Source organism: Geotrypetes seraphini, chromosome 5 (genome assembly GCF_902459505.1).
Source record: "Geotrypetes seraphini chromosome 5, aGeoSer1.1, whole genome shotgun sequence".
Classification (NCBI taxonomy): domain Eukaryota; kingdom Metazoa; phylum Chordata; class Amphibia; order Gymnophiona; family Dermophiidae; genus Geotrypetes; species Geotrypetes seraphini.
This window is the reverse complement of record NC_047088.1, coordinates 109,924,632-110,056,580: the sequence shown is the minus strand read 5'-3', so window position 1 is coordinate 110,056,580 and position 131,949 is coordinate 109,924,632. Positions and strand designations below refer to the sequence as shown.

Below are 131,949 nucleotides of genomic sequence, written 5' to 3'. Positions count from 1 at the left end.
AAAGAAGGACCACAAGGAGGGAGGGACAGATGATGGAAACTGGGAGAGGAAGAAAAAGGGAGAGACACTGGAACTGGGAAAGGGAGGGGGGGGGGAGGAAGGAAGAGCCATGCTGGATCTAGGGGTGGAGAGATGCAAGAGGCAGTGGCGTAGTAAGGGAGGGGCGGACTGCCTCAGGCACCACCTTGGTGGGGAAGCCAGCACCTCTCTGCCCTCCATGCCATACTCATGCCCTTCCTTCTCTGCCCCTCATACCTCTTTAAAATCTTTGTCAGCGTGAGCCACTACTTTAACCTGTTGCTCATGTAGGCCTGACTCCCTCTGAAATCACTTCTGGGTCGCGGGGGCAGGAAGTGATGTCAGAGGGACAGCCAGCACGAGCCCCATTCTGTTTCCAATACTGAAGAATAGTCTTAGTCCCTACCACACAAGCTTTAAGTACCCAGAGTCTAGATCCCGGCCTCTAATCCCCAAAAGCTGTGTTTGACCCAACAAAATCCCCATCAGATGAAATTTCAAGGGCTGCTCCAAAATGCACTCCACTCATTTTATTTAATTGCTTAGTCCATTATTCTCCTCAGAGAGCTCTCCAATCTTCACATCAACAGTTTCATAATTCATACAATTATTCCTTGATGTTCATAAGGATTCTGTCTTCTGTTATGGCTCCTACACTGTGGAGTTCTTTACCTCACTTCCTTCGTATTGAAAGTTCATTTTAGAAATTTAAGGCTCAATTAAAGGCATGGAGGGGCATAATCAAAAGAAACATCTGAGTCTGATTCAGACATATGACACTAGATGCCCAAAGTCGGCAGTGGTAAAATGTCCATTCTTGAAAAATACGTCTAGAATATTTTTTTAAAATCATCTATCTGGATGTCCAGGCCATTGATCATCCAGACCGCCAGTATGTCTATTTATACCACATTTTTGGCCAAAAATTTGTCTCTAAGTCCCAAACGCCCAGAACAAGACCATTTGAATGTGGGAGGGGCCATCATTGTGATGGACTGGCAACAGAACAGTAGGGCACCTTACAGGGCACTGCTGTGAGCTTCACAAAAAGGGTACTACATAAACATCTCACCAGAACTCCCTTATAGGATATGCTGAGCCCTCTAAAACACACTAAATCCACCTGTCTACAACCCCGAAAACCCTTAGTGCCATATAGGTGCAGGTGGCATCTATATGACAGTACAGTAGGCTTTGGGTTTTTTTTTTCTCTCTCCAAAACTTGTACCGGAGTTTTACCTCACTATCATAATTTTCCAAATGATAAAAATCACAGAAACAATGCACTTTTTTGCTAAACTCTTCAATTGACATCTTCCCTTCACCCTGTGGGTCCCCTCCTCTCCCCCCTCCAATTATGGTTCACCATCTGTCTCCGTCCCCTCCCCTCCTCTTTCTATGAGTCTGCCCTCTCTCTCCAACCCCCCCCTGCCATCCTGTTCCTGACCTGACAACCTGCTCCCTCCCCCGTGCAGGTCCTCCCCATGTAGAGCTGGTATTTCTTACCCAAAGCAGCAGTAGTGGCTGGCCAGCAGAGGAAATCCTGTAAGCAGGCTGCTTGTGGCCAGCCCTATCAAGGCCCTTCCTCTGCCGTGTTGGTTAGGGCCCCTTTTACAAAGCCGTGGTAGCGATGCTGCCATGGTAAATGCACCAAAGTCCTTTCAGTTCCTATGGGCTTCGGTGCATTTACCACAGCAGCACTGCTGACACAGCTTTGTAAAAGGGGTTCTTAATGAAGGAGCATTTAGAGCTAAGTTCTCCCGCATTAACTGTGCCTTAGCTAGTTAGCATGCAGTAAGTATAACATTTCCACATCCATTCCTCACCCATGCCATGCCACCTGAGATAGAAAAACTGAGAAATTCCTTAGCATGCAGTTTACCCAATGATAAGCAAACATAAGAACATAAGCAGTGCCTCTGCTGGGTCAGACCAGAGGTCCATCAGGTCCAGCAGTCCGCTCATGCGGCGTCCTATCACACTCTCTGGAAGCGCATTCCAGGTGTCCACCACCCTTTGGGTGAAGAACTTCCTAGCATTGGTTCTGAATCTGTCCCCTCTTAATTTTTCCGAATGCCCTCTCGTTCTTGTAGTTTTTGAACGTTTGAAGAATCTGTCCCTCTCCACTTTCTCCATGCCCTTCATGATCTTGTCTCTATCATGTCCCCTCTAAGTCTCTGCTTCTCCAGGGAAAAGAGCCCCAGTTTCTCTAATCATGCATCATGTGCCTAACACACTTTAATAAAGGGTTCCTTTATCTGGATGTTAGGGCTTTACTAGTGTTTTGTATGTTTTTACTCATATATGAATTATTTTGAATTTTGTTTTGATTTGGGTGATATTTTATATATATATATATATTTTTTTTTTTAAATATGTAAGTTTGTTATAATACAGTGTAAGTTGGTGCAAAATATAGACAGCAGATGTAAATTCTCAAAATTGACACAATTCAATCACTAAATTGAAAATAAAATTATTCCCTCTACCTTTGTTGTCTCTCTCCCTCCATGCTGTGCCTCAATTAGATGTCTCCCTCTGCTCACATCTGCTCTCTGACCTCCTTGTCAACGTGCCATCCCTTCATCATGGCAGTTGGATGAGGCTGGGTGTCCTTCCCTCTCTTGTTTACAAACAATGCCTTGAGAAAGCTAGCTGTCTTTCTTGTCTTCCTCCCCCTCTGCAATAAACATACCAGCGCTCCCACCTGGCCTTTTTATGCTGCCCGCAGCCGGCTCCCTCTTCCTCACTGCCCTCGCTGCCTGCAACCGGCTCCTTCTTCCTCACTGCCGCAGTTTGCACAAAGCCACGTGTGGCAGCTCCTCACGTGTCCCGCACATCATCTGGAAGCCTTCCCTCTGATGTTGCGACGTCAGAGAGAAGGCTGCCGGTTTAGGCGCAGGACGCGCGTAGGAGCTGCCACCCACGGCTTTGTGCACTGATCTCCTCAGGCCCGAGGCAGCTGTAGACCGGCAGGAAATTTCTGCGGACCAGTGTTTGAAGAACACTGGTCTAAAATTTCAATAAGGTAGAATAGAAATGTAAAGAATAGAATAGATAAGTCATTTTCCAACAAGAATGTAAAATAATGAACAGACACACCAGACCTACTGTTGCATCAGAGATTGGGATTCAAATAATAATGGAGGTAAATGTGTAGATATAATTCTCATTACAGCTTTGCAAATTTCAGTTGAAGCCAGTCTTAGGTAGGTAATTAACACAGTCATGATTCTGACACAATGATCGTTGACCTAATAACATAGTAAATGACGGCAGATAAGGACCTGAATGGTCCATCCAGTCTGCCCATTAGTTATACCCATTAAAAATACATGATTAAATTAACTTGTCTCTTCTTTGATTTTTCTGGGTCATAGACTGTAAACTCCACCTGGTATTGTCCTAGGTTCCAAATGCTGAAGTTGTTGTCCAAGCTCACTCCAGCCTATCCAACCATCCTGTTTGCAGGATATCTACCATAAAGTCTGGCTAGTAACATCCTCATGTTGCAAGTTAGCGGAGTTCCCATTGATGCCCTCCCCAGCCCCATTCTACACCAAATCACCACATATGGGACACAGACTGTGCAAGTCAGTCTAGTACCAGTTTTAGCTCTTTAATTTACATTCTTCATTTTCTAATTAGAGATCCTCTATGTTTATTCAACGCTCTTTAAAATTCCATCACCGTTTTCCTCTCCACCACTTCCCTTGGGAGGGCATTCCAGACATCTACCACCCGCTACGTGATAAAGAATTTCCTAATATTGCTTCTGAGTCTTCCTCCTTGCAACCTCAAATTATGCCCTGTAGTTTTACCATTTTCTCTTCTCTGGAAAAGATTTGGTTCTATATTAATACCTTTCAAGTATTTAAACGTCTGTATCATATCTCCCCTGTCCTTCCTCTCCTCCAGAGTATACATATTTAGGTCTTCCAGTCTCTTCTCATACTTCTATCTAGTATTAGACTACTTGAAGAAAAACAGGTATATTAGAAAGTGTCTATTTGGCTGCAGCAAGTCCATCCTGTTTGGATCAAATGAGACAAAACATTAGGTGGACATTTTAAGAGCTTTAGTCTACTTCAAGTAGAAGGTAAGAGCTGCATTCAATTCAAGCTGTAAAACGCTTGCTCATCTTTGTGTGTACGGAGTTTTGGAAGAAATATTGGAAGGATGATTGACTAGTTCAGCATCACCTTAGGCAGAAGCTTGGGATGTTTGTGCAGTACCACTCTATTATGATGAAATGTAGTATAGGGTGGATACATCACTAGGTCCTGGTGCTCACAGACTCTGCAGGCTGAAGTGACTACCATAAATAAAGATGACATTCCAGATAAGGTAACCGAGCTCACAAGAATTAAGAAGCGCAGAAGACATGTTCATCAATTCAGTAAGTAACCACATTAAGGTCTCAAGATGCAGTGGGTGGCTTAATGGGAGTCTTTAACAAAAACAAGCCTTGTGTGAATCTGATTAGAGCTATGAAGAAAAAGAGTTTCCTTCTATACACAGTTTGTAAGTGCTAGTTGCACAGAGGTGTATCCTAATGGGAGACTTTTTAGGGCAGACTCTCAAAAAGATGTGGAAGGCATTTAAAGTTTTTTGTGTATATCATGAAAAATGGGTATAAAGTCCTGCTCTTGCAGCAGATTGTAAATCTCCTCCATTTAAGCTCATGTAATTTTCTGGTAGAAACCAAGAAAACAGTTTTATAATTTAATATCCAAACTGTGAGAATTAGACTGGATGTTGTGCTGAAGTAACATTCCTTGTTTCTTGTGATTCTAGGTGGAAAATTCCCCAATTAAATACTTTCATGATTAATAAATTTTAATGGTGTGTATGTGTATAATAAATCTGTCTTAATAAAGATGGAGCCATCATAGTTTTTGGTCTTCTCTGACTTCACTAAGGGCTCTGTTAACTAAGCCGCGTTAGGGCTTTAACGCGCGGAATAGTGTGCGCTACACTGCCATGTGCGCTAGACCTTAACGCCAGCATTGAGCTGCCGTTAGTTCTAGAAGCGTAGCATGCAGTGTAGCGCACGGTAATTTCCTGCGTGCGCTAAAAACGCTAGCGCACCTTAGTAAAAGGAGCCCTACGAGTTTTACAAACACAGGCAGTGGAGAATATATGAGAACTATCTATTCCCCAGAGAAGAGGACAAAAGCCTCTGACACTAAGTTGATGCCGTTATGTACCAGAAGCACCAATCCTTCCTGTTTGAAGAGGTCACAGAATGTTTTCTTGGATATTTTCAACTTGAGAAAAATCATGTTTGTTACATTCTGGATTTAGGGCCTACTTGTGGGTTAGATTAAACTTGGAACAATTTACAATAAATCCTAGAAACATGCACCTGGATCATGATGTGAATGAATTTTTGTCTCTATGGAGGCAAAGTCTCCAAATGGATTAATTTTATGCATTCTGTAAAAGTAATGAACATCTCTCTGAAGCCAGAATATGTGAAATACAATTTCAGTATCTCAAATTTACTGTATAGGCAACATTCAGATGTGCTTGAATATATATATTTTAATCAAGTTTGTGGCACTCCAAACAATGGTAACCATTGCTGTGTTATTCTGCCACATTTTTTGGTCTCAGACTACATTTCTTGGTACTTGATCGCAGAGGAATTGTTTGGAAGTGACACCTCTATGGTCAATACTATTCTTTTTTACTACTATGTCTGACTTTTTTTGTATTCAGCTTTTTATTTATCATAATGGGAATGTCTTAGAATGATGATCATAATTTCTTCATTCTGCATAATTCTCAGGGTCATGATCTGAATGCTTTTCTGTTACAATAAAGTTGTAATGCTTACAAAGTTTCCAGTGAATGAGATGTATCACCTGCAGCACCTTTCTGTACAGAACTTAAGAACACAAGAGTTGCCATATTGGGACATTAAGTCCAGTATTCTGTTTCCAATAGTGGCCAATCCAGGTATTCCTTCACCAGTAATACTGTTGTCCAGGTTCTACCCTGCCCAGTTTTCTCTCACTAACAATTTCAGGTTCCACCCTCCTCCCAGATTGATTTAGCTTTAACCCCTTCCCTTCCCCCCTGCTTTATCTGCCTCCTACTTCTTTTTCTCCCCTTAGCCCTCAAACCACACCTCTCTTAATTCTTTCTTTCTATACCTCGACCACTTCCTCCTCTGCTGGCCAGGACCCACTGCATAGTTGAACTATATGGTTCAATTGTAAAGCAGTTGAGCCTAGGTCAATAGAGGAGGAGGAAATGATCTGATATGCAGTCACTTGATTTATGCCTTGTGGGAGAGGAGGGATTTTTATGAGCAATCTATGGGTGTGTGCCACAAGGGGAGGGGGATCAGAAACCTGACATATTTTGTTCTCAGTGCAGAATTATGCAGGCAATTAAAGAATTCTGCATTGTGCAATGGCACAGAATTTACCGAGGCGTAACTTATGAATAGGCAGCACTACAAATATTACACTGGACCCTAAAACAACTAAGTAAAACAGAGCAAGTGGGACTGATACAGATCTCAACACAGAAACTATATGCAAATATCCTACCTCAGTCACATGCAAAATATAGACCCTCATCAAATGTAGAACAACTTAGAGAGAGAAATATGAAGGCAAAAATTGAACTGGGAACCCCAAGAAGTTAAGCTCAGCATATATTGCCTATGGCAGAGTGAGGGATTTTTCCTCTCTGGGAATGCTGTTATGCAGAGGGCACCATGTATTTGAGAAGGACTACAGGTCCCAGAGTGCCCTACATGACTTGGTTCCGTGCTAAGTCAGAGGGGCCGGTCTCAGTGAGGAGTATTTCTGCCCAGGCTTGATTCAGTTAGAGAGAGGTCCAAGGAGAAAGGAGAGGTCTGAGGTAAGTCAAGCTTTATTATAATATGCGAGGCAAACGAATCAGAATAAAAGTCTGTTATATGGAATTGTGTGTGTGTGTTTGTGTCTTGACCCTCCTAAAAATACAGGCCAGCCTGCCTCACCAGGTGGTCTGTTATACTGACACACTGGAGAAACAAAATTAATGCAATTCCTCTTGTACTGTACACAATACAGAAACATCTGCAATACACAAGTTAACATACAGTACTCCAGTTAATAAATTCAGAATGAAACACTTTTTCTACCTTTATGTGTCTGGGCATTTTATTTTTCCATCACATTGATCCCAATTACTATCTTCTACTAATTCTGTTTCCAGCGACTGCTGTTCATTAGTTCTTTTTCCATTCTCTTCCTGTCTTGTTACATTCTCTCACTACACCTGTCTAACATATTGATCTTTCTCTTAAAGCTCACTCCTCCATTTTTCTCTTTTCTGCCTCTGCCCTCTCAAATTTCACCTTCTTGCTCTATTCCATTCACTTTTTATCTACTTATCAACTTTCTATCTTCTCTCATCCCCTAGCTCTCACATTTCCCATCCCCTTTTCTCTACTCCCCATTACCACAGTTCTACCCTCTCTACTCACCATCTTCCTCTCATCCATCTCCTTGACAACTCTCCCATGGACTCTCCCACATGGATCCACCATTTCTAGCATCTCTCCTCCTTGTGCCTTCACCATTGTAACCCATAATTTCCTCCCCTCTCTGTTTGTCTCTCCCACCAAGTCCAACATCTCTCCTTCCTGCCCTTCAACCCCCTCCTCCCAAGTCCTAATCTCTCCCTTTCTCCCCCCTGCATCCATCGCCCCACTGCCTTTCCCAGCCCATCTCTCTTCCCCTCCTCTGCACTCCCTGCTTCCTCCTCTATAATATTACCAAAATATGTCCTCTTCTCTTTGAACACACGACCAAAACCCTTGTCCATGCTCTCGTCACCTTGCGCTTAGATTACTGCAATGTACTTCTCTTGGGCCTCCTACGTGCCCACCTCTTGCCTCTTCAGTCCGTTCAAAATGCTGCTGCGTGACTCATTCCATGAGAGCCCTCTCCTCAAGAACATAAGAATTGCTGCTGCTGGGTCAGACCAGTAGTCCATCATGCCCAGCAGTCCGCTCACGCAGCGGCCCTCAAATCGCTTCATTGGCTCCCCGTCCATCTCCGAATACAGTTTAAACTTCTCTTGCTGACTTACAAGTGCGTTCACTCTGAAGCCCACCCATATCTCTCTTCACTTATCTTCCCCTATGCTCCTCCCCGTAATCTCCGTTTGTCAGGCAAGCCCCTCTTGTCTGTACCCTTGCTTCCACTGCCAACTCCAGACTCTGTCCCTTCTTTCTTGTGGCGTCGTTTGCCTGGAACAGGCTGCCTGAATCAATACATCGTGCTTCCTCCCTAGCAGCGTTCAAATCCAAGCTAAAAGCCCACTTTTTTGAATCTGTTTTCAACTCCTAACTCCCACTCACGGCTGTTAGCTACCTATACTTACTGTATCATTTCCTCTACCCTAATCTCCCCAACCCCAAAATGTCCTGTCTAAATTAGATTGTAAGTTCTTCCTAGCAGGGACCGTCTTTGGAATGTTAAAATGTACAGCGCTGCGTATGCCTTTCAGCGCTTTAGAAATAATAAATAGTATCTGGAGGGCCTCTGCGCATGCGTGGATGTCAATGTGATGATGTCATGCATGTGTGTGATGTCATCATGGCGACGTCTGTGTTCTTCTGGGTGCCTCGAGCCGTTGCCACTACATTTACTGTGCCCCGGCTTGAGAAAGTTTGAGAGACACTGCTCTAGGAGGTCCCAGCCATGTCTAACACCAGCTCTGGAAGATATACATTACAAAAACTGACATATTGTAATCACTGCATAGAAAAAAACTAATTTCTACCTTTGTTGTCCGGACATTTTATTTTTCTAATTGTGTTGGTTCTAGAGTGACTCCTCGGGATGGGTGCCTCTCGGGATGGGTGTCGGCGGGATTTCAAGGTCACCTCTGGGTGGGAGCTATGTCAATTGCAGTCCCGTCGTGGGAACCAGTGGTCCATGGGTAGGAGCTATGGGATAGTAAGGAGGTGGGGCAGTCTGCCTTGGGCACTGGCACCTGTCTTCCTCTCTGCCCCCCCTGCTCCTTCCCGACCCCCCCCCCCCCATGGTGGAACCACAACTGATGCGGCTCCCACCTGTAGGTGATCCCTGCTGCATGCCTGAAGGTAAAATAAAAATGTAGGTTGGACTCAGAGAGAGTCCAAAACCTAGACAAACTGCCAGGTTTTAGAAAACTGTCCAGACACCTGGACAGTCCTCTAAAAAGAGGACATGTCTGGGTAAATTCAGATGTATGGTAACTCTATGAAGGGTAAAAAAGAGAGAATATCTCCTATAAAATAAAATAACACAAAATATATAACTAACTAGAGAATTCATATAAACATATAAATAAAAATGTGTATTACATTCAATTCTGGTCTCCTTATCTCAAGAAAGCTATAGCAGCACTAGAAAAGGTTCAAAGAAGAGTGACCAAGATGATAAAGGGGATGGAACTCATGAGGAAAGACTAAAAAGGTTAGAGCTCTTCAGCTTGGAAAAGAGAAGGCTGAGGGGAGATATGCTTGCCCTGGATCGGTAGTTTGGAATGTTGCTACTCTTTGGGTTTTGGCCAGGTACTAGTGACCTGGATTGGCTACTGTGAGAACGGGCTACTGGGCTTGATGGACCATTGGTCTGACCCAATAAGGCTATTCTTATGTTCTTTTTCTTACCTTTTCCCTCTCTCCCCCCCATGGCTTAGCTACCTTTCTCTCTTATTTAGATATGTCACTCAAGCTCCCCAATCTCATTGTGAGAAGTGCAAGAAGGGAACTCTTTATAATACTTTTTGTACTACTCTAGTGTAAATTGTTGCAGGTACATGAAGGGACAATAAGAGAGAAAAGGAAGGAGGGGGAGGAAGGGGGGAAAGAACTGACAGGCTGCCTGAGAAGGAAGGGAAAGTGAGATAAGACATTCTTTGCAGCTGCTTGAAATCACAAGCTGTCTCAACAACTACAGAACACAGACTCTGCCAGAATAAACAGTAGCAAACTGAAGGACATGAACATGGAGATAAACCATATGTGGATAAAATTAAATAAGGTTAGGGTCGCCCATAGGAGGGGAACAGCAGTAGTGAAAGAAGTAAACAGAGGTGGGGAAAAAGGAAGTACAGTAAGTAACAGTTTATAGGTTGTGAGCTACCTCTTCCCTGACCAATGGGCACCTAGACAGGAGGGACCAGGATGAGAGAACTATATAAAGTAAAGCCACAGACAGCTTTATGCAGTGTTGCCAGATGGGCAGTTTTCCCGCCCAATTGGGCTAGTTTTTAAGCTTGACGGTGGGAAATAAAGGGCTTGGGTGGGAGGCGGGTTTTTGGGTTTAAAAAAAAAATGTAACTGGCTATTTTGGGCGGGTAATGGTTTTTTTTTTTTTTTTCATTGGTTCTGCTGCAGCACAATGGGCCAATCACAAATGACCTTAGGAACTCTGAGGTCATTTGTGATTGGTCCAGTGAGCCCCAGCTGAACCAATGAAAATTTACAAATCTCGAGACCAGTCTGGCGGGAACAGCCAAGCCTCACTCTGGTATTGCCACCTACTTCTTTCAGCAGGTTTCAGTTTCAGTCCTGAGCACACAGCATACCAGTATCTGTTTTAAAGCTACTAAATCCAGCGGATTTGTCATTTTACAGACTCCTTTTCAGGCAGACATTTGTGTGGGGTGGGGAGTACAGGGATGAGATGCTGACTGGGAGCTAGAGGGATGAGTGAGAGATGCAGATGATGGGGTAAAGGAGAGATGCTGGCTTAGGAGTGGAAGATGCAATACACCAAGAAGAACATAACATAGAGAAGAGATTCTAGATGGGGACTGAGTGTTAATAGAGGGACACTGAAGTAATTCTGGACACAGAGAGGGACAGAAATGGAGAAGAATGCTTGATGGGGAGAGAAAATTGAGACAGGTACATATAAGGACAGCTAGACACAGGGACATTGCTTGAAAAGGGGTGATTCTGACAGAGGGATGATGGAAGCAGGAGAATGGAGAGGAACACAGAGGAGAGAAGCTCAGGATAGAGAAGGGAGGGGACAGATGCTGGACAGATGGGGCCAAAATGTAAAATAGGTGATCCTGGGAAGACAGTAAAAAAAACGACATAACAACCCCAAATAAAAGCAGAAAAAAGAATCTGGGACCTAAGTGAATGGATTGGGCATCCTTCCTGCCAGGGGATGTCTAGGGGGGGAGGGGCGGTTTCCAGAAAGAGGGACTGGGCATCGCTCCTGCCAGGGGATGTCTTGGGGAGGGGGGGAGTGGTGGCAGGAAGAATAGGACACTCCTGCAGCAGACATTTAGGGGTGGGGCTTTTGGGGGTTCTGGCAGGGGGGACTGGGCTTCCCTCCTGCTGGTCGTCTTCGCGGGAGGGGAGTGCTTGTTTTTATTGTGTTTTTCCTGGATGTTTTGCATTTGAGTTTTGGTCTTTTGTACACCATTATGGACTGTTTGGGATATGTGCAGTGTATAAATAAACAAACATTTAAATAAACAGTTTGTATTTGTATGACGTATTTGATAAATTAGAGGCATTTCCTGCGGCAATTGTTTGGGCTACTGACACAAGTTGGGCTACTTTTTGCCATGAGTTGGGCTGGAAATTTTTTTTGCCGTCTGGCAAGATTGGTTTTGTGTGCCTACAGTATGTATGACACTCTTTCTTGCAAGATAGTAAAATAAAACTATCTGCTGGTTCACATCGGAGTCCGTCCTGAGTTTATCCAAGGAGAGACTGTTATTTATCACATCGTGCTCCACGTTTCTTCTTTTTCTCCACTTTCTTTTTTTCAACCATCATCTTCTACCAACTACAGTACTTGCTCCGTCCTCCAGTTCCTCATGCTTTTCCATTTTACTGCCTGTTGCTCATCCCTTCTTTGCCGCTTCTGCTCAGCTAGTCGCGTCTTTTCTTCCACTTCGTACCATACCACCACCAGGTTTCACTCACTCCTCTCCCGATGGAACTGTTTCTTAAACCCTTCCCCTCCACGCTCTTAATGCAGGAGTCGTTTGTATTCCTCCTCGCCAAATGGCCGTTTGCTTTTCTTCCAGTTCTTTTTCTGTATTTCACACCCTCTCTCCAAATTTGGTAGAATCGTTTGCTTTTATTCTCTCTGAGACTACTTCATTTTTTCCTTCTTCCCCACCCCCAAGTGCTGTCAAATTGGACTACTTTGGTATTCGTAAGTCAAGCAATGAGCATTCCAAGCCTCAGTCTGGTTCTCAAATGGCCCCTCTTTCAGTGTGTTTCAAGACTCACTCTGGGGCTCCAATAGTCTCTCTCCGTGTGTTTCAAGACTCACTCTGGCGTCGCCACCTACTTCTTTCTGTACGTTTTAGAGCTTTGTGGTAATCGGTGATCGGTCTGTAATGTCAATGTGATAATTGCTTTTAGTCACCTCAGAAGTGGAGCTTGGAGGCTAGAGAACAAGGAGTCAGGATAAACAATTTCTTCTGCACACACACCCAATTTCGTGAGAGTTGCTGGCTTCAGGCATCTCAAGCAAAGTAAAGAAGGCTGGATATTTTTCTCGGTATATAGATTTGTTTTATGTACAAGTTTAATTGATTGTAAGAGCAGATATTGGAAAGTGCAAGGTTTTTATGAAATGCACACTGCAAAAGTAGAAATACTATGTTAATTTTTATTTAATTTGTTATATACTTCTTAGTTCCTACTACTACTATTTTATATCACTGAAAGGTGTGCATAGCTCTGTACATTTAATATGTCTGTTCAGAAGAGCTTAGAATCTAATTTGGACAGACAGGATTTTCTTGCTGAGAGACTGGTAGGATGGACATAGGTATCTTAAGGTGAGTTAGGAGTTGAAAGCAGCCTCGAAAAAGTGGACTTTTAGCTTGGATTTGAGTACTGCTAGAGATAGAACCTCAGGAAGTCTGTTCAGGCATACGATGCAGCAAGGGACAAAATTTGAAGTTGGTAGTGGAGGAGAAGGGTACAGATAGGAGGGACTTACCTGATGAACAGAATTCACGGGGGGGGGGGGAGAGCATAGGGGGGGATATAAAGTGAGGAGAAAGATTGAGGGACTGCAGAGTGAATGCACTTGTAGGTTAGTAGGATGAGTTTGAATGTATTCGGAAATGGTGGCTCTTACAGAATATAAGTCATGCAGCAGAATTTTGAATGGATTGAAGGGAGAGAAATTGTTGAGTGGAAGACCTGAGAGAGACAAATTGCAGTAGTCTAAGCAAGAGGTGATCAGTGTGTGGATAAGGGTTTTGGTATTGTGCTTGGAAAGGAGAGGTCAGATTTTGCTAACATTATAGAGGAAGACGTGACAGGCTTTAGCTGTTTGTTGGATCTGAGTGGAGAGGGGGAGAAAGGAGTCGAAGATGACCCCAAAGTTGCGAGCCAACAAGATAGGGAGGAGGAGAGTGTTGTCCACAGAAATAGAGAATGGAAGGAGGAGGTTTAGGAAAAATGAGGAGCTCGGTTTTAGCCATATTCAGTTTTGGATAGCAATGAGATTTCCAGGTGGCAATGTCGAACAGCCAGGCTGAGACTTAGGCCTAGATTTCTGTAGAGATATCTGGTGTGGAGAGGTAGATCTGGGAGTCATCAGCATAGAAGTAATACTGAAAGTCATGGGAAGAGATCAGTGTACTGAGGGAGTGGGTATAGATCAGTGGTCTCAAACTCGCGGCCTGCCAGGTACTATTTTGAGGCCTTTGGTATATTTATCATAATCACAAAAGTAAAATAAAACAGTTTCTTGATAAAATGTCTCTTTAGCTATAAATGACAATATTATTATTAAGACTTAGCCAAAAGAAAAGATTTATAAACTATAAAGAGTTTTACCTCATGCAAAATTGTCATTTCTGTAATAAGACATTAACTATTTTTTCTGAGGCCCTCCAAAAACCTACAAATCCAAAATGTGGCCCTGCAGAAGGTTTGAGTTCAAGACCACTGGTATAGATGGATAAAAGGAAAGGTTCCAAACAAGACATGGTCATATTTGTGTGAGTTGGTAATTAGTTTAACTGCTAAGTTTTGGATTATTTATAGACGTTGAGTATCTGGTACATGAATACTATTTAGGAGAGCATTGGAGTAATCAAGTTTAATGATGATAAAAGCAAAGTTTAAGTTTAAGTTAGCACCCAGAGTGCTCCCTGAATAAATAGATGTTTTACAGAGTAGAGCAGGGGTGTCCAACCTTTTGGCTTCCCTGGGCCGCATTGGCCAAAAAAAATGTTTCTGGGGCCGCAGAAACACACAAACGCTGCAGCATGACAGAGGAGGGAGCCGGCAAGATGATAAACACCCGGGGGCAGCAGAGGAAAACACTGCATCACCCTCGACCAGGGCCGCACAAAATACTTCACAGGGCCGCAGGTTGGACACCCCTGGAGTAGAGCGCCCTTAGCTTGAGGAAGCAAAAGCGAATAGTATTAAATATTTGTGGCTTGAAATTTAGGTGTTGATCTAGAATAACGGCCAGAACTTTAGAGGTAGGTTAAAAAATGACTGATGTTCCAGCTATACTGATAAAGTTTATAGGTTCTGGATTGCCTTTCCAGGAGAATATGAACCCCTAAGTCTTGTCTGGATTCAATATTAGTTTGTTTGATGATTGTTTTACCTGCAGGCAGAGTGGTCAGTTTTCCAATATGATGCATGGCTTTTAGAAATTGCTGTCATTATTTGTATGATGTGTATATGTATGCAGTGGTTGGGAGTCAATGTTATGTAACTGCATAGAAATGGAGTGCTTGTAACCGGAACAACAAACAGGCAGACTAAAGAAGGAAACATGCATTTGAGAGTGGGAGAATTTTTACAGCTGGTGAGTTCAGGCTCCAGATGAAGCATTCAGCGAAATGGAGCATCATAAGTAGCTGCTGGTTTTACAAAAGAAAGCTTATTTTCCTGCTGAAATTCCTTTTTTTTTTTTTATAGAAATGCTAACATTTGAACTGTTCCAGCTCTGCTAGCAAACTAAAAATAAAATGGGAGTTTGACTTTTAAAAATATAAAAAAATATTTATATTTACACTCGTACAAGTTGAATGGAAGGACACAATAATCTGCAAGGAAAGGTTTTCTGATCAATGACTTTGGGCTCCTTTTACAAAAGTGCGCGCTTAGCGTGCACTAAAATGCCATGCGCGCTAGCCACTACCGCCTCCTTTTAAGCAGGTGGTAATTTTACGGTTAGCGCACGCTATAGCGCTGATCCAGTGCATGCGCTAAAAATGCTAGTGCACCTTTGTAAAAGGAGCCCTTTGTGTTTAATTGACATGGAGGTTTAATAAGTAACCCGTGCTGAAAAGCATTACTGAGATCTGTTCCTTCCTTCTTTCATAGTGTTCCTCTGTAGTAATATTTGAGTGGTGTACACTTACTATTTTTTGGATTACTATATCTCATTAGGATTTTTGTAAGTTATTTGGCTTGAGTAGTAGAAAGTTAAAATTTTGAAAGCATGTCTTAAGGTAGGACAGATTTAGAGCCTAGATCAAACACGAAAACAAAAGTACTCAACTTCCGAGGCACTGACTTCGAACGCATGGGAGATTTCGTCCATCGGACACTGCAGAACCAAGCTACGACCAATGATGTGGAAGCTATGTGGTCATCCCTGAAATCTACCATACATGAAGCGACAAGCCTCTACATTAAATCAGTACACAAACAGCGGAGAAACAACAAACTCCAATGGTACTCCTCAGAAATCTCGCACCTCGTCAAGGAGAAGAAAAAAGCATTTATTTCCTACAAATGAACAGAGACTAGGGAAGCTAAACTAGAACATAGGGCGAGGTCTGCAGTGTCAAAATGGCAGTCAGGGAGGCCAAACTTCGAGTGGAAGAGACTCTGGCAAAGAACATGAAGAAAGGGGACAAATCCTTCTTCAGGTATATTAGTGATAGGAAAAAGAACACAGATGGGATAGTACGCCTTAGAAAACCAGATGGGAACTGCGCAGAATCAGATTCCAATAAAGCAGAACTACTGAATGAATACTTCTGCTCGGTCTTCACCTGCGAGGCACCGGGGCACGGTCCGCAGTTGCAGGCAAGGCCCAGCGTGGAAGACCCGTTTCAGAATTTCGAGTTCACACCTGGCGACGTCTACTATGAACTGGCAAGACTCAAAGTGAACAAAGCCATGGGACCAGACAATCTACACCCCAGGGTGCTCAGTGAGCTGCGTGATGTCCTGGCAGAACCGCTATCAGGACTCTTCAATCTCTCCCTAAGTTCGGGGAGAGTCCCCATAGAATGGAAAACAGCTAACGTCGTTCCACTGCACAAAAAGGGTTGCAGGGTAGAGGCTGCAAACTAGAGACCGGTGAGTCTCGCATCAATAGTATGCAAACTCATGGAAACACTAATCAAACGTAAATTAGACGCAATCTTGGATGAGGAGAATCTACGGGATCCCAGTCAACACAGATTCACCAAGGGTAGGTCCTGCCAATCCAATCTAATCAGCTTCTTTGACTGGGTAACAAAACAGTTAGACTTGGGAGAATCCGTGGATGTTGTAAACCTAGACTTCAAAGCTTTCGATAGTGTCCCGCATCGCAGGCTGTTGAGCAAGATGAAATCAATGGGGCTGGGAGAAACACTAACTACATGGGTCAATGACTGGCTGAGTGGCAGACTTCAGAGGGTGGTAGTTAACGGTACCCTCTCTAAAACATCGGAGGTGACCAGTGGAGTACCGCAGGGCTCAGTCTTGGGCCCGCTCCTTTTCAACATATTCATAGGTGACCTAACTCGGGGGCTTCAAGGTAAGGTAACGTTATTCACTGACAACGTCAAACTATGCAATATAGTGAGAGACGGCAATTCACCTGATAGTATGACACAGGACCTACATTTGTTGGAGCTTTGGTCCTCGACCTGGAAGCTGGGCTTCAACGCTAAGAAATGCAAGATCATGCACCTCGGCAGCAGAAATCCGTGCAGAACTTACACCTTGAATGGTGAGACCTTAGCTAGAACTTCAACAGAACGAGACTTGGGAGTGATCATCAGCGCAGACATGAAAACTGCTGATCATGTGGAGAAGGCTTCATCTAAGGCAAGACAGTTGTTAGGTTGCATCTGCAGGAGTTTCGTCAGCCGGAAGCCTGAAGTCATAATGCCATTATACAGAACTATGGTGAGGCCTCATTTGGAATACTGTGTACAATTCTGGAGGCCACACTACCGAAAAGATGTGCTGAGAGTAGAGTTGGTGCAACGGATGGCCACCAGGATGGTCTCGGGGCTCAAGGATCTATCGTACGAGGAAAGGCTGAAAAATTTGCAGCTGTAATCACTTGAGGAACATAGGGAGAGAGGAGACATGATCGAGACGTTTAAGTATATTACCGGCCGTATCGAGATGGAAGAAGAGATTCTCTTTCTCAAAGGACCCTCAGCCACAAGACGGCATCCGCTCAAACTCAGGGGCGGGAAATTTCATGGCGACACCAGGAAATATTTCTTCACCGAGAGAGTGGTTGATCCTTGGAACGAGCTCCCGGTGCAGGTGATCGAGGCAAACAGCGTGCAAGAATTTAAGAGCAAATGGGATGCCCATGTGGGATCCCTTAGAGAGTTAAGCCAAGGGAACTTGTCACCAGGAGTGGGATCCCTAGGATAGTAGACTTGGGGGTGGGTCAGTAGAGTGGGCAGACCTGATGGGCTATGGCCCTTATCTGCCGTCATCTTCTATGTTTCTATGTTACCAAGATTATTTTTCTTTGTAGTTACTTTTTCGCTATCAGCAGGGAAGTTTGTCCTTATCTATATGATTTGCATCAGTGGTGGATGGATGTCCCACAAAGTCTCTGCCTTCTTCAGACAACAAGGGACCTCCAAGACCACAGAAACCATTGTATCTAACATTTAAAATAGATTGGAGTTGCTAAATTCAGTAGAAATGACTCACTACTCCACACACAATAAAAGTGCTGAATCACTACTGCATGCAAAAAGCTGGCAACAGACTGTGCCATAAGTGCTTCAACAGCAAACTTGGAAGCCCACTGCTGCGAGACTGATTAAAACAAAAGCTATTGTGATTGGAATGGGTCTCTAGCCCATAGTACAGTGGTTCCCAACAAGTTGTTTTGTTGTTGGTTTTTTTTTTTTTTTGGGTATTGGAGCATACTCACAGTACTGGGTTCATCACCTTCCCAAAATACAGGGTGCCCAGAAAAACACTCCTTGATTTTAAATGGTTACAAAACCAAAATTTATTGGAATATTCTTTCACCTTTGAGGCTACAGTTTCATCAACTCATAAAGTTTCATATAGTATTTGTTGATTACATACACTCGATGTGCGCCCCACCTGTTACATCAATGTGATAATCGAGCTCGGCCAGACTCTCCAAAACATATCCGGCGTGATCACGTTTATAGCTTCAGTGATGCGTTCCTGCAGAACATCCATAGTTGCAGGTAAGAACATAAGAATTGCCGCTGCTGGGTCAGACCAGTGGTCCATCGTGCCCAGCAGTCTGCTCACGCGGTGGCTCTCTGGTCAAAGACCAGCACCCTAACTGAGAATAGTAGTGGAGGTACATACACTCTGGACCTGTTTTACGAAGCCGTGCTAGTGGCTGCGCTGCAGTAACAGCCCTGAAGCCCATAGAGATTTAAAGTCTTTGGGGCTGTTGCTGTGCGGCTTCGTAAAACAGGGGGTCTGTCTTTCACGTACCCACAAAGGAAAAATCTCAAATAGTAATGTCCGGTGATCTCGGGGGCCACTTGAGGAACGCCTGGTCATTTTGTCGCTTTGCATTGTGTGAAGGTTGTAACTTCTGCACCAATTGCAGCTTATAAGGGTGAAAGTGCAAGCGATTGTGTAAGATCTTGCTAACCGTGCTTTTTGGGACTTGTATTTGCTGTCATCCAATAAGTTTTGATTTTGTAACCATTTAAAATCAAGGAGTGTTTTTGTGAGCACCCTGTAAATCCAGACCATTTGTCTTACTAATGGTAATTTGGTTAACCATGTGATTTCAAATCATAAGCGTGAGTTATAAATAATAATAAACATTAAACTATAAGTAAAAGTTGAGGCTGTCATAGTTTTTCAATTCTTGTTAGTTACCGTATATAGATTCAAGGTTTATTAAATATTTGATGAATCGCTATATCTTTATACAAAGCGATGTACATAATAATAAAATAAGTTAAGTTAAAATACATACAGTATATATAAACAATAGAAGTCCGACATGACCAACAACAATTGGGAGGAAAGGGGAGTTAAAGTTACATCTATTATATTGAGAAATACATTTAAGGAAAAAACATTGGGGAGTAAGGGGATTTTTAAAAGCAAAAATTCATAAAATAAAGTAAATTTTAAAAAGAAATGTTTAAAATGTTAAAATGTTTAAAAAGAAATGTTTTCAGGGATTTCTTGAAGGAAGAAATGTCTTTTTCAATTTTTATGTATTGGGGCAATGAATTCCACCATTGGGGGCCAACTACAGAGAACATATCTAATCTTCGAGTGCCTATTATTTTTAAGGAGGGAACAACTAATAGATTTTGGGAAGATGATCTAAGTGCGCGTGCGGAACTATGGGGAATTAACATTTTTGAAATGCACTGAGGTTCATTGAATATCAAATTTTTAAATATAAGTAGCAAGACTTTAAACTGTATGCGCTGGCAAATAGGGAGCCAATGTGATTCAATGAAAAGTGGAGTTACATGATCGAATTTTTTGGCATCATGGATTAATTTAATAGCAGTGTTTTGAACAATTTGCAGTTGTCGTTTTTCTTTTTGAGTGATATTAAGTAACAAAGAATTGCAATAGTCTATTTTTGCTATTACTAGAGAATGAATTAAGATATTGCGAGATTTGGATTCAAGGAATTTGGATATAGATCTAATTAAATGTAATTTATAGAAACAGACTTTAACTATATTGTTGATATGATCTTTAAATTCTAATCTTTCATCAATTATAACTCCTAAGATTTTCAATTTGGGAACAATTTCAATTGGCGTATTATTAAGAAGGAAAGGCGAATTTAATCTGATGTCTCTTTTCCAATTAAAAATCATAGCTTTTGTTTTATTTATATTTAATGCTAATTTATTATTATTAAGCCAATTTTGAACAAGTTCGAGTTTTGTATTTAAAGATTTAATGTCTTCTTGATTTTCAGGATTGAATGGGTGAATTAATTGAATGTCGTCTGCGTATGAAAAAGCAGTAAAGCCAACAGACTGGCATAGATTCAGTAATGGTGCAAGATAGATATTAAATAAAAGGGGTGATAAAATAGAGCCTTGAGGAATTCCAAAGGTCGTTGTATATGCATCAGAATATTCTTTATTAAATTTAACACAGGAAGTTCGATTAGTGAGATATGATGTAAACCAGTTAAGAACTTGATCGCAGAACCCAATTGATTCTAATCGACTGAGAAGTAGATCGTGGTCTATTGTGTCAAATGCTGCAGAGATATCTAGGGAAAAAAAGGCGACAGATTTATGATGGTCTAGGAAATAGTGAATGTTATTTGTTAGACCAATTAGAGAATGTTCCGTATTATGGTGTTTGCGGAAACCTGTCTGATTAGGATGCATAACATTAGTTGATTCAATAAAATCGGAAACTTGATTAAATATCAATTTTTCAGTCAATTTGGCTAAAAAAGAGATATTTGCAATTGGGCGATAATTTAAAGGGTCGTTTCTACTACTTTTGAGATCTTTTAGCAAAGGAATGATAGTTGCAGTTTTCCAGAGCGCAGGAACAAGTGATGAGATTATCACTTGTTTGAATCTTCAACAAATGCAGAGGTGAGGCAGGAAACAGTTTTTCAAAGCTGATAGGGAAAGAAATTCTTCCACTATATTTTTTGGGGGAAATAGCTTGCTGCTGTTTTTTCTGTTGCATCCTGCCTGCTGAGGTAGGATCTATTACACTTCATACTATTTCATACCTATTTCCCTTGCACATGCTATTTCTACTGTACCTACCAATCCTCTCTTCAATGTTGGATAGTGTTGCACAATTCAGGGAAAAATTTTCGATTCAATTTAGCCTATTGAATCGATTCATTTCACTTTTCCTGCCCAATCGGGCATTTTTTTCCCCCCAAACATCCTGATGTGTTTATTTTGTAGCACTTTCCACCAACCCCACCCCCACGCCAGCACCATGGTGTAGACAAAATAAATAAAAAAAGATTTTTCCTCTCTCTTAAGTCCTAGCTCACGTTCCCTGTCTAACACCAGCTCTGGCATGATATACTGTACATTTCAAATCTGACATATTGTAGTCCCAAAATAGAAAATAAAATGATTTTTTTCTACCTTCCACTGCCATATCCAACATTTGTTTCTTTCCCACTCTCTCTCTCTGCCTTGTGCCCTGGGTCGAATCTCTCTATTCCCCTCTATGAAACTTCTTTCCCTTCCTCCCCTTCATTATGCTGTGCAACATTTTTTTCTCTCTCCCTGCCCTCTACCCTATGTCCAACATTTCTCTCTCTCTCTTCTCAATACATGTCTCTCTCCCCTCTACCATATGCAGAATTTCTCCCTCTCAACCCTTTCTATTTCTTCTCTCCTTTCCTCTCCTCCACCCCAACAATTCTTCCTCTCTCCTCTTCCACCATATGCATCATCTTTCCTCCCCTCCTATCCCCATGAGCAGCAGCTTTCCTCCCCTCCACCCATTCTCCTGTGTAACAGCTTCCCATCCCCTTGTACGGTAGTTTTCCATCCCTCTCTCCCATCCCCCTATGCAGCAGCACTCCACCGACTCTCCAACCGTGAGACCTGACATTCCTCCAAGGCCTCCTAAAGCAGCGGCGACAGTGGACAGTCAGCATCGCCATTCCATGTGTGAAGGGAAGGAATATAAAGGTAGGATTATACTGCCATTCCTCGGGACAAAATGAGCAGACAGATGAAGAAATGTTTTCAGAGATTAGGAAAGCTGGAGAAACAGGCAACAGTATTATAATGGGTGATTTCAATTACTATAGCAAAATGAGAAGCATATAACAGCAAGAAAAATTATATGCTAAACACTCAATTCAGGCAAGCTCGATTATGCAGAATCCTAATTGAACAAAAATAGAGGAGCACCAATACAAAAATTGGAGAAAAAAGGAACCTCAGCCCATGAAGCCTTTTAACTGAGATTCCTTTTTTCTCCAATTTTTGTATTGGTGCTCCTCTATTTTTGTTCAATTAGAGTTCTGCATAATTGAGCTTGCCTGAACTGAGTGTCTTCTAGCATATAATTTTTCTTGCTTGTTATATGATTTCAATTACCCCAATATTGACTGGTTAAATGTTACACCGGGGAGTGCTAGGGAAGTAAAATTAAATGACTGCTAGAGAGCTGCACGGGGGCGATAGGAATCCGCGGGACCCGCGGGTTCCCCCTTTGGGTCATGGGGATCCCATGGGGACACCCCATCGGGTCACGGGGATCCCGTGGGAACCCCCCTTGTGGTCTCAGGGATCCCGCAAGGTTGGAGGCAGCTCGATCTGAGAGGCTCGTCTTCTTTTCCTGCCTCCTGCATGTAGCCGACCCGGAAGTAGGCTTCACGTCAGTCACGTGCAGCGTGTTCCCAGTGTCTTTCAAATAAAGTTTGTTGCTTCCTTCCCCCCTCTTGACGTCGTCACCTTACCTTTTTAAATATCTAATTTTCACCGCGCTTTCTCAGCAGTGTTCTCCAGTTTTTCTGTAGACACTAATTCTTGCCTTATCTTCACCATATGTAAGTCCTATATATCCTATTTTTATTTTTGAACATTTTTACTTCCTTTTTCTAGTCTCTCTTTTGTTACCTTTGACTAGTTTCATTTTCTCCCTGCAAGCATGTGCCACGTTAATCTTTTTTTTTCTTTTGTTTTTCACTTTCAAGTTTTCATCGCTTCAACTCAAGTGTGAGTGTTTATGGTGCCAATATTCAAGACAGGTAGATTCAGTGGTTTTATTTTATTCAATATGATTCTTCCCACTGTCAATGTTTTTTCTTTCCTGCTGTTTCATGCATACTCCAAGCCACACTTGGCTTTCCGTTTTGAGTTTCTTATTTTCCCATAGCTGCCCCAGCCTTCAGTTTTCATTTTATTTTTGAATTATCCTTTGGCCACATATTTGTTTCGTTTTAAGTTTCTATTTATGACTCTTAGCCAGCTTTATAACCCTGCATGCTTATTTTCAAATTGCCTTTCCATTAGCTTTATCTTGGCTGCAATCGTATGTCATGACTGTTTTCTCTCATTGACTATATTTCCCTCACTCTCTTTTCTGGTGTATTTCTGGTGTATTTGAGTATTTCATACATCCCATTTGTCCCTCCACATTTTTATTTTCAAACTTTTTTGCTTAGATATGCTTTTTTATTTTCAAGAGCCTCATATAAACTGTTTGTTCTTGCCATGCATTTATTTCACTGTAGGTCGCCATGCATTTAATTGTGTACATAATAGTTTACCATCTTATTTTATTTTATTCTGTTACTGCTCTGATGACTTATTTTAGCATTGTATTACATCACTTTTGCATGATGTTTTATTTTGTATGTCATCTCATTTTTCTTCTGGTTTAATGACTTATCTAGCACTTTACTTTTTGCTCTACTAATGTCATCCCATTACCCCCCAATCAGTGTTCCCGCTAAGCTGCGCTGGCGTGCGCTGGCGCACAAAATATTACATCGCAGCGCACAAGTTTCTTTCACAGCGCACACACGCGTCGCAAAGGTAAGGGGAGGCTGGGGGAGGAATCGGACGTCGGGGTGGGGGTGCGAGGGTTCACGGAAGTTTCGCCCCCCACATTTCGCCCCCAGCAATTCGCCCCTCACATTTCGCAGTGGGCGCGACTGGAATCAAGCGCGGGCGGAGTTGAGAGGAAGCGGCGGCCGTGGCTCAGGCCAAGCGCCGGCGCGGCACCACGAAAGGGGACGGAAGTGGCGAGAGTCCGGCGCTTGTCGTTCTCCTCAGGCGACGCTGTGCCTGCACGTCCTCCTCAGAGCCTTGTTTTGTTCATCCGCCGCTCCGCTCCGCTGCCTGAAATGTGGCGTACCAAGGGGGGGCGGTCCGACGATGGGAAGCAGAGAGAGCTTGGGGCAGCCGCAGTGGTGGCTTTGGGGCCTGTTTCCATGGATGGTGGCAGCAATGGCTTTGTGGAGGGTAGGGAGAAAGAAAGAAAGGGGGCAGGCAGGGAGACAGAAGGGAAACAGAAAAAAAGAAAGGGGGGCATCAAGAGAGAAAAAAGAAAGAAAGGGCAGGGAGAGAGGAAGAAAATGTTAGGGGAGGGAATGAGGTCTGGAGGAGAGGAAGCATACAGGCTGAAAGAAGGGAAGAAAGATTGGATGCACAGTCAGAAGATGAAAGTGCAACCAGAGACTCATGAAATCACCAGACAAGGTAGGAAAAATGATTTTATTTTAAATTTAGTGATCAAAATGTGTCTGAATTTATATATGCTGTCTATATTTTGCGCTATGGCCCCCTTTTACTAAATCGCAATAGTGTTTTTTAGCGCAGGGAGCCTATGAGCGTCGAGAGCAGCGCTGGGCATTTAGCGCAGTTCCATGCGCTAAAAACTGCTATTGTGGTTTAATAAAAAGGAAGAGGGGTATATTTGTCTATTTTTGTATGGTTGTTATTGAGGTGACAATGCATAGAGTCATCTGCCTTGACCTCTTTGAAAAAAACCCAGAATAGGAATGATAATTAACATTTTCTCAGCGTATAGTGTGCTTTGTGTTTTTTAATTTTATTATTGGTAGATCATTTTGACTTGGTCATTTTAAAGTAGCTCGCAAGCCCAAAAAGTTTCTATTTATTTATTGCTTTAGGAGACATATGTCACTGTTTCTGTGGTGTTGCATTTTATGCAGAGTCCAGCTTCTTGCTGGTTCAATTTAACCTTTGTCTGTGTATTTCTATTTTATCCCCCCTTTTACAAAACTGTGGAGCGTTTTTTAGCGCCAGCCGTGGTGGTAGCAGCTCTGATGCTCAGAATTCTATGAGCATCAGAGCTGTTACCAATGTGGCTAAAATCCACACTACAGTTTTGTAAAAGGGGGAGGGGTTAGTTTGTGATGACATATTCCATACTAGGCGAAGGTATTTTCTGTGTTCTGTGTGTTCGAAAGACATGGTTTTCTGTTAGGATTGACGGTGTAGGATTGATCTGTGCTGGTCTGGCTTGTTTAGTTTTACAATGGGTGTATTGATGTACTGCTCACTGCAATATGTAAGATGCTGCCTTTTCCTAGTTACTCATGTGTGACGTGTGGCTTGTTACTAAAAATCATGTTTTGCGTACAGATGGGGGGTGCCAAAAAATGATGGGCCCCGGGTGTTACATATGCTAGGTACGCCACTGTATATAAAGATACCAGAAAGCTGGCGAAGCAAAAACTTTAAGTAAATTGTTATTATTTTAAGTTTTGAGTATTTAACCCTCCCACAATCTCATGGGCACTTGTCCTCCGCGCCTGCTCATAAATTTGTGGAGTATGTAACTTGTCGCTCATGCATATTTTTTTTTGCACACACCTCATCAATCCTTAGAGGGAACATTGCCCCCAATGTGTTTTTCTCAATTGTTTGATAATTGCTTTATATGACTTTAAATTGCTTCTTAATTGCTTTATATGACTCTCCTCTACCGTTCTATGTAAAATTGTGGCTTAAGTGCTCTGTCATGGTTTATTTGCTTTGAGAGACGTTCCTGGGGCTTAGGTCCCAGAGGCAAGATGTTCCTGGGGCTTAGTTGAGCTACAGGATATTGGGCTGTAAGAGCAGCGGGCGGTAGAAGGCCCTGAGGGCAGTCAGCCAAGGCCCTTCCCTCCCGCTGTGGCTCAGGGGGGGAGGGGGGGCATCGCTGCAGCTGCAGTCTCCACCGCTGTCAGTCTTTCTCCTCTTGGAGTTGGGCCCACATCTCCGGCAGTGCAGCCTTTGCTGCCACTGACCGGCCGGCCCCAGTCACCACCACACGGGCTGAGGGTTGACCTTAGCCCGAGCGCCAGTTCGCTTATGGCCTGTTGTATCTTGTTTAGCCCGGCCAGCTGACTATTAGCTGTGGTAGGCTAGTTGCGGGTTAGTTTACAGCACTTTCTCTCTTGATTAGAGTTTATTCTATCCGCTCCTTCTTGGTTCATACATGTGGAAGAGTGGACTGGAAGTTGGATCAGCTACCTCAGTGCCTGAGGTTGCCACGGTATCTCCTTGGGACTCTGGGGAAGACATTTCTCACTTTGTGGCATTCTTCTTGACTTTGGTCAGCAGTTTGCCTCCTGTGGGAGCCTTATGGACTTTGTGCTTTGAGAAGGCAACAGTTAGAGGGGGAGTCTTCACTTGTCATGTTTCCAGGCTTGATTTTCTAGAACCTTGCAAGGAGAGAGGGTCTGGTTTGTGGCAGGGCTCATGGGTTTTGCCATCAGCTAAAGACCATTGCCAGACCTGATGGTTTCATTCCACAGGAGGTTATTTGGGGCTTGGTGGTCACGATGGGAGGCTGCTTTGCACTTATTATATTCGTGGAGGGGCACTGTAGCTGTGAATTCCACAGTGTGGTGCTCTCATGGGATATATACTCTCTGGAATTTCGTATCTCCTTGGACATATGCTGCAAGGCAGGATTTGGGGACAGGGTATTTCAAGTTCGCTTGTTTATTTCACTCCCTACGTTTGGGACTGCTATGGTACATCCTACTAGTCTCTGGATTCATCTGCTGTTGATGACAAGGAAGGTAAAATTATGTCCTTACCTGATAATTTTCTTTCCTTTAGTCACAGCAGATGAATCCAGAACCCCACCCTATTGTGGGGTTTGTCGCTCTCAAGCGTGGTTTGGGCATGCTTTTCAGCTGAAATTGCATTCTCGATTTTAAAGCATCAGTGGTTTGGGTAACGCATATGAGGGAAAATTTAATATGTCTCATATATTTCATGCCTTTTATATGCTTTATTTCAACTGCTTTGAGAAGAAACAAAATGCTGTGAAATTTGAAGGAATTAGATCAGAGAGGCCTCTTGCAAGTTAGCAGGAGTTTTTTTTTAAATTGTATCACATAAAATGGTATAGATTTGTTAGGGAAAGAAAAACTTTAAACTTCTAAAGAAACGGGAAAGAAATAAGGTGCCTGTTTTATTATACCATTCTTTAAAAGCTGTTAACTTTGTTTTCTTTCAGGGTTCATTGACTCTGCATCTCAGAGCACAAACATTACACCTCCCAATTGGTTTTCTAGCTGGACATCTAAGCTATCTTTGTGCACACTAGTTTTATTTTGTGACAGAGTGTATTGCAACAGAAAAAGAAATTATATATCAGAAATGTATGTCGGAAAAATTAAAGAAGTCAACCACTTTATTAACATCTCCCACTCACCCTCCTTCCCCCTCTCTTCTGCTTCTGTTGATGAATTTTCCATGTTGCTTAGTGATCTTTCTGACCTATTCTTCCCACTCCTGATTGATAGTAAGATCTCATGTGATAAGTCCTCTAGAAAGCAAGAATAACTTACTGAAAGACAAATCACTGCCTGGCTGGTCCGGAACTTCCTCTCTGACATCAGAATTTATGTCGGGGGGGGGGGGGGAGGGGGGCGAGGCTTGTACACACCTGGCCTCATGTTGGGGAAGCAGGGAGAAATTGGCAGCGGTGGCTTGGGGGGGGGAGAGAGAGAAAGAAAAACAGAATGAAAGGGGGCAGGGAGAGAGAGAAAGACATAAAGAAAGGGGGCAGCGGGAGAGAAAAACATAAAAGAAAGAAAGGGGGGCAGGGCGAGAGAAAGAAAAGGGGGGCAGGGAGAGAGAAAGAAAAAGTTGGACTCATGGAGGGACCGAGAGAGATGTTGGTTGGGGAATGGAATGAGGTCTAGAGGAGAGGAAGCATGCAGGAGGCAGAAAGAAATATTGGATTTACAGTCAGAAGAAGGAAGTGCAACCAGAGACTCATGAAATCACCAGACAGCAAAGGTAGGAAAAATGATTTTATTTTAAATTTAGTCATCAAAATGTGTCCGAATTTATATCTGCTGTCTATATTTTACATTATGGCCCCCTTTTACTAAATTGCGATAGCGGTTTTTAGTGCAGGGAGCCTATGAGCGTTAGGAGCAGCACGTGGCATTCAGCGCAGCTCCCTGTGGTAAAAACAGCTATCGCAGTTTAGTAAAAGGGGAGGGGGTATATTTGTCTATTTTTGTATAATTGTTACTGAGGTGACATTGCATATTTTAAAGTCATCTGCCTTGACCTCTTTGAAAAAAACCCCCGAATATAAATAATAATTAACATTTTCTGTGCGTACAGTGTGCTTTGTGTTTTTTTAAATTTTATTGTTGGTAGATCATTTTGACTTGGTCATTTTAAAAGTAGCTCGCAAGCCAAAAAAGTGTGGGCACCCCTGATATAGACGTTAAAATATTTGAAAGATGTTAATATACACTCCCCCCTCAATATTTGCGGGGGTTAGAAACAAGGTTAACCTGCAAATAAGAAAAATTAGCAAATAACTTTAGGGCTGACTGACCCATCCCCGCCTCCCGGACCTCTTCGCAATCTTCCCATGTTCCTGCCCCATGCAAACCCTTGAACAAAAATGGCTGTTATGAGTTCCCACTGCACTGCGAAGGGGAAGGCCCGCTATTTTGAAGAGACAGGCTTGCTGGCCAGAGGGAGTGGGCATCCCTCCTGCTGTCCTGTAATTTAAAGGTTGGGGGCCAGCGGGGGTTGGGGGGACCCTGGTGGCAGGAGGGAGTGGGCATCCCTCTTGTCAAGGCGCAGGGGTGTATAGGTAGGTCCAGGCAGTGGTGACTGAGGCAGGAGAGTAGTGGGCATCCCTCCTGACAAACTTTAACAGGGTTTTGGGGAGGGGGGATGTCGTGGGGATCTGGACTGTGGCAGGCTACGGGGAGGGGGTTGGCATGAGAGGAGACATTTCTTTCTGCTGCAGTCCCTGCTAGTCAATCAGCTGAGCCGGTAGGACTCGGGGAGAGTTGTGGCTCAGTTGATCGTGGCAGGTAGAGCAGCTTTGACAGAAGGGAGAAGTTGTGCTTAGTAGTGCTTCCCGATTTCTGATTCAAATCGATTCACTGATTTGAATTAGGTGACTCGATTCAAATCGATTTGTTTAAAAAATAAAAATAAAAAAATCAGCCTTGCTGATTCAGTTACCAACCCTCCCCTCTCGCCCCCTAAAGCAGGAGTGGCAGCACTGAATCTTGCTGGCTTGCTGCTGTAGGGGGCGAGGGGGGAGGGTCAGTTGGGAAGTGCTGCCTTGGCCCTTTGCAGCATCCTCCGACTTCCCCCCTGGCCTCTCCACTCTTACCTAAAGATAATCGGCAGCCTACAGAGAGGATCATGATGCTGTAGCGATCTTTGCAAGCTACCGTCGTCCTTGGCACCATGTTGGCTCTGCCGTGATCCTGCCCCTGATGTCAGAGGAGGGGCGGGACCTTGGTAGAGCGAACATGATACTGAGGATGACGGCAGCTTGCAAAGATCGCTACAGCACTGCAATCCTCTCTGCAGGCTGCCAATTATCTTAAGGTAAGAGCGGGAGGCCTTCGGGGGGGAGGTTCAGGCCTTCGGGGGGGGAGGTGCAGGCCTTCAGGGGAGGGAAGTACATGGAGGGAAGAGGGGGTTCAGAGATATGCATATACCTGATTGGGGGGAAGAAATAATGGGTCTAAATACAGGAGAGGGAGAGAAGTGGTGGATATTGAGATTTAGGGAGAGAAGGAAAAGAAAGGGAGAGAAGGACACAAGGGATGGTGTAGAGGGGGTGGATGGAGGATAGAGATACTAGATAGGAGGGTAGTTGGGAAGAGAAAGGGAGAGCTGGTGGACCCTGGGGTGGTGGGAAGGAGGGAGAGATGCTGGAAGAAGGGTAGTTGAGAAAAGGAGAGATGGTGGATCTGGGGATGGTGGGATCTATCGATGCAGCTGCAGGGATGGAGATGAAAAAAAGGAAAGATGCCAGATCTCTGGGGGAGGGAAGGGAAATAGAAGGGGAGGACAGAGATGGAAGATAGATGGTTAGCACGGAGAAAGAAGGAGACCTTGATCAGAAGACGCATTGGATTTGGATTAATCGCATTGGATTTGGATTTTGCGATCAAATCCAAATATTTTACATAAACTTAAATAAACTTGAAACTTGAAGACAGCCAGAGCCTGGGACCAACATGATTTGAATAATGACCAGACAACAAAAGGTAGAAAAAATTATTTTATTTTTTGTTTTGAGATTACAATATGTCAGATTAGAAATGTGTATCCTGCCAGAGCTGGTGTAAGACTGTGAACGTGAGCTAGGATTTAACAGAGAGAGGAAAAATCTTTTTTGTTTGTTTATTTTGTTTACACCACAGCACCAGTGTGGGTAGGAGAAGGCAAAGGGGGTGAAGAGGCTATAAAATAATCCCACCAGTATGTTTGAAAAAAACACCCAATTGGGCATGAAAATTGAATCGAATCGAAAAATTGATTCAATAGGCTGAATTGAATCAAATCAAATTTTTTTTTCCTGAATTGGGCAGCACTAGTGCTTAGCGATTGCTCTTCTGAATAAGTACCAGGCACAGTTCCTCCCTCCCTTTACTGGCAATTCTCCACACAAATAGTGTGCATATAATTTGCATGCTGTTAGGCTAAGAATCATCCGTAAAAGTCAAATCACTTCCACTATGGCCATTATATTGACTCATAATAAATATCTTAAAAATACGTATTGTGAAATCCAGTTATGAGCAGGGATTCATCCAGACCATATATACCAAAGATATAGCTGACAAACTAGAAATCAAAAAAGTGAAAAGGAGAAAAATAAACCTCAATTGAGGGATGTTGGGACTACACAAGTACCCAACCCTCCACTCATCATCACGGGTTTATAAAAAACTCCAAAACATGTATAAATAATCAATTCTCACGTTTTTCATTCATACAAAATCTTCTTTTTGTTATTTTCTCAAAGTCTTTTTTATAAATTCAATGTAAATGTCAAGCAATAGAAGGCCCGAATCCCAAACTTAACCACATTAATTGGCGAGGACTCCAGCTGGATACAATAAGTGTAAGCAGTTTTTAGAGATATGAAGCATACAAATGGAACTGTGAAAAAATACACTCATCTGAAATCGAGGGTTTTCACCAAAGGCTTCCAACTCAAAATCCAGTACTACCAGTAGACAGTAAGAAGCAGAGAGATATTCGAGTTGGCACTTTTCCCCTGAAGTAGCCCTTGCCGGGCGAAACAGAAAGTCTTTTCTGTAAGGGGATTTTGAGTTGGAAGCCTTTGGTGAAAACCCTCGATTTCAGATGAGTGTATTTTTTCACAGTTCCATTTGTATGCTTCATATCTCTAAAAACTGCTTACACTTATTGTATCCAGCTGGAGTCCTCGCCAATTAATGTGGTTAAGTTTGGGATTCGGGCCTTCTATTGCTTGACATTTACATTGAATTTATAAAAAAGACTTTGAGAAAATAACAAAAAGAAGATTTTGTATGAATGAAAAACGTGAGAATTGATTATTTATACATGTTTTGGAGTTTTTTATAAACCCGTGATGATGAGTGGAGGGTTGGGTACTTGTGTAGTCCCAACATCCCTCAATTGAGGTTTATTTTTCTCCTTTTCACTTTTTTGATTTCTAGTTTGTCAGCTATATCTTTGGTATATATGGTCTGGATGAATCCCTGCTCATAACTGGATTTCACAATACGTATTTTTAAGATATTTATTATTAGTTTCACGTTTGTGCCTCAACAAATTGTTAGCATTATATTGACTCACCAGATTTTACTGTCGAGTTTTGAGAATCTGGCCCTCAGTCTCTGCTTAATAGAAAGACATGTGAGTAGCTACGAGCTCTATATAATATTAGTGTTGATTGCACATAGTTTTGGTATTTGTTTTAAGCAGTTACTTGAATGTTATAATGTTAATTGATATTTCCTTAGCAAAGCAGCAGATGAATCCAGAGACCAATGGGATAGCTCACATCTACCAGCAGGTGGAGATAGAGAAACTGATTAACAGGTGTACTTATTTGCTGGCACTCCTCCTGTCTCATCAGTATTCTCTATCTCCCAGCAGGTTGAAGTCGCTATTCAACTAGCTCCTGGATTCTGGCTGTGACTGGAACTTTATTACCTCCTGTTGAGGTTTTCTCTTCAGTGAGACTGCCATTCTGTTTCTCCTGTTGAGATTTTTTCTCTTCAGTGAGACAGGGGTGTCCGGCTAAACGGGGCCGGCTTTAGAGGTTACACTTGGGCCCCCCCTTGTCCCTGCCTCACCCTCCCTCCGATGATAGAGGGTCTGCCTTTGTCCCTAATTTTTCTTCTTTCCCTTAAAAAAAAAACAAAAAAAACCAAAAAGGGACTTCCAGCTAGTTTTGCCCTGCTAGTACTAAGCATTTGCCAGCACTACTAACAAGGTGGTGAGTATATGTTTATCCCAGGACAAGCAGGCATGATATTCTCACATGTGGGTGACGTCATCTACGGAGCCCCGGCGCGGACAGCTTTTCAAGCAAACTTGCTAGAAGTTTCAAGTTTGCACACTGCACCACGCATGTGCGTGCCTTCTGCCCACTAGAGGGCGCATCCCACCTCGTGGTCCTCAGTTCAAATTTTTCCGCGGAGCAAGAAAGCCCTGTGGATCTGAGCTCCAGTGTTTTTGCCTTCTAGCTGCCGCGTTTAGTTTGTTTATTGATCGGATTAATCGCGGTGCTGCTTTATTTTTCGTCCGTTTTACAAAAAAAAAAAAAAAAAAAAAAAAATAATAATAATTGTTTTTCGTTGGGCTCCGGGGGCTCCCGGAAGCCTGAGCCGGGGAACGTCGGTCGTTCCCGGCCTTCTTCTTTTTCTCGTCGATGTCCCGTCCTGTTACGGGATTCAAGAAATGCAGCCGGTGTGAGAGACTACTCTCCATCACCGACCCTCACCGGTGGTGCATTGTCTGTCTTGGGCCCGAACATCCAACAGCCCGTCGTCATCGAAGCCAACTTCGGGTAAGTCCTCTGTTCCATCCCCTTCAGCAAAGAAGCCATCCTCGAGTCAGGCCAAAGCGGGTGGGTCGACCCCGACCCCGCATCGGACCTCGACTCCGCACACCCCGAGGGAATACTCGAGACCGAGGTCGCCCTCCAGGGAGTGTGCCCCGGACTCGGAACTCCCCACCTTCGTGGGGATTCCGGCCTTCCAGGATCTCCTTCGAGCCTTGATCTCATCGGAGCTGTCGGGAGCCCTGGAAGTGCTGCAGCGTGCTGCGGGCCCGGCGGCGTCGACCTCGGCCGGGGCGCCCCCGGCCTCGGAGGCCCCGGTCTCGGCTCCCTCGACCTCGGGAGCCCCGGCCTCGGCGACCTCGGTCTCGGGTATTGCGGCCCCGTCCACCTCGGCCTCGGCCCCGCCCCGGACCTCGACCTCGGGGGAGCCTCCTGAGCGCAGTGTCCGCCCAAAAGAAAAGTTCCGCAGAGTGCGCCGACTTTCCTCCTCGGCTTCGGGATCTTCCCCGGACGCCTCGCCCTCGAGGCGACCTCGGACGAGGCGCCGATCGAGGAAGCCTAAGCGACCCCGAGGCTCGCCTCGGCGCGATCGTTCCTCGTCGTTCGCGGCCGAGGCGCTGCAGGTGTCGGAGTTGCGCCTCGATAATCCGAGGCTCCTCCGCTCACCCCGGGGAAAGTCTTCCCGTGCCGCCTCGCCGAGGAAACGGGAGAGGACCCCACGGACCCCGGGATCCTCCCCCAGGGACTCCCCTAGGAGGATGATCTCACCCTCCCCCTCGAGGGCCGTGGAGAGAGGATCCTGGGATTCAGGATCGGTTAGGAATCCTCAGTATTCCCATGAGGCCTCCCCCCGCTCCTCGGCGGGACGGTCGAGAACCCCGTCCCCCCAGGCTAGGCCGTCCTCCTTCTCATCTTTTGTCCAGGACATGGCCCAAGCCCTGGGGATTGACCTGATGGTAGGTTCCAAATATTCCAAGGAATTTCTAGAGGAACAGGACCTTCCCACTCCCCCTAGAGAGGTACCTAGACTCCCTCTCAACAGTGTCCTCCTGCAGACCTGGCTGAAGAACTTGTCGAGCCCTCTTACAGGCACGTCTGTCCCGTCAAAAATGGAATCAAAGTATAGGACGATTCCCCCGAAAGGGTTTGATAAGGCGCAGCTCTCCCACCAGTCCCTCCTGGTGGAATCTGCCCTTAAAAAATCACAGCCCTCACGGGTTTCTGCGGCGGTTCCACCCGGCAGGGAGGGGCGGACCCTGGACAAGTTTGGCCGTCGCCTCTATTCAAACACTCTGATGGCCACCAGAGTTCTAAATTACTCCTTCACCTTTTCCTCCTACTTGCGTGGGATGGTGAAGGACCTTCCTCAATATCGGAACTCGTTACCGGACTCCCAAAGAGCAGGATTCGATAAGTTTATGTCCAACCTGTCTCAATTGCGGTTGTACCTATTCCATTCAGTGTACGACACCTTTGAGCTGGTTTCGAGGGTGTCGGCCCTCGCAGTGGCCATGCGCCGCTTGGCCTGGCTTCGCACCCTCGACATGGACCCAAACCTGCAGGAACGTCTTGCAGACCTGCCCTGTGTGGGGTCCGAGTTATTTGACGAGTCTTTGGAGGCGGCGACCAAGCGGTTGTCGGAACAGGAACGCTCTTTAGCATCCCTGGTCCGCCCCAAACCTAGGCCCCCGCCGCAGAAACCTTTCCGGCCTCCGCCGCGCCGGTACCCCCAGAAGTCGACCCCGTCTTTCTCAAGACCGCCTCCGAGACGTCCGTCTCAACGAGGCAGAGGGGGACAAACCCAAGCCCCGGCGCAGGGCCCTTCTAAGCCCGCGCCTTCCTTTTGACGGGCTGAGCGGACGGGGCGGGTTCCCCTCCGCACCTTCACCAGAACCCCTTCCCATCGGGGGGCGTCTTCGGTCCTTCCGGAAGGCATGGACCGCGATTACCTCAGACGCTTGGGTGCTCCGGATCGTCTCCGAAGGCTACTCGCTCAATTTTGTGTCCTCGCCACCGGACAGTCCCCCAAATTTAGCCTTGTGCAACCGGTCGCAACTACCGACCCTTCTGACCGAAGCCAAAGCTCTCCTGAAGCTTCGGGCGGTCGAGCCGGTCCCCAAGGACCAGTGGGGGACGGGATTTTACTCCCGTTACTTTTTGGTCCCAAAAAGGACCGGGGACATGCGCCCCATACTCGACCTCAGGAAGCTCAACAAATGCCTGGCCAGGGAGAAATTTCGAATGCTATCTCTCCCGGTCTTGTATCCTCTTTTGGAGGAAGGGGACTGGATGTGCTCCCTCGACTTGAAGGAAGCATATACCCATGTCCCGGTGCACCCCACCTGCCGAAAATTCTTACGATTCCAGGTGGGAGACCTACACCTCCAGTACAGAGTCCTGCCCTTCGGCCTGGCCGCGTCCCCACGAGTATTCACGAAGTGCATGGTAGTAGTGGCGGCAGCCCTGAGGTCTCGCGGGCTCCATGTGTTCCCTTACCTGGACGACTGGCTCATCAAAGCCCCGACCAGGGAGGAGGTTATCTCAGCGACCCGACAGTCTATTGCCTTCCTGCAAACCCTCGGATTCGAGATAAACTTTCCAAAGTCTCAGTTGAGGCCGGCTCAGTCTCTTCAATTCATAGGTGCGGTGCTGGACACGGTGCGCCTGCGCTCCTACCTTCCGACCCAACGGTTGGAAGTCTTGGTACGGATGAGCCGCCAGGTCTCTCAACTACCAAGGGTGTCGGCCAAGCGCATGATGATGCTGCTCGGCCATATGGCCTCGACGGTACACGTCACGCCATTTGCGAGGCTGCATCTGAGGATCCCTCAGTATACACTCGCATCACAATGGCGCCAGGAGTGCGATCCGGAGTCGCGCCTCATTTCGGTGACTCCGCTTTTGCGGAAATCGCTAAGTTGGTGGACAGACTCTTCAAATCTGTCCACGGGACTAATGTTTCGCACTCCCCCATTTCGCAAGGTCCTGACCACGGACTCCTCGGACTACGCGTGGGGAGCCCACCTCGACGGTCTTCGCACACAGGGCCTGTGGTCGGCAGAGGACCGTCGCTGTCACATCAACGTGCTAGAGCTTCGGGCCATCTTCCTAGCACTTCGAGCCTTCGTTCACGTAGTACAGGACCAGGTGGTCCTCGTCCGCACGGACAACCAAGTAGCAATGTACTATGTGAACAAACAGGGGGGAACGGGGTCGTGGCCCCTCTGCTCCGAGGCCCTTCGCCTCTGGGAGTGGGCGGCCTCCCGGAACATCTTCCTCCGGGCGGTCTACATCCAGGGGGAACTGAATTGTCTGGCGGACAAACTCAGTCGACTCCTGCAACCCCACGAGTGGACTCTACACTCAGCAGTTCTGCACGAGGTCTTCGCTCGCTGGGGAACGCCACAGGTAGATCTGTTCGCCTCTCCGGAGACACACAAACTACCACTGTATTGCTCTCGGATGTACTCGCGGGATCGTCTGGAGGCGGATGCCTTCCTTCTCGATTGGGACGGGAAGTTCCTCTATGCATTCCCTCCTTTCCCTCTGATCATGCGAACGTTGGTACATCTCAGATCGTCCACGGCCACGATGATTCTCATAGCTCCTCGGTGGCCGCGTCAGAACTGGTTCTCCCTACTGCTCCAACTCAGCGCCAGGGAACCCCTTCTTCTGCCTGTCTGTCCTTCTCTGCTATCTCAGAATCAAGGATCCATGTTACATCCCAATCTGCAGTCATTGCACCTGACAGCTTGGTTTCTTGTTCCCTGACCCCTCCGGACCTGTCTCAATCAGTGAGGGAAGTGCTGGAAGCCTCCCGCAAGATCTCGACGAGGCTTTGCTATTCGCAGAAATGGACCAGGTTTTCCACCTGGTGCTCATCTTTCCTCCTGGACCCGGTATCGGCCCCGGTACCCTCGGTTCTGGACTACTTATTCCATTTGTCGCGCTCTGGCCTGAAAACCACTTCGGTGCGTGTCCATCTTAGTGCGATTTCCGCCTTCCACCAACACCTGGATGGACGCCCTCTGTCTCTCCATCCCTTGGTGACACGCTTCATGAAAGGATTACTCAGGGTTTGTCCCCCGCTCAAACCTCCCCCAGTCGTATGGAATTTGAATGTGGTTTTAGCTCAACTGATGAAACCACCCTTTGAGCCACTCAACAAGTCCCTCTTGAAATTTCTGACTTGGAAGGTGGTGTTTCTGATTGCCCTCACCTCCGCTAGGCGGATTGGGGAACTACAAGCCTTGGTTGCGGACCCACCCTTCACCGTATTCCATCATGACAAGGTGGTCCTCCGCACCCATCCTAAGTTCGTCCCGAAGGTTGTTTCTGATTTCCACCTCAATCAGTCCATTGTCCTTCCTGTGTTCTTCCCTAAGCCCCACTCCCATCCTGGCGAGACGGCGCTTCACACGCTTGACTGTAAGAGGGCGTTGGCATTTTACCTTCAACGCACCAAGTCCCATCGGAAGGTCCCGCAATTATTCTTGTCCTTCGATCCCAATCGATTAGGGCACCCAGTTTCCAAGCGCACTCTGTCTAACTGGTTGGCGGCGTGCATTTCCCTTTGCTATACTCAGGCTGGCCTTCCTCCCCCGGGTCGAGTCACGGGGCACAAGGTCCGAGCAATGGCAGCTTCGATAGCCTTCCTCCGTTCCACCCCGATGGAAGACATATGTAAGGCTGCCACTTGGTCTTCGGTTCATACATTCACCTCTCACTACTGTCTGGACACTCTGTCCAGGAATGACGGCCGGTTTGGCCAGTCAGTTTTACAAAATCTGTTTTCTTAAATTTGCCATCCTCCCACCTGCCCTTTTTGGTTTGGCTTGGAGGTCACCCACATGTGAGAATATCATGCCTGCTTGTCCTGGGATAAAGCACAGTTACTTACCGTAACAGGTGTTATCCAGGGACAGCAGGCATATATTCTCACAACCCGCCCACCTCCCCGGGGATGGCTTCTAAGCTAGTTATGGAACTGAGGACCACGAGGTGGGATGCGCCCTCTAGTGGGCAGAAGGCACGCACATGCGTGGTGCAGTGTGCAAACTTGAAACTTCTAGCAAGTTTGCTTGAAAAGCTGTCCGCGCCGGGGCTCCGTAGATGACGTCACCCACATGTGAGAATATATGCCTGCTGTCCCTGGATAACACCTGTTACGGTAAGTAACTGTGCTTTATTTCACTTTGTATTGGAACTGCGGGGCTGTTTTGTGCCGGTATGAACGCTGGTGGTTCCCCGTAGAGTATTTCTTCCCTACTAGTGCTGAGCAACTGGCTCCTTACAAGGTTGTGAGTATATGTTTAACTCTTCTTGTATTTGACCTGCGGGTGCTGTTGTGTGCTGGGGTGAGCTCGGTTGTTTCACTGTTAAGTGGTTCTTCTGGCTAGTACTTTTCTTTTGTTAGCCGCTGTTTTCTTGTGGGGAAACGTTTGGTTTTCTCCGGAGTGGCTTCGGTGCAGGGCTATGCTTGGTTAAGGGAGCCGGGGCCTTCCCACGTGGTAGAAGCACACACTTCTTTCTTTCCCTGGCAATAAGAGCTGCAGTGGTTGTGAGTCTCTAGGGCTGTTCCTCCTCAGCGTTACAAGCAGCCAGTGGGGGGGGGGGGGCCATATTTGAGCGGCTCCCGGTGTTGTCTTGGAGAGACGCATATTTGCACGGCTCCCAGTGTGGCCGCGGGGAGGTGAGATCGGCTCCGGGTGTGTTCTTCGGTCACTGTCCGGGAGCCGGGTCTTTCCGGAGTGCGAACGGCGAACGCTTGTTCTCCAATGCTGTTGAGTTCATGCGCCGGCCTTTGTTTCTTTTCCTCCCCGCGGTGTATTTTCAGATTTTTCGGCCATGGCGGGGCTCCGGGTCTGTGTTGCAGAGCGGTTCTGGGAGCCGACAGATTTTGGTGCGTAGCTTCCCGCGCTTGGGTCTCCTCTGAAAGCGGCGATGCCACTGTGTGTTCGGGGAGCGTTTTTATACTGCTGACTTTTCAGCATGTTCCTGGGCTTATCCGGTTCGGGGTCCGGTCCATTGAGGCTGTTAGGGCAGCTTTGACCCTTGGGGCAGTGCTCAAGTTTGCTGTGTGTTTGTGTGTATTCCACTAGCTTCATTTGCTGATAGGCTGCTAGTTTTCTTGGGCCGGTCCTGGTATGTCTCAAGGGACTTACAGTAGAAGTTTCTGCTGTGTGTGGCCTCCGACACTCAGTTTTTTTTTCTATGTCGTGGGTGATCGGTAGGCACAGTCCCCATGTTTCTTACAGGGCGTTTCTTGTCTCTCTCAGGGTCCCTGAAGGGTGGAGGAGCTATGTATGTTAGAGGTTTCATTGATCTTTCTTCCTCTGTACAGCGCTGCTTCGGTCTGGTAGCGCTATAAAACTCCTTCTTCACCATGTGAGGGGTCTCTCTTGGGGCTGGTTGGCTCTTCCCTTCTTCCTGGGGGTTTGGGTGTCTCTGAGGTCTGTTGGTTGTTAAGGCGTATCACATGGAGGTCGCTTTATACTCCTGGTGCGTACTAGGCAGCCCTCCGATCTCACCGCAAGGTCTATGGGGCTGATGATGGCTAGGGGCCAGCTTCCTCTTCTTCCACATGCTTAGGGTGTCCTACGCTCTATGCCTGTTGCCTCGCCCCTGATTCTGCTCATGACACATGCTAGACGGTACCCCGACCAGACAGGGCTATTCAGCTCATTCTCACCAGGAGGCAGTTACCTATTCTATTAACCTGCGGAAGAGCACGCGCCATATGGCTGTTGGCATTATCCCGGCAGCTCTCATTAACGATGGGAGCTTTGTCTCTACCTGTTACTGTTAGTCTGCTGTTTTCCACGGGACGGTGGATGCAGCATCTTGATTGAGTCTCGTGGGTATTCACTTTGGAGGCCTTACATATTTCGCTCAAGTTACTGTGAGTTTGTACTGTGTTCATGATGCCAATATACTCCTCTTTGCATTGCGTCAAACTTGAGTTTTCCTTGAAGAGTTTCTTTCTTCTTCTTAAAGTTCTCATCCGGATGTTCCCTGACCTTCTGCACTGCATTCTGAGGGGCTCTTGGCTTCTTCCTGAGTCTCTTCAGGCTTTTTCTGGAGGGGGAGGACACTATGATGTTTGCTCAGGGGGCTGTGGATGTTTGTTTTTCGGGATGCTTGCAATTTTGCATCTTCCTCAGGTTTCCGGTTCGTTCTTGGAGGCTCAATGCTTTGTGTTTCACTATGTGTTACATTTTCCCTGTGTGTTGAATTTTCCCTCAGAACTAGGTTGGCTTGCCTCTCTTGGAGCTGTGTTTTTGGTTTTGGCATAGGACATTTCTCCTCCCCCAGGCTTTTCTATCCTTTTTGCAAAGATGGGCAGTGGTACCGTTGTGGCACTGCCAGCACTGCCGAGCGATTCGCTTACTTCCTTTTGGACGGCATGCTTGATTCGGCCGTCTTCCAGTCGGGCCCTTTGACTGGCACGAAACTGGTGGTTTCTGTGCCTCAGTGCTTTGGGCCGTGAATCGTCGAATTTACGCAGCACTCTTTTCTCCGGTGATAATTTTGGGTTTATCAGGGAGTTGTTGGTATTCATATAGGAAAGACATGTGTTTCTTCCCACGGACTAGGGTGATGGGGCCCAGTCTCAGGTTTGTTTTCATCTTCGATATCCGTGACCAAAGGTATGGGTTTCGGTACAGGTTCTGGGAGCCAGGTTACTGACGCCTCTGGGAACTTCGGATTGCTTTCCCGTTATACTGCTCCAGCAGTCGCTTTTATTCCGGTGGTTCCCGGTATCTCGGAGCTCCCGTTCTTTGGTATGGTTCTCAAGCATTGCTCAGTGTGATTTTTTCTTTTCATGTGCATGCCTCGGTCTTTGCTGGACTGGCTTCTGGTCCCCAGACATTCCGACCTGGCGGGTTTGGGGGGGCTCAGTGCCCGCCATCCTCAGATCCACCAGTCTGGTCTTGAGAGGCGACTCGATACTTGTTTAGTATTCTGCTCTGGAGCATGGTCAGGCTACCTTTCTGGGGCTTCGGCCATTCTTCCGGTATTCCGCTGAAGCTCCTTTTAGTCAGTATTGTGATGGTGATTTTTCTCGACAGCCTGGGCTGTAGGTGAGATACTCCATAGCGGGTTACGTCAGGGTCCTACTTCCTGGGTGGACCCTCATCTGACTCTTCAGTTGGCAGCTCATTTTCCGGGTCAGGAAATGGGTTTCTTTAGACTTCTCTCCGTGTAATCTGAGCATGGCTCATGTTTTGTATGTGATGGTGTACTGCACTGTGTACGCTCTAGCAAGTGTACAGGTTAGTCATAGTGAGATCTTCTCCATTCTGGATATTGTGAGTTTTAACTCAGGCGTTCCGGCTATTTGTATAGAAGTGAGTTCTCCTTGACCTAGACCTCATAGCCTCGTCTCTCAATTCTAAGCTTCCTAGCTTCTTCACCAGGCCCAGGGAGTGAGAGTTAGAGGGGGTGGCTGCATGGCTCCTTTCTCACCTCTGCCTCCTCTTTTTCAGTGTTTTCCGCTGGCTGATGATGGCTTGGTTTCGCCATTTCGAGCTCGCTTTCTGGGCACAGTATTTGTAGACTCTCTGGATTGGCGGCGCCATCGTTACGATGCGGATTTGATGAGTTTTTCGACAGCTGGACTAGGAAGTTTCCTGGCGACTCCGGCTTTGCCCGCCTAGGGTCCGATCCACTTGGATATTTGTACTACTTTAGTATTACAACCTAGTTTTTTGGTTAAGCTTGGCTGACGTGTACGGGTTATGCGAAGATGGTTGTTTCTTCTCTTATCCAGGTGCTATGGACATCTCCTGTGGCTTCTGCTTCCTGTTGGAGGATTTTTTCCTTTCTTGGGCGCTTCTTCACGTTTGAACCACTCCAGAGTTCCTTTTTTGCCACAAGTGTATTGCCAAGGGCTTAGCGTTCAATTCCCTTCCGCTTCTGGAGCCTTTCTGGGCTTGTTACAAGGATTGGGTAGATTGCTCTTCGTTTCCTTCTCAGCTTTATATAGTTCAGTCCCTAAACAGAGTGCGGTATGTTCAGGCACCTCATGGAGAGCACGATTTGGAGTACATTCCTCACGTATTTCTTCGCAGTTTACCGAAGGCTTTATTTCCTCCTTGTCTTTTGGGGATTCCAAAGGGCTGTGCCGTTGAACAGGGTGTTCTTGTGGCCATGGCTTCAGCTCTGCAATCTTCTATGTGGCAGGCCTTGTTCAACGGGTATTCCTATTTCTGATTTCCAAAATATGGGGTATCAGTTCGGCTGGTACCACTATTTCTTTCTAGGAGGGTGTCATCCTTTCTTTTCCGTCAGGCTCGCTTTTTCCTTCCTTCTTCCTGGGAGGGGATATTGGGAGCAGTGCTTTTATTCACTGCAATTTTTGATACGTATGTCGAGTTCTCCGCGAGCTCGGTTCTATCAACTGTTAGTTGTTTATATCTCCTTTTGATATTCTTCAAGGGACGCCTCAGGCGTATGGCGGTGTACGATGCCTACTTCGCTCATTAGGTCCAGGAGGACATTCTTTATGCTTGCCTACTGGCGGGGGAGCGGGTGGCGATTGAACTTCATGACCATTCCGCTGGAGCGATGGCTGCTTCTTGGGCTCGGCCCAGAGGGTTTTTGCCTTGGAGGAGATTTGTCTCACGGCTAACTGGTCTTCCGAGAGTACCTTCTCTCCGCATCTCTGCATGGATGTGCGGGCACATGCGATAGGGGTTTTTTGATGCTTCGGTCGTTGCGAAGGCGGCGTTTACTTCCCACCCAGATTAAGGATTGCTTTGCTACATCCCATTGGTCTCTGGATTCATCTGCTGCTTTGCTAAGGAAGGTAAAATTATGTTCTTACCTGTTAATTTTCTTTCCTTTAGAAGCAGCAGATGAATCCAGAGCCCCACCCTTTCTGGTATTTGGTTGTCGGTTTTTTCGTGTGCGACTTTTAGTGATTGGGTGTTGTTAATGATGGTATTCTGTATCGTTGCTGTTCGCGATGTGTTCTGGGAAAGAAGTTTTTTACATGCTATACCTATTGATGGTTAAATGTGCTTGGGCAAGGAGCTATACTGATGAGACAGGAGGAGTGCCAGCAAATAAGTACATCTGTTAATCAGTTTCTCTATCTCCACCTGCTGGTAGATGTGAGCTATCCCATTGGTCTCTGGATTCATCTGCTGCTTCTAAAGGAAAGAAAATTAACAGGTAAGAACATAATTTTATCGTTTGTTACAGAGCAGAACAGAAATGTAGTGTCTGGGATTTTTTCTCTTTTCCCTCCTTCCAGTTATGTCATTACAGTGCTGCTTGATTGCTTTTGTACAAACTGAGGGGGCAGAAGCAGCTTCCTGGGAAGGAGGTGGAGTTCAAAGATGATTGACAATATTCCGCAAGCAATTTGCGGGTTCAGATACATAACCCTAACATTCAGGACCACTAGACACATCTACAAGAAAGATTATTGAGGTAAGAACCTAATCTTTCTTTCTCCTTTAAGAATATCTAAATGTTAAAAAAAAAAAAAAATGTAGGATGAATATAAAAAAAAAAAAAGAAACTTCAAAGAAAAGGGTTTCACAAGGCAAAATTATGTATATATGTAATACAGTAAGACCTTGGTTTGCGAGCATAATTCATTCCAGAAGCATGCTTGTAATCCAAAGCACTCGTATATCAAAGCGAATTTCCCCATAGGAAATAATGGAAACTCAGATGATTCATTCCACAACCCAAAAACCTTAATACAAAATGCTATACATACTTGTATTGCAAGACCTTGCCTATTTAGAACAGTCACTACACTCCTGCAGCGTCAGAGAGAGAAGAGCCATCGGCTCAGTTGTGATGATGTGACGCATGTATACTGTATGTACCAGTATTGCAAGACTTTGCTCGTAAAAAACAGTCATTACACTCTTGCAGTGTTAGAGAGAGAACCATCGGCTCAGTTGTAATGTGTGTATACTGTATGTACTTGTATTGCAAGACACTGCTTGTATATCAAGTTAAAATCTAATCAAATGTTTTTCTTGTCTTGCAAAACACTTGCAAACCAAGTTACTTGCAATTCAAGGTTTTACTGTACTTTCAACTATGATTCACTGATAACAATGATTAACATCTACTTGAACAGGCTTGTTAAATTCTCTCAGTATAAGTTGACTTCCCTATGAGGAAAGACTAAAGTGGCTAGGGCTCTTCAGCTTTGAGAAGAGACAGCTCGGGGTGATATGATAAAGGTCTATAAAAAATTGAATGGAGTGGAAAAAGTAGATGTGAATCACTTGTCCAAAAATAGTAGGACTAGGGGGCATGCGATGAAGCTACTAAGTCATGGATTTAAAACAAACCATCTAAAATATTTCTTCACACAACGTTTAATTAAACTCTGGAATGAGTTGCTGGAGAATGTAGTGTAATCAGTTAGCTTAGCAGGGTTTAAAAATGTTTGGATAATTTCCTGAAAAGAGAAGTCCATAGGCCATTATTGAGATGGCTTGGGGAAATCCACAGCTTATTCCTAGGATAAGCAAAGCACTGTGTTGAGTTTTTATTATTTTCATTTAGAACATATTTTGAGAACATCACTTGCAGTTTTGTGCATTATATATTCATATGTAATTTTGTCTTATGGAACCCTTTTCTTTTGAGGTTTCTTCTTTTTTGATATTCACCCTACATGTTTTGCCTGTACATAGTGAATTGGGTCCAAATGAGCTGATAACTCCAAGGCAGTTAGCTATATTTACTGTTACTTATTAGGTAGTGCTGTGAGCATCCATTTCAGTGCCCTAAGCTACCTTCACAGTATCCCGAGCTGCTTATTATTTATGCTTGCTCTATATTTCCTGTTGATTTGTTGTCTGCTTCTGTTCTAAATCTCTGAGCCTCCTTTTTCTTTTTTTAGTGGGTTAAATTCAGTGTTTTTTCCAGGGCTCTGAATTATTTTCACACTTATGTTGATAAGGTTACTAAACCAGAATTCTAAGCTAACTTTTCATTCATTCAGTATTACCACAGCTATAATTTTATTGCTTTTATATATTTTTTTTAGGGTAACCGCATGGCCTTAATGCATGGCTTTATGTAGCCTGGGGGAGCCAGATGGAAATACCTGATAGTCAGAAACAAGCAACTACTTTTCAAGCATGTCCCATGAGGATCCCACCAACTAGAAGAAGAATGAATGGCCACCAACCTGTACCAGAGTACTGGCAGCCAAACCTAGAATTTCATGGGCAGCAATTTCAGACCTTTGTTCAAAATGGTTCTAGCATCTACCCTGGCCCCTACCCTAAGTTGTGCCCAGGCTTCCAGTCCTGGGGTTCCTCTCCTCCAAAATGGAGACAGGAAGTGCCATCTGAGATGCCGTGGACAGGGAGAAGCCAAGGAATGCAAAGCTTTACAGGATTATCACTTTGGTGAGTTGTGACTTAATATAAGCAAGGAAAATGTCTGACAAAGGCTTGTGTGTGGGGGGACAGGGAGGTAAGGATGGGACAGAGAAGCAGCTGTGTACTGGGCCCCCCCATTTTGGCCTTGGGCCCACTCAACAGTGGCACAGTTATAATGTAACTGACAGGGAGCCCCAAGCCCCACCAGCTGAAGACTCCTTGTATCTCTCTCTCTCTCTTTTTCTCCTTCCCTTCTCTCCCCCATACAGTCAGGGGTGTGTGTCTTACCTCAATTCCCCCAACCCCCCAGTATCTTTTAAGTCCTTTAGTTCTTTGCTGGCAGCAAGCAGTGACACATATCCACTCCTTGATCCACCCCTGAGCCTTCCCTGTGATGCAACTTCCTATTTGCAGGACTAGAAAATTGCATCAGAAAGAAGGGTCAGGGCTGGTGTGAGAAAGTGGCTATAAGTCACCGCTCACTGCTGACAAAGAACTGAAGGACTTAAAAGGTACTGGAGAAGGGTTGGGGAAATGGAGGTAAGAGACCCCCGACCCCCTCCCCCCCCGATTGTCTGGTAGGTGGAAAGGGGAAGAAGAGGTGCCGGGTAGAGGGCTGAACTTTCAAGCCCACCCACTGGGCTCAGGCCCACCCATAATTGTGTGTCTTGCTACACCTCTGCAGAAGAGTACCTTCTGGGGAACATAGGGGAATGCATTTTAAGAGAGAACAATGTCATCTAGGGCAGGGGTGTCCAATGTCGGTCCTCGAGGGCCGCAATCCAGTCGGGTTTTCAGGATTTCCCCAATGAATATGCATGAGATCTATTAGCATACAATGAAAGCAGTGCATGCAAATAGACCTCATGTATATTCATTGGGGAAATCCTGAAAATCCGACTGGACTGCGGCCCTCGAGGACCGACATTGGACACCCCTGATCTAGGGGGAATGATTGTTTCAACTCAGTCCTCAGGATACACCAAGCCAGTCAAGTTTCAGGATATCCACAGTGAATATGCATGAGATAAAGCTGCATGCATAACCTCCATTTTATTCAAATCTATATCGTACATACTCATTGTGGATATCCTGAAAAGTTGACTGGCTGGGTGTATTTTGAGGACTGGGTTGAAAATCCCTGCTCTAGAGCAGACACTAATGGATGCTGTATTTTGCAGCTCTTCCAGCAGCCTAGAGTCACCTCCAGCGATGGCATTTAAGAGAAGGCTAGAGAAGGAGGAGGAGTAAGTATAACATGAATGCTAAGCACTATGCCAGTAGGATTTGATAGCTCTTCCGAGAGTCCTCTGTTTCTTGAGCTACAGAGTTGAGATCTTTCAGACCTAAGAATTCCTTTTCTTTTCATATGTAGGCCTGAGATATGATAGTGAAAACACTAAATTACTCCACAATGGAAATAAGTCAAATGTATCATCCGTTAATCCAAAAGAACAGACTTGTCTAATAAATTATCCTTAATCTGAAATCACTTCTTAGATTGACTTTTTTTAATTTAACTGTGCTCTCAGATGCCTGCACTGTACAATCATAAATGGTTTATTCTACAGTCTTTGCAGGACAGAGGTATCTTTCATCGAGCTCAGTCTTTGTGAATTAAAAAGTGCTGATGTGCTGTGCTACTAATATAAAGTGCTACTTGTGCAAAAATTGAATAAATAAATAAATAACTAGAATTGGCATTTATCTTTTGCAACTTGAGTGCCGATATTTCAGTTGTAGCAGAATGAATTAATGCCCAATGGGGACCCGTTTCACCAAATGAAGGCTTCCTCAGGGGTCAAATGAATAATGTGCAGATATGCTCTGGCTAACAAGCAAAAACCAAACAGTTACAGTCATGTGAAAAAATTAGGACACCCCATGAATTATTCAGTTCTTTCTTAAGAAATGTTCACATTTTGATGTCAAATCTGTTTTTTTAAATTTATCTCTGGAAAAGAAAGTGATGTAATTGCAGGTAAACAAAAAAATTTTCCTTGATTTATTCATGAAACAAAAGAGATCCATAAAAAATGTGTATTCTAACTGAGGAATAAATTAAGATTCCCCCCCCCCCCCCCACATATCCTCCCACTTAAAGTGGCTCAAATCACACACAGTTGTATCTCATTAGGTAGACATGATTAGAACATCGTTACTCAGCATTTTGAAGGAGGTTGCTCTACTTAAACCTCAAACATTTAGTTTGGTGTGCTCATGACTGCTGCAGTGAGAGTGAACATCATGGTGAGATCAAAAGAGCTGTCTGTAGTATCTTGAACTGCATTTCCTGCAGATTCGAGGAGCCTCCCATGATATGACCAAACAAATCAAGGAATTCTCTCTGGTCCCCCCAGGAAATCCAGCTCCCCCTACCACACAGAAGCCACTCCGTCAATAGGACCCAGAGACAAAATCGCCCGTAGCATATCACATCAAGTAGAGAGTTTATTCATGGCCGGAGTTTTGGATGGTGTGTTGGTGGTCTGCGAATGTGAATTGCGACTGGGGTTTTTTTCCTCTGATCTTCAAATAAACAAAAATTTGCAGATTGTGACTGGAATGTATGACGATATCCCGTTCCTTCATTTCTTTTCTGTATACTGCCAGTTTGAATTTCCCACCCGGTTTTATACCTGTTGTGAGCCTTGTGCCCTTGTAATGTTGGATTTCTGTATACTCTGTGTTGCAATTGCTAATAAAAATATTATACAAAAAAAAAAGCTGTCTGAGGCCTTCAGAAAGAAGAATGTAGCCGCTTATAAGTCTGGTAAGGGATTTAAAAAGATCTCGAAAGAATTTGACATTAGCCATTCCACGGTCCGGAAAATAGTGTACAAGTGGAGGACTTTCCAAACAACTGCCAACATGCCCAGGTCTGGCCGTCCAAGCAAGTTTACCGCCAGAGCAGACCGCAAAATGCTAAAAGAAGTCTCCAAAAACCCTAAAATGTCATCACGGGACCTATAGCAGGCTCTTGCTACTGTTGATGTGAAAGTGTATGTCTCTAGAATCAGAAAGAGGCTGCACAAATTTAACTTGCATGGGAAGTGTGCAAGGAGGAAACTTTTGCTTTCTAAGACCAGACACTGAAGTTTGCCAGAGAGAAAGTAGACAAACAGCAGGACTAATGGAATAGTGTTCTGAGTCTAAAATTGAATTATTTGGACACCAGAAAAGAGAACATGTTTGGCGTACACCAAATACAGCATTCCAGCAGTGGCGTACCTAGGGTATGTGGCACCCAGGGCCCATCATTTTTTGACACTCCCATGTAAAAAAATATTTTTTGTAATAACCATGAAATGGAATAAATGGTCAGAATAGAAACAGGCAGTGAAAATTTTCTTTTATTGAATCTCATATATGTAACCATTATTCCAAACATAACATAACATAAATTATGTCTGAATTGTCATGACATTAGAAGTACATATGGAGTAGTTGCAGGTGATGCTTGGGACATTTCTGATTGAGTTAGTTCGGTTTTAAATGTTTTTTGAATAGAAGGGGTTTTATTTCTTTTTTTGAAGGTTTTGTAGTCTGTGGTCGATGTGAATAGGTTGTAGAATTGGGGGTTGAGTGTTGCAGCTCGAGGGGCTAGGAGGTTGTCGTACAGTTTTTTTCTTTTGACGTTTTTGGTTGGAGGGTGTGTGAATGGTGTGTGGGTTCTCCTATGTTTGGTTGAGGTGGATTGAACTAGTCGATTGTTCCAATAGGCTGGGCTGTCTCCGTTTATTGCTTTAAATAGTAGGCAGGAATATTTGAAGTGTATTTTTGCTTGTATTGGGAGCCAATGTGAGTTGTGGTATGCCTCTGTGATGTGGTCAATTTTTTTCAGTGAGTAGACCAGTCTTAGAGCTGTTTTGTATTGTTTGTAGTTGTTTTATCATGGTTGTGGAATCTTGACTGTTTTTCCTCCATTTTCTTTCTAGTTGTCTGCATTGTCTTTTTAGTAGGAGTAGTTCATTGCTCTGGGAGTTGGTAAGTATGAGAGAGAAAGATGAATGTAGGCAAACTTGTTGGAGACAAAAGACTTTTCACAAGAGAAAGAGAGGAGGAATAGAAATAAGATTGGAAAGGTAGCAATTTGAACCAATGGGGTATGAGTTTAAAGCGTTAGGATTTGGACCGATAGCTCAAGCAGAGGAGAACAAACAAGAGAGAGAGTATGGAGAACAGAACGGAGATGTTTTATGCATGTTGAAATTGAATAAACACATTTAAACATAAAACACTTTCAGTAAGTGGAAACAACATAGATTATACATTTAACACTTTAGACATCACTTATAATTTTACACTTATAAGATTCCCCCACCCATCCTAATCTTTATCATTAAAGTAATTATAAAATTTTATCATATGTTCCGAGATTTATTATACATATTTTATACATATGATTAATTAGACTTATTTATCAAACCTAAAAAAAACCATCCTTCCTTCCTATTATCATCTATATAACTAATTAAAAGACCTTATAATCCTCTCCTCCCCTTCCTGGATGTGCATTTTATCTAATAAAATAATAACTATAATAATTCTACAAAAGACGACAATGGGCCCCAGATTAATTTAAAGTTTTTTGTATTCCCTAAGAAATCAGCGTTCATTTTCTCATTTATAAATTAGACATAAATTTGTCCACCAGAATGTAAAGTTGAGACGATCCCAGTTTTTCCAGTTTCGTGTAATCATTTGTATAGCTGTACTAGTCATAATTAATAAGAGACGTCTTTTATATTTATCTAGGGGATCCTTGATATGTAAAATGGTACCACAAATGACTATTTCATAAGTTAACGGAATCTCAGATTCTAAAATATTATTAATATGTCCCCAAACTGATTTCCGGAAAATCAGTATCTTAGGACAATAAAACAGTAAATGATCTATTGTTCCTATGTCTAGATGACAGTGCCAGACTATTTTTTCTGTTACGGCTCCCCAATCCTGGAATTCTCTTCCAATTCATCTGAGAGATGAAAAGAATCTTGAAAAATTTAAGAGCAAACTAAAGAGTCTTCTTTTTCAAGATACATTCAATGTTTAATTGAACTGCTTTTGGCTCTTAATCCATTTTAACTACTTTGATTGTTTTTTATTCCCCTTCCTATTGTTTTTAACCTTAAATGTTCTACTTTTATAACTAGATTGTATTTCATCCCGAGTTTTCCTTATGTTTTTATTAATGTACGTGTAATTTAATTTATTATTATGTATTAGTAGTTATGAAACTTGTCATTTATGTTTGTAATTTTATTTACTACAATGTTATAGTACATCTCTTTTATGTTTGTCTTCCTATATTTTGTAATTTTATCACTTTGTACATCGCTTAGAATTCGGAATAAGCGATTAATCAAATGTTATAATAAACTTGATATTACAGGGCTGCCCAAGTCCAGTCCTCGAGATCTACTGGCAGGCCAGGTTTTCTGGATATCTGCAATGAATATGCATGAGAGAGATTTGCCTGCACTGCCTTCTTGGTATGCAAATCTCTCTCATGCATGTTCATTGTAGATATCCAGAAAACCTGGCCTCTGCCAGTAGATCTCGAGGACCGGACTTGGGTAGCCCTGATCTATTAGATCTAGAGTTATCTAACTTATACCCATCTTAATATTAAACCGTACCATGTGGTGATCACTGGATGCCAGATGATCACCCACTGTAACATCAGAAATACTTTCCCCATTTGTAAGCAGTATGGCCTCTTCCTGCTTAGTTTCTATTACCAACTGCTGGAACATTTCCTTATAGAGAATCCAGGATCTTCCTACTTCTAGAAGGCCCCACAATAGGGATACCCCAATCAATATCCAGCATATTAAAATTGCCTATTAGTAAAACTTCCCCTTTTTTAGATATATTCTGAATGTCTACTATTAAATCTCTGTCCACGTCTTCCGTCTGTGAAGGAGACCTGTATATCACATCAATGTAAATATATTCACCATTCACTCTTTCCAAATTGATCCACAGTTCTACTTCCTTGCTCTGCAGATCCTGCAATTGTATGGCTTTAATATGATCTTTAACATATAATGCTACTCCCCTCCTTTTCTTCCTATCCTGTCTTTCCTGAACAGATTATAGCCCGGTATAACTACATCCTAGTCATGGTTTTCCGTGAACCATGTCTCCATGATCGTCACTATACCCAACTCATCTTCTTCCATCACAGCTTCTAGATCCAGAATCTTTTTCCCCATACTTCAGGCATTAGTATATACTGCTTTCCAGACATTGCCCCCTTTTCCCATTCGTGTAGAGATATTCAATGATTTACTTACCTGAGGGCTTATACTCACCTGGGGGCTCTGATCACCCTGCCCCATCATTTCTAGTTTAAAGCCATCTTCAGTAGATTATCCAGCCTGCTGCCAAAGACTCTTCTTCCCTTTGATAAAATGCACACCATCCTTACTCAGCAGCCCTTGGAAAATCATCCCATGGTCCAGGTAGCCAAAACGCTCTCGACGACACCATCCACTTAGCCACGCATTCATCTCCAGGATGCGAGCTTCTCTTCCCTGGCCTTTATCCTCGACAGGGAGGATAGATGAGAATACCACCTGCACACCTGTCTGCTTCATCTTCTCTCCCAGAGTCTCTTATCTCTTGTTTGTCATGACTGCTATGCATTTGTTCATTAGTGCATTTGCAAATAAGTTATCAGGTGTCTTATTTATACAGTTTGAGATATCTGTTTACTGTCATGATATTGATACCACAAAAGAGATATTCTGGATAGAAAATGTTCGCAAGTGTTCTTTCACTTTCATTATCTGCATTCATAGAGGATTTTTTTTGGGGGGTATTTTTATTGAATGCTTTGGAACAGAAAATATATGCAAGGATGTTAAGTCGTCTCGTAGCATTTAGAAATATGTATAGATAGAATTTACAAAATAGTTTTACCATAATGACTGGCAATGCCAAATTCTTTGTGTAATATTAGGCAGTCACACCATTTTGCTGAGGGAGAAAACCCCCAAAAATAACATGTAATTTATCTGTAAGGACAGTAAGCTACAGCATGTGAAAAATCCTACTGAGGTTGGTCATACCGTAAAATATTTTTATCTCATTGCTGTAGTTAGAGGGTGATTTTACTCAGAAAACATCATGTTGCAAATCAGATTTTATACTGCTTATCCAAGGAATAAGTGTGGATTTTCCCTAATAATGATTTATGGATTTTAGTAATGTCCATGCCTTTTTAATTTTAGCCTTATTACATAAATCTTTATAATAACTATATATGAAGCAGCTATAACAAAATGGAAAGCCATCTCTTTAGTGAAATTGGTATTTGTTGCTTTTTAATCTTTTGAAAGAAAATCCTTCAAGGGAGCATTATTGATTTCCTGGTTTCTAGTTTTTCCAGTGTAAAAACAAGGCAAAAATCATGTGGAATTTTTTTTTCTATCTTCACATTGGGCTCAGGCCTAGAATATGAAGAATTGCAGAAGTATCCTTTTGTCTAGGAAACTATAGACCTAGGATCAGATTTTGATTCCCTGTTTGCTTGTGAATTGTAAGATCACACTGCATGATAATCTAATTCTGACAGATCATCTAAACCTTTTGCCTTTAAGATTGCAGACCTATATTCTGACAGATCTCTCGAAGATCATCTCTCTGGAGCTGGAAGGGGCCATTAACCTTAATTCTCTTTCATCTTCCACTTAGGGAGCCTTGCAGCAAACACCTGGTGACAGAGGATATGATGGCCGACCGTTTCAACCACTTAAGCTTAGAGAATGACCACGCCTACAGTGACAATGGCTTCCTGCCACAGGCTTTTCAAGAGTGGAAATGTTCAAAAGACCAAAAGTAAAATGCATAAGAGGGGGAAGGGTTAAAAAAGGGGTGGGGAGAAAGACTTGATGGAGGTGTGGGCAGAAAGTCCACAAGCCAGGGGATAGGGAGCAAACTGATAGGATCAGCTAAACGGGTGGAGAGGGATCAAAGGAGAAGGAGGAAGCTGAGAGCCGTTCAAGAGGTTTTGGTTAAGGGAGAGGGAATGAATTAGATGTCTTTGGAGGGTAGATAAAGAGAGGAGAAGAGATAGAGATGAGAGAAATCCCACAAGGTAAATGGGGAGGAAAGGGAGATCAGAGAAACCCTAGGAAGAGCTGGTTATAGAGCAGGGGTGTCCAACCTGCAGCCCAAGGGTCGCATGCGGCCCCGTGAAGTATTTTGTGTGGCCCCGGTCGAAGGCGATGCAGTGCTTTCCTCTGCTGCCCCTGGGTGTTTACCGTCTTGCCAGCTCCCTCCTCTGTCTTGCTGCAGCGTTTATGCGGCCTCAGGAACATTTTTTTCAGCCAATGCGGCCCAGGGAAGCCAAAAGGTTGGACACCCCTGTTATAGAGGAAGGGAGGGAATTAAGAAGATGACCCTGGGGAAGAAATAGTGGGTGGTTTAGAGGAAGAGAGACATAACTGAGAAATGCTTCTGGAGAATAGAGAAAGGGGCAAGAGAAGTTCTAGACCAGAGTGAAAGAGAGGGCAAGGGTCAGAAGGCTTTATTCTGATTTTCTTTTTTCTGGTAATGCAGGATGCAGAATAAAGATCAAGTAATGGAAAAAAAGTAAGAGATACATTATTATAATTTGCCACATTGCCATAAAAATGCTATACAGGCAGTGCCCATTCCATTCGTTTTTTAAACTGTCCTTAAGTTGAATTTGTATGTACACAGTCTTTTAAAAACATTAAAGAAACAATCCTCAAAACAAAGTACTGTAGTTTAAATATAAAGAAAAGATAGGAGGTTCACACTTACTTTTGTTCTTCATCTGTCCCACTGTTCCCTCTCCACCACCACATCCAACATTTCTCCCTCTCATCTCTCTCTTCCCCATGCATCTGTATCTCATGCCTCTCCCATCACCATGTCCAATATTTCACCTCTTTCTTCATTTCCCCATGTACATTGCCTCTCTTTCCCTCTCACTCAGGCATCCATGCCCAACAATTCTCCCTTTCTTTTTTTTTTCCCCAATTATATTTATTAGCAATTGCAATAGGTAACAGATAACCAAAAGTAAGACGAATAGTAACAGCGCAAAACAGCAAGGAACCACATCAACGGGAAAGCATGCCAGCAAGAATACAAAAAGAACAATAAACCCCTGGTTAGATGCCCATCACAATTGACATTTTATGTATTAAGGAACCCCCAACTATGCACAACCAATCCACAGCCAACCATCCTCATGTCTCAACATATGCTCACCATACACCCAGCCACTCATACCCCACACACAACCATATATCTACCTAGGTAAGAATCGGCAACGGCCCCCATGGGGGTCATTGCATAGGATCTACTGTAACATTGTTGCCAGGACATAAGATCTTCCGCCAAAGGGCTATGTAGCACCCATGCGTGAGTTGCCCCGACTTAGGGGTGCGCTGGATTTCATAGCGGCCTACCTCCGCCAAGCAAGCAAGCCACTGTGAGAAAGAGGCCGCCATGTCAGCCACCTAATGCTGCAACAGAAGCTTTTTCGCCACCAAGATAGCCATGTATAGAACTTTCCGCTGAGGCAACGTGAGCACCGCCTCCAGCGATCCACACTGATCCCCCAGCAGCAATAAGCCATAATCTCAGGGCACAGCGCGTTGAACAATGTGCTCCAAAAATGGAAGTACTTGTAGCCACAATTCGGACGCAGGACATTCCAAAAAAATGGTGAGTGAGAGTACCCAAAGAGCGGTGACATTTAGTGCAAGCCTCTCCCTCCCAAAGGCCCATACATGCCCCTGCGCCCTGGGTATATAGGCTCAATGCAGTAGTTTAAACTGCATCTCCCGAAAATCCGTTGAGCCTCCCAAGGCATGCACATGGGTAAAAAGATCAAGAAAGGCCCGCCGATCATACGTGATATCAAGGTCTGATTGCCACAAGGAAGCCAATCTATCAATGGGGCCCAGGGACGAAGCGTTCTTCAAAATGCAATACCAGGTGGCCAACTTGTTCAATTTGGGCGACACCTGAAAAAATTGGATATCCAGGGGACCACAGAGCCAAGCATCCCCCCATATGTGATTGAGAGACTGGTAGTAATGGCGAGCTTGAAGGTAAGCCCAGAAATGGGTTTGGGGCAAGCGCCATTGGGACTTCAGCTGGGCAAACATAGGAAACTGTCCGCCCCCCACAGTTAAAAGATCTTGGAGGGACCTGCACCCTCTTTGCTCCCATTGCCGAAACCAAGAGTGGCCTACCCCCGATGGAAAGTTGACATTAACATACAGCTACAACAAAGGCGAGGCCACTGGTGTCTTCCCCTGCTGCCATTTCCTCCAGCGCCACGCATGACGCAAGGGCTGTAAAAAAGCAAATTTGGGCCCCCCCTCACGGGATTGCCATCATCGAGGCATGAAGAAGGAACAGAACGGAATGAGGGGAACACCATGCCTGCACCCAACCCCGAGGAGAATACTTATAAGAGCCCGACCAGCCTTCATGAATAAACAGTAGCAGGGCTGCCACATTATAAAGTCGAAGATCAGGAAGATTCAAGCCTCCCTAGGATCTTTCTAGTGCCAGAGTGGCATAACTGATTCGGGCTCGCTTAAGGAACCAAATAAAAGTCGAAATTATAGATCGAAACAGCAGCACATCTCCATCGGTAACTGTCTGCAGCAGATACAAAAGCTTAGGTAGGAGTACCAGCTTAGTCAAAGCCACTTGACCCCAGACGCCCAGTGGAAGTTCCCTCCATTTATCACACAAGCCTTTGATTGCGTCCAGGTAGCACTGCACATTATATTGGTACAAAAGCTTGAGATTGGGGCTCAAATAAATGTCAAGGTAACACATCGGCCCCCAAACAGGTGGTATCTCCAGCCCAGTATGCCAGGCTTCCATCCTAGTGGAGCGCAATGAGAGAAGTTCAGATTTGTCGTAGTTGACCTGTAGGCCAGAAACGTCCCCAAAAGAATGAACGATAGCCAGGGTGCGCCCCAAATCCTGTTGGGGATGGTCAAGATAGAGCAAAATGTCATCGGCAAACAAATGAATGCGAATCTCCCACTCTCCAATCCGAATGCCCCGTAGATCCGAATCCAAGCGGAGTTTAGCTGCCAATGGTTCCATGGTTAGTACAAAAAGTAGGGGAGGCAGCGGACACCCCTGCCAAGTCCCCCTGCCCAAATCAAAGGAATCCGTAACCCAGCGTTTCACCAAAAGTCGGGCCTGCGGTCGGATATATAAGCCTCAAATCCAATTATGAATACTCCCCTCCACACCAAACTCTCGTAAGACTCAGAAGAGATATTGCCAGGAGATGCTGTCAAATGCTTTGTCCATATCCAGTCCAACAATAGCTGAAGCACCATCCACCTCTCGCCTGGAATGGAGAACCATCAAAGCGCGAGCGAGATTCATTGACGCTCACCGCCCTGATACAAACCTGGCCTGATCCTTGTGTATCAAGAGAGGCAAAAAAAATAAGTTCAGATGAGCTGCTAAGATTGCGACAAACAACTTGGCATCTTGATTGAGGAGCGAGATGAGGCGATACAACCCCACCTGGGCAGGATCCTTGCCAGGTTTAGCCAGAAGAACCACGTGGGCAAGATTAGGAGTCCAAGGCCCCGTATCTCGTTCAATGCATTAAACACTCCCGCTAAGACTGAGGATACCTGATCCATCAAGATCTTGTAGTACTTGGATTCAAACCCATCAGAACCCGGAGGTTTAGTAAGCTTAAGCTTCTTTATACTCAACTGCACTTCCCCAGGACTGATAGGCGCATTCAAGTGCTCCAGTTGGGCAACTGTCAGCTTAGGTAACGTCAGCCCCTGAAAGAAAGCATCTCTATCAAAATCCGAAAATGGCTGACGGGAGTAAAGGGACTCATAAAATTGAACAAATTGTTGCCGAATCTGCCACTCCTGAGTGTACCGATTACCCTGCTTGTCTTGAATGGACAGTATGACCTGATGTTTTCGGGGAGGCTGCACTAGATTAGCCAACAATCTGCCCATTTTCCCGCCCCAGGTGTACAGTTTATACGTTTGAAAATAAATATCCCGAGCTGCCCTCTGCATCAAGGCATCAATCTACCGCCGAACGGCCAGCAAGCGGAGCTCTGCAGATAGTGAAGCACAATGCTGCATGCGCAATTTGTGGAGTTCCCCCAATAGAGCCAATAAATCCGCATCTTGTTTCTTCCACTTATGAGAAAGATAAGCTATAATGAACCCATGCAATACCACCTTGGAGGCTTACCAGAATGTCATCGGGTCAACATCTTCAGTGCTATTATTATGGCTATAATCTAACCACTTCTCCCACAAGTACTGATGGAAATCCAGATCTCTGTATAAATAACACTGAAATTTCCAGTTACGTTCCTGCGCATCTGATGTAATCATTACTTCCATGACTAGCAGGAAGTGGTCTGATAAAGGAACCTCCTCTATAGTGATCTCCACCACCTTGGAGAGCAGAGAGGGTGAGGCCAGCAAGTAATCCAACTGGGCATAAACATTATGCAGGTGAGTATAAAACGTATAGGTACGTTCCGTGGGGTGCAAAATCCTCCACATTAGGAGCATACAGATTACAGAATAACCATTTGTGACCCCATAATTCCCCAAGCGAACCCGAGCTGGCAGTGATTTTTCAGTGAGTATAGCCGATTTTAGAGACCGCAGGTCGCGGAGCCAAGCAGCACATGTCTGTTCAAGGCAGACGCATCACGTGACCTGTCACAATTCTCCCTTTCTATTCACTTCCCCACCTAAGCATCTCTTTCGCTCACTCTCTCCATTGTTCCATCCTATCTCCTAAGTTCATGTTCCCTCCCTCCTTCTTTCTTTCCTTCCTTCCATCCTTTGTCCGAAGTTTGTGCTTCCTCCCTTCCTGTGCCAACACGCCCTTTGTCATCTTTCCCTCTGTTCTGCTTCCCAAATTTGTGCCTCCCGTGGGTTTTTACCTCCTCTAGCTGCCTATCTCCTCCTAGTGGCATTTCTCTTCGCGAAGCTGCGGCTGCTGGTGCTTGCTCGCAGCTGACCCAGAAGCCTTCCCTCTGATTTGATGGAATGCTTTCGGGTGAGCCACATGCTGGAACTGCGGCTTTGCGAAGAGAAGTGCCACTGGGCAAGGGAACTGGCCAGAGGAGGTAAACACCCGCAGGAGGCACGAATTTGGGACAGAGAATAGAGGGAAAGACGACGAGGGGCGCATTGGTACAGGGAGGAGAGTTGTGTTTGGACAAGAAGGGAGGAAGAAGAGGCGTGTTGGCATAGGAAGGAAGAAGTAGGACCTTGGTTCGTAAGTATGAGTTTGACGTAAGTTTGGTGTTCTTAAACCGGGAACTGCCTATATATTTTTAAATTCTTCAATCAAACATTTTTCAAGTGCAAGTAGAAATTAATTAAAATATATCACTCTATTGTGTTCAAAACACTGCAAATAAAATAAAAATAAGATGGCTCTACCCCCCACTATTAAGTACTAGCCTTAACTTAACCTTGCTCAACAGATGCCTCTAGCAAGACACATTCTTCTTGCTTTAGACCAGTGGTTCTCTGGAGATGAGACAAGCAGGCACACTTGTTAGTGAAGTCCTCTGACTGAGCCTGTGTGTCAGTGCTCGTCCAGTCATGTTTTCTTCAGCCGCTCCTATACAGTCACAGCTCTCCACTCTCTTTACCAAAAAAAAGGAAAAACTCAGAGAAAGCCAAAAGGCTTTCTTCATTATTAGGTCTTTTATATAATTTGTGAAAAAAAAGGAGGGAAAGAGTTAAGACAAGAAGCCTGTCAGAAAAAAAGAACAACAAAGGTTTAAATGCTAGAAGCGGTTTTCACCACCAGTTTTTCTTCATATTCCTTTTCAATACTGCGGTCTTTAGGACCGCGAAGTCACTTTTTTCTTCAGAGCTGCAGCCATGGATAACGGCACTCTCGAGACGCCTCTTTGCGCTACGGCTTTGAAGAAGAGCTCAAAGCTACAGACTTTGCAGCTCACTCACTCCCCACAGGGCCGTGTTTCGGTACTGCCAGGGGAGGGAAGCTCAGTGCTGTAGACGACGCCTGAAAGGAAAAAACTGGCAGTTGCGGCAGGACAGAAAAAGAAACCTTTACACAGAGCTGATACTCCCTCTCCTCTGGCAGCAGCATTAATAGCGTGTCCCTCACAGGAAAGCACTGGGACACTGCTGTTAGCAATTGAAGTGTCTGGGAAGGCTCCTGAGGGCTCAATTTCAGCCTCCCAGTCCTCTCCCAGTCTTATGATGAAGAATTTGGTTGCAACATTGGGATCCTCCTCCAAACCGGCAAAAACCCAGGCAAAAGCTAAACGAGTTGCCTCTCCTCCCTTGGACCAAGACCAGGTACCTCCTAACTCCAGGTAACTCCCTTCTCAAAGTTCTGATTCTCTTCAGGTAGCTTCTAATTTTTTTATTCTTTTACAAAGATTTATGCAGGATAGTGCTGCTAGGAAAGTTAGTGAGCTTCAAGCTTTAGTCTCGTATTATCCTTACTTAAAGTTTTTCCAAATTTCTTCCCAAGATGGTTTTGGACTTCCATCTTAATCAAACCATCACTTTGCCATCGATCTTTTCCACCTCCACACTCCTCTGCAGCAGAAGAGCACCTCCATATGTTAGATTGCAGAAGAACACTTCTTTTTTACATCAAGGAAACTTCTCATTTCCACAAATCCAGCCAACTATTCATTTCCTACAATCCAGCTACCTGTGGCCAACCAGCAACGAAAAGAGCTATATCATCATGGATTACTTGTTTTATCCAGTTTTGTTACACAAGAGCTTATGTACAGCCCCCTGGTTCAATTGGTACTCATAAATTACGAGCTACAGTTGCTTCAATAGCAAACTTGAAATCAATCCCAATTCAAGATATCTGCTGAGCACAACCTGGTCTTCAGTGCATACATTTACACAGCACTATTGTGTAGACCAAAGCTTAGCACAAGACGTTTGTTATGGATAGTCTTATGTAACTTATTTGCATTGTAATTTGTATCCACCGCCCGTCTGCTTTTTCAGCTTGGAACTCACCAACAAGTGTACCTGCATATCCCCTGCTTGTCTCCAGAGAAAGCAAGGTTGCTTACCTGTAACAGGTGTTCTCCATCGACAGCAGGGAAATGCAACCACACTTGCTTGCCCTCCATCCCTTCAGCTTGACTTCTTCTATTGCTACAGACTAAACTGACTGGACGAGGGGAAGGGCTCCAGGTGTAGGGCATCCTGCACATACTCAGTAAGTTCAGAACTTACTATAGCTAGGGGAGAGCACCGACACACAGGCTCAGTCAAAGGACTTCACCAACAAGTGTGGCTGCATTCTCCTGCTGTTTACGGAGAACACCTGTTTTACAGGTAAGCAACTTTGCTTTCTCAGTCCCATTCTCGGGACACACCTAGCCAGTCAGGTTTTTAGGATGCCTACAATGAATATGCATGAGATAGATTTGCACACAATGGAGTTATACAGTAGTATGCAAATCTATCTAATAAATATTCATTGTGAATTTCCTGACATCCTGATTGGATTGAGAACCCTGTTTTGGACAATAGCTGATTACAGTTCTTAAGGAGACAATCTCCTATTTCCTATTTTGTTAGTTTATATTTTAAATTTTACTTTTTTGTTTATTATAATGATGGATATTTTTATTTCTTGTGTTTTATGTTTTCTGCCTGGTACTATATTGTTATAGGTGTGTTACAAATTGTTTTAAATAAATAAACCCCCTTTTACTAAGCTGCGGTAGAGGTTTCTACTGTGGCCCGGAGCATTAATGCTCATAGAATTCCTTTGAGCGTCTGAGCATTTAACGCCCCGAGACATGGTAGAAACACCTACTGCAGCTTAGTAAAAGGGGACCTAAATTTGTTACCTTGAGATTTAACCAGCCATTTAAAGGGACAATTAAGGGGGAGTAGTTATCAAGGTGGTGTAAGTAATATAGCTTGTTGACTTACTTTCTATACTGCCTTTTGTGAAGGGGAAAACTCCAGGCCAAAGCAATGTACACAAAACTAAAAACAAGAAATATCCAGAAAATGAACTCCATTTAAAACTGGAAAGTCAACAGTCATCAAGAGCATACATTCAAAATAAAACTAAAACTACGAATAGACCTCATGACCCCAGAGAGACTAAGGATCATATGAACATAAGAGTTGCCATACTGGGACAGACCGAAGGACCATCAAGCTCACTATCCTGTTTCCAACAGTGGCCAACCTAGATCACAAATACCTGGCAAGATTCCAAGGAGAAAAAAAAAGATTGTTGCTACATTTTTATTTTTTTTTTTAAATCAGGTACTAGTGACCTGCATTGGCCACTGTGAGGATGAGCTACTGGGCTAGATGGACCATTGCTCTGACCCAGTAAGGCTGTTCTTATATTCTTATGCTACTTATCCTAGGAATAAGCAGAGAATTTCCTCAAGCTATCTTAATAATGGTTTATGGATTTGTCTTTTAGGAAATTATCCAAACCTTTCTTAAACCCTGCTTAGCTAACCGCTTTCACTACATTTTCTGGCAACAAATTCCATAGTTTAATTACCTGTTGAATGAACAAATATTTGCTCTGGTTTGTTTTAAATCTACTACTTAGTTGTTTCATCGCATGCCCCCTAGTCCTAGTATTTTTGTAAAGAGTAAACAAGTGATTCACTTTTACTTGTTTCATTCCTCTCGGTATTTTACAGACCTCTACATTATATCTCCCCTGAGCCATCTCTTCTCCAGGCTGAAGAGCCCTAGCCACTTTAGCCTTTCCTCATAGAGAAGTCGTCCCATCCCTTTTATCATTTTCATTGCTCTTCTCTGTACCTTTTCTAATTCTACTATATCTTTCTTGAGATGCGGCATGGCCACACCATAGAAAAATACAAAGGCATGATAACATTTTCATCTTTGTTTTCTTTTCCTTTCCTGATCATTCCTAACATTCTATTTGCTTTCTTAGCTGCTGCTGCACACTGAGCTGAGCACTTCAACATATCTTCAACGATGACACCTAGATCCTTTTCCTGGGCGGTGACTTCTAACGTGAAACCCTGCATAATGTATCCATAGTTTGGGTTTCTCTTTCCCACATGCATCACATTGAAATTGTTCACATTAAATGTTATTTGCTGTTTTGATGCCCAGTCTCCCGGTCTCACAAGGTCCTTTTGCAATTTTTCACAATCTTCTTGCGATTTTAACAACTTTGTGTTATCAACATGTTTAATTAATCTAAGGAAATAACCTTTTTACAGAAAGGGTGGTAAATGCATGGAATAGTCTCCCAGTAGAGGTGGTGGAGACAGACTGTATTATGAATTCAAGAATGCGTGGGACAGGCACGTAGGATTTCTTAGAGAGAGGAGGAGATAGTGGATGCTGCAGATGGGCAAAATGCATGGGCCATTTGGTCTTTATCTTCATCATGTTTCTATGTTTCTACTAGTAATTCCTATGTCATTGATAAATGTTAAAAAGCAGTGGTTCCAGCACAGACCTCTGGGGAACCCTGCTATTTAAAAATAACTATCACAAACCCCCCACAGCTTGCATTCAATATCCAAAATCCTAAAAAGCTGTAAATACATACTGGAAGAGATCTGAAGGAGAGCAAAACGGAGTTTTAAGCTATTGTGTTGGATTTTCTGTGTGAACTTCCTCCAGGGGTTATATCAAATCTGATCATGTTATGATCACTGTTATCAAGCAGCCCCAGCACCATGCACCAATTCATTTGCTCCCCTAAGAGCTAGGTCTAGAATTGCTTCACCTCTTGTTGGTTCCTGAACCAGCTGCTCCATAAAGCAGTCCTTGATTTCATCAAGGAATTTTACCTCCCCAGTACACCCTGATGTAACATTTACCCAGTCAATATTGGGGTAGCTGAAATCAATCACTACTAAACCACCATACTCTAGTTTATAGGCACTGTCTAAGGCAGGGGTGTCCAATGTCAGTCCTCGAGGGCCGCAGTCCAGTCGGGTTTTCAGGATTTCCCCAATGAATATGCATTGAAAGCAGTGCATACAAAGAGATCTCATGCATATTCATTGGGGAAATCCTGAAAACCCGACTGGACTGCGGCCCTTGAGGACCGACATTGGACACCCCTGGTCTAAGGGAATCCCCCTGAATCGAGTATATGGCAGAGAAGGACACAAACCTGTTCCAAAAGTGACAACACCCTTAAGAAAGAAGCCAAAGAAAAAGAAGTGGAGAAAAAAACCTCAGTTTGGCTTCATTGGTTCAAAAAACTCCACGTCCTCATATTTCTCAGTCTCATAAGATTGTGTCATCAGTGCTTCTCTGGGCGCACTTGAAATTCAGGGAAAAAAATTCCAAATCCACCAAATACAGGCACAGTTCAAAAAGTAACAAAATAGAAGGCAATGAGAATGCAGATACTTAACTGCTGGTCATGCTCATACAGCACCATTTTTTGTTTTTTTGCAGCTATTGCCTGAAATTTGTGTGGTGACATATTCTGGTGAAGAGACCCCTGATGCAGCTTTGGCGAAACAAGGAAATTCCTGTTGGGTCCTTAATGTGGATTTGTCTGCCCTAGATGGTGCTTTATCTCCCATGTGAGGATATCGGGCGATTGGGGGCTACAGTATGAGCATGACCAGCAGCTAAGTATTTGCATTCTCTTTGCCTTCTATTTGTTACTTTTTGAACTGTGCATGTATTTGGAAGATTTGGAAATTTTTTCCCCTGAATTTCAAGTGTTAGTTTTCATTTCATGTGCCCATAGGAGCCCTGATGACACAATCTTATGAGACTGAGAAATATGAGGACATGGAGTTTTTTTGAACCAAAGAAGCCAAACAGGTTTTTTTCTCCACTTCTTTTTCTTTTTCTGTGGCTTCTTTCTTACGGGTGTTGTCACTTTTGGAACAGATTTGTGTCGTTCTTTGCCATACACTTGATTCAGGTGGGTTCCCTTAGATAGTACCTATAGAGTATGTTGGTAGTATAGTGATTGATTTATCATACCCTCTCCTTTTGCCATTGGTAGTTGAAATCGCCCATTATTATTGTGTAACCTAGTTTTAGACTCCCTAATTTCTGATAACATTTTAGCTTCTGTCTGTTCATCCTAGTTAGGCAGATGGTAGTAAACTCCTATTACTATCCTTTTCCTCTTTACACATGGAATTTCTACTCATAGGGTTTCCAAAGTGTGTTTCAGTTCCTGTAGAATTGTTAGTCTATTTGATTCAAGGAGAAGATCCCAAAAAATCTTTAAATGTCAAGGAGAAAAGATGCATTAAAAAGAAAACAAACAAAAAAAACAGATCTCAGCATCTGCCACCCCTATATCAGCCTCTCCACCCAGTAGAGACCACTCCTAGTAGCTCCTGCTCTTCCTGGTGTTGGGATTCAAAATGCACTGGAGCCCCTAGTGATAATTTCTGATATTGTCCTTAAGGAAGTCATGTTCCCATATAAAATTACCAATATGGAAACATTACGGATTACTTCTACCTGGTCCACTAGGAACCAGGGATTTTCAAAGATAGGTCCTAGAAGGACCTTTGGGAGAGTAGGGGAAGACTTCCACTTAAATTTGTTTTTTGAAAGTATGTGGTACTTGTATATCAAATAAATTAAACTTGAACACTTTTGGAAGGTGCTTTGAGTGGGGCTTGATATGGGGGGGGGGCACATGAGGGGGTTTGTGCTTGACGTTATAATAATAATAATTTTATTCTTATATACCGCCAAAGCTATAATAGTTCGAGGCGGTTTACAACAAGAAGTGCTGGACAATCAGGGAATAAAACACAAGATAAAATCATCAGTACATACATACAGTGTAAAAGTAAAACAGTAAATCCTTAACTTACAAATTGATTAAATAATTTTGTTTTTACTAATTTTCTAAAACTAAACTAGGGTGAGGAATGCAAGATGATATTACCCAACCATTCATTGAATTTACCTGCCTGGAAAGCAAGAATTCTATCCAAGAATCTTTTATATCGACAGGCCTTTATTGTAGGATAAATGAACATATGAATTCTACGAGTAAGCCTGTTGGAACAGTTCAGTTTAAAACGAGAGACCAAATATGTAGGGGCCAACCCAAATATTGATTTAAAACAAAGACAAGAGAATTTGAACAGAACTCTTGCTTCCAGGGTCAACCAGTGTAATTTTTGATAGTAGGGACTTATATGTTCCCATTTTTTCAAACCAAAGATCAATCTAACAGCCGAGTTTTGAATAACTCGAAGTCGTTGAAGTTTTTTTTAAAAGTTCCCAAGTAAATGATGTTACATTAATCAAGCATGCTTAGAATGGAAGATTATTGAACCAATAAACGGAATGATACAGCATCAAAATATTTTCGAATGGATCTAAGTTTCCATAATACCAAGAAGCATTTTCTAACCAATGCATCCATATGTTCATCTATAAGCCAGCTCTTTAAATGCTGAGCTGGTCACACATTCCTCCAGATGAGGCATTTATTATTTATTTCATTTGATATTCTGCAATATTTCAAACAATTCCAAAGCAGATTATAACAATCAAACTTGGAATAAAACAAGATTTAAAAAAAAAAAACTAGTTATACCTCAAATAACTATACTGTATATTAAATCCATCCCTTCCAAAAAGCATATGTACCATATATAAATTGCCCCTTTCTTTTTATCATCTAAGGAAGATAATAGGGCCAAATAATGGGGATACCTCACATAGCTACTATTTTACTAGGGGGATGATGACAAAGAAGTATACCAAATCTCCATAAAGAGATTCAGTATGCTTTGTTTTCCTGATACTGGGGCCCGCTTCCCCTCCCTGTACTATGTTGCTGTTGAATGTTTTTAAGCTCCCCAATTTTGATTTCTTTATTGGACAGCAATTTTCTGAGTGATTTATGAGGATACATAGTGATTTGCCAATGTAATTCAGCTGTCTGAAAACTGACTTCTCCCAGGCAGCAATTGGCTGGCCCAGAACGTCCTCTCTGACGTCAGAATTGACGTCAGAAAGAAGATTTCCTGTCGGGTTTAGCAGCAGCAGCAGCAGCAGCAATCTTGGACCAGCAGAAATTTCCTGCGGACTGGCTATTGAAGAACAGTGGTCTAGAGCAGTGGTTCCCAACCCTGTCCTGGAGGGCCACCAGGCCAATTGGGTTTTCAGGCTAGCCCTAATGAATATGCATGAGAGAGATTTGCATATAATGGAAGTGGCAGGCATGCAAATCTGCTTCATGCATATTCATTAGGGCTATCCTGAAAACCCGATTGGCCTGGTGGTCCTCCAGGACAGTGGGAACCACTGGTCTAGAGGATTAAATATCAGCAAACAGAATGCTGGAAAAGTGCAGATTATAGATTTAAAAATGCAAAACTTGCAACTGCTTTCTGTCTCTGTTTCGGAATGAAAGTATGTGCATACTTTTACTTTGAAATTTGCATCAATTGATGCAAAGTCCATGGAAAAAAATACCCACGGACTTTGCTTTAGTTTTCAAATTGTCCCTGTGATGTCTCTTGCAGGTCACTTTTGGTTCTAAGCAGAACAGAAGCAGAAGATGGGCGAGAGGAAAATGTGTTGATGGAAGGGGAGTTCTCCATGGGTGAGGCCCCTACCCTTATCTTATCTTCAGTGCTGCAGGAGAGCCTGAGGGAGTCTGGACTGAAGAACATATTGCCAGAACAAGTACAGTATTCTTTGTAAGTAATCTGTGGTTATGATGGAAGAGAATTATATTGAAATTTAGTTTTGTGGGTACTAGGGTGGAGCTATATTCTCTGTGAATTCAGAGGTCACAAAATGGGTAAAATAATACTGGCAGATATTTAGCCAGCAGCGATCAGTGTTTTTGTTTATTAAACGCCTCCCATCACTGGATAAATTAGCTTTGGATATTAAGTGCCGGTATCATTACTAAAAAGGCAAGTAGGATCCACGGTCAGTATTAGTGACAGAAGAGTGCAGATTACAGGAGGTGGAACTTAAATGCATTTATTAAAATAGCCCAATGTGGCCACATTTCATTTAAGGAAGGCTTTGTCAGGGGCAGCAAACTGTTAATCGGACATAAGACACAAATTTAAGAACGAGTAAATTAAAAACAAATAGCACTCATAAAACAAATTTTATCAATAGATAAAATGTAAATATATTAATTGGATCAATCATGTATTGGATTTGAATTTGACGAAAACTAAAAATTTTGTGGCTCTCTGCCTCTGGAATGTTTGGGGTTTTTTTTGTTTGTTTGGTTTTTTTTGGAAATCATGTTTGAGATCAGCTGGAGTAACAAAGGGCATACAAGAATTACATACAAGAAATACAGAGGCAAGTCAACTCGGTCCTTTGGTTTGGTTTTGTTTTTTTTGTATGATGGGGTGCAGATACCTATTCAGTCTGATTAAGAGTTTAGGGGTGTGTAACAGACCACCTGGAGTAGCAGGCTGGCCTGGATTCCATATAACAGACTTTTTTATTCTGGTTCATTTGCCTGACACATTATAATAAAACTTGGCTTACCTCAGCCAATTTTTGTCTACCTCAGACCTCTCCTTTCTCCTGGGACTTACCTGAGTCAAGCCTGGGCAGAAATACTTCTCCCTGAGACCGGCTCTCTTAACTCAGCACTGAGCCAAGCAATGAAAGGTAATTTGGGATCCGTAGGTCTTCTCAAATACATGGTGCCCTCTGCCACCCAGTGGCATAACAGCAGTCCCAGAGAGGGAAAATCCCTCTTCTGCCACATACCCTCCCCCTCAGCTCACCCCTAATGGGGTGAGCTCCTGCCATTCCTAGGGACACATTCCCCAAGGGTAGAGGGTATGGCTCTGCTAGAACCCCAGCCACCACGGGGGACCTCTCAGACCACCCCTGAGTCACAATCACATCTGGCATTCTTTGCATGCCCTGCCTGGACGACACCTCTTGGTGGCTTTGTTCTGGTATAGTCTCTGGGTGCATTCCTAACACAAGGCCCATGGGTTTCCCACTTTCTGAATACTTCACTATAATGTCCATTATCTTTTTCTGGTGGCGTCCTCGTATGTTTTTAGCAGCTCCTTCAGGGTATTAATCTTCTCAGTGACAGTTCTCCATAACTCTGGGACCTGGAGCTGGCCACTTTTGCTCTTGAGGATCCGGTCACTCTGTACCGGTTGTGGCTCTTTGAGTTCCGGTTGTTCCTTTGATGCTGAGCTGGGTTGTCCCTGAAACACCTTGAAAATAGCTCTCACTTTGGTCTTACAGCATTATTCTTAAGTGCGCAGCACTAGTGCACAAAGGCTACTCGAATGAACTAGTCACCACCATTCTGAGGTGTAGGAAAAGGTTGACTGTAACAGCATGCTAAAAGGCTGGAAATGTTTCCAAACTTGGTGCACTCAGAGGAGTGAAGACCCAAACTCGGCTTCAATCTTGGTGATACTTGTCTTTCTCCAAGAAAGCCTAGAAAAGGGCCTAGCAGTTGACTCCCTGAGAGTTCAGATAGCTGGGTTCTTCTGTTTTGGACCCAGGATCAATAGGAACACCTGTGCTGCTATACGGATGTAGCCAGACTTTTGAATGGCGCGTTATGGCTCTGCCCTCCAATGCAATGGCCTTTTCCGACATGGAATCTTAATCTGGTTCTCCGGGTGCTAGCAATTCTGCCCTATGAGCCTCTGGATTCAAGACAGTTAGACAAGTTTCTGCTGAATCGGAACGCACACAGGTAGGGCTAGTCTCAGGGAACTGGTCTTTGACTGGAGGGTCACCACATGAGCGGACTGCTGGGTGGAGACGGGGGATTCCTCACGGAGACGGGTGGGAATGGGTGGGATTTCTGTCCCCGCGCAACTCTTTAGTTTAGTATGCTCTATATTTCATGTGCTTTGCTTGAGTAATACATTATTAAACATCTTATTCTATTATTATCATAAGAATTGACCCAGCAGTGGCAATTCTTAAGTTCTTATGATAATAATAGAATAAGATGTTTAATAATGTATTACTCAAGCAAAGCACATGAAATATAGAGCATACTAATCTAGAGAGTTGCGCGGGGATAGAAATCCCACCCATTCCCACCCGTCCCTGCTAAAGTCCCACCCGTCCCCATCCGTCCCCTTGAGGAATGCCACCCATTCCCACCCGTTCCCGCGAGGAATCCCTCCGTCTCCACCCGTCCCCATGAGGAATCCCCCCGTCTCCACCCATCCTCACGAGGAATCCCCTCTATCCCCACCCGTCACCGTGAGGAATCCCCTCTGTTCCCACCCGTCCCTATAAATTACAGAAATAGTTATTTCATTTAATTATGCTACTGAATTAAAGGCTCTGGTAGAAACCCATTTACAAATAAGCAAAAAGACTTTATTAATTTGGAAATATTAATTGGGAAGAATACATACTTTGTAAACGGGTTTCTACCAGAGCCTCTAATGTTTATAAATTATTATCAATACAACTAATATACTACTTTATCCTAAAGAAAAAAAAAAAAAAGAAATAGAATTTTTTTTCCTACCTTTGTTGCCTGGTTTCTGCTTTCCTCATGTTCTCATTCAATTCCTTCCATCCACTGTCTCTTTTCTCTCTGCGTCTTCCATTTGCTCTGTTACTGTGCCTCCCTTCCTCCCCCCTTCCAAATAGGTCTGGCACCCATCTTCTTCCCTCCGCTCCCCCCATAGTCTGGCATCTGTCTTCTTCCCTGCCAGCGTCTTCTCCCCACTCTCTCTTCCCCATTTCCTTTCAGTGTCCTTCTCCCCCCTCTGTCTTCCCATGTCCTTTCAGCGTCCTTCTCCCCCTCTGTCTTCCCCATGTCCTTTCAGCGTCCTTCTCTCCCCCGTCTTCCCCATGTCCTTTCAGCGTCCTTCTCCCCCCCATCTTCCCCATGTCCTTTCAGCGTCCTTCTCTCCCCCGTCTTCCCCATGTTCTTTCAGCGTCCTTCTCTCCCCCGTCTTCCCCATGTCCTTTCAGCGTCCTTCTCTCCCCCGTCTTCCCCATGTCCTTTCAGCGTCCTTCTCCCCCCGTCTTCCCCATGTCCTTTCAGCATCCTTCTCCACCCCTTTGTCTTCCCCATGTCCTTTCAGTGTCCTTCTCCCCCCCATCTTCCCCATGTCCTTTCAGCGTTCTTCTCCACCCCTTTGTCTTCCTCAGTGCTTTCAGCGTCCTTCTCCCCCCTCAGTTTTACCTTAAGCACCTTTTCCTCTCCACTCCACCGTTCCTCCCTTTCTCCCTCCCTGCCCCTTACCTTTGTGGTACTTACCCGCCCGACTGACAGCAGAACAGGCCCGGTCCAACAAACCTCCCTGCCCTGCGAATCTAAATTACTTTCTTACAGCAGCTGGAGTATTGAAGCTGCTGTAAGAAAGTAATTTAAATTCACGGCTACAGGGCAGGGAGGTTTGACGGACCGGGCCTGTTGTCGGTCGGTCGGGGGACCTGGCTGGCTGTGCTGCACCCGGGGCGGAGCGCCCCCCGCCTTGTACCACTGCCTTTTCCCTGCCTGCCCTGCCGCAGCACACGAACGGAAGTCTTCACGATGTCAGCGCTGACGTCGGAGGGAGGGAGGGCTTTGCTTAAGCCCTCCCTCCGACGTCAGCGCTGACATCAGGAAGACTTCCGTTCGGCTGTGTGTGGCAGGGCAGGTAGGGAGACGAGCCTCGCGGCTGAATACATTCAGCCCCGCCGGAACCCCGCGACCCTAGGGGGCGTCCCCACGGGATCCCCGTGACCCTAGGGGGCATCCCCACGGGATCCCCGTGACCCTAGGGGGCGTCCCCACGGGATCCCCATGACCCGAAGGGGGAACCCGTGGGTCCCGCGGGATTCCCGTCGTCCCCGTTCCCGTGCAGCTCTCTATACTAAACCCCATTCCCAAAAGGCTATGAAAATAAGAAGAGAATCTCTACTCACATCTTTTGACCTTAATATCAAACTGGAATCCTCTATACCCCCCAAATAGAAGCCCCATTCACCTATATGCAGAAGCCTCCAGCATGCCTAAGTCGCATCCACCAAACTCGCGCCTAGCTAATGCTTAAAATAGACCTGGTTTTTCAAAGTAGTCCTCATTACACCAAAAAGTATGTGTGTGTGTGTGTATTTTTATTTATATATATATGTGTGTGTATGTATATATGTGTGTGTATGTATGTGTATATATGTGTATATATGTATATATATATGTGTGTGTGTGTGTATGTATGTATATATCCTATATAATAAAAGGCTAACTCGCGCATGCGCACTCCTATTTGCGTGTTCCGTGCGCTGTAGGTCTGTGGCCGCAGGAGTGCGCATGCGCGAGTCCCCAGCCTTACTTCTCTCTGACTACGGACCCACAAAGCCACCGCCGCGGCTCCTCTCTCATCTTCCGACGCAACTGCAGCGCATGAGAGAAGCCGCGGGGGCGCCTTTTAAAACGGCTCCCTTCTCCGAGTGCCCAGCCCCTCCTCCTTTTTTTGCGATCCATCGAGCGGATCCCCAGCCTTCTTCCACCACCTACCGAGCCAGGCCCCGCCTCCACGGTTCCAACCGACACGGCGCCGCCAGAACCGGACAGCTTCAAATAGGAGGAAATAACATTAGGGCCCGACACTCACAGACCCGCGAGCAGGGTTGCCATGGAAACCCAGCCGCCATAACAAGACAGCAAGACCGGTCCTGGAAGAGAAAGGGAAAGCGAGGCAGAAAATGGGTGAGAACAGGAGAGCAAAACAGTGAGAGGGGGCAAAAGGGGAAGGGGAGAAAGAGTGGGAGAAACCCCGGCCAAATCCAAAAATAAAAACAACCACTGCCACAGAGAGGGAAAGGGACGCTTCCATTTGGGCCAGGGAAGGGTGGGGCTTCTCGGTGGATTAATAGGCTCCAGGGACATGGGAGAAAAGGGGGCTGGAAGCTGAAAGGAAAAAGATGGGAGAAGAGGGCTGGGGGGGGCTAAAAAATGAGTTTGGAGCTGGGGCTGAAAATAGGGGACATGTGAAGGAAGGAGGCTTTAACAGGCTTAAACACTAGAGGGGATCAGGAGTGACATGCACAGCAGGGGCTTAGAGGGCAAGAGAGCTGCAGTTGGAGAGACTGAGGAAGGGAATGTTCAGATAAAGAATAGAGACTGAAGAAGGAATAAAATAAAATAAAAAAGAGACACTTACAGGGAAACACAGGATCAGGAGCATACAGAGAAAACAGAAGTTTGAAGGAATCAGGAACATATACAAAAAGGAGAGCAGAGACCCCTGCAAGAAGAGAAAAAGAGCAAAGAGACTGGGGATGAGAAAGAGAGCAGAGATGCTTACAAGGAGAAAAAGCTAAGCAGTAATGTTACAGCTTGAGAGTGCAGACTGAGGAAGAAAGCAGAGACAGTGCTCCACAGGGAAATGGAGGGAGGAAAGAGACAGAAAAAAAAAGACAGACAGACATATATTCTAGCAACCCGTTAATGTAACGGGCTTAACAACTAGTATATATATATATATACACACACATATATATATATATACATACACACACACCACACATATATAATAATAATAACAGTTTATATACTGCAATACCGTGAAGTTCTATATATATGTGTGTGTGTGTGTATATATATACACACACAGATTTTTCATGTGCTTTGATTGAGGAACACAGAAGCCAAAATAGTTTTTTTTATTAGAAAACAACAGTGGAACTGGACAAATGTTGAAGGTACATGTTTGCTATTTATCCTAGAGAAATGACTGCTTGTGAATCAAGAGGATATAAGCTTGGCTTTGGAATTGACATGTGGTTTAATGGTCGAGTGTGTGGCCTTATTACTCTGAGATTGTTAGTTCAAATCCCCCACTGCTCCTTGTGACCCTGAGCAACCGGAACAGAAGAGAATATGATAAAGGAATATGATAAAGGAATATGATAAAGGAACCAAATACAAATACCACAGGATAAAAATGGTATAAATACCATAGGATATACCATAGGATATAAGTGGTATATAAATAATTAAAAGATAAATAAATAAAATATAATAGTGGTGCCAGCATTTTACTGCATACAATTTTAATGAAAAATTTTTATAGGTATCATCAAGCCTATATTCTAAGACAGGGTATGTATTGGATCCTCCCAGATCTCATGGAGAATGTACCAGATTGGTTATATTTAGAATGGTGGCTCCTGTTCCCATTACACTTAGAACATTTACTTAGTATAACAATGCCTAGAAGATATAAAGATAATAAAATTTTATTAGATACTTGGAAAATATTAAGATATATTAGTAATCTATCACCAAAACCAATTGCTAAATCACTAAATCAATCTATTTGGGTAAACTCCAGGATCAAAATTGGCGGATTTAAGATCGTCTGGAAACAATGGATAATTGCAGGTATACGGACATTGAATGATGTCATTTCAGAAGGATCACTGCTTAGTTTTTCACAATTGCAAAATAAATTTGGCTTAAATAAAACACAATACTTTAAATGGATGCAATTGAAGCAGGCCATTCAAGCAGGGTTCCCTGAATGGAAAGATCTTAATAATCAATATAGTCTGCAGGTTTTATGTTTCCAGGCAGATTTTTTGGGTCACCAAGCCGCAAAATGATATAAACTGATATATGGATTCTTAAATAAAAAAAAGAAAACTGGACTTAGGGATATTTGGAGTATTGAGATTGGACAGACAATTTCTGCTTCTCAATGGCCACGATTTTGGTCCTGGAGATTAAGATCTACAAGGTCAGCATCTATGAATCAAACATGGATGTTTTTGTTACATAGAGTGTTATGGACCCCTACGCGCCTGCAAAAGATAGATAGTACTAGATCCAATAGATGCTGGCATTGTAAAATTGAAGAAGGGACGTTGGATCATTTAATTTTTTTCTGTCCCTGTGTAAATGCCTTTTGGAATTTAATTTGGCCCCAAATTAACAAATTACTAGAAAATCATGTAGGACTCTCATATGATACCATACTATTTGGCACTGCAATGAGAACTCAGAGTCCGATCTCAGCAAATAATAACAAGCTGCTATTAATATTGATAGGAGTCGCCATGCAACAAATTACTCAAAATTGGAAGGACTATACCAAATTAAATTATACATTCTGGTGGAACTCTGTCTGTCATATATACAAAATGGAAAAAGTAATAGCATTACAACAAGGGAATCTTCACAATTTTAAGAAAATTTGGCAACCATTGACTAACTATTCTAATGATCAGATTTCTTAGCACATTGGTAGTAATTATTTAGGAATGGGGTGGGATATGTATAATTTTTGGAAATAAGAATTGAGAAAATGGGGAGGGATTTATCATCTATGACATAATGCATTGATTGTAGTCACGAATGTTATGTAATAATTAATTATATTAATTGCGATTCAACTGCTGTAAGAATGAAAAATTAATAAAGAAAAAGAAAAAACAGCATAAAAATCACCATTGTAATGATGTCATAACGCTAACACACGATAACATTAGGCATTAGGTTATTAGGATGTCTATGCAATACCTAAAAGTCAATTTTGCAAAGGATTTCTAACAATATAGACGTGCTTAGATTCATTGAGTAGTGCTGAGCGCGATTCTCTATAATGCGCCTATACATTATAGAATCACACTCAGCATTATCCTCCTGGACGTCTAAATGGTGCTTAACTTTTAGACATCCTTTACAGAATCTGGCCTCAAATGTCTACATAACAAGTGAAAATTGAAGAAAAACGGAGAAAGATAAAGCCTGAAAAATTACTGCATGACTAGAAATTATAATAAAAGCTGTGGCAAGCTGCAAAACTTTATCGAACAACGATATCTTCATACTGACGCTGTGACTTGAGTGTCATTAATTACCCCGCTCAACATTCAAGGTGCTGGGTTGCTCTGAGTTTTCTATCTAAAAAATATGAAAAGAAATCCAACTTAGGAATATTGTAGCCTGCATATGTATTCAGTGCAGTGTACTGAGAGTAATCATGTTCTTATGATTATGCATTTAAAATATATAATTGGGACCCTTAATTGCCTAGAGAATAAAAAAAATGTTTTAGAATGTGCTACATGACCACACATATATATAAAGAATAGTAGACTAAGGGCTCCTTTTACAAAGCCACACTAGGGCCTTAACACACGGAATAGCGCACGTTAGATTGCCGCATGCGCTAGCCACTACTGCCTCCTTTTGAGCAGGCGGTAGATTTCTAGCTAGCGCATACTAATCCGATGCGTACGATAAAACCGCTAGCGTGGCTTTGTAAAAGGACCCCCAAATAGAACATATTTCAAATATATGGTAAATGAATAATCAATTAAAAGTGTTGGATATTTATAAAGATATATGTATTGGGTTGAGGGAGATAATTCTTGTGGTGTGAAATTTGTAATAATTTCAAGTGGAAATGTATATTATGAAGTGATTTATTGTACACTTGTTTGAAAATTTATAATGAATAAAGAAATTAAAAAAAAAAAAGTTCTAAAAGTGACAAAAAAGGCACATAGAATAAACTTATGAAATAAATAAAGTCAAAACCACATAAGAGATACTCTGGAATAAAAATTAAATTAAAAAAAACAGTAAATCAAGATAACAAATAAAAACACTTTAAGCTAAAAATGGAAAGCTAGCTTTAAAAAAACCCCAACAATGTAAAAAATCATTAATTGGCTGGAATAAGGGGGATAATTGATGATAGAAACACACAAAGGTCCAGTTATTGATTTAACCCTCTTGGGATTACAGTGTTGAATTGAAAATAAATCTCTGTTCAGTTCTTAATAAAATATTATCTATGTCTTCTTCTCTCCATTCATAAAATAAATTATATTCCAACTCATTGAACATAGCAGAGCTATAAAAAGAAATGTTTAAAAAAATTCTCTGGCAGATATTCGGTCCAGCTTAAACCTGCTTTTGAGTATTATAGACTTCTTGTATTGAATAAACCTAAGTATCTTGTAGCAAGGGAGCTTGGGCCTGCCATCTTCTTTCTTCAGATGGGGAAGGATGGAAGGAAGGTGCTATAGGTTCCTGGGGGTGGAGAGGGGGTTGGGGGAGCAGCTAGCATTTCTCTGCCGCAACCTGAAGGTTAACCAGGCACTGATCAGCATTCAGACTGGTGCCAGGTTACTTCCACAACTAAAGTTAGGACAGCCCTTTTTCTGTCCTAACTTTAGCACTCACTTAACTGGTTAGCAGTCTGAATATGGCTTCTAACCAGATAGATCCAGGCTACACCCATGGACCTTCCCAGGATTAACTGGACAGTGCAGGGGTGGTCTGTGATGTTATTCAGTGTGGCACTGTATGGTTATGTGCTGCTGAATACCAGACCCAGACAAGAGATTTAAATAGCCAGGAGCCTTTCTTAGCCCTTTGAATATTGGGTGAATAGTGTCTAAATCAGTGTATCACAAACTGTGTGCCGTGGCACACTACTGTGCCTTTTGAGATTTTAAGTGTGATGTGGCTCCGGCGCCTGTATCAGCTGACTTCTACCAGGACTGACTTTTGGACGCATGTCTTCTGGGACTCCTGTCTCCTGCATTTGATGCATGATTCCTACCTTTGATGCGTGTCTTCCTGCCTCCTGCCTTCCAGGACTCTGCCTTCTGATGCATGTCTTCTGGGACTCCTGCCTTCGACTTCTCTCTGCACCCCCATACCAGCAGCGGCAGCTCTGTGTGGTTTTAACTTCGGAACACAGCTGCCGCTAGCAGTAGTTTATCTGCAGTTTTATCAGGCAGCCTTGGGGTCTTTGCTAGGCCCGAATCAGGCCGACCTAGCAAAGGGCCCAAGGCTGCCTGATGAAACTGCGGCTAAACTACTGCTAGCAGCAGCTGTGTGCTGAAGTTAAAACCACATAGTGAGCTGCTGCTAGCCTAGATCGAGGAGAGGTATGCTGAACAGGGAAGAAGGGAAGGGAGAAGGGGTACTGCTGGACAGGGGGAGGAGGGAAGGGGTATTGTTGGACAGGGGGAGGTAAAAGGAATGGAGAAGAGGTGCTGCTGGACTTTGCAGAAAGGGAGGGAAAGGAAAGGTGCTACACACTTGAGGGGAGGATGAGATGGTGCATGGAGAGAGAGCATGTTGGGTTGGGGGTTGAGAAGGAGAGATGCCACTCGAGGGAAGAGGCAAGGACACAGAGGAAGCATGCAGGAGGGAGAAAGTGTTGGACTCATGGAGAGGGCGAGATGGATGGGGAGGACAGAAAGGAGGGAAGGAGAAATGTTACACTCTGGGGAAGAGGGAGAGGGCAGAGAGTGAAAAGTTGGACTCATGGAGAGAGAGATAGATTTTGGTTTTGGGAGGGAAGGAGGACCAGAGGAGAAGCATGCAGGATGAAGAGAGAAAAAATGTTGGACTGGTGGAAAGAAGGGAGAAATATTGGACTGGGAGGGGGGCCAGAAAGGAGGAAGGGAAGGGAGATGGACTGCAGGGGAAGGGAAAGAGAGATGTTACACTGGGGAGGGGAGGAGAAATGACTAAAGGAAGGGAGAGATATCAGACCAGGGAATAGAAGGGAAGGAGGGGTGTCTGGTAGCGCTATAGAAATAATAATAGTAGTAGTAAAGAGAGATGCCATATTATAGGAAGGAGAGGAGAGAGATGCCAGACTGGGAAGGGGGGGAAAGGAAGGAGAGAGATGTTGTCAGACCACTGGGAGGGAAGGAGAGAGATGTCAGACCATGGAAATAGGGAGGGAAGGAGAGAGAGATAGGAAGGGAAGACATGGAAAAATAGATTTTGAGAAGAAAGAAGAAAAATGAAAATATTGAATGTTAAGTTAATGCCAAAGATGGATGCAATTCCTCCAGAAAAGACAGGGAACTAAAATTCAATACTAGAAGTCAGAAAAATGTATATATGAAATCATGAAACTGACCTCAATGAGTGAAATGCCCCCAGTGAGTGATCAACAAAGAAATTTTGGTCTGCTCAGAGATATGAAACTCCAGGAGAGTAGGAGAACCCTTGCTCTCAGAATGGATTTACCGTCCAGTCATTGCGAACTTCTAAATGTTGGATCACTCTCTTGAGACAATATATGTGTTTAAAATGTTCTTCTTCTTGATTAAGCTTTTCTTTTCTTTATAACAATTTACATTGCTTTATAAATAATTTATATTGATTTGCGTACAAACAGATATCACCGGTTGTAGAAAAAACTCCACTTATCTTTTGAATCCTCTAGAGGTCCCAACATGGCCCCGTTTCGGAATCTGCTTCAGGAGACCTGAACTGTAGTGTCAATTAGTATGGAAAATTTTAACTCCGGTTTGATTTATCTCTGACAGTTGAAATAATCCTGTACACTTTACAAAGACACGACCATACTATCATGGAGATAAATCAAAATAAATCAGTCCTGATTTTGGGCTACCAACAGTGAATATGCATGAGAAATATTTGTATACAGTGGAGGTAATATTTGCAAACTTATCATTTGTTATTTATTGAAAGCTTCTGACTATAATGCATCTTCAGGGTGGATATCCTGAAAACTTGACTGGCTGGGTATGTCCCGAGGGGTTCTCAACCCACTCCTATCTTAGAAGTTTAATATCCCTCTGGGCATCCGAGGAGGCTGCATTATCTGAGTATTTAGAAGAGGATGGGAAAATAGATCAGTTAATATGATTGGAACAAGTAGCATTAGAAGAATTTGCAATGCTAAATCTGCCAGTGTATTGCCGATATTTATCATCTCATTTTGTTTTTTTCCCCTTGGCCCCTTCCTACTCCATATCATCACAGGAGTCATCCTTGTATGGAACTAGTATTATGGAAACCCCCAGGGAGCTTGATCCAGAAGGCTATCCACTCTCTGAGAAGACAGCAAGAGTCTTCTCCGGGGAGCTCAAGCAAGATGGGAATCTCATCCTCCTTTTTCTCACAGCTGAGCACAGATGACTTAGGAGCATCCCAGCAGAAAGTAATTCTACAGCAGGAACTGGAGGATAGGATGGAGCTGTGACGTACACAGGTGGATATGTAGGGAGTGAATCTAGGAGCTCCAGTCCCCCATCTGCTGGCAGTAACTTGTTGGAACTTTTGAAAATATTATATTCTATGACTTAGTTAAAGTTTCAGTGAAGCAATATGATGTCTCGGTGACTGTTTTAGAGAGATGTTAAGGGTGGTTCACGTTTTGATATAACTGGACTGCTGTTCAATACAAATAAGCAACTGCACTAACCCAGAATTTAAATTAGCTATTTGGTTACTTTCTGGGGGATGTGTTCAGCCATGGATAGAACCTAGTTACTGTTCTGGGTGCTACCAGCTGGGAATGGAACCCTACTATTATCCCAGAGGATATATGTCTTTGCTAGAGATGAGCAAAAAGGGTACTATAAAAGGTTCATCAATATGATCAGTTCTTAACTAATATGTCAGTTCAAACATCAAAATCACCATCTAAAGCCATCAATTATCTGATACAGTGGTTCCCAAACCTGTCCTGGGGGACCCCCAGCCACTCAGGTTTTCAAGATATCCCTAATGAATATGCATGAGAGAGATTTGCATATAATGGAAGTGACAGGTATGCAAATCTCTCTCATGCATATTCATTAGGGATATCTGGAAAACCTGACTGGCTGGGGATCCCCCAGGACAGGTTTGGGAACCACTGACTGATGCATCACTAAATTGTAGTGGCATAAGATAATTAACTTAGGTTCTACTCATAGAGGATTGATACACATTTTTGCAGAATTTTTCCACACACCAAAAGCACCAGTTCCCCAGTCCCAAGATAGAAATAAAATTGCTTTTAAAAATACCACATCCAAGCCTAAGACATGATTTGTTCAAATGTATTGCATCGGATGAAATATATCCACATCATAGAAAAGGTGATGTTTCAAGCCTAGTCTTCCTTTCATGAGCTAGAACTGTAAGAAGCATAAGGAGTTATTAACCTAATCTTAGTATCCTATTACAGTGATTTTTGGCCCTTTGTTCTTAGGGTCTCTTACCTCATTTTATAAGTCTTTCAGCATTCTGTTATCAAGACCATTTTATGATGTGTAGCCTGCAGCCATCTTCTCATCGTGTTCCAAAGAATTAGTTATCATACACATCAAATCTAGCAGAGAACGTTTGTCCTCACTATGGTGCATCTCAGCTTGAGTTTCTAAATGTGATAATTTGTAATTTTTGGACAAGATGAAGGGGTACCAGCTATATACTATAAAGCTGTCTTGTAAAATGAGAGGCGTAGATGTGAGAACAAAGGATTCAAAAATCAGTGGAATAAGATAGTAATGGTATTAACTCCTTTGGATGTTATTCTGCTCCTAATATTGGTTTAGAAAAACAAAGGGTTGATATTCATCCCCTGGTGGGTAGCAGTTCTTAAGCCACTGACATACATGGGCGGAATTAAGCCTGGGTGTTCAAGGCCGGGCTATGGCTGGGCATCAGCAATGAATATCCAGGGTCAGCCACCACCCTGGAAGTTATGCAGGTGTGGCACTGCATAACAAAGCGAGCAAAGATAGAACTGTACAAAAGGCAGTGCTATCTGCCCACTACTATGCGAGCACTGATACTGACGGCCTCTTTTACAAAGCCATGCAGCAACAGCCTCAAAGCCCTTTGAATCTCTATGGGCTTCGGGGCCGTTAGTCAGCGTAGCCACTAGCGAGCCTTTGTAAAAGAGGCCGTGAATATGGCCAATGCTTGCATAACTATTGGCTCTTCCTAGAGACCTCTCTTACACTAACTGGTGAGAACCGATATTCATCAGTACTACAGTTAAATGTCATTGAATTTCAATGGCCAGGACACTGAGCATGATTTAACCATGCAAGAGCTTCTAATATCTGGTTAAATCACTTTGAATATCGGGCCCAAAGATTTTAGGTTTGAGACACCAGTTCATGTGAAGGAAACATACCTTGTGTTGGGATATGGTATTTTTAAGATGACTCTTATTTCTTAAAAAAAAATTGTACAAGAATCTCATTAAATTGATAAAAATAAAAATTGTAGATTAATCACCTATGCTAACACACATTTCAGTACAATAGGTGAGACATTCTAGACGTGGGTTATTTCCCAGTGGTTGCGTGCCATATGCAGAAGGAATCTCTGGATTTTTGACTCTTCTCTACTTCACTGGGAACTCTATCATCGCCTGCAATTTTTCCATTCAGCACATGTGCCTGAAGGAGTGTTTTTGTTCTGCTCTCCCTCTTTTCTTATTTTCTTTGGTATTTTCATCCCTTTTTTGGGATTTCTTTGTGCTCGGAGTGATTCTTTAGCTCTGCCTCCATAGAGAAGAAGCAGACTCTGCTCTGCAGCTGACAGGCTGATCCCTGGTGGTACCTGTTGGCCAGCCTGCATTTGTTTCTTTGGAGCTCGGGGATGGCCCCTCTTTTTTCTTACTTTTTGTTTAGCAGGGGTTTGAGCGCAGGCTGTTAGGCGTCCTTTGGAGGCTCAGCGGTATCTCACTGGTCATTAGTTGCATTTTCGTCTCTACCCATCCCTTAGTGCGTCCGTCGGTCCATCTGGGTGGAGGTACAGTCTCGCACCAAGTCTGACTGCCAGCCCAAAGATGTGAGTTGTGGAATCATTCCCAGCTTGAGGCAGTGATTTCTTCTAATCCAGTTAATCCAATAAGGCAAGCTGCAGCACATTTCCAGGACAGGTCACAGTGAGTAAGGCTGTGACAGCCTGTGAGGTGAATCAGGGGGTCTGAATTTTAAAGTCTTTCCTAAGTGTAAACAAAATCATAATTTTAGTGTGAAATTCTTAGTGGCAGCAATCTTGGATTTTTTTTTTCTCAAAAGATTCCTACTCTCCCAGATCTGCAAATTTTGCCTCAAAACCTGTTGGCGTGGAGTCCTTGGGCTCTCCTACTGTGAATTCTTGCCAGGATTGCACAAATTTAGCACCTCAGGAGTGTCTTTGCGCTACATGCTGCATGGTGTAGCTGGGAGAGGTGACAGTGCAAAGCTTAGCCTCTCCCATGACTAAGCAGCTGTAAAATGCTCAGCTAGCCCTTTGGGGCACCCTCCTTATTTTGGGGGCTCAGCACAGCTGCAAGTTCTCTGCGAGAAGCTGCGGACCCAAGAGCGCAAGTTGAAGTCATCATAGGGTGACTCTATGCCCCAAGGTCTGGCAGCCTTCACAGAATTTATGAAACATTTGTGGAATACATTTCAGATTAGCCATGCTTCCCATGGGCTGTCTTCCTCCGCTTCAGACTTGTTTCTCAGCAGTTTTGCCTCTTTAGGCACGTCCTCTTAGTCTGCCGCTGTTCCTGATCTGTTCGCTGACCATGATCTAGGTGATGCTTATGATGATGATCAGCTTGCAGATCCCTTGCTTTCCAGGGACGTTCTCCCCGTGGTGGGGGACTCGGGACAGTATGCCAGCTCTTTGGATTCTTCTCTGGTTTTAGAACCTGGGGATGAGCCCACAGTTTTGTGTTTGTTTAAGTCTGCTGCTTTGCCTGATCTCATTTCAGAGTCACTGCAGGAGTTGAATTTAGTCACTCAGCATGGTTCCTTTGTATCTGCCAAAGGTGGTGTTGGCATTCCATGTCAGTCAGGAAGTGTGTTTGTCTGTTTTTCAGTCTACTGGTTTTAGGAAACAGGATCACATTTTGAAGAAATTGGATGTGCGCAGAGTTCTTCTGCATTATCTAGAGGTCACAAAAGAGTCTCACCCTATCTTTTTATGCTGACTCATTCTTCTATGTGAGGTGTCCAGCTTCCCAAGGCCACAATTTTCAGATGGATCCATTAGGCCATTTTGTCAGCCTACATTTTTTTTGCAGTAAACAGTCTCCAGTATCTGTTAAGCCGTATTCTACCAGGAGTATGGCCTCGTGGGCTGAGGCTAGAGCAATCTCCCCTGAGGAGATTTATAGGGCAGCTTCTTGGTCTACTCTGCACACGTTTGCCAAATTTTACAGAGTGGATGTGGCAGCAAGACAGAACTCTGCCTTTGGGTCCTTGGTCTTGAAGGTTGGCACAGTCAGCCCACCCTAGATTCTTGGGACTGCTTTGGTATATCCCATATGTCTAGAATATCTCACCTATTGCACTGGAAAAAGAAATTATGTCCTTACCTTGATAATATCTTTTCCAGTAGATAGGTGAGACTTTCTAGACGCCTGCCTACTATCTCATTCTGCTTGTACTTCTCCAAGTTTGCTTCTTGAATACTGGTTAGCTCTTTGGGGTCCTGAAGTATTCTGTATATATGTACCAGGAGCATGCAGGGGTGCTTCCAGAGCTCCTTGGATGCCTTTGTTGATTTTTGGGAATGTTTCTATTGGTGACTCTACTTCATGTTCTGTGTTGGTGCTCTTGGTGCATGGGTATTATCTGCAGGTGGTGCTAGAGCTCCCAGTGAAGTAGAGAAGAGCCAGAGAAAAAAATCCGGAGTGGATTCCTTCTGCATATGGCACACAGCCATTGAGAGATAACCCACATGTCTAGAATGTCTCACCTATCTACTGGAAAAGATATTATCAAGTCAAGGACATAATTTCTTTATAGTGGTGCATTAGTCCTGTGACCTCTTCATATGCCCCCTCACTCTATAATTTGGTAAGAAGCAAAGCATGCAACTTAAAGAATACAATCCGTTGCATGTGTTACATGGAACATTTGTGCACACCCGCTTACTGTATGTAAGTGAGTGTGCCTAAATTATTGCATGCCAATGCAGCTTTACATTAATATTCTATAAAGGCTTAGGCACGTTCTGAAGCCATTGTAGAATTGATGCTAAGCATGCCACACTTTGATGTCAAATTATAGAATTGCCACCTTGGTAATTTTGGTGTTTGAATTGAGAAATTGCAGATAAGAACTGGTTATCAAATTGATTAACTTTTTATATCACCTTTCTTTCTCTTAGCAGTAGCAAGTGATGGTATAAATTTTATATACCTCACATTTTACATTTGCTTTTGGTACACAGCTATGCCTTCTGTAACATGTGCAATTGGTGATTACTTTACACTGTACTGATTGTTTTACTTTGGCTTCTGTAAAGAGAGAAAGATACCTGTTTTGGCTTTTTGTTGTTTTTTAATTAAAGGAAATATTGATAAAAGAATATATCCCAGGGCTTGTGCAATCATTCTCATTTGCAAATAATTTCAATGTGACTTGCTTTTTCTTCCATTAGTAATCAGTGTCCTGCTGCCCTTTCCACATGATGTCACAGTTGTCAGTTAGGACTTTGCTGTTGATTTTATGCTTTATATGTATGCAGGCTGGAAATTATATTACAGAAGCTAGAGATACACTGGGCCAATCAGAAGGCAAAGTTGAGATCACCTTCCTAAATGGAGAGCAACTGAGTCAGGAGATGGAACAGAGCCAGGAAAGGAAGGGCTGGATTTCCTTAGTTCTTGCACAGTGGGTATAATGAGAATTTGAATATTGCTCTGTTTATTCAGGTACTCAAGCATTTTTCCCTGTCAGTCCCAGTGGGCTCACAATCTATCTAATGTACCTGGTGCAATGAGGGGATTAGGTGACTTGCTCAGGATCACAAGGAGCAGCGTGGGTTTGAACCAGGGTGCTGAGGCTGTAGCTTTAATCACTGCGCCACACTCTGTTTGTTTATTGAAAGTTTCTGTGCCACTACTAATGACAGGGGAGTCAATTCTGTAAAGGTGTTACAAACAGAGTTAGCATTTTCTGAGATGTTAAAGTATATTGCCATCTAGATCTTTGTCTGATTTATATTTTGAAGGAGGCTCCACCATCCTTCAAGATTGCTGTTTATGATTGGATAAATGAGATGTCATTAAAGGGCCTCTTTCCTAGGATTACTATATGACTCCAGAGAAAGGAGGATGGAGTGAGACATCCTGGTTTTACTTCCATTGCTTTCAATGGAAGTAAAACCCAGGTATCTCAATCTGTCCTCTTTTCTTTTCTGGAGCCATGTGGTAACCCTACTCTTTCCTACTGATTTGAGAGAAATAGTTTTGACCCCAATATTGAAGGATCAAAAGGGAAAATTAGATCAAGTTTCAAGCTATAAACCAGTGGTATCTATATCATTTTTGTGAAAGATTATGGAAGGACTTGTTAATCAATTAACATCATATTTAGATAAGAGTAATATTTTGCATTATCCCAGAATAAGCAGGCAGCATATTCTCAACATATGGGTGACTTGCTTGAAGAACTTTTGGAAAGTTTGCGACTGCCGCACCGCGCATGTGCGAGTACCTTCCTGCCTGAAGTATGGCATGGGTCTCAATTCTAAGTTTTCCTCAGAGCTGAGAAGCCCTCGTTTCAAGGCTCTGCTCATCGCCGTGGCTCGTGTTTGTTTATTGTTTTCACAGTCGCTGCAGTGCACGTGTTTAAAAAAAGTTTTCAAAATGTTTTCAGCCGTGTCACGGCGGGTCTGTTCTGCGGCCTTAGCCTGCGGGCTTCGATTTAGCCATAGCCATTTTCCATTCCATGTCCCGGCTGGTTACAGGCTTCAAAAAGTGTAGTCGGTGTCAATGCGCGATCTCTATCACTGACCCACATAAGTGGTGTATTCAGTGTTTAGAACCTGACCATCATTTGGAGTCATGCACTCACTGAGCCATACTTCAAAATTGAGCCCTTAAACGTCGTCGAGTTCAGATCGAAAAAATTTTCGAGGCCATGGATCTTCCTCCAAAACCCTCAACTCTGACCTCGACTGTGCCAAAGTCTTCTACGGGACTTAAAACCTCAGCCTCGCTAAAGCCTCCCTTGATGGGGAAGTCTTCATCTTTGGAGAAATCAACAAAATTGTCACCAGAAGGGTCGCTCTCCTCAGTGTCTCCCTCAGGTAAGCTATTGAAGCCAACCCTTCAGGAGTCCCAACACACTCCAATAGCGAGCTGTATAGGACCCATTGCTTCGAGGCTTTCCAAAAAGCGTGTATCCAAGTCGAGGAAGCATTCATCCTCGAGATCATCTTCCTTGGAGTCTATAGCCGCACCAATTGCACCAGCTCCAGTGGTCTTGGTGCCGGCTTTGAAGAATATGTTGGAGGCTATTCTGTATCAGGAGTTTGGTAATATGCCTGCCAAATTAACTCCTGCCTCGATCCTGCTTCCTGCAGTCCAGCCTGATCACTCAACAGTATCACAAAGAGTCGAGTCCTTCAGAGTGCCTTGAGGTCAATCTGAACACTCTATGCAAGGAGAAAGTGTCTCGACCTTGATCTTCAACCTCCAGCCCTACTCTTCTTCGAGACACAGGACGAGGACACCTCACCACTCCTCATCAAGGCTGGATTTAACTCGATCAATGCCTTGTTCTCCGAGGCATAGTTCATCTCCACACCATCTGTCCAGACATTCGTCTCGACCCAGGTTTTCTTCTTGAGGTAGACCTCGTTCATCGGGGCATCAAGATTCTTTGAGGCCTCCAACTCCCTTGTCGAGGAAATTGATTGTAGAACCTCATATTCAACAGCATTCTCGACAGTCAAGTTCTTCTGCGAGATTTTCTTCACCAGCTGGTTCATTAAAAATAAACCTTCTGCTTCTCCTGTTCATTCCAGGAGTGGACATTCCTCTACATCTTTACCTATAGATTCAGATCTTCGCTACCAATTTTCCAGAGAGGCTTCACCTTCTTTCTCTGCAGTACGGGGAACTTTGAGGGGATCTTGTTCACCTTCACCTCAATATGGTCATCTCTCTTCTGACCCGTCTTTTACTAAATTCTTGTGCCAGATGAGTAAAGATCTCAACATTGTCTTGAAGTCTGATTAAAAATACTCTAGAGTATTTAGAAGAACTGGGTATGCCTAATCCTCCTAGGGATTCTTTAAAATTACCCATGAATGGCATTCTTTGTCAAACTTTCAAGAGGAATCTGGATACACCATACTCAATTCCTGCTGTGCCGCCAAACCTAGAATCTCGATATAAGATGGTTCATTACAAAGTATTTGAGAAGTCTCAACTATCCCATCAATCTCTTCTCGTGGAGTCTTCTTTAAAACGAACCAATCCTGCCAAAGTTTATACCACAGACCCTCCTGGCCAAGAGGGAAGGACCATGGACAAGTTTGGCCGTCGGTTGTATCAAAATTCTATGATGACAAATCGGATTTTAAACTATAATTTTATCTTCACATCTTATCTTAAGCATTGGGTCAATGCTATGCCTACATTTTTCAAGTATCTCCCAAAACATCGGCTATCAGAGTTCTAGCATATGCATTGTACTCTAGGTCAACTTCGCACGCATATGGTTCAGGCTGCATATGATGCTTTTGAAATGTCCTCCAGGGTCACTGTGTTCTCGGTGGCCATGCGTTGTCTAGCCTGGTTAAGAACTGTGGACATGGATCCAAACCTGCAAGATTGACTGGCCAACATCCCATGTCGGGGAAATGAGTTGTTTGATGACTCCATTGAGGCGACCACAAAGCGCTTGTCTGAGCTTGAGAAATCATTTGCTTCTATAGTTAAGCCGAAGCCTTCCACTGCTAAGAGTTATAAGCTTTCTCCATCTTATCAGAAGTGTTATCCTCAGAAGTCAGCTCCTTATTCAAGGCCGCCTCCTAAGAAACAACAGCAACAACAACAAAGGCAGTGTAAACCTCAGACTCCTGCTGCACCTAAGTCCACTCAGCCTTTTTGACCATCTAACACAGAGCATAACATCAATCTTTCTGCCTCTGTCTTCCTCTCTTCCCATCGGAGGTCGTCTCCATCATTTTTATCAACGATGGGAACTGATTACATTCGACCTCTGGGTCCTCACAATAATCAGGGAGGGTTACTCTCTTCACTTTCTTCAGGTTCCACTAGATCTCCCTCCAAGAGAGTGTTCTTCCAATTTGTTGCAGCTCACCCTTCTTCAGAAAGCTCAAGCTCTGCTTTGTCTCTGTGCCATTGAGGAAGTTCCTCTGGAACAGCAGAGCAAGGGGTTTTACACCCGTTACTTCCTTGTCCCGAAGAAAACGGGAGATCTGTGACCTATATTGAATCTCAGAGCTCTCAACAAATTTCTTCTCAAAGAATAGTTTTGGATGCTGTCTCTGGCGTCCTTGTATCGCCTTCTGGATCACAACGATTGGTTATGCTCTCTGGATCTCAAAGAGGCTTATACTCACATTCCCATTCATCCAGCCTTCTGCAAGTTTCTCAGATTTCAGGTGGGAAACCATCATTTTCAATACAGAGTGCTACCCTAGCATCATCTCCCAGAATTTTCACCAATTGCCTGGTAGTATTAGCAGCAGCTCTGCACAGCCATGGTCTTCAGGTTTTCCCATACCTGGATGACTGGCTCATCAAAGATTCAACATCTCAGAGGGGTTATTGTAGCGACCCAATGGACTATTTGGTTCCTCCAAAGTTTGGGGTTTGAAATAAACTTTCCAAAATCCCAGCTACAACCCTCTCAAACTCTACAGTTCATTGGAGCTGTACTAGACACTGTAGAACTCAGAGCATTCCTTACTCAACGTCAGGATACTCTCATACAACTTTGTCACAAAGTGCTGCCCCTCACTTCACTCTCAGCGAGGTACATGATGGTTCTGCTCGGTCACGTGGCCTCTACACGTGACTCGTTTTGCCAGGCTTCACCTCAGAATCCCTCAGTGGACCCTGGCTTCTCATCCTAAATTCTTACCAAAAGTTGTTTCAGAATTTCATCTAAATCAATCCATTGTACTTCCAGTGTTTTTTCCAAAGCCTCATTCTCACCCAGGAGAAACAGCTCTTCATACTTTGGACTGCAAGCGTGCTTTGGCTTTTTACTTACAAAGGACTAAGCCACATAGATCTTCTCAACTTTTTCTCTCTTTTGATCCAAACAAGTTGGGACATCTAGTGCCAAAATGAACCATCTCCAATTGATTGACTGCTTCGATCTCATTCTGCTATGCTCAGGCTGGACTGCATCTAGAGTCGAGTCACAGCCCATAAAGTTAGAGCCATGGCGGCATCTGTAGCTTTCCTTAGAACTACTCCTATTGAGGAAATCTGCAAACCTGCCACTTGGTCCTCAGTTCATACATTCACCTCTCATTATTGTGTGGATTCTTTTTCCAGATGGTATGGCCACTGTGGCCAGGCAATATTACAAAATTTATTCTCCTGAATTGCCAACATTCCCATCATCCCATTCTGGTTAGCTTGGAGGTCACCCATATGTTGAGAATATGCTGCCTGCATGTCCTGGAATAAAGCACAGTTACTTACCGTAACAGGTGTTATCCAGAGACAGCAGGCAGGTATTCTCACAACCCACCCACCTCTCCTGGTTAGTTTCTTAGCTAGCTATTTGAACTGAGGAGACATGCGTTCTAAGTCGGGTGGGAAGGCATTCGCGCATGCGTTGTGCGGCAGTTGTGAATTTTCCAAGAGTTCTTCAAGCAAGTCTGCTTGTGAAGCTGTCTGCATCGAGGCTCTGTAGTTGATGTTACCCATATGTTGAGAATATCTGCCTGCTGTCCCTGGATAACACCTGTTACGGTAAGTAACTGTGTTTTCTTCACAATCTGGGTTTTGAGCAAGTTATAGTATAGAGATAGTCTTAGGAACAATGATGGATAATATAAGATCTCAAGTATCAAGGGGGGAATAGAATTTTGATAGAAATATGATGGTAGATAAAAGCCAAATGGCCCATCCAGTCTGCCCATCTGCAGTAACCATTCTCTTCCTCTTTCTAAGAGATCCTACATGCCTATCCCCGTGCTTTCTTGAATTCAGACATAGTCTCTGTCTCCACCACCTCTTCCGAGAGACTGTCCAGGCACCTACCACTCTTTCTGTAAAGCACAGTTACTTACCGTAACAGGTGTTATCCAGGGACAGCAGGCATATATTCTCACATGTGGGTGACGTCATCTACGGAGCCCCGGCGCGGACAGCTTTTCAAGCAAACTTGATTGAAGTTTCAAGTTTGCACACTGCACCACGCATGTGCGTGCCTTCTCGCCCACTAGAGGGCGCATCCCACCTCGTGGTCCTCAGTTCCATAACTAGCAAGGAAGCCATCCCCGGGGAGGCGGGCGGGTTGTGAGAATATATGCCTGCTGTCCCTGGATAACACCTGTTACGGTAAGTAACTGTGCTTTATCCCAGGACAAGCAGGCATGATATTCTCACATGTGGGTGACCTCCAAGCCAACCAAAAAAGGGCAGGTGGGAGGATGGCAATTTAGGAAAACAGATTTCGCAAAACTGACTGGCCAAACCGGCCGTCACTCCTGGATAGAGTGTCCAGACAGTAATGAGAGGTGAATGTATGAACCGAAGACCAAGTGGCAGCCTTACATATGTCTTCCATCGGAGTGGATCGGAGGAAGGCTATCGAAGCTGCCATTGCTCGGACCTTGTGCCCCGTGACTCGACCCGGGGGAGGAAGGCCAGCCTGAGCGTAGCAAAAGGAAATGCAAGCGGCCAACCAGTTAGACAGAGTGCGCTTGGAAACTGGGTGCCCTAATCGATTGGGATCGAAGGACAAGAACAATTGAGGAACCTTCCGATGAGACCTGGTGCGTTGAAGATAATATGCCAACGCCCTCTTACAGTCAAGCGTGTGAAGCGCCGTCTCGCCAGGGTGGGAGTGGGGCTTCGGGAAGAACACAGGAAGGACAATGGACTGATTGAGGTGGAAGTCAGAAACAACTTTAGGTAAAAACTTAGGATGGGTGCGGAGAACCACCTTGTCGTGATGAAAGATAGTGAAAGGGGGGTCCGCAACCAAGGCTTGCAACTCCCCAATCCGCCTGGCGGAGGTGAGGGCGATCAGAAACACTACCTTCCAAGTCAGGAATTTCAAGAGGGACTTGTTGAGTGGCTCAAAAGGGGGTTTCATCAGTTGAGCCAGGACCACATTCAAATTCCACACGACCGACGGAGGCTTCAGAGGGGGACAAACCCTGAGTAACCCTTTCATGAAGCGTGTCACCAGGGGATGGAGTGACATGGGGCGTCCATCCAGAGGTTGGTGGAAAGCAGAAATCGCACTGAGATGAACCCGCACCGAAGTGGTTTTCAAGCCAGAGCGTGACAAATGGAATAAATAGTCCAAAACCGAGGATACCGGGACTGATACCGGATCCAGGTGAAAAGACGAACACCAGGTGGAAAACCTGGTCCATTTCTGCGCATAGCAAAGCCTCGTCGAGATCTTGCGGGAGGCTTCCAACACCTCCCTCACCGATTGAGACAGGTCCGGAGGAGTCAGGGAACAAGAAACCAAGCTGTCAGGTGCAATGACTGCAGATTGGGATGTAACATGGATCCTTGACTCTGAGACAGCAGAGAAGGAGATACAGTCAGGGGAAGAGGCTCCCTGGCACTGAGTTGGAGCAGCAGGGAGAACCAGTGCTGACGCGGCCACCGAGGTGCTATGAGAATCATCGTGGCCGTGGACGATTTTAGGTGTACCAACGTTCGCATGATCAGAGGAAACGGAGGGAATGCATACAGGAACCTCCCTTCCCAGTCTAGTAGGAAGGCATCCGCTTCTAGACGGTCCCGCGAGTACATCCGAGAACAATATAGTGGTAGTTTGTGTGTCTCCGGGGAGGCAAACAGATCCACCTGTGGCGTTCCCCAGCGAGCGAAAATCTCGCGCAGGACCGCTGAGTGTAGGCTCCACTCGTGCGGTTGCAGAAGTCGACTGAGTTTGTCCGCCAAGCAATTCCGCTCTCCTTGGATGTAGACCGCCCGGAGGAAGATGTTCCGGGAGGCCGCCCACTCCCACAGGCGGAGAGCCTCGGAACATAGGGGCCAAGACCCCGTTCCCCCCTGCTTGTTCACATAGTACATTGCCACCTGGTTGTCCGTGCGGACGAGGACTACCTGGTCCTGCAATATGTGAGCGAAGGTTCGGAGTGCTAGGAAGATGGCTCGCAGCTCCAGCACGTTGATATGACAGCGACGGTCTTCTGCCGACCACAGGCCCTGCGTGCGAAGACCGTCGAGATGGGCTCCCCACGCGTACTCTGAGGAGTCCGTGGTCAGGACCTTGCGGAAAGGCGGCGTGCAGAACAGTAGTCCCATGGACAGATTTGAAGAGTCTGTCCACCAACGCAGCGATTTCCGCAAAAGCGGAGTCACCGAAATGAGGCGAGACACCGGGTCGCACTCCTGACGCCACTGGGACGCGAGGGTCCACTGAGGGATCCTCAGATGTAGCCTTGCAAACGGCGTGACATGTACCGTCGAGGCCATATGGCCCAGCAGCATCATCATGTGCTTGGCCGACACCCTCGATAGTTGGGAGACCTGGCGGCTCATCCGTACCAAGGCTTCCAACCGCTGGGTCGGCAGGTAGGAGCGCAGGCGCACCGTGTCCAGCACCGCACCTATGAATTGAAGAGACTGAGACGGCCTCAACTGAGACTTTGGAAAGTTTATCTCGAACCCGAGGGTTTGCAGGAAGGCAATAGACTGTCGGGTCGCTGAGATAACCCCCTCCCTGGTCGGGGCTTTGATGAGCCAATCGTCCAGGTAAGGGAACACATGGAGTCCACGTGACCTCAGGGCTGCCGCAACCACCACCATGCACTTCGTGAATACTCGTGGGGACGCGGCCAGGCCGAAGGGTAGTACCCTGTACTGGAGGTGGAGGTCCCCCACCTGGAATCGTAAGAATCTTCGGCAGGCGGGGTGCACCGGAACATGGGTGTATGCTTCCTTCAGGTCGAGGGAGCACATCCAGTCCCCTTCCTCCAAGAGAGGATACAAAATCGGGAGAGATAGCATTCGAAACTTCTCCCGGGCCAGGAATTTGTTGAGCTTCCTGAGGTCCAGTATGGGGCGCAGGTCCCCGGTCTTTTTTGGAACTAAAAAGTAGCGGGAGTAAAACCCCGTACCCCACTGGTCCTTGGGGACCGGTTCGACCGCCCGAAGCTTCAAGAGTGCTTTTGCTTCGGTTATAAGGGTCGGTAGCTGCGAACGATTGCAGGGGACTAAACTTGGGGGACTGTCCGGCGGCGAGGACACAAAGTTGAGCGAGTAGCCCTCGGAGACGATCCGGAGCACCCAAGCGTCTGAGGTAATCCCGGTCCATGCTTCCCGGAAGGACCGAAGGCGGCCCCCGATAGGAAGGGGTTCCTGTGAAAGTGCGGAGGGGAACCCGCCCCGTCCGCTCAGCCCGTCAAAAGGAAGGCGCGGGCTTAGAAGGGCCCTGCGCCGGGGCTTGGGTTTGTCCCCCTCTGCCTCGCTGAGACGGACGTCTCGGAGGCGGTCTCGAGAAAGCCGGGGTCGACTTCTGAGGGTATCGGCGCGGCGGAGGCCGAAAGGGTTTCTGCGGCGGGGGCCTAGGTTTGGGGCGGACCAAGGATGCTAGAGAGCGCTCCTGCTCCGACAAGCGCTTGGTCGCCGCATCCAATGACTCGTCAAATAACTCGGACCCCACACAAGGCAAGTCTGCAAGGCGTTCCTGCAGGTTTGGGTCCATGTCGAGGGTGCGAAGCCAGGCCAAGCGGCGCATGGCCACTGCGAGGGCCGACACCCTCGAAACCAGCTCAAAGGCGTCGTACACTGCATGGAATAGGTACAACCGCAATTGGGACAGGTTGGACATAAACTTATCGAATTCTGCTCTTTGGGAGTCCGGTAACGAGTTTCGATATTGAGGGAGGTCCTTCACCATACCACGCAAATAGGAGGAAAAGGTGAAGGCGTAATTTAGAACCCTGGTGGCCATCAGGGAATTTGAATAGAGGCGACGGCCAAACTTGTCCAGGGTCCGCCCCTCCCTGCCTGGTGGAACCGCCGCCGAAACCCGTGAGGGCTGTGATTTTTTTAGAGCAGACTCCACCAGAAGAGACTGGTGTGAGAGCTGCGCCTTATCGAACCCTTTAGGAGGGATCGTCCTATACTTCGATTCCATTTTTGAAGGTACAGACGTGACTGTAAGAGGGTTTGACAAGTTCTTCAGCCAGGTCTGCAAAAGGACACTGTTGAGAGGGAGTCTAGGCACCTCTCTAGGAGGAGTGGGGAGGTCCTGTTCCTCCAAAAATTCTTTGGAATACCGAGAACCTACCATCAGGTCAATCCCCAGGGCTTGGGCCATGTCCTGAACGAAGGACGAAAATGAGGACGGCCTAGCCTGGGGGGACGGGGTTCTCGACCGCCCCACCGAGGAGAGGGGGGAGGCCTCATGGGAATAATGAGGATCCCTAACGGATCCCGAGTCCCAGGATCCCCTCTCGAGGGCCCTCGAGGGGGAAGGGGAAGTTGTCCTCCTCGCAGAACCCTTGGGTGAGGACCCCGGGGTTCGTGGGACACTCTCCCGTTTCCTCGGCGAGGCGGCCCGGGAAGACTTCCCCCGAGGTGAGCGGAGGAGCCTCGGGTTGTCGAGGCGCAACTCCGACACCTGCAGCGCCTCGCCCCCGAACGACGAGGAACGGTCGCGCCGAGGCGAGCCTCGGGGCCGCTTAGACTTCCTCGATCGACGCCCCGTCCGAGGTCGCGTCGAGGGCGAGGCGTGCCTGGAAGACCCGGAGGAAGAGGTGGAAAGACGGCGCACTCTGCGCGACTTTTCTTTGGGCCTTACACTCCGCTCAGGGGGTTCCCCCGAGGTCGAGGTCCGGGGCGGGGCCGAGACCGAGGTGAACGGGGCCGCAGTACCCGAGACCGAGGTCGCCGAGGCCGGGGCTCCCGTGGTCGAGGGAGCCGAGGTCGGGGCCTCCGAGACCGAAGGTCCTCCGGCCGAGGTCGAGGCCGCCGGAACCGCAACACGTTGCAACACTTCCAGGGCTCCCGACAGCTCCGATGAGATAAGAGCTCGGAGGAGATCCTGGAAGCCCGGAATCCCCACGAAGGTGGGGAGTTCCGAGTCCGGGGCACACTCCCTGGAGGGCGACCTCGGTCTCGAGTATTCCCTCGGGGTGTGCGGAGTCGAGGTCCGATGCGGGGCCGGGGTCGACCCACCCGCCTTGGCCTGACTCGAGGATGGCTTCTTTGCTGAAGGGGATGGAACAGAGGACTTACCCGATGCTTGCTTCACGGACGACGCCTTCGAGGAGGATGGGCGAGGCGAGGCCGAGGTCCCAGAAGACGCCGAGGCCGAGGTCAAGGCCGGGGCCGAAGCCGAGGCCGACGTCGAGGCCTTAGGCGGCGCGTCGACGGCGAACAATTCCGCCATTCTGGCCTTGCGGCGACGGAGGGCCCTGTTTTGGAAAGTAGCACAGCGATCACACGAGTCTGTCGGATGTTCGGGCCCAAGACAGACAATGCACCACCGGTGAGGGTCGGTGATGGAAAGCAACCTCTCACACCGGCTGCACTTTTTGAATCCCGTAACAGGACGGGACATCCACGAAGAAAAAGGAGAGGGCCGGGAACGTACCGACGTCCCGCGGCCACGGCTTCCGGGAGCCCCCGGAGCCAGACGAAAAACGAAAAACTTTTTTTTTTTTTTTTTTTTTGAAAAGAACCGAAAGGAAAAACAGCACCGCGAACTAATTCGAAGGGAAAACAAACTAAACGCGGCAGCTAGAAGGCAAAAACACTGGAGCTCAGATCCACAGGGCTTTCTTGCTCCGCGGAAAAAATTGAACTGAGGACCACGAGGTGGGATGCGCCCTCTAGTGGGCGAGAAGGCACGCACATGCGTGGTGCAGTGTGCAAACTTGAAACTTCAATCAAGTTTGCTTGAAAAGCTGTCCGCGCCGGGGCTCCGTAGATGACGTCACCCACATGTGAGAATATCATGCCTGCTTGTCCTGGGATAAAAAAGTATTTCCTTATATTACTCCTGAGCCTGTCATCTCTTAACTTTATCATACGCCCTCTCATTCCAGAGCTTCCTTTCAAATGGAAGAGACTTGACTCATGCGCATTTAAGTCACTTAGATATTTAAACGTCCCTATCATATCCCTCCCACCTTTCCTCCAAAGTTTACATATTGAGATCTTTAAATGGAGATCCCCATATGCCTTATGATGAAGACCACACAACATTTTAGAAAACTTTCTCTGGACTGACTCCATTCTTTTTAAAGGTGCGGTCTCCAGAATTTTACACAATATTCTAAATGAGGCCTCACCAGAGTCTTATACAGGGGCATCAATACCTCCTTTTTCCTACTGGCCATACCTCTCCCTATGCACCCTAGTAGCCTTCTAGCTTTCGTTGTTACCTTTTCAATCTGTTTGGCTACCTTAAGATTATCATATACAATCATACCCAAGTACCGCTCTTCTGTTGTGCACATAAGTTTTTCGCCCCCTAAACTGGACCTTTTACTTCTTAGCAATAAATTTTACCTGCCAAATTTCAGACCATTCTTCAAGCTTCACTAGGTCTTTCTTTATGTTATTCACATCGTCTGGGATGTTTCCCCTATTGCAGATTTTGGTATTATCCACAAAGAGGCAAATCTTAACTGATAGCCCTTCAGCAATATTGCTTAAAAAATGTTAAAAAGAACAGGCCCAAGAACAGAATCTCGAGGCACACCACTGGTGAACAGAATCTCGAGGCACACCACTGGTAGCATCCCTTTCCTCAGAGCGATCTCCATTGACCACTACCCTCTGTCGTATTCCACTCAACCAGTTTCTGACCTAGCCCATCCCTTTGGAGTCCATCCCGAGGGCACTCAGTTTATTTAATAGACATCTGTGTGGACCACTGTCAAAAGCTTTGCTATCTAGCGCACTCCCTCTATCCAATTCTTTGTAACTGCAATATTCTGCTGGGACCAGGATAAATTGATATACATAGAGCACCATCATTCTTGTTAGTTAATTCCTTATCTCTATTATACATTGAGAAGACTTGTGAGGGAGCAGCTGCATGAAGTCCTGCATAGGCTAAGGATTTCTGACTTATAGAGAACCCATCTATGTTTTTTCTATGTTGCTTGCTTGTGTCATAGCCAATGGAAACTACTCTTTAGGGTCTCGGTCAATGCAAAACCTCATTTTTTCATCCTTTTTGTAGCTTCTGCACTGCAGTTCCATATGATCTTGGACAAGTTTCTTAACCCTCCATGGCCTTAGACACAAATTTAGTTTATAAGTCCTTCAGGGATTGACAACCGTCCACTGTACTTGAGAGTAACTCGCCAATGACAAAATTACGAGAACATCGTTAAAAATAAACAACCACGAATATCCAATATCATAAAAATACTGGGTATCACTCTAGATACACACCTAACCATGGCTGACCACACAAACATACTGGTGAAAAAATGTTTTTACACGCTGTGGAAGCTAAGGACCATTAAAAAATACTTCAACCCAACATCCTTCAGGTTGCTGGTGCAATCGTGGATCCAATCCATCCTTGACTACTGCAACATCATCTACCTGGGTATCCCACAAAAAAACAGTAAAAAAAAGACCACATTAGCCCCTACTATAAAAAACTGCACTGGCTACAAATAGAAGCGTGAATACTATTCAAATTTGCATGTATCTGTTTCAAACAAGTCTGGGGACTAGCACCTTCCTACCTGCAAACTCACTTAATTCTGCACAACCCCACACGAATAACCAGAAACAAAAATATTTTTGCATACCCAAAGATCTCGGGCTGCAGATACAAATCCTTCCTGGATAGAACCTTCATGTTCCAAGCGAATAGACAGCAAGTCTGGCTGAGAAACTGCATAAATGAACCCAAACTGACTTACAATGCATTCCGAAAATCAATTAAAACCGCCCTATTCGACAAATTCACTGACTAAAACAGACCACCCTTTCTCTCTGATATTCCCCTCTGTAAACGCTATTACAATCTCTCAGGAAGTTCCAATTTTCATGTATTCTTTACCCATGGAACTTAAATTAGTATGTAACTTTTCTATTTTAGGCTTCTTGTTATTCGCTGACTGTCCAGTCTTCTTTCAATGTGAATCGCCTAGAAGTCGCTTGACTATGGCAGTATAGAAAAATAAAGTTGTTATTATTATTATGTGCTACAGCTGAAAAGACACTGACTTACTATATGTAGAAAAAACAGCCACATTGCTATATCTTTTGGCTCTTGCAGATTGGGAGCTGTAGTAATGACAGAGCTCTGTAAACAGTGGTCAGCATTACAGCATCAGACAGTCTTCAGGTACTGGCACAAAGAAAAAGTGCTGTTGACAGTTGAATTTACCCAATTTACTTTGTGGTGTTTATGTTCAGGAATACTCAGGGCAGAGTCAGGTTTTGAGAGTTGATTATGTTTTCAAGCTAGGGGAATAGTCTTGCCCTGTGGACTAACTGAAATTTTCTTTTAAGTTGACAGAGACCTCTTTTCTGTTCAATTGGTCTTTGGCTTCATCTGAACAGGCTTGGGGTAGGTTGCCTACTAGGTGACAGCTATATGGAAGCAGTCTGGTTCTTACTCTTTCTTTTAAGGTATGTGGGTATAGACCAGTGGTCTCAAACTCAAACCCTTTGTGGGGCCACATTTTGGATTTGTAGGTACTTGGAGGGCCGCAGAAAAAATAGTTAATGTCTTATTAAAGAAATGACAATTTTGCATGAGGTAAAATTCTTTATCCTATATAATAAAAGGTTAGTGGTGCATGCGCTTTAAAAAAAGCGTGATTACTGCGGCTGTGGTGTGTGATCCGTGGTTATGTTCCATTTTAGAACCCGGCCAATGATCACTCTGGCCACGCCCCTCCTCCTGCCCTCACCAACCCGAAGGAAGCTCAGCAGACTTCCCGCCCTCACCTCACCAAGCTGGAACCATACCATCCGCCCTTGATCACCGCTGCTGTCGCTGCTCCTCCTCTTCTGGCCAGTCTGCGATCGTGGCCGGCTTTGGCGGGCCTCGCGGGCTGCTTTCCGGCCTCGGTGGCACGTTCCCTCTGATGCACGGGATTGCGTTGGGGGGAGCGGCCTGCGAAGTTCGCTGGGGCCGGCCACCACGATCACGGCCTGCTTTGAAGAGGAGCAGGCCAGGTAAGCAGGGGGATTAATTCAGGGGGCCAGAGGGAGAGAGAAAGGGAACATGGAGAGATAGGGAGAGGGAAAGGGGGCTTCTTTGTGGGGGAGGTGTGCTGGGGGCAGACAGTTTTACTCTGGGGGGAAGACAGAAGGACCCATGGAGAGACAGGGAGAAGGAAAGGGGGCTGCTTTGGGGGAGGGGTGTGCTAGGGGGAGACAGAAGGGGCCATGGAGAGATAGGGAGAGGGAAAAGAGGCTGCTTTGGGGGGGAGGTGTGCTGGGGACAGACAGTTTTGCTCTGGGGGCAGACAGAAGGGGCCATGGAGAGACAGGGAGAGGGGTGTGCTGGGGGGAGACAGAAGGGGCCATGGAGAGATAGGGAGAGGGAAAGGGGGCTGCTTTGGGTGGGAGGTGTGTGCTGGGGGCAGACAGCTTTGCTTGGGGGGGGGGGGGGACAGAAGGACACAGACAGCAGCCAAGGAGAGAGAGATAAAGAAACACAGACAGACAGACATTCTATTCTAGCACCCGTTAATGTAACGGGCTTAAAGACTAGTAGTTTATAAAACTTTCCTTTAACAGTTAAAAGGAAAGATATTTAAACTATAAAGTTTTACCTTATGCAAAATTGTCATTTCTTTAATAAGACATTAACTATTTTTTCTATGGCCCTTCAAGTACTCTATTTTTTCTGCAGCCCTCACATTTAAAGTTTAATATCTTTTCTTTCTCAAAACTGACACATTTCAATCACTATATTGAAAATAAAATCATTTTCCTTACCTTTGTTGTCTGGTGACTTTATTTTTCTGTACTTTCAACTATGTTTCCAGGGCCTTCTTGTCCTTTGACTGTTTTTCTCTCTGTCTTCACGTTCTGCCTTGCATCCATCTTTGGCATTAACTTAATGTTCAATTTGTCTGCTTTCTTTTCAAATCTACGTTTCCATGTCTTACCTTCCCTTCCTATCTCTCTCTTCTTCTGTCCTATTTCCATGGTCTGGCATCTCTTTCCTTCCTTTCTCTCCCTCCCTCCTTCCTTCCTTTCCCCTGGTCTGGCATCTGTCTCCTTCCCTTCCCCCATGCCCTAGCATCTCTCCCTCCCCCTCCATGGTCTCATATCTCTTTTCCTTCCCTCCCTCCCATGAACTTGGCTACTCCCTTACAATTAGTGAGGGGTTGTTGCATCTCTTCTGCCTTGAGACAGACAAGCACAGACACCAGCTACAGCTTTCAAGCTCTCTGTTTCTCATTGTTTCCAACTTCCTCATGTTTCCTCGTTGAAGGCAGGACCACAGTTTTACGGCTTCTTTTCACTGGTTCTCTTATGAAAACTGCATGTCACAGCAGACTTAAATGAAGGTATAACTTTTTTCTCCACAAGAGATCTATCTTTAAAAAAAAAAAATGATATGCAAAGATAGGTCTTCTCTCATGGGGACAATAGTCTTCTTAGTGGGCTAGAATATATTTCTTTATTCTTGGGCTGGGAACTCTTAGTGGCAGTGCATTCCATGAGGGAGGGTTCTGGATTGTTCAGCCAGGGGTCATGCATTCAACCTTTGAGGAGAACGTACCTCAGTGGGATTTAAGCAAATTCCCTTACATCTCACAATATCTTGGCAGACTATTCAGACCTAAGGAGACATAAGGAGTACGCTGCATGCCCTTGCCTTGAAGAGCAGTGGAAGACTAACTCTGCTCTAGCCTCCCATCTTGAAGGAGGATGCACTGGAGAGGGTTCCACTTGGACCCATTCTTTGGATCACTGGCATGATGGTGCCTTCTCTAATTGATCTTGGTATCCTTTCTTAGTTAATGAACTACTTTATTCAACTTATGTCCTTGGCTTAGGATTTGGCAAAGTTAAGAAAGTTGCAATTTGGTGGTGAGGTTGTATAGGAGCATCACTAGGTCTAATGAAAACTTGAGTTGGAGAGCAACCAAGGCTCTTTTTGCTTAAACATCAAGCAATGGCAGGTAATGGAAGAGTGAGTAACTGTATGATTATTCCTAAAGAGAAGAGTAAGCCTCATGGGACAAAAAATAGAGAAGGAAAACATAGGTTTCTCTAGTGCAAGGGTGTCAAAGTCCCTTCTCGAGGGCCGCAATCCAGTCGGGTTTTCAGGATTTCCCCAATGAATATGTATAAAATCTATCAGCATGCACTGCTTTCATTGTATACTAATAGATCTCATACATATTCATTGGGGAAATCCTAAAAACCCAACTGGATTGCGGCCCTCAAGGAGGGACTTTGACACCCCTACTTTAGTGTATTGAACATACCGGTATCTGCTTTCCTTAGGAATAATGATCTACTAGTGGCAATTCTTTGGTGAGCCTGGATTTGTGAATTTAAAGTTCCCATTGGAATTAATTTTCACTGTGTGGAGTCCATGGATATCAAGGCACTCGGTTTCTTCTCTCTCTCTTGTATGCAGCATGAGGAACAGACAGGTATGAGAGAAAGGGACTCTGCTCCTTTGTTGGGCAAAGTAGCTTGTGATGCTATTGGAATCCCATGAGGCCAGAATAGTGAATGTTCAGGCAGATTTTCTGAGCAGAAATATGCTGGATCCTAGAGATATGTCACGTCCCAACAAGGATCTGAGTTTTGGCACAATCAATGCCTTTGTCAAGGGACACAGACCAGAAAGCTCTGGTGTTAGAGGAGCAGGCTCTGATATCTGCACTCTCCTGGGTCGGCCCCTTTGCGCCTCCCAGCCTGTTGGAAGCTTCATTTTATGCTGCCTTGAGCATGGGGTAATGCCTGCTGTCAAGCACTTATCACAAGATAGACCCCATGAACTGTAGCAGCAGGAGAGGTGAGCGTTTTGTGCTTTGTGTTGCTTCTGCTAAAAGACAGCGCACTTCAGTATAGGAAAAAGAATTAAAGGACAAGTTCCAGGAGCCAGAGATTGTCCATTCCAATTTCATGCAGATTCATTATGGGTATATTGTCTATCTGACTAGCTAGAGAACCACTGCCCTAGAAGCAGCAGGGATTGCTGAAAGTAAGAGATGATGGGCAGAGAAGAGCAAGCTATAGTGGAAATGCAAAGATTAAATGGAGACAAAAACTAAGTACAGTTTGCTCCAGAAGTCAAAGAATCAGCACAGAAACAAACAGAATCTGTAAATAGTTATATTGTCATGGAGAAAACTATTTACAAGTTCCATGTGTGATATCAGTACTCAGTCTAAACTCTGTCTTTAGTTTTGTGGGTTATTGTTTTCCTGTAGGAGAGTGAGACAAACTTTTCCACAACATATGGAGGCATCATAGTGCCAAAACCACAGAGGGCTTATAAGTCCACCCAAGGAAGATTTCAACTGTGTCCGTTTGAGTCCTTGATAATGATGATCTTGTGTAAAATGCCTTTTAGCAGGAAGGCTAACTCATAGGAACCAACTTTTCAAAATGATTGGGGGTGTTAAACCTAAAGGAAATTACCCCTCCCTGGACACAGTCAATGGGTTTGCTCAAACATTGAGGGGGGGATTACTCGAGCACCAACAAAGCTTAACTGAATGTGAAGACCTGTCATACTCTCTGAGGGCTGGATGCTCTTAGGGGCAGATTCTCAAAACTAAAATGTAACTTTAATGTGCTCACTAAACCAGTTCCAGTCGGTTTAGCATGCATGTATTTTAGCAGTCTCAGATACTACCATGCACATGTACTACGAGGTCATTAATATTAAAATGAGCACTGAGAGTAATTCTCTACAATCACCAAATGATTCTGTAACCTTGTGCCACATTTGCAGCCAAAATTTGCTGACAGGTCAGAGCTGTCATTGCCTTACTTTCTGATCAGAGCCTGAGCGCTGATTGGCTCAGACACTGACAGGAAAGTAAGGCTCAACAGCTCAGACCTGTCAGAAAATTTTGCTGCCATCAAGCAACCCCCAACACCCCCCCTGGCAGCAGGAGAGATGCCCACTCCCTCCCACCACCAAACAACACCCTCTGAACCCCCAATCAGTGGAAGAGATGCAAACTCCCTCCTGCTGCTAAGCAACACCCCTTCCGCTTCTAAGCAAACTCCCACTGCTAAGCAACACCACTTGCTTCTGCCGCTGAAGTTAAGTAGTGGGAGAGATGCGCACTCCCACTGCCAAGCAATGCCCCCAACACCCCCCATGCCTCCCCCTTGTATACGATGGCAGGCTGGAGGAATGCCTCTTCAAAATGGCAGGCCTGGGGAGGGGCCTAAGGCTCTGATTGGCCCAGGTTATTAAAGGCCCCTCCTATGGGCCCAAATGTTGTTTTGGTAGATGGAGATCCATTTCTTGGCTCTCCCAGTGGTCCATGTAGCAGGAGTGGACAACGTGCAAGTGAATTTTCTTAGCTGGCGTACTCTAGACCCCAGAGAATGGGTTCTATCTCTGGAAATGTTCGACAACATCGTGAGTTGTTGGGGGTGCCAGATGTTTGATCTGAGGACATCAACAGCCAACAAGAAAATGGCTCGGTTTTTCGGCAGAAGATACAAGCCAGGAAGTGCTGGCTTGGATGCTTTTGTATAGTCATGGTCACAGGCAGGGCTTCTGTATGTGCTCCTTCCCTGGCCCATGATAGGCAGAGTCCTGCAAAGAACAATATCACAATAGGGGATGGTAGTTCTTGTCACACTGGAGGTGTCTGTGGTATGCAGATTTGGTACGTCTAAAGAAGGACCAGGGATTCAGACTATTCTGTCATCTGGGGTTACCCTCACAGGGCCAAATTGCCATGGAGGATCCAGAATGCTTTGGTCTTACAGCATGGCTCTTGAGTGCACAGCCTTAACACATAAAGGCTATTCAAAAGTGGTTATTGCCATTCTCCTAAGGTCCAAGAAGCAGACAACATTGACTGTCTATGTGAAAGCGTGGAAGTGCTTCCAGGGTTGGTGTGCACAGAAGAGTGAGGATCTGGTCATCACCCTGATTCCTTTGGTTCTAGCATTCCTTCAAGAGGAGCTTGAAAAAGGTCTGGAGGTTGGCTCCTTCAAAGTACAGATAGCAGGTCTTTTATGCTTCAGGCCTTTCAGCCAGATGTGTCCAGATTTTTGAAGGGAGCATTACATTTGCATCCTCCAGTACAAAAACCATTTCCAATGTGAAGTCTTAATCTCATTCTGCAGGCTATCATTAGAGCTCCTTATGAACCTTTGGAAAAGGCATCAGCGATGGACCTGACAGTTAAAATAGCATTTTTAGTGGTGTTCACATCAGCATGATGGGTGTCCGAACTGCAGGCTTTATCCTGCAGCGAAACCTCTCTCACATTTTCAGAGACAGGGGTATCGCTGTGCACAGTCCTCTCTTTCTTGCCAAAAGTAGTTTGAAGTTTTCACATCAACCAGGAAGTACAGTTGACTGCCTTCAGGCCCTTGGGGGCCAAGAAGAGTGTCAAAGTTCTCAAATTGCTGGATGTCTTGACATGACAAATGAATTTCAACTGTCAGATTATCTCTGTGCTGGTGGATACTAGCCAGTGGGGCCAGCCAGCTTCAAAAGCAATCATTTCTAGATTCATATGGCCATTTCTTCAGCTTATATCAAAAGCAAAAAGTGACCTCCTATATCCTTAAAGACACATTCTACTAGGAGTATAGCATTCTCCTGAATTGAATCTAGAGCTGTTTCTTATGAAGAAATTTGTAGAGCGCCAAATGGTCCTCCTTCCCTATTTTCACAAAGTTTTATAGGGTGGATGTAGTGGCCACATTAGGTACTGCATTCAGATATTCAGTACTGTCTTCAGGCTCATTTGTCCCACCCTAGATTCTGGGGACTGCTTTGATATGTCACACAAGTTTAAGACTGATGTTCCTGTTGCATTAGAAGGGAAGATTAGGTACTTACCTTGAAAATCTTTCTAGTAGATAGGAACATCATTCTTGAACCCTGCCTTCCTTGTCAGATGTTCATTAGCCTGCTTGGTGTATCAGATATATCTTGGGGTTTTTTTTCCCCTCTGTCCTGCAAGGTCAAATATAGGGGAGACTACTTTTGTTTTGAAGATCCTATAGGGCAATGGTTCCCAATCCTTTGCTGGAGGACCTCTAGGCCAGTTGGGTTGTGGAGATAGCCCTAATGAATATGCATGAGAGAGATCTGCATATAATTGAGGTAACATGCATGCAAATCTGCTTCATGCATATTCATTAGGGCTATCTCCAAAATCTGACTGGCCTGGTGGTCCTCCAGGACAGGGTTGGGAACCACTGCTATAGGGTAACTTTCAGAACTGAGGTAACTGAGCTCGCGGAGATGGGGTGGAAACGGGATTTTAAAATTTCAGTCCTAGTAGTTTGCCGGTCCACGGGTGTAAAAAGGTTGAAAAACACTGCTCTAGGTGATGGTAGAACAAGTCTTTGAGAGTGTAATGAGCACAGAGTATATAGAACAATTACTGATTCTAAATAGGAAGGAATGACCATATGAAGAGCCTTGAAAGCCAAAGAATTTTATACTGTATTTCAATCTATATTAAATGGGTAATTATTAAAAGGGTAACATGATCATATGATTTAGCATGATAAAAAGTCTACTGACAACAGCAACATTGCTGTAATAAGTTGCACTGCAGTAGTTAGTTCTCGATATTGCGAACAAGAATAGGAATTGAAGCAAAGTCCAAACGAATATGTCTAAGCCAGTAATAGCATTTCTTAAGAACCTGGTCTACCTGATATTAAAAGAAAGAGTATTGTCGAACAAGATACCCAAATAGCGGAATGTTTTAACTGGAGTTAGAGCAATAGCTAGTAGCTTGATTTGTATTTTGGGGCAGGAAGCATTCCACTTACCAAGCAGATGGTTGTTTTGTTAGGATTTATTACAAATTCTCATGATGATAACCAACGTGGGACAGTAGATACACATAACTGAAGCTGGCCTAAGTCAATTTTATGTAATGGGACAGGGAATATTAGAATATCAGCATAAACAAATGCCTTGATGTTAAAATCCTGTATCAAACGAAGTAATGGATTTAGGAAAATGTTAAATAGGGGTGATAACACAGACCTCTGTGAAACTCCACAGCTCAACCTGATGAGGAAAACGTAGATGAAGTGAAAACCCTAAAATTTCTTTAAAAAAACCTAAACAAACAACAATCTACCATTTTAGGGCTAAGCTTGAAACACCATCAGGCACAGCATCAGGGAAGAGGAGTAGAAGCAGCAAGGGAGAAAAGCAGTTTTAGAAGCAAAAACGAGCAGAGGAGGGAGACAGAGGAGAGCAGGAGGCTAGGGGCTGGGCGAGAGTTAGCTCCGCCCACCCCCACCGCGTCAGAGGAGTCAGCACCCGAACCCCCCATAAAAGGGGGCGGAGCCAACGGCGCACAGCCGTTAGGCGCGCGGCAAAGGCGTGCGGCAAAGGCGCTCGCCTTAGCGAGAGCGCCTTTGCGAAGGGCCTCAAGAAGGGCCAAGTCACTACACCCAAGAGCACAGGGAAGGACTGAAAGGTGAGGAAGTGGCAAGCAGCGCAGAAGAGACGAACACACAAGCAGCAGTAAGGTAAGGAAGAGAAAAGACAACACACACAAGAAAGCAGCAAGGCAAGAAGCAGATACAGAAGGAACAACCACACACAAGCAAAAGTTAGGCAAGGTTGTGCAAAGGCACCAGGCACAGAAAGAACAATCACACAAACAAAAGTAAGGAAAGGTAGAGCGTAGGCAGTCCATACAAAGGCAGAAGGCAGTAAAGCAAGAAGCAGGTGCAGAAGGAAGCAGGCACCGAAGGAACACGTTAACTTATCTGTTTTCTTAAAGTAGTAACCCCGATGGAAGCAGAAGGTAACCAGAAGATGAGCTTTCCAGTGTTCTGCGCGGACTGTCATATGTATGACTACCTCCCCTCGGGGAGACAGTCATACGTATGCAGTCGGTGTCAGGAGCTGAAAAGCTTGAAGAAAGAAGTCAAGCGACTTGAGGACAAGATACAGGAGCTAGAAGGACTTTACACCACGGAGGACCCTACCAGGGCATTTGAAGACTTCAGGAGTGAGAAACACATCGAGAAGGAAGTCAGGGAACTTGAGGAATTCATTGAGGAAGCATACAGGAGGAGGGTGGAAGAGAACGAACTCCAGATGAGAGATGATGCAACACCAACTTGGAAGGGGGAGCAAGAAGCAGATGACCTCAAAGAAGACACCCACAGAAGAATACCACACGAGGGGGAAGAATTGGCTAGTCGATGCCCAGAAGAAGAGAGAGCTAAGCACACCGAGGACATTGACCTGAGACCGATAAGAAAATTGAAGAAGGGAAAGTCAGCGATCCTGGTGGGAGACTTGATATTGAGGCATGTGGACAGCCACATAGCAGGAGGAAGAGAGGATCGACTGTGACCTGCCTCCCAGGAGCGAGAACCAAGGACATCGTGGACAAAATTGGGAAGGTCCTGGAAGGAGCGGAGACGGAAGAGACCGCAGTAATGATCCACATCGGGACGAATGATGTCAGCAGGAGAGACTACAGAAGAGGCACGCTGATAGAACAGTTCAAGATTCTAGGAAGGAAACTGAAGATGAGGACCCAGAAGATAGCATTCTCAGAGATCCTACCGGTACCGAGGGCAGATGTGAAAAGGCAGGAAGAACTACAATCAATAAATGCATGGATGAGGAGATGGTGTGAGGAAGAAGGGTTCCACTTCCTGAGGAACTGGACAACGTTCTGGGGCAAGAGCAAGCTCTACAGGAGAGATGGACTGCACCTGAGCGTGGCGGGAACAAGACTTCTAGCAAACAACGTCAAGAGAGGAATAGAACAGGCTTTAAACTAAGAGAAAGGGGAAAGCCGACAGTCGACCTAGCGTCGATGATTCGGAAGAAGGTATCCCGTGAAGATACTAAGGGGAAAAAAGGCAGGGAAGAAACAAGAGACAAATTACAGGAGTCAACTAACCCAGAAGAGGAGGTTAGAAAGATTGTAGCAAAAGAGAAGACACCAAAGACTGAAGCACAGGGAAAAGAAATGAAGACGACAAAATGCCAGGATCTAAACTGCATATATACTAATGCAAGGAGTTTAAGAAACAAAATGGGGGAGCTAGAAGCCATGGCCAATGCAGAGGACATAGACATCATTGGAATCTCTGAAACGTGGTGGAATGAGGAAAACAAATGGGATACAGCACTGCCGGGGTACAAGTTCTATCGCCGGGATAGGTCAGGTCAGAAAGGAGGAGGAATAGCCCTATACGTAAAAGAAAGCATACAATCGACAAGAATGGACACAGCGGAGATGATCAACAAACTGGAATCGCTATGGGTTAAAATACCGGGTAGGAAAGGGCATGAAATAAAGATGGGCCTATACTATCGTCCACCCGGGCAAACCGGAGATAGCGATAAAGAAATGGATGCCGAGATGAAGCGAGAATGCAAAAGTGGTTACACAGTTGTTATGGGAGACTTCAACTATCCTGGGATAGACTGGAGTCTTGGAAGCTCAAGATGCGCTAGGGAGACAGAATTCCTGGAGGCTATACAAGATTGCTTCATGGAGCAGCTTGTTAGAGAACCGACGAGAGGAAATGCCACTCTGGATTTAATCCTAAATGGACTAAGGGGACCTGCAAAGGAAGTGGAAGTAGTGGGACCGTTGGGAAACAGTGATCATAATATGATCAAGTTCAAGGTTGAAGTAGGCATACCGAACGGAAAGAGAACCATAGCGACATCTTTCAACTTCAGGAAAGGAAACTATGAAGCAATGAGGGAAATGGTAAGGAAGAAACTTAGGAACACTTCCAAAAAATGGCAAACAGTAGAACATGCCTGGTCTTTTTTCAAAGACACAGTGAGCGAGGCACAAAATCTGCACATCCCCAGATTCAGAAAGGGGTGCAAAAAGGGTCGAACAAAAGACCCAGTATGGATGACTAAAATAGTGAAGGAAGCGATAGGCAATAAGAAAAATTCATTCAGGGAATGGAAAAAGGACAAAACTGAAGGGAACCAGAAGGAGCACAGGAAGTATCAAAAAGAATGTCACCGTGTGGTTCGAAAAGCCAAAAGAGAGTATGAAGAGAGGCTAGCCAGGGAGGCACGAAATTTCAAACCGTTCTTCAGATATGTTAAAGGGAAACAGCCAGCTAGGGAGGAGGTAGGACCGCTGGACGAAGGAGACAGGAAGGGAGCGGTGAAGGAGGAGAAAGAAGTCGCAGAAAGACTCAACATGTTCTTCTCGTCTGTATTTACAAACGAAGACACAACCAACATACCGGAACCTGAACAAATATTCAATGGAAATCAAGCAGAAAAATTAACATCCATGGAAGTGAGCCTTGATGATGTACACAGGCAGATAGAAAAACTTAAAACTGACAAATCCCCGGGTCCGGACGGAATCCATCCCAGGGTTCTGAAGGAATTAAAGGAGGAGATAGCGGAACTACTGCAGCAAATTTGCAACCTATCCTTGAAAACAGGCATGATCCCGGAGGATTGGAAGATAGCCAATGTCACGCCCATCTTTAAAAAGGGATCAAGAGGTGACCCGGGAAACTACAGACCAGTGAGTTTGACTTCGGTTCCGGGGAAACTGACGGAAGCACTGATTAAAGAACACATCGATGAACATCTGGAAAGAAATGAACTTTTGAAAACAACCCAACATGGTTTCTGCAGGGGGAGATCGTGCCTAACGAACTTATTGCACTTCTTCGAAGGAATTAACAAACGGATGGACAGAGGAGACCCCATAGACATCATATACCTTGATTTCCAAAAAGCCTTTGACAAGGTGCCTCACGAACGTCTACTCCGGAAACTGAAGAACCATGGAGTGGACGGAGACGTACATAGATGGATCAGAAACTGGTTGGCGGGTAGGAAACAGAGGGTAGGGGTGAAGGGCCACTACTCGGACTGGATGGGGGTCACGAGTGGTGTTCCGCAGGGCTCAGTGCTCGGGCCGCTGCTATTTAATATATTCATAAATGATCTAGAAACAGGCACGAAGTGTGAGATAATAAAATTTGCGGACGATACAAAACTATTTAGTGGAGCTGGGACTAAAGAGGAATGCGAAGAATTTCAAAGGGACTTGAACAAATTGGGGGAATGGGCGGCGAGATGGCAGATGAAGTTCAACGTTGAGAAATGTAAAGTATTGCATGTTGGAAACAGAAACCCGAGGTACAACTATACGATGGGAGGGATATTATTGAATGAGAGCAACCAAGAAAGGGACTTGGGGGTAATGGTGGACATGACAATGAAGCCGACGGCACAGTGCGCAACAGCCGCTAAGAAAGCAAATAGAATGCTAGGCATAATCAAGAAGGGTATTACAACAAGGACAAAAGAAGTTATCCTGCCATTGTATCGGGCGATGGTGCGCCCGCATCTGGAATACTGCGTCCAATATTGGTCTCCGTACCTTAGGAAGGATATGGCGTTACTCGAGAGGGTTCAGAGGAGAGCGACACGCTTGATAAAAGGGATGGAAAACCTCTCATACGCTGAGAGATTGGAGAAACTGGGTCTCTTTTCCCTGGAGAAGAGGAGACTTAGAGGGGATATGATAGAGACTTATAAGATCATGAAGGGCATAGAGAGAGTAGAGAAGGACAGATTCTTCAAACTTTCGAAAAATAAAAGAACAAGAGGACACTTGGAAAAGTTGAAAGGGGACAGATTTAAAACGAATGCTAGGAAGTTCTTCTTTACCCAACGAGTGGTGGACACCTGGAATGCGCTTCCAGAGGGAGTAATAGGGCAGAGTACAGTACAGGGGTTTAAGAAAGGATTGGACAATTTCCTGCTGGAAAAGGGGATAGAGGGGTATAAATAGAGGATTACTGCACAGGTCCTGGACCTGTTGGGCCGCCGCGTGAGCGGACTGCTGGGCATGATGGACCTCAGGTCTGACCCAGCAGAGGCATTGCTTATGTTCTTATGTTCTTATGTTAATAGATTGTAGATGGTCAAGTAATAGTTCAAGATTTACCAGGTCAAATGCTGCAGAGAGATCCAATGATATTATTACATTTCCAGCATCTAATGAAGCATAAAGTTACTATTACTGTTATTTATTATATCTATAGCACTAGCAGAGACATGCATTAAACACACAAGAGATGGTCCCTGCTGAAAAAAGCTTACAATCTAATTATGAAAAACACACTGGACAAAAATGGTGACTCAATATATGCTGCTCATGTAGGGAGAAGAGGTAGAGGGTAAGGGGGTGCTGTTGCCACATATTTTATGGCCCTGGGTTGAAATTCTAATTTCATACATAAATATTCTGTGCATTTCTCAACTTTAGACTCATCTGATGTTTTGTGGATGATCCATCACCTTTCAGAAAGCTAGAATAAAGTTGTGGATGCTGTATATTCAAAGTGAAGAGAAGCAGCAGATATAAAATCCTAACATTACCAATGTTGCAGCTCATTCATTTTCAAACTGCTACAATCCCAGTAGACAGTGTCTTCAATAGCAGTGTTAAAGACTTCAGCTTTGGCATTGTTTTTTTTAAAGAGAGTTTGGATACACAGAGGATGTTAATCATATTGGTGTTTCCTAGTTTGAATTACATTGGCTTCCTGTGACTAAACAGATTGCATTTAAGCTAGATTTAGTTTTCGAGGCTTGCTACTTTCTTGCAGGTAGATAAATTATTGAACAACTCTTGTATATGATGTCTTATATAGGCGGAGGGTACTAGATGCCCAAAGTCAGCAGTGGTAAAATGTCCATTCTCGAAAAATATTTCTAGAATTTTTTTTAAAATCATTTATTTAGACGTTCAGGCCATTGATCATCCAGACCACCAGTATGTCTCTTTATACCACATTTTCGATCAAAAATTCATCTGTCCCAAACACCGTGAACAAGACCATTTGGACATGGGAGGGGTCAGCATTGTGATGGATTGGCCACCCAGACATGGCAAGAGAAGTAGCGCACCTTATAAGGTGCACTGCTGTGAATGTCACAAAAAGGGTGACAAATATCTCACCAGAACTCTCTTATAGGATATAGTAAGCCCCCAAAATACACTATACCTACCTGTCTACAACCCCAATAGCCCTTATGGCTGTAGATGGGGTTTTGGGGGGGCTCACATTTTCCACTATGAATGTAGTGGTTAGAGTGGCTTATGGGCCTGGGTCCTCTTATGGTTCACTAGCCCTCCCCCCCCCCGGCTACTTAAGACACTTGTATGCAGCTCTACTAGGCTTTCCTATAGCATACTATACTGATGTTCCAGAGACAGGTATGTACATGTTTATTTTTATATTTTTGGCAGTGTGAAGGGGATAGTGATCACTGAGAGTGTGTGTGGGGATCGTTAACGTTGTCTCTGCAATGGTTATCTGATGACTCTGGATACCTTTTTGTCACTTATACCTGCTTTTAGAAGAGACAGCTAATTTAATCATGTATTTTTAAGGGTATAAGTAACGGGCAGACTGGATGGACCATTACTATGGTCTTTTACTATATTATATCACCTAACTCGCAACATGGTGGGTAAAGAGAGAAGAAACATCAAATGGAGAAGAGCAAAGACAGAAAAATAAAGTCAAACGAAAAGCAGCACTGGCACTAAATTTGTACAATCCTGACATGTATTCACAGTAGGAGAGCCCAAGGACTCCATTCCAACAAGTTTTGGGCAAATTTAGAAGAGCAGGAAGCTTTTGAAAAAAAGATCACTAAAAATCCAAGATGGCTGCTGCTACTACAAAATTTGCACTAAAATCACAATATTTTTTTATATCCAGCAAAGTCTAAAAATGGCAAGTTTAGGATTTTTCAGATGGAGGAACAAGTAGAGACCTTAAAAACTTCAAATCCCTTCCCCCCCCCCCCCCAACAGGCTGACAGCCTTTACTCACTGTGACCTGTGCTGGAAATGTGCTGCACCCTGCCTTAGCTCTTTGACAGTAGCTGGAATCAGAGAATCACTGCCTTGTGCTGGGAATGTCTCTTTAACACTGATCTTCGGGTTGCCAGTCAGACACAGCGTTTGACCGTACTTCCTCCCCCAAGGACTAATGTGGAAGTGAGCACATTCAGGGAAGGGCAGAGGAAGTGGGCACCCTGTGAGACACCACCAAGTCTCCTAGGTATGCCCTCATTCAGCAGAAGGAGAAAAATGTGGCGACGGCCTTGAGCTCTCAAGAAACAAATGTAGGCTGGCCAACAGGTAGCACCAGTGATTAGCCTGTCACCTGCAAAACGAAGTCTGTAAGTTTTCTACGCAGGCAGAACTGAAAAATTTCTCAGAACACAAAGAAATTCCAAAAAAGGGATGAAAACACTGAAGAAACAAGGGACAGCAGAACAGAAACACTCCTTCAGGCACTTGTTCAGAAGGAAAAACTGCAGGTGGTGCTAGAGCTCTCAGTGAATCAGTAGAGGAGAGTCACAAAAAATCTGGAGTAGATTCCTTCTACATATGGCACATGGCAATTGGGAGATAACCCACATGTCTAGAATGTCTCAACTAATGCACAGGAAATTGCTTTACGGGACGCATCCTTGAAACAGCTAACAAACCCCCCACTGCCTCTGGAAACTGCCAAAGAAAAATACAGTACATGTAATCCAGAAGCCCTAACCATAAAGCTATGGATCATGTATTTACATATTGTCCCCCCCTTCAACATTATCTGTCCCCTTTCAGATCACCCCCTCCAATACTCTCTCCTACCCCCAACTCATGTTACCTCATCCTTCATTCTACATTACACCAAATGCCCCAGTACATCTCTTCTTCCACACATCCTTCAACATTGTTTCTGTGAGCTCATTTCTCCTCCCTTACCCTGTTTTTTTTGTCCCCCAACTCATCCCCCCACTCCCCCACATATCCCCTAGCCTTCTCCAGCTTATCTCCCCTTCCATATATGCTCTGCTTATCTAGTGCTTCCCCTCCCATATTTCCTTAACCCCCAGTACCATCCTCATCTGCTCTCCAAACTCTCTCTCTCCCCTGTCACTATTGTCAAACAACCTAACTTTCCCTAGTTCAAACACAGCTGCTGCTATACCTTTCCTGCATCACACAGCTGTTGCAGTGTGCAAAAATCCTGCACTGTTCTCGTCTTTATGAGGACAGCAAAGAACTTCCTGTGGCAGCTGTTGAGTTTGAACCAGAACGCCACCTAACGGCAATTTCTGGATGGAACAAGGTAAATTCTGCACCTCAGTCAGGAGTAATAGTATTTTGTTGCAATGGAATTATATGTTGGCCTTACTGAAGTGACATCAAAACTAATATATAATTTTGTCATAACATCAGACAGGGTTTTAGAACATTTTGCAGGATCTGATGGGTGTTTAGGCGATTGCTATAGCAGAGTTGTGTCTGATCAGATTTAAATTATGAGACACTGCCTCTTTAAATACAATTGGATTGTTTCCCTAGATGTAGTTTAGTATTACTATATACTTAAAGTTTAAAATATGTAAAACATCACCCAAGATGCAGGAATCCTTATTAAAAGGCTAGCAACCCTTCTTCAGGCCTCAGTCCCTCTACCACCAAGCCAATATATACCCTAAATGCACTGGAAGAAAAACCTCACTCTTTGGGGCGGCAAATCTCATATTTGAGTGGGGCCACCCACCCCGGGTACTGCAGTCCAACAACCAAAACTTACTTTCAATTCCTTCCATATGGGAATTATTATACGACAGAACCAGAAAGCCATATTCTCCGTTGCAGCACCCTCTTTATGGAATGCACTACCATTAGAAATCAGACTTAAAATGTCGCTGGATAAATTGAAGTCCAAACTAAAAATTTTATTCTATAAGGATGCTTATCAATCTTGAACAGAGACCATATACAGCTATTGTGATCTGCACTGGCAAAGAATACAAAAACGCCTCCCTGAAGCAACCCCCTTCCCCTTATTGTTCTTTCCATTTCCTTCTTTCCTCCCTTTTTCTTGTTTTTATCTCGATGTAGTTTTATTTTCCTACCCCCTATTCCTGTGTGTCTCAGCGAGTAGTTGTCTTGACTACCCCTCTTATTTTAATTTTTTAAACTAAATTTCTTTTGTTTTTAACTAGTATTGTAAACAGTCTAGGTATATTTTGATAGATGGTATATAAAAAAAACTGAATAAACTTGGAAATGTGAAGAACTTGGAATGCTGGAGACTGCATGTAAAATAGAGTTTAAAAAAAAATGTGGTTCTGAAAAGAGGTTGAGTGTGTGTGGAAAGGGGAGCATGGGGAGTAAAAGAAAGGGAAAATTTTCCATTCATCCTTGCTCTGCCCTGGGAACATCTCTTTTCTACAAGTGAACATTTAAAAGTTGCATATAGGGTGGGGCAGGTGACTAGTTATTCTCTTTCAAAACATTAATAACCCACCCTGTACTTCCCATTATTCAAATCTGTTTTCCTCAACAATGCTAGAAACTCAAATATATGTGCTGTTCTAATTAGAACATTTTACCGCACTAAAGTAGAATTAAACATTCTCTAATATTACAAAGCAGCTATGGCAACGTCCAGCATTAAAAGCAAGAGAGAAGTACTTCCCAGCTGGGAGTAGACAAAATGAAAAGTCCCACCCAGTTAAATCTCTATTGAACTTTATTGAATAGAAGTTATTTATGAATAGAAGTAATTTATTAACAATTTAACTTTGTTAGCCTTTAAAATACACCTTTTATTATAATTTTGTTAGTATTCAGCTCTATAGAGCCCTATCCTTCCCAGCTTCAGCAAGAAATGACCTCTGGGACTGGCTAGCTGTGCTCTAGTTCAGCGATGGCGAACCTATGGCACGCGTGCCAGCTGTGGCATGCGAAGGCCTTGCAGCTGGCATGCGGGAAGGTCCGCAATAGAGAGCTGCACGGGAACGGGGCTGGATGTACTAAGTCGCGCGGCTTTTCTCCCTACCTGTTCTGCTTGCAGCACAGAGCCGAACGGAAGTCTTCCCGACGTCAGGGCTGACATTGGGAAGACTTCCGTTCGGCTCTGTACTGCAGGCAGGGTAGGTAAGGAGGAGTAGCCTCGCGGCTACCAAGGGAGGGAGGCGGTCCGCCCCGCCCCGTGTGCAGCACAGCCGGCCAGGTCCCCTTACTTTTGTGGCGCTAACCCGACCGACAGGGCTGCTATCAGTCCTGCATTCAGGGGCCCGGAGCTGACAGGGGGCCCGGGCTCCCCAGTGTTCTCCCCAGCGCTTTTCAGCCGGGCGCAACGCCCAGCAAATTTAGATGCCCGCCCGGCTGTCATCTGCCGAATCCTGCTGCCACCACTGCTTAATGCGCAGCCTGAAGAGCCGCCGAAAAACCCGCCGGACTTTAAACAAAAAAAAAACCCCAGCAAGCGACTCGAACCCGGCTTCCCTCCGAAACCGGAAGTTACGTGGGGGGGGGGGAGTAGAGAAGAGAAGCCGGCACAGACCATTAAAGCCCCGGAGCATGCGGGAGATAGGCCAGCCACGGAGGGAAGTTTACTTGCTCTTGCTTACTTCGGGCCTTTCTCGCTGCCGGGTCCTGCCTACTTTCTGTTTCCGTGAAGGCAGGACCCGGCAACGAGAAAGGCCCGAAGTAAGCAAGAGCAGCAAGTTGTAAACTTCCCTCTGTCGCTGCCCTTTGGGAGATAGGTCAGCGACCAAGGGAAACTTGCAACTTGCCTTTGTCTGTAGCGAATCTGCCGGGTGTGTGAGACGGGGGGGGGGAGAATGGGAGGAATAATGCTGCTGCACCCAATTAGGGGGGAGAGGGAAGAGAAATGCTGCTTCTGCTGTACCCAATTGGGTGGGGGAGGAAGAGAAATACTGCTGTACCCAATTGGGGAGAGAGAGGGAAAGAGGGAGAAGGAAGATCAGGAAAAGGAGGAAAGAGATGCAAAGACCATGGAACGGAGGGAAAGGAGATACCATACCATGGAGTGGAAGAGAGAGATGTCAGGGCATATGGGGGGGGAAGCAGGGCCAGATTAAAGGATAGGCCCTATAGGCACAGGCCTAGGGCCCGAAATAGTCAGGGGGGCCTGCCAGTGCTGTGCTTTGGGGCCTCACCCTTGCTGGATTCGCTGGCAGCAGCAGCAGCCTCATCATCATCCCGGGCGAACCCCAACCCGATCCGACCCTCCTATCTCTCCCTCCTTCCCTCATCAGTGACGTGCTAGAGGGAATCACGGCAGGAGAAAGTCCTGAAGCAGCCTGCTTAGAGTAGAGCAGGGCTGTTTAGAGTCTCGTGATGGGAGGGAGGGAGAGTTAGGAGGGTCATGGGGGGGAGAGTAGCAGTCTGCCCCGGGTGTTCGACCTGGCGTCATGAACTTCTTCGGCTAGCATCAGCATTTACAATTCACTGCTGTTGCCAGCTTCAGGCCTTCCTCTCCGCCGGGTCCTGCCTACTTCTGTTTCCATGAAGGCAGGATCCGACAGAGAAGAAGGCCCGAAGCTGGCAACAGCAGCAAATTGTGAATGCTGCTGCCTGAAGAAGTTCATGACGTCAGGTCATGGGTGACAGAAGGAGGAAAGGGAGCAGAGGGGGAAAGACTTGCTGCACCCAACTGGAGGGAGAAAGAAGATGAGGGAGGGAATGGAATGAGATGCCAGGGATTGGAGGGAAGGGAGGGAGGAAGAGATGCCAGGGCATGGAGGGAAGGAGGAAAGTATGCCAGACCAAGGGAAAAGGAAGGGGGAAAGGAAGGAGGAGAAGACAGAGCATGGATGGGGAGGGAGAGATGGAAGAAAAGGAAAGGAGTGAGATGCTAGAGAATCAGGGAAGGGAAGATACCAGACTATGGGGTGCGAAGGAAAGAAAGGAGAAGAGAGAGATGCCAGAGCATAGGGAACGGGATAGTGACAGAGAGAGAGAAAAATGGAGAGGTGGCAGAGCTGAAATCAATCATGTACAAAGGAGAAGAGAAGGGGCACAGGATAGACAGTTTATTGAAGGAGCATAAAAAGAGGGTAGATACCATATGGAACAGGGAGAGGGCAGACAGTGGATGGAAGGGGCTGATGCTGTATGGAAGACAGAAGAGCGGACAGATGCTGGCTAGAAAGAAGAGTGAAGACAAGATGATTAAAGCAAAAACGACAAAAGGTAGAAAAAATTGTTTTGTTGCTTTACATAGAATCAAGTAGTATTGTATCTATTGATTAAAGTTTATAAATAGGAAATAGAAATAAGGCAGTTTTTTTGGGACTAAACCCCTTTCCTCAGGTCAGGACAGGATACCATAACAGCAGGGGTGCCCAAATGATCGAGTACGATCGACCAGTAGATCGCAAAGGCAATGTGAGTCGATCGCATTGCCTTGGCAATCTTTTTCTTCCTGCCTCCCTGAGCCAGGCCAGGCGCGTAGAAGCGCCGGACTCACAAGACTTCACTTCCGACGTCAATTCTGACATCAGAGAGGAAGTTCTGGGCCAGCCAATCGCTGCCTGGCTGGCTTGGAACTTCCTCTCCGTCGTTAGAATTGACATCAGAGGTGAAGTCTTGTGAGTCCGGCGCTTGTACATTCCTGGCCTGGCTCATGGAAGCAGGGAGAAATCGGCATGGTGGCTTAGGGGGTAGGGAAAGAATCGGGGAAGTGGAGAAATTGGCGCGATGGCTTGGGGGGGCGGGGGGAGAGAGAAAGAAAGAGACAGAAAGAAAAGGGGAGGGGCAGAAAGAAAAAATATTGGATTTATAGTCAGAAGAAGGAAGTGCAAACAGAGACTCATGAAATCACCAGACAAAAAGATAGGAAAAATGATTTTATTTATGTGATCAAAATGTGTCTGTTTAGAGAATTTATATCTGCAATAGCGGTTTTTAGCGCAGGGAGCCTATGAGCATCGAGAGCAGCATAGGGCATTCAGTGCATCTCTCTGCTCTAAAAACTGCTATTGCGATTTAGTAAAAAGGGAGGGGGTATATTTGTCTATTTTTGTATAGTTGTTCCTGAAGTGACATTGCGTAGAATCGTCTGACTTGACCTCTTTGAAAACCCACGGAATATAAATGATAATTAACATTTTCTCTGCATACAGTGTGCTTTGTGGTTTTTTTTTAAAATTTTATTGTTGGTAGATCATTTTGACTTGGTCATTTTAAAAGTAGCTCGCAAGCCCAAAAAGTGTGGGCACCCCTGCTGTAGAAGCAAGGGCAAAGTGGAAATGTCCAATCAAGATGGTGCACAAAAACAGTGTCTTTCAACTCATCTGATAAATCCAATGGTCTTTATTAATCCAAAACAAAATCGTATATCCAAAGCAACTCAATGACTCGACATGATCACGTTTCGGCCATCCGGCCTGCATCAGGAGTCTTAGAAGTCTTTGGGTAGCAAGTAGTCTTTAAATGGCAAATGGTCAAAAGTGAAACAATCATACCATTGCTCCAAGTCTGTAAATGCTGCAAAACCACACAACCTCATGTTCTTTACAGATTTTACTAACCACTTTAATGTACTAAACAAAAAATTACAAGGCATGGGAAAAACAGCAGAAAGCATGTTTAGTGACATCAAAGCTTTTGAGAGAAAATTGCATGTTTTTGAAAAAGACCTTGAGAGTGGACAGCTAAAATATTTTCCCAACCTAAAAATACATTTGGATAATTCTACAACATTTGTGGACAGTCATAAAAAACACCAGGAAATCCACAAAGCATATTCCACCATTGTAGCCGAAGCAAAGGAGAATTTTAGTAAAATATTTTCTCAGTTCCGTAAGATGGAGACAACCCTTTCATTTATAACTTCCCCAGAAAAGTCCACATTTGAAGATCTTGATCTTTCCTGCTTACAGTGGTTGGATATTCAAAATTTGGGAATGGAGCTACTGGAATTTCAAGAAAGCTCTATCTGGAAAAGTAAATTCAATGACCTGCGTGCGGCTCTTGAACGTATTGAGTGTGAAAGGGTGACAAATGAAATCACTGCTAGCAGTTCTGAAAATGAAATCCTAAAAGCGTGGAATTCTCTGCCAGACAATTTTAAGTCCATGAAAGCACTTGGGATTGCTCTTCTTACTTTGTTTAGGTCATCCTATGCTTGTGAGCAGCTGTTTTCGGCTTTGAATCATATAAAATCTGATGCTAGAAACAGATTAACGGATGACATGAGTGCTGCATGTGTTGCTCTGAAATTAACGCACTATGAGCCAAGGATTGACAAGTTATCAGCATGCATGCAACAACAAAAATCACATTAATTTTTTTCAGAGCATGCCCAATGCATATGTTTACATGAAGCAGTGTTTTCAGTTTGCAGTTAAGACACTTTATAAGTTATTTAAATATTATTTAAAGATGTTATTTAAAAAAGGGACTTTACATGGCCCTGTTGTATTCCAATCTGGAATTTCCAATAAAAACGGTTGGTTTAATTGAAAGCTCTTTTGTTTTCTTTACATCATATTATTAGAAATGTAATGATTTAACTATTTTCTAATTTGATTGTAAATTTTACAAAAAAACATGTAAAGACTCTTTGGGAATACACACCGAGTCTTGACACAGTTAACAGTTTTAAGAAGTTTATCTTTTTTTTTTTACTCAGGATACATTTGACATGTTATGTGAATAATACATTTAAAATATATTGTGTAACTGAATCAAATTCTTCCTAAATTCATTAAATTGAATGAAATCATTAAAACATTATAAATTGCCAATAAATTGAAATGAAAACCAAAGGATTGTGAATCAAATTGATTCTCTGACAATACAAAGATTCCAACCTTTAAAAATGATGTTACATAGTTCAGGCAACTTTATAAAGAGTTTTTAGATACTAAAATCTTGTTATTAAGGTTTAATTGACGTGCTGGCACTTTGAGGAAATTATTTGGTTTTGTGCGGCAGTTTGGGCACTCGGGCTCAAAAAGGTTAGCCATCACTGTTCTAGTTAATTGGATAGCACCAGAAGTAGGAGGTTTTCTTATGGTGGTACTCCTGCCTAATTCAAAAGATATCCAGCTAATGCATTTTCACATCTCTCAGTCTTAAACAATTCAATAAATTTTTGAAACTCAAAGTAAGGTTTCTCATTTTTACTGCACTAAAGATCAAGACTGGGGGGGGGAGGGAGTGGAAAAGAAGAACAGAAACACCAAATCTGGTTAAATTTGCTGGTATGAGCCAGATCAGTTTTAAGTCACAGTAGTAAAAAGGGAAGGAAGGTTCAGCTCAGCTTTTATTTTCCTTAAAATCACAAATGTTTTCTTGGTTGGATGCAAAAAAAGTAGACAGCAGGGTTTTTATGAGAAGCTACTGAATGAAAACAAGATCAAATCATTTCCCTGTGAAGAACAGACCAGGTCAGTTTGGGTTTTGCCTTCATTTCCCCAGCCATTCGGTAATTCTTTTCTTTAGAACTGGAACTTTGAATTCATAAATACAGTCGGTAAAATCATAAAGATGTTCAGTTTAATCCCAGTGATATGGAATATTACAGCAACTATCTGTGAGAGGATATCTAAAATTTCAAGCTATTGCTAATCATGAAGTAAATCTATGACTAAAAAGAAGGAATGATTAACTTGTACAACTGACTTTTTAAAATCAGAAAGAGAAAATTTGTATTTCTTTTTAGTTTTGACTGCTACATTGTTTCATGTTAGAGAATGACACGGGGAGCGATCCCCGCAGCGAACCGCTGCGTGGCTGCGGTTTGGCTGCGGGTTATGGTGACCTCATTAGCAAATCGCCGCAGACGCGGGGACAAATCCTTTCACCGCCCGCAAAAACGGTGAATAGATTTGTCCCCACAGGCCAATGTCCCCCCTTCTAGGAACCGCTATTTACCTGTGTTTCACCGTGCTCCTCATTTGTCAGATCAACCCTTCCTGCCAATAGAACCCGCCCCCCCCCCCCGACGATCGCCCTCAGCCCTTCATGCCGACAGAACCAGCCCTCCCCAACGATCGCGGCAGGAGGGTACCCATCCCCTCCTGCCTACCCCAACAGCCCCCCCGACGATCGCAGCAGGAGGATATCCAACCCCTCCTGCCAGCTCCCCAACAGCCCCCCTATGATCACTGGTAGGAGGGTGCCCAACCCCTCCTGCCGGCACCCCCAACGGCCCCCTATATCGCCAATAGGAGGGTGCCCAACCCCTCCTGCCGGACCCTCCCCCAACAAACCCCGCCATCCCGAAACACCACCCTTAGTCTTACTTTCCAAGTTGGACCGGACAGCTCCTCGCTCGTCTGGCCAGCAGGCCTGCCTCCGTCCAAATGAGGCGGGCCCGCCCCTCCCCTCCCCTGCCTAACCCACAGGATCCTAGGGCCTGATTGGCCCAAGCACCTAAGGCCCCTCCTATAGCGGGAGTGGCTTTAGGTGCCTAGACCAATCAGGCCCTAGGATCCTGTGGGTTGGGCAGGGTAGGGGCGGGCCCGCCTCATTTGGATGGAGGCAAGCCTGCTGGCCATACGTGTGAGGAGCCGTCCGGTCCAACTTGGAAAGTAAGACTAAGGGGGTTCCGGGGTGGGAGGGTTCGTTGGGGGGGGGGGTCCAGCAGGAGGGGTTGGGTACCCTCCTGCCGGCGATCTTAGGGGAGGCCATTGGGAGGACCGGCAGGAGGGGTTGGGTACCCTTCTGCTGCGATTGTCGGGAGGGCCGTTGGGGGGGGTCTACAGGAGGGGTTGGGTGCCCTCCTGCCGTGATCGCTGGGGGGAGGGGAGACTTGCAGCCGTAGCCGCGGTCACTATGCTAATCACGGCAGGGAGATCTTTGCCGCGATTAGGTACAGCGGCCGCGTCTACTTACCATGTAGGCTAACATTGTAAGTATTTAAAGTACATGTCGTGTTTGTTTTTGCATTGCTAGCCCCAGGGGTGGTGGAAGATTAGTGATTGAAAAACTGTATGAAAAATAACTATTTTAAATTTAGTGATCAAAATGTGTCAGTTTTGAGAATTTATATTAATTAATTTTTTCTCTGCGTGTTTTGTTTTTGTATAGTTATTAACTAATATTTAACTAAGTTTTAAAGTTTTAAAGAATGTTTCCTTTATACGTAAATAAAGAAAAGTATATAAAATCGTACCCGTTTGAGGCTTTTATGTATGCAGCGGTGACGGTGACGGGGCGGTGAATGGGGTTGCAGTGGCGGTGACGGGGCGGTGAATGGGGTGGCAGTGGCGGTGACGGGGCGGTGAAGGGAATGGCGGTGACGGGGCGGTGCAGAGAATGGTGAGACGGGGACGGGGCGGTGACGGGGACCAATTTTTTCACCGTGTCATTCTCTATTTCATGTCTCCAGTGGAATATAAGTACCGTATTTCCATTTACAAAACTGTACTTAGAGTGAGAGTTTAAAGGTAATTGTAAACTCACCCTGACTTCAATTTTTTTTATTTTTGTACTGTTTCAAGCACTCTTCTCCATTTTACTATGAAAATTGACAGGAGTTGTGTGCTTCTTATGAAAATTGCACAAGCTCCTGCAGGAATCCTATTGATTTCATTAATAAAGATGCTGTACTTTGAGAGACTGAACAGAATTGGTGGTCCTTAGGTTCAGATTCTTCAGTCACACTTGTGTTCTTCTCAGGATTCAGTAATCATTTTGGTTACAAAATCAAAGCTGGAGTGGATGTCAGCAGAGGAAAGTGCAAAGCATTCTAGAATAGCAACAGTCCCAAAACCACTATCAATCCTCCCATACAAGTTTCTAGCTGTAAACTTTGTCTGGCATCTGTACACTGAATTGCTCTGCATTTATTATCTCTGCAAAGATATTCTATTCACTTTTGAGTCCCACTCTAAAATCAGGTTTTCATACAAGTATGGAGCTGGCAGCAAGTCATTCCAAGGGGAGATATAAAAGGAGGAAACAATTAAAGTAAATTTTTGAGGCATTATAGAATGATCCCCTACATCAAAATAACTATTCTTACTACATGAAGACAATGCAGAAAGCTATTTAAATACTGGATAAATGATCCAAGACAATTGCAATGGGCTTTTATCTTGACCTTTTTCAGTCTACCAAAAGTAGATTGATGTGTCTTCCATATACTGTAATATGCAATGACTCATAATTTCACTTTCAGGTACTGAAAACATTACCTTAAAACGAGCAGCCCTTATACAACCTGGCCCCCTCATCATCTCTATCTACCCTGATCTCACTCTTGCTAGTTACTGCATTCCAGTACACACTTCACTTTTACTATGTTGATAGACAAATCACTTTTCTAAGAATATAATTAATTAGCAGGATTGTTAACCACCACAGTGGTGTTTGTTGAACAAACAAGAGGCACTCCATACTTTAAAATGACATTTAAAACAATGTTTACAAATTATATGATTGCTTTTTTTTTTGGAACAAAAACTCCAAAATAAGCCCCAAGGACAGAGAATGCTGGATTCTAAATGCTGAATTCCTATAATACTCTCTCGTCCCAGTTCTGTGGAATCTCCAGCCTATGGGGTTTTCAGTATACCCACAATAAATATTCATTAGATAGATCTGCATGTATAGAGGAAGTGCACAATTCCATCTCATGAATATTCACTGTGGATGTCTCGAAAACCAACTGGCTGGGATCCCCTAGAATAGGTTTGGAAACCACTAACAGAAAAGCCTCGTGAGCAGCACCTACCTTAAATGTGTATAGGCTTCTGTAGTATATATCTCAAACATAAACCCAAAACACTGACAATGAAATGCTGCTCAGGTTTCGACATACTCTGACAATATACCCTCATGCCAGGCCTGCAATATTTTTTTTATTTCAGTACTGAGACCTTCAAAGAGTTCTACTCATCTCTCTGTAACAACTTCTACCACAGTAAATATACATAACTAATAGGGAATGGCACCAGTTAGCTACTCTATTGTTACTATTTTGTTAGTAGTAATTTTAACTGTTCGCCTATTTTATACACCATGAGAAACTGGAAGAAGGAGGAACAATGGTAGCATTTCTTAATTCTCAAAATGAGAAACTAATGTTACATAAGGCACTAAAAAGAAATTATGATTTGAAAGAGCTACTTTTTGATTATCTGTAATGAACAAAAGCTATTTTTATGTCGTTAACCCCACATGACTCCAATCTCAACTAACAGCATGGCTCTGATAATCTAATCCATTTTACATGTAGTTATCTTGACCTGTCGTAAGACACTATCTCAGCCAATAACCGACAGACCCTGAGATTCCTGAAATTGTATCACAGTAATAATGTCAACAATGGACCCCCAGAGGGGCCCCTCTCCATTTCTCAACAGGTAGCCTTGTTCTACCACAAAACCAGGCCACGCCCTCAAAACATTTGTATCTCCTACTTTCACAGGGTTAAACCTCTTTGCTTCTGTCCAGGAACAAAGGCCAAAGGAAGAATCAGAGAAGCAGTCAGTGATTGTCCACCCATGTAGTCTAGGCTCCAGTTTAGCAGCAATAACCACTGTGGCTGCTCAAAGAATATGTCCCACTTCCCCCAGCAAGATATGCATATCCATGGTAAAGTTCACAGCATGAAGGCAGTTACTCCTTTCCTCTGGTATTTGCATCTTTGGTGGGGGGGCTACTCCTCTCAGCAGCATTTCTTTACGGGTGGCTTTTTCTTTGGCTTGTTGATTTTCACCACCTCGTTTTGCTGGTGTAGCCGTGCCAAATTGTCCTTCTTGGCCTTCAGTACCATGAAGGTGATGGCATTGAACATCTGGCAAAAAAAGATTGATCAGTGTTAGCACAAGATCCTAGAGATTCTGGAATGGAACAGCTGAAGAGAAACTGGGGAAATCATCTATTTTTTTTCCATAGCTCCCAAATTGCATTTTCCCCGCATACCTCCTCTACATTCAAGTTTTCTTTTGCACTGGTTTCAAAGAGCCGCACACCCATCTGTTCACTGAAACATTTTGCATCAGCAGTCTCAACTTGCTTCCGAGTTGGGTCATCATTCTTATTCCCTACTGAGATCAGAAATAGACATTTTAATATCAAATAAGGTCAAACAGAGAAAGCATGAAGGCAGCATTTTTAAGTTCAATAAGTTTTATTGTTTTCAGAATAACAGAAAAGAGAACATTGAACATCAAATATGTCGACAAATTCTTATTTTCAAGTGAGGACAGAGACAGAGTTACAACAGCATTAATTTCCCCAGATAGAGCATACTGGGAGATAATCTCTCAGTCAGATATGGGGCTTGGGGTGAGGGGAAGAGAATGAGAGAAGAGGCAAGAGAAAGAGTGGATAGGTTTTGTATTAAGACTATGTAGGTAGGTTTTCTACTGGAGTATACAAACCACACAGATAACTCACCCAGGATTTTACAGACATTATCACAGTTCTGCCCAATCTCATGTAACCAGCGCTTCACATTCACAAAGGATTCTGGGCTGGTGACATCATAGACAATGATGACGCCATGTGTGTTTCGATAATATCTGCAAAGGAAGTGAAAAGAAGAAAAAGTGAGGTTCTACTGCATCCTTAGAGATACACATATCTGAGGAAAAAGTTCAAACATCCTGACAGTAGAGGGCACTAGTGCAATAGCATTTGGGAAAAATCTTTCAATGGAACTTCAATTTTCTGTAGGGGTGGTGGATGAGGGAGTCTTACACTGCAACTTCCCATGCTCTCTATCTGCAGTGAAAACCTTGCAGGATGCAGCCTAACCTGTACTTTGGCTTGTGGGGTGGGAAGGATGGGACTGGATTATTTCTTGAAAACAAAGCAGTTTCCAGCAACAATTCTATAGGAAAGTTTAAATTTTGAACTGTATTGTTTTGTTGTCAAATTGTCTCTTCATCACAAGAAAATCTCCACAAATGAAAGAAATTGCCACTTAAGGCTCACAGACAACAAGCACTCTTCTCTTCCCCTTCTAACACTTCCTGCTTCTTCATAAATCACAGGGCGATAAGGAGAGGATTCACTCAGGGCTTGAACAGTGAGACATATTCCTGCAAAGCTGAAAAAGAAGGCTCATCTAGAGTCCCATCCTGATTTCAATTCTCATCAAATAAGTCTTGAAGCATGCTTTGAACCATCAGTTTGGTTTCAAATTCATTTCAAATAAAAATGCAGACCTTAAATGGCCACATATGAAGTTCAGCAACACCATCATCTTTGGATAATTCTTATAAGAACATAAGAACATAAGAAGCGCCATCTCCGGATCAGACCTTCGGTCCATCAAGTCCGGCGATCCGCACACGCGGAGGCCCTGCTAGGTATTCACCTGGCTTATTTTATAGCCAACCATATCTTTATATGCCTCTCTCAAGGAGATATGCATCTAGTTTGCTTTTGAAGCCTAGGACTGTCGATTCCGCAATAATCTCCCCTGGGAGAGTATTCCAGATGTCAACCACTCTCTGTGTGAAGCAGAACTTCCTGACATTAGTCCTGAACTTGCCCCCCCTTAGCTTCATTTCATGTCCTCTTGTCCGTGTCAAATTGGACATTGTAAATAATCTTCTCTGCTCTATTTTGTCAATTCCTTTCAGTATTTTGAAGGTCTCGATCATATCCCCACGCAGTCTCCTTTTCTCAAGGGAGAACAATCCCAGTGTTTTAAGTCGATCCTCATATTCCAGTTTCTCCATACCCTTCACTAGTTTAGTTGCTCGTCTCTGCACCCTCTCCAGCAGTTTTATATCCTTCTTTAGGTAGGGAGACCAATGTTGGACGCAGTATTCCAAGTGGGGTCTGACCATTGCCCTATAAAGCGGCATTATAACTTTCTCCGATCTACTCGAGATTCCTTTCTTTATCATGCCCAACATTCTATTTGCCTTATTTGCCGCTGCCGCGCATTGTGCCGACGGCTTCAGGGTCCTATCTATCAGTACACCCAGATCCCTTTCTTGTTCACTTTTCCCCAGAGTTGCATCTGACATTCTGTACTCGTATTCCTTATTTTTACTGCCTAAATGCATTACCTTGCATTTCTCCACGTTGAACTTCATCTGCCATTTCTCCGCCCATTTTCTAACCGACACAAATCGCTGTCCTCCTGCGATCTGATTGCCCGGCAGAGTTTGTGTCGTCTGCAAACTTGATGATCTCACTGGATGTTCCATTTTCCAGGTCATTGATATAAATATTAAAAAGGATCGGCCCAAGTACCGAGCCCTGGGGCACACCACTAGTCACTCTCTCCCAGTCGGAGAACTTCCCATTTATGCCCACTCTCTGCTTTCGGTTTTCCAGCCATTTGCCTATCCATCTTTGTATATCTCCCTCTATGCCATGGCTTTGTAGCTTCCTGAGAAGTCTTTCGTGTGGAACTTTGTCAAATGCTTTCTGGAAGTCCAAGTATATTATGTCCACCGGCTTTCCACTATCAATTTGCTTGTTCACGGTCTCAAAGAATTGGAGTAAATTCGTCAGACACGATTTCCCTTTCCTGAATCCATGTTGACTGGGTTTCATCAAGTCGTGTGTGTCCAAGTGCTGAACTATGCTATCCTTGATCAGTGATTCAATCATCTTGCCGGGGACAGACGTAAGACTCACAGGTCTATAGTTGCCCGGTTCTCCTCTCGATCCTTTTTTGAAAATTGGCGTGACGTTCGCTTTCCTCCAGTCGTCTGGTATCTGACCAGTTCTGATTGACAGGTTTGCAAGTTTTTGCAATAACTCTCCAATTTCAATCTTCAATTCCTTCAAGACTCTCGGGTGAATTTCATCCGGTCCAGGGATTTGTCACTTTTAAGTTTGTCGATCTGGTAGTATATCTGATCTAAGTTCACTTCGACTGTGGTGAGGCTGTCCTCTATTTCTCCTGTAAACAGTTTCTCCTCTTCAGGTATTGTTGAGGTGTCCTCCTTCGTAAAGACGGACGCAAAGAAGGAATTTAGTTTGTCTGCGATTTGTTTATCTTCCTTGATGTACCCTTTTCTTCCCTTGTCGTCCAGGGGTCCCACTGCCTCTTTTGCAGGTTTTTTCCCTTTCACGTATCTAAAGAAGGGCTTGAAGTTTTTGGCCTCCCGGGCTATTTTTTCCTCATAGTCCTGTTTTGCTTCCCTCACCGCCTTGTGACATTTCTTCTGTTCATCTTTATGTTTGTTCCAGGCTTCGGTTGTCTTCGTGCATTTCCATTTTTTGAAAGAGTCCTTCTTTACCTTTATGGCTTCTTTCACCTGTATGGTAAGCCATGCCGGTTCTCCTTTGCCTTTAGTTCTCCGATCTTTGGAAATCCTCGGAATGTAGAGATCTTGTGCTTCTGCAATAGTATTTTTCAATAGGCACCATGCCTGACCTTGTAGTAGGTATCTCAGGTGGTAAAGAATCCAGGATTAATTTAAAGAACCTCCGAGACAAATATAGGTAATAAAAAAAGATTATTGCAGATACACCTACAGAGAGTGTGAACCACCCGATGGACAACCACCAGGAAGAAATGGGTGACACAGCAGCGAGATCTGGAAACAGCAGAGGGAACCCACAAGAAGAAGAGTCCGGTGTAAGCCAACATCAGGATGAGAGAAAATGGATGGGAACGAAGGACACGGACCTATGGCTGGAGAGATGGATATACACCAGGGACATGGACGTGCGGCTGGAAAATCAAGAGACAATAGAGAGGACAGCAATAGTCATGGGGGACTCCATCATCAGGCAAGTCGACAGCCACATAGCGGGAAGCAGACTGGATCGGCTGGTGACCTGCCTACCGGGAGCCAAGATAAAAGACATAGTGAGCTGTATCGACAGGATCATAGACAGCGTGAAAGAGGAAGATACGGCAGTGGTGATCCATGTGGGAACTAACAACGTGAGCAACAGGAATTACAACAGGGAAGTACTACTGAAGGATCAGTTCCGGATGCTAGGAAGGAAGCTGAAGACCAGAACACCGAAGGTAGCGTTCTCGGAGATCCTGACGATACCCAGGGCTGATGAGAAGAGGTAGATGGAGCTGCAAGCAATCAATGTGTGGATGAAGTGCTGATGTGAGGAAGAAGGATTCCACTTTGTGCGCAACTGGATGATGTTCTGGGGGAAGAGCAAGCTATTCAGGAAGGACGGACTCCACCTCAGCGGCGACGGAACGAGGCTACTTGCAAGCAACATAAAGAGAGGAGTTGAGAAGTTTTTAAACTAGGAAGAAGGGGAAAGCCGACAGTCGACAGAGAGAGAGAGAGAGAGTCGATGGTTCGGGAACCGGTATACCCAGAGGATACCGTGCAGGAAGATAACGGGGAAGACTCACCGGATCTCAGGCAAGACAGATCAAAGGGGACACAAGAGGGAAGGAAATGCAAGAAAAGAGCAGGCCACAAACTTAAGAGTATGTACAAGAACGCAAGGAGCCTAAGGAACAAGATGGGTGAATTAGAAACTATAACACAAAAGGATAACTTTGACATCATTGGCATCATGGAAACATGGTGGACCGAAGAAAACATCTGGGATACTGTGCTACCGGGATACAAACTATACCGCAGAGATAGAGTGGCTCAAAAAGGCGGGGGCGTTGCCCTATATGTCAAAGAGGGAACTGAATCTACTGGAGAGAACACGCCTGAAATGATGAATAAATTAGAGTCTCTATGGGTCAAAATTCCAGGAACCAATGGATTGGAAATGAAGATCGGCATCTACTATCGACCCCCAGGGGCAGTCCGAAGAAATTGATGGAGAAATGATAGATGAGATCAAATGCAACTGCAAGGGAGGCAACACAGTTATCATGGGTGATTTCAACTATCCAGGAATAGACTGGAACCTACACATCTCCGGCTGCGGTAGGGAGACCAAGTTCCTGGATGCTATAGGCGATTGCTTCCTGGAACAACTTGTCAAGGAAAACATGAGAGAAAATGCAATTCTGGACTTAATTCTAAATGGACTCTGAGGATAAGCGCAAGATGTAGAAGTAGAGGGGACACTGGGAACCAGTGATCACAATATGATCTGCTTCGACATGGATGCAGGGGGAAACATCGATCCAGAATGATGGCCACGGCACTGAACTTCTGAAAAGGGAATTACGAAAGGATGAGAATCATGGTGGAGAAGAAGATCAAAAAGAGGATAAGCACTGTAAAAACACTAGAGCAGGCATGGTCCCTTTTTAAGGACACAGTCACCGAGGCACAAAATCTATATATACCGCGTAACAAGGGATCCAAGAGGAAAAAGAATAAAGAACTGGCGTGGCTCACTGCAGTGGTGAAGGAAGAGGTCAGAGACAAGACCTCGTTTAAGGAATGGAAAAGGTCAAAAAGAGACGAAAACTGGAAAAAGCACAAACAGCATCAATGCAGGTGCCATAAAACGGTAAAAGGGGCCAAAAGAGGAAAAAATAGTCAAGGAGGCGAAAAACATCAAGCCGTTCTTTCGATATATTAAGGGGAAACGACCCACAAAGGAGGCGGTGGATCATGGAATAAAGGGAGTGCTAAAGGAGGACAAAGCCATCGCCGATAAACTGAACACATTTTTTTGCATTTGTATTTACCAAAGAGAATATACATAACATACCGGAACCCGACAGGCTATACTCTGGAGGCGAAGATGGGAAACTGACAAGATTGATGGTCAGTCTAGAAGAAGTATACAGGCAGATTGATAGGCTTAAGAGCGACAAATCCCTGGGACCGGATAGCATCCATTTGAGAGTCATTAAGGAACTGAAAGGGACTATAGCTGAACTACTTCAACTAATAGCCAATCTATCCATAAAATCAGGAAAAGATTCCGGAAGACTGGAAGGTGGCGAATGTTACGCCGATCTTCAGAAAAGGTTTGAGGGGAGATCTGGGAAACTACAGACCGGTGAGT

The 131,949-nt window shown here is 44.5% G+C and overlaps 2 protein-coding genes across 8 annotated transcripts in view; one reads left to right on the top strand and one right to left on the bottom strand.

Annotated features, from left to right (window-relative positions):
• The first annotated feature begins 12,330 nt into the window (after window positions 1-12,330).
• On the top strand, window positions 12,331-79,895 carry HCFC1R1 (host cell factor C1 regulator 1). 7 transcript variants are annotated; one of them, XM_033945400.1, is made up of 7 exons: window positions 12,331-12,349; window positions 45,054-45,420; window positions 46,575-46,640; window positions 53,101-53,244; window positions 53,968-54,000; window positions 66,938-67,114; window positions 79,156-79,895. In XM_033945400.1, exons 2-7 carry the CDS (start codon window positions 45,104-45,106, stop codon window positions 79,373-79,375), a joined length of 957 nt encoding a protein of 318 aa, XP_033801291.1. In that variant the 5' UTR covers window positions 12,331-12,349; window positions 45,054-45,103; the 3' UTR covers window positions 79,376-79,895. The 7 variants fall into 7 exon arrangements, with proteins under 7 accessions (XP_033801291.1, XP_033801289.1, XP_033801288.1 ...); XM_033945398.1 differs by lacking the exon at window positions 12,331-12,349 and adding an exon at window positions 12,358-12,528; XM_033945397.1 differs by lacking the exon at window positions 12,331-12,349 and adding an exon at window positions 12,358-12,554.
• Window positions 79,896-124,440: 44,545 nt separating this feature from the next.
• Window positions 124,441-131,949, bottom strand: part of LOC117361148 (ras-related protein Rab-35-like) — a 98,599-nt gene continuing 91,090 nt past the window's right edge. Inside the window, exons 4-6 of the mRNA XM_033946098.1 lie at window positions 126,472-126,596; window positions 125,995-126,119; window positions 124,441-125,866 (exon numbers count right to left, since the gene is read on the bottom strand). Of these exons, the coding sequence (XP_033801989.1) occupies window positions 125,738-125,866; window positions 125,995-126,119; window positions 126,472-126,596 (379 nt within the window). The 3' untranslated portion in view covers window positions 124,441-125,737. The remainder of the gene's footprint in view (window positions 125,867-125,994; window positions 126,120-126,471; window positions 126,597-131,949) is intronic.

Coding starts and splice junctions, on each gene's coding strand:
- HCFC1R1 (XM_033945400.1), top strand. CDS start 45,104: ATGGAAATACCTGATAGTCAGAAACAAGCAACTACTTTTCAAGCATGT. Junction 53,245..53,967: donor AAATGTTCAAAAGACCAAAA/GTAAAATGCATA, acceptor CTGGTAATGCAG/GATGCAGAATAAAGATCAAG. Junction 54,001..66,937: donor GATCAAGTAATGGAAAAAAA/GTAAGAGATACA, acceptor TGTCTCTTGCAG/GTCACTTTTGGTTCTAAGCA.